The 144,179-nt window shown below is 40.4% G+C and overlaps 1 protein-coding gene across 1 annotated transcript; it reads right to left on the bottom strand.

The window, feature by feature from the left end:
- Nucleotides 1-26,409: 26,409 nt before the first annotated feature.
- On the bottom strand, nt 26,410-111,007 carry MPPED2 (metallophosphoesterase domain containing 2). Its single transcript, XM_079309438.1, has 6 exons — nt 110,783-111,007; nt 83,637-83,818; nt 66,022-66,247; nt 33,081-33,196; nt 30,748-30,861; nt 26,410-27,828 (listed from the first exon to the last, which is right to left on the bottom strand). The coding sequence occupies exons 1-6, from the start codon at nt 110,908-110,910 to the stop codon at nt 27,710-27,712; spliced, it is 885 nt and encodes a 294-aa protein (XP_079165564.1). The 5' UTR covers nt 110,911-111,007; the 3' UTR covers nt 26,410-27,709.
- Nucleotides 111,008-144,179: the final 33,172 nt, after the last annotated feature.

Raw genomic sequence — 144,179 nt, forward strand, 5'->3', positions numbered from 1 at the left:
CAGGTAATTAAAAAGAGAAAGTTTGCATTAACTTTTCACCATTATATTATAATGTATGTTATAACCTTATCCTTAGACACAGCCTGAATTTGGGGCCTTTAAAATCAGTTAAATTCATTACCTCAGTAACTAACATTCCTAACTTCTGAATCTTTAACCATTCAAGACATCAGAAAGAGCTGGAAGTAGACAGGCCCACCAAAAATAGTAATTTTGTAAATCCAGAAGTCAGAATTAAAGCTTCTAAAGGAGAAGAAAACAGTTAAGGTGACAGATTTTACTTGTTTTAGATCTGTTTTAATGTTCCTTTTAGCCTTTTCTCATAGGTATTATTCAAATTAGCCAGAATGGACAACTGTACAAATGCTTTCACTGAAATCCCAAATGTCACAGCTCCAGAGATTTAAGTGTGCATCTGTCAGCTGATGTATGACAAACAGCTGCAGTCAGCATCAAGGCCTTACAATTCTCATGATATCCCTCATGATCCAGGTGTTTTTTCCCTAATAATTCTTCATCAAACATTCTGAAAGCTTTATTCATGTTCTAACCAGTCAATACCACACTAATGCAACTTTCTTTAAAGGCCCCTTCAGACACTTCTTTCCAACTTCAAATTATACATTCTTTTAACTACAACTGATAGTAGAGGAACAGTTCATTGAAATTAATATATTTGAAGACCATTAATTACAAGCTGCATCTAGTGTTCACCAGTGTGGAATCAATAACCAGAGCTACTGTTACTCATTCACTGCAATTAGATTTGAAATCATCAGCTGTCCTCCAACTTGTATTAAAAAATATTGTAGGAAGGTGTGAAACCTTTGCCATTAAACTGTCCAATTCACTCTTTGAAAGAGTTTTATCCCACTCTGAAATAGGGAATATTCACTTTTTTCAAGTCCCTCATACCCAGCAGAGGGCATCAGCTTGCTGCAAACCTGTCCATGAATTGCACCTCCAAGAGCTGCATCCCCAGAATTAGGGGATACCTCAAAGAGGAATTAATTCATTGGCACATTCAGAAATTGAGCTCAGGATAAGAAAAGAGTTACCCACAGGCATGAGGTTGCAATATAGCTGACTCAGGTACAGGATCTGCACTTGAGACAAACTGATTTTCATTTGGGCTTTGTAAGAACCTCTCACCCAATCCCCAAATACCTCAATGATTTCTAGTTCTTTAAAAGGAAAGCAACACTTTTATAGATACATTTGCATTCCACTATGAAAGTTTGGTTTAGATCTGCTGCCTGAGAAATGAATGCAGGATTGGGTAGCCAACAAGGCACTCATAGCAGGACCTTGCACTAATTGGCAAAATCAGCCTCACACTCCCTGGTTCTCAAACATAACTAAGTGGTGAGAAAATTGCTCTAATTCTTCTCCCCTCAGCTTCCTTCAGTAGCCCTTTGCATGTACAAGGCAGCAGATTAAATCTGGACCATACACTGACTTGCCTTTCTGAGCTCTAGTTAGGACAATATTAACAACTTGTGTCACAAGCTCAGTTCTCCCTCTCACCCACAGATGTCAGCATTACCTACCACAACCTCCTGAGAGTGGGTCCAAGCAGAGCTCCAGCCTGCAGCCAGAAGTGAAACCAGCTCTCTTCTATCATCTTCTGATCTTCCCCTTGTTATTCCTCCATTTTTTCTTGTACTTTAGCTGATAGCTCCACTTTTCAATTGAGTGTTTTAGCTGCTGAATTAGTGCCATGAAGTAGACAACATTAGTTAACATATTAAAAAGAATATATGTGTATGTATCTATGTATATGTGTATATGTATATATGCATACATCAGCAAGCAGCCTGGGTAAGCTGGTTACCAGGAACATCAGAACTTAAATTCTCAAAGAGAAGTCACTGGAAATTCAAAGATCCTACTTCATTCACAGCTTTTAAGGGCTCACAAGTCATCTGAGAAACTTTTTAATATAACCAATTTGCTTAAAGGTAGAAAATATGATTTTATCAAATTTCAGTAACATAAGTTTTGTTAATTCATTATTTATTCTTCTAATTAATCCTGCATTAGAGTGCCTTATAATCCAGGTATTAATGAGTTTTCTTCTCACTTCATTTTCTATTGTAAATTTGTAGCACATAAATAAACACCCCCAAAACCCACAAACAACCAAAAACTCCACTATCAAACCTCCAAGCTGCTCCTTTCCTTCTGTTTTATAGCATGCCAGTGCTCTCTCAGCTGACTTGCTTGCCAGTTTTCAGTCAGATGGGCTGGATCTTGACAGTTGACTTCAATGCTCCTGGAACTTCTCTCTTGACAACCATCTCTTTTTAGTAGTCATTATAATAAGTGATTATATTTTGGCTCAGTTTTCATTTGTTATCTTTGTGCTGCTTCCCGGGATTTTCAGTTCAATCCCTAAGAAAAGAAAAAAATCAGAGGTACTTCTCTGTTAAATACACTAGTGCAGGATGCCTAACCTCTGGCAGGTTCCTCCTATCAGCACTGGGGGAGCCCCAAATCTCAGCTGCACTGTTCCATGTCTCAGCAGTGAGCTCCTGGTGACTTGAGTGAAATGGCTCAGAGCAGTGAAGAAGCCAAGCAAAGAGATGCATTCAGCCCAGGTGAAATGTGTCAGGGAAAAATGCTGAAACAGGTGGGGCTGTTTGGGTAAAGACACCATTCACCCTCACTGGTTATGTGTGAAACAGCAGGAGAGGGTTGTGCCCCACATCTAAGAAGTGGAAAGCAGCTACAGAGTGTACAGTGTACACCTAAAATAAAATTGCCTTCTGTTATGGATTCCCAAAATAAAATTCTGGGTAACCTTTCCAGGATTGTTCCCTAAAGATCCAGAGAAGCCTGAAGTGCCTGTGATATGTTATGTGCCAAATGCCTGAATCTGCCCAAGAAGGAAGAAATAAAATCGCTTTTCTGTCTAAGTGTGTGTTCTGCCCCACAGGGCATGAGGAGAGGGGACCTGCACTCCATTGACTTGTATTGGCCTTAGTAATTATTCCACAGTTAGCTGGAAGGCTGGAAACCTGCACCTTCTGCTTCAATGGAATTTTAAAGGCCCATCCATCACTCAGATACAGCTGGTACCCAGCTCAGCATCAATATTTAGATATCACAATGTGCAACAGTTTCTGGAAGAGCAGAGCTGGAGCCCTTTCCCCTTTCACATCTCTTCTTGTCACTGACATCACTCATTTCACAATATTATTTTTCCCACCCAGCACTAGTTGCTGATGCTTCTCACATGTCCAAAATCGCTGCTGACATTTCAATTTTGTTTTATTTTTCTCTTTTCCTTGATAGAATTACAGAGAACATTTCTTTTTGAATAAAAAACAAATAACACATGTCAGAGTATGCATCAGGGAACACCAAATTGTTTTTTTCCAATTACAACTCTATTTCAAATAGAGTAATGCAATTAAAGGATAATTACTTGAAGTGCAAAGCCAAGGTTATGATCAGAAATGGTTACCCTTTCACTTCCAAGGGCTGTCTGACTAAATAAAACATTCCTGTGGGGAAGTTACTCTGCATTTCTGCAGGTGTCTAGAAGCAATGCCATGTCTGGCACTACAAGAATAGGCTCTTATAGAATGAACTACCACCTTAGGAAAGGGGATGAATACAAGTGGCTTTATCACTGATTGATAGTGGCATAAATTCCCTCAGGATAGGATATTAATAGATAATGTATTAGTAATTTTTAATAAGCAGCATCATAACACACTTAAATAGTATTAGGATAAACTAGCTGGTGAGCTTAGTTTGAGTTGTCATTGCTTTGACAAACAATCAGCAACAAGATAAAGAAGCAAAAAGGGAGCACAGAACTAAAAAATTACTTTCCTGAGACATGAGCATACATTGCTAACTAACACAAAGCATTGCCCTCTGTCACTGCCAGGACCCTGGGCAAGGGGGCTTTTCCCTTCAGCTGCTCAGAGAAGGCCAAAGAGGGTCTAAAATAGCTGATAACTGGGAGATGTGGTTATAAAGAGGCTGCAAACTTTATTCAGGTACAGCCATGGGAGCCTTGCCTTTCTTCAGGAGCCTGGCTGCTGCTAGAATGCTTCAGTGTCAGAAATGATTAGCAGGTTTTGCCAATCTCCTTTCTTTAAGTGCAGGGAGCAAAGCAGCAATCCTTTATTATTAGCTGCTTTATTGGACTGGTAATAGTGCCTAAAAAGGGTTGGGACTCCAATTTGGAGCCCCTGTTTGCTGGGAGAGCACATGGGCTGGTTTCCTACAGGGGTTTCAGTGGGACAGGGCTGAGCCTTGGTCCTCTTTTGTTTGTCTGCATCTTTTTTCTGGAGGTGGCTGGCAGGCAATGCAAAGTACCTGTTAACCTGTTAATCATGGGAGCAAGCCTTGTTTTAGCAAATGTTCCAAAGCACTTGGGTGAAAATGCAGTGTTTGACTGTTCCCACTGGCTTTCCCCTGCCTGGCCCTAGAAAGGGGTTCATGGCTTTTTCTTGGGAGGCAGCTGAGCCCCACAGAGCTTCACACCCAGGGGGACACAGAAGGGGTCTAGCCCCTGCTGCTGTTCATCCCCTTGTGCTCTTCTAATGAGAAGCCAGGTGGTGAAACTAAACATATAGAGAATCTGTTTTATAATATTAACATCTTAAACAAATCTAATAAGGTTAATAATGGTAATGAGAGTAATAATAATTACAGTAATCATAACGTTTATATTGCTTAAGTGATAAATTGTTTTATTTCTCATGTTATACTTACATCTAACACATTTATTTTACCTGCATCCTACAGTACCTGAGGCAGACAAAAATGCTCCTCTGTTTACAAACTAAGGAAATGGGAAAGAACAGCAGACCAGGAAATACTGAGCCCTATGGAGCAAACAGAAAGTGGAAAAGCAGCTGAGGCAAAGCCTTTACCTCATTCCCTGGAGGTATTTCCCTATCTCAATAACTGGAGGAATAATAAGTAAATAAATTAATCTTATTTTGCCATGTTGTTGTTGGAGTCCTTTGTCTGTAGAATACTCAGAAAAAAACTTTTGGATTGATCTGGAATGCACAAGCCTATTTTCTATTAAAGTGTATTAATGGCAGGTTCTGTGCAATTAGTGAAAAGTCAATTCCCATTACTAGTTAACACTATTGAGTATCTGCTTTCTTTAATAAAAACCCATGTCCAGCATAAAGACAATAAATCAATAAGCAGCCACTTTCTAAATCTATTCTGTCTCCTCCAAAAATGCAGAGAGTGTGCTGCCATTTGGAAGGCAGGATGGAATTAGAAGAAGAGATCCCCTGCAACCCCATTTTTCTTTGGCAAAGCCTTTCCTCCTTTCTGAGAGCTGTGTGTGTGTACTGGTGTTAAAATTTTACATTCATTTAGCAGCACCTCAGCCTGGGTTGGCAGAAATCCTCCATGGAATTAAGGCATCTCTCATGTTTGGATTCCTTTCACTCTGAGGCACTGGCACAGGCTGCCCAGAGTGCTCAGCTAAAAATCACATGGGGAGAAGTGGCAAAATCTGCTTGGTGCTTTTTCAAGCTTCTATACACAGGTTTCCTGTGTGATTAACCCTCAAATAAATAACAAATATTAGTTGAAATTAACAAAGAATAACTAAAACAAGAGCAAAAAACTTGCTTTCCTTGAGTCAGAAAAATGAAAGCTAAACAAGAACTGAAAGGAAGTGTGAAAGATTTATTGTTCTGCTCCTGATGTTTCTTTAGTTTACTATTGGTTTTCACTTTCACCACGGATCTGCAAAACCCCAAAGGCTGCTGCTGAAAAGTGGATAAAAGGCAACTAAAAAGGCAGCTGCTGTCACAGCCTTTTGTGTTGTTGTTAACCAGGGGGAAAGGAGGGACTGGGTGGCAGAAGGAGCTAAAGATGGCTAAAGGAAAGAAAATGTGTTTTTCTTCATTTTTTACAGAGATTCCAGTAAAGCTGCTCAGCCAGTTTTAATGATTATTTGCTAAACAACCAAGTGGTTGTTAGCCAGAATGAATGTAGATGAAATTCAGACATAGACAAAGTTTTTTGTAGAAATTTGATTTTTTATAGACACATTGGTAGTACTTTTTCCCCAGAAGTATTACATTTTTATTTAGCTGAGGAAAAGGAATTATATTATGTGATGACACAATTGTGACTCACACTTTGTTACAAATACTGAGCAGTGAAAATGGAAGCAAAATGCAAGCTATCTGTTAGGTAAACATGTTCTTTTAAACTGTTGACTGAATTTGAATAATGAATAAATTGGAGGAAATGGCAATCTGCTTGTGGAAGTCTCAGAAAAATAAAGAAGGGCTAAGCTCAAAAGGTAAATTATTAATGTTGGTATATTCACTTTGCCCCTGTTATTTGTAACATAGAAAATGTGATCTGTGTGTATATGTCATTTTAATATTAACTCAGTTGCCAGCTCAGATCTAAAATAATGAGACAGATGCAACTCTATCATTTCCAGAGGAGCATTCCTAATGGAAATGAAATCAATATGGTAAAACATTCTGCCCAAAGAGGAGCTGAAGACTGGGGTTTGGAAGATTTTATACTCTTCATTTTTTCCACCTGTGGTGGGTCAGACACATGCACACATGGAAGAGGATGATGACACAAACTTCTGCTTCTGAGTTCAGCCCATGCTGGGATCTTATCTGCAGTCAGTTTGATCAAGAGCAACTACAACACTGTAAACAAGAGTAAAAATAAATCAGATAGACACAGCTGTGTGCAGCTGCAGGGCTGGGAGCTGGTGAGCAGAGCTAACAGCATTGGGGGAGTTCTTGGGGAGTCTGCATGTCAGCAGGAATTCTGCACAAACCCTCCTCTTTCCAATTCCAGCCCTTCCTGACTACTCATAAATACAAATCCCTGTTTAGCACCTAAATGGGTCCATGACAATTGCAATGGAATTCTTCTTGGACATCAAAGGGAAATGGCAGACTGCTTAAATAAGGAGGGGACCCCCTAATTTTGGCAGGAAATCCCCTAGAAAGCTGGGGGGATCCCTGAAGGGAGCAGATCCCAGCAGTTCCCTCTCCCTTCTCTGCTCAGTGCATCTGCATCAGAAAGAGAATTCCTGTGAGCAGCCCAGCCAGCCCTGCCCCTGTGGAGCATCCATGGGAAAGGAAAAGTCATCCTGCCTCCAGCTGTTCTGTGTTCTGCCCTCTGTTTGCAGCTGGAGCCCTGCTGAGGACAAGTTCACTGTGGCTGTTTCAGAGACCTGGCCTTGCTCCAGCTGTGAGTGAGAGTAATGCACAGGGGAGGGAAATTGGGTGGATCCATCCCTACCCACTAGTCCCAGGATTTTGGCTTTCAAGAAATGGGGAATCCATAACCATGCACCTTGCCCTGGATGGTTGTTTCAGACCAGTACCTTAGACCAGAGCAGCCCTGTGCTGACAGCTAATGGCATGAGAATAAAATAACTAAAATAACCCTCACCAGCTTCAGGATCACCTCTCTCAGAGACATACATACAACAAATAATAGAGGGAGTTGGCTTTTTGTTTTCAACTTGTGCCAAGCTCACTGGAAGAATCACCTACCATGTAGGTGACCCATGCAGGAAAATGATATTATTTTCACACCACAGGAGGACAGCAACAGCCAGATAAAAATGCCTCTCTGTTTAACTCCAAGGGTGGTGGGCCAAAGGTGAAAACACTGTGGAGTTTGGTCCAGCACCTCTCTTCTGTATAAAGTTGCCCATCATATGTGCAGCCCATGTAGTCTTGGAGTGCCTCCAGCTGCTGAGCTGCCCTGCACAGGAGTCTGCTGGGTTCCCAAAGGCTCAGAAGTTTCCTCTCTTATTTTCTGCATTCTGTATTCCCCAGAGGCTGCTTGTTAACAGCACACTTCATTGCCAAAAATTAAAAACAAAACAAAAAGGGCAGGGGAGTGTGGAGAGGGGAGGAAGGATGAAGAAACAAGACATACCTGCAGCAGTCCTTGCTGTATATTCCCCCTGTGTCCCACTGACAGTGCCATGCAGAAGGAAAATTGTTCTATCAGTGACTGTGTTAGATTCATGACCCCACCACAACCTTGAATTGGCCTTTAGTTGTCGCTGATGGGAACTGAAGAACAGCTCCTGTCGACATGATTGCTGCTCTCCAATGAATCAGAACACACAGGGCACAGAGCAGCACATTAAACTAGCAACAGAAATATATCACTGTACTTTTATATAGATGTATTGCTTTTGCCCAGGCATATAAATGATTGGGCTATCCACTTATTTTTTTTCCAAGGACTATAAATTAAAAATAAGCTAAGGGTTTGGAAATTATGTTCTCTTCTCTTTCCCCCCTCCTCTTCTCTCCCTCTTTTATTTTTTTTTTTTCAAAGCTGCATAGCTATTTTAGATATACAGTAAAACATTTTAAAGGTAATCTTACTGCCTGTATCTGCTTGACCTTCCTTTTTTTTTTTTTTTTTTTTCTAAGAGAAATCTACCAGTGCAGTTCTTGCTTAGGTAATTTAACACCTCAGTTTGATCACACTAATTGTGTGTATGGATCCCCATGCTACTTCTGCTGCTAATGAACACCTACAAGGCTGCATTTTTTCATTTGGTATGACAAGTTTCTGAAATGGCAAAATCTATGTGTGCCAGGTGCTGGGGGGATTTCCCCTAACCAATATTTTATAAAGTAAGATTATTTCAATATACTTTGACCAAAGGTCACTTTGACTTGAAAGTTAGTTTGATGCACTGCTGCATAATTCAAGGTAGTGCCTCAAAAATGGAAATGTTTCACCATTGAACTGCATTTAATTTTTTCAACTTTCTCTGCTTGCTGATTGAACCATCTATTTAAAATATCCCTTTAAATTGGAGGTGATATCACCAGATCTGCAAAAACTGGGATACATTTTGTCCATTGCACATTTCCAGTTTTTTGCAATTTATCACCTACCAGCTTTGCAGCCAGATGTAGAAGCAATAAGAAAGCTGCTCCCCTTGCATTCCTCCCCCAGCTTAGGGGATTTTATTTTGGATGGAAGGCAGAATAAGAGTCCAGAGATCCATTTTTTGTGGTCTGAGGCCAAGGCAGGCAGGCATCACCCTGTTTTTTCCTTGTCCAGGTGAGCAGCTCTTGGCTGTGAAGGAAGAACAATGACTATTACAGGGCCAAGTTTTCCCCCAGTAATCTGTGGGACTGAGCTTGCCAGATTGTTTTTTTAATGTGCTGTAAAGGACCTTTCAAACTTTACTTTTCTTGGCTTGCCTGCTAAGGGAGTTTGGTGGTAACCACATGTCCATGAACTGGATAAAATGGTTTTGCTGGCCACAAGCACATGACCTGGTCAAAGAAAATGAATGGGCTGGTCACAGTTATTTCCCCTCAGCAGTCATAAGCACCAGTGTGTCTTCTGCATCTTTCCAGCAAGCCTTGAGTGATTGAATCTTCACCCTGTACCACTTCCTAGCAAAACAAGAAAGGTGTAAATCCAAACCTGGCTGCATTATTATATCTTAAAAAGACCAATGGATGCTGAAAACCAACCCTCCAGATTTTAAAAAATAATGTCATTTTATGTGAAGAAAAATCTCTCCACAGTAAATGTGCAATTTACCTTGTGGTGCTGGGAAAGCCAAGTAGCTGAGACTTGTTTGCTGAGCTGGGGAATTAGGAAGTTTGGGGTGTCTTTCTTTTCTCCTTTTTACAGAATTTTTGTAAGTCTTTATTTTCTAGCAGCTTTAGCATATCCCAATTGTTTAGAAATTAACTTTTAACCCAACTGATGCTAAGTTCTAGACCTAATGGAGTTTCATATCTCAGGATTTGCTTCTGAGCCATTTCTCCCTCTCTGTGCCCAGCAGAGAGTGATCCCTTGGAGTGGCTGCCTGGAACAGAGGCCAGACAAGATTAAGAGAATAAAGTGAGTATTTATTAAAGGTTTTCATACAGGTACACCTTGGGCAGCCAAAAGCCTCTGAGGCTGCACCCAAGATGGACATAAAAGTTTTTCACAGATATAAATTTGGTCCATTTACACATCAGGGGTTAATCCTCCAATTACAGTTTCAGCTAATGGAACCATATTCCCCCAGTTTCCCCCCAATTCATTTTTGTTTAGATTTTCCTGGCCTGAGGCTGTGGGATATCCATGGATTACAGGCCCAGAGGGATTGTTTTGTCCAACCAAAATGTGAAGACAGTTTACCACACTTTATATGGAGTTTAGAGCTATACACTAATGCAGTGCAGGATTTGAAAAGTATAAAATCTAAAAGCCCAAGGCATCAAGGGGAGCAGAGGGGGCAGAGCCACAGCTTGGCTTTTGTTCTTCTCTCACTAAGCTGGGGACTAGCTCAGGTATTTCCCTCTAGAGGAAGGAGGCTATAGGGCTGTTTACATCCCAATGTAACTCAAATTTGATCCTGATCTTAAGGGAGGTGAAGTTTAAGTGATCAACACTTCTGTAAATGCCAGTCCCCAAACTCAGACCAACCGGAAATACTCCTACCCAGTAAGTACCATTGCCACTTGAAGGACATATAGAAAGTCACTACTGAGAGGTGCTAACTTTTCTGATGATAATGAATTAGTTTTCTGACTCCTGGAATGCTTTGTCAGCCCAGTCAGGAGGTTGTTTATGGCACACGTCTGGCATTGCTGCTTGCTTATTGATGTCCAGAATTTTATTTAGGGTCTATGTTGAGATTGTTGGGGGTGAGGGGTGGGTAGTGGGGAAATCTGGCAAAGTCCTCACCTGATCTATTCAGCTGCTCCCCCAGCAGCTCATGTGGAGGGGAAGGTTGACAAATTCCTGATATCAAGCCCAGCTGTCAGAGCAACACGGGGTAATAGCTGTCCTTGTCACACACTCCAATTAATTCACCAGCATGTCAATGCAGGGTAATTGATAGACTCCACATTCTGGCTGAGTAATGAAAGTCTAAAGCCTTACTAAGTCCATTTCACCTCCTAAGAGACCCTGTAATCTCACCTGAGCTGTCAGTGTGGGGGTGAGGGGCACTTAAAAAAACCCAACAAGTTTGCTGCAAGAGCAAGGAGGGGTTTCATATGATAACTCATTTCAAAGGTAGAAAAGGATGTGAAAGGAAAGAACAATGCCATGATATTTTGGAGGGACAGCTTTATTCAAATACTGCTTGAAGTCAAATAAAAAATAAACTAGAGGAATTATTTCTCTGTGAGAACCCATGTGTTCTGGAGTCTTCCTGTTAATGAAAAAGTTGCTTTTAGAAGAAAATGTGGCCAATGTCTTAAAGAGTTGTGAAAAAGCTCAGGAGGCTCATTTGCATAATCCTTTGTCTGACTTGGAAATATTTATTAAGAACTTCTGAAACAACAACAAAAGCAAATTGCTATTGGAGTTCCCTGACTACTGTGCTGACTCATCTGCTTGCAATGGAGATTTTGGTTTAATAAATGGCTTGAGGTCTTCTGGCTTTAGAGCACAGGTTTTATATTAGACACTCATTTTACCTTAAAGAGGAAAAAAAAAAAAAAGTAAAGAAAAAAGAAAAAAAGAAAAAAAAAATAAAAAAAGAAAAAAAGAAAAAAAGAAAAAAAAGCTTTTTTCTTTATCACCACAGCACAGGAGTACATTCCTATAGTGAGCCATGAAATGTGTCTCACCCTCTCCCAGCACAACTGGGGGTGCTGCAAATGCATCCAGGCTCTTTGCTTTGAGAAATCCTGCTGGAAAGAGCAGGGGCAGGGCCCAGCCTGCTTCTCTGGGGCAGCACAAATCAGGAACAGGAGCCCCAGGGAGGGAGCAAAACCACCTGAGAGTCTGAAATAAAAAAAACCATACCTTCTAAGATAATTTAGGAGAGCTTTTTATGGGGAGGGACTGCTGCATTGGCTCTTTATGCAGCTCAGGAGATGATTGAGGGACATTACAACCACTGGCAATGATGAGAAAAGCAGATGGAAAAGGACCAGCAATGCTGGTAGCTCTGCTTTTCTGCTTCCCAGGATTTATGTACTTAGGGATGAATTTAATACTTGGTGATCAAAAGAGTTCAAATAGTGGTTGTATTAATGATTTCAGCATAACCTCTAAATCCCAGGATGGCAGTAGAAATCTTCAGCTTGGTCTTAATCTCCTGGCATGTTTTATTAAGAGCAAAATTAAGTGCTGTTGCCTTATGACAAAGCCTCTGACAGCAGTGTGAACTCTGGCACTGCCACCACAGAGGGGGCACACTGGTCAGTCCTTTCCCAAAAAATGAATTACTGGAGGATAATACCCTCTTTGCTATTTTTTTCCCCTGCTGTTTGCTTAATTCCTACCTGGTCTTTACAGTCTATGGCTCTGACTGTGCAGAATGATGTACATTATTGCGTACATTTGTTACAGTGCTTTGCTGTGTTATATACACTGAGCCTCTGCCAACTGCTTTGGTCCTAAATTAGCACTCTTCCTTCCTGTTTGCTCAATAAATGTTTGGTACCCATTAAAGACACCTGCAGGGCTCCCAGCTCACACAAATATTTTGCATCTTGCAGCAAAATCTACATTGCATTCGAGTTCAGCTCACCTGTGCTTTGTGGCTAAAGAAATATTAATGTGCCTCAAGGTAATATGGGAATCATCTCACCATTACTCTTCTTCCCTTCCTCCCACACACTCCCTGAAGTATATTGATCTTTGATGTGCTTGCTTTCTTGAGCCAATTTGAAGACAAAGTGTCTGAATCAGGGATGGAAATAAGTGATATTTGAAGCTGTTCTCAAACCTTGAGACAGTTCATTCTGGCTTTGCTGTGTGAGTCACAAAGACTACTCAGTTTCTCAGTTAGGGGTAGTGTTATCTGCTAATTAAAGTCATTAAAAGGTAATGACACCCCCAAAGATGAAGGCTGCCAGCTCTAGTCTTTATTTTGAAGTTATAAAATATGGCAAGATCTGATCCCAAGGGCCTTGAATGAAGGGATTTGGGTGTTGACAATGCTATTGTACTCCCCCAGTTGCAGGGGGGCTATTAGGGACAGAATTGGGGGATAATGCAGAAGTCAGATAAAATAATTTCTACAGTTCATAGTTGCTTCCCCTCCCTTACATGAGAATCCCAGATCTCAGATATTGGTTGTGATGTAGGTGACAAATGCTGAGGACAGCATTTAAAAACCTCCTTTTCAGGCTGTGCTCACTCCAACAAAGTCCCTCCATTGTGCAGGACTTGTGCTTGTTCTTTCTGGATTTTTTCAGGTTCCCATTCCATTCTCCTGCTTCTGTCCCTCAGAACACTCCAAGATCTTTGGAACAAAAATGAAATGCTAATGTTATTTTAACGTTCCCACATACGATGTGAGGAAGGCAAGATGTTACACTGACAGCTCCTACTTATTAAAATGCATCTAGGATACATCCAGAGATTAAAAAAAAAAATGGGAGGAGGACACAGTGACAGCATCTCCCTGCTCCCCCTCTTCCCTGACCTCAGGCTGGTGGAGTCCCTGTTTGTATGAGATACATGGCAATAATATCTGGATGTTGTGGCCTTCAGTGAATGCAAGGTTTAAGATGTGAGGGGAATACATTCATAAATTCTCTGTGATGGATGGCTGGCAGCTCCATTTGAGCACTTTCTGCTACAGATGTTTAACATTTTTTTCCAAGGTGTGGAGGTCTAACCCCAGCTGGCAACTAAACCTTGTGCAGCCACTCATTTATCCCCCTGGAGGGATGGGAGAGAATGGGAAGGGTGAAAGTGAGGTAAAGACAGTTTAATAGGGGAAGCAAAGCCAGGAATTCCCTCCCCATCCCCATGGGCAGGCAGGTGCTCAGCCATCCCAGGAAAGCAGGGTCCAGCCCCCACATGGTATTTTGGGAAGACAAATGTGTCACTGGATCCTCCCCACACAATGGGGAAAGTCTAATAAAGCAGCTGCTCTATTAGGAGATAAGTTCTGTGGAGAATAGCACAAACATGCAGAATCCCCTAATCTCAGACTTTATTACCCCAGATAATAGGCTTTGGTAGTGACAACAATTGGCTGAAATGCAGAATTGTCTTGGCCCCTGCAGCACCTGCCACATCAGTCAGCCACAAGCCACACAAAAAGGTGGCTGTGTGGGACCAGCCAGCTCAGAGTTCTGTTGGTTTATTTTGAAAAGGCCAGGGAAAGCTGGGCACACTCTCTCTGCAGATTTAAGCCTGCACTCTGAACCTGCCAGGGGGAAAGGCTAACAGGATATGAAAGCCTGCTTTCTTTACCCCCAAGGATTGCAGCAAGGCTCCTTTGTGCACTCAAGCCCACTTCAAAGACCAGGGCATGTTATTCCTGCTCTGAATTAGGTCGAGTTTCCCAATATTCAACCAGCAATCAGAAAGGGAAAATCTATTAAATCTGTTTGCAAAACCTTTATCTGTGTCTTTTGCAGCATTTCTGACATTAAACACATTTAGTTATCTGAGAAGCAGAACTCAGAAGGAGTATCTCATATTCTCCTTTTGGTGAAAAAACTGGATCCACAAAGCTCAGTGCACACGTGCAGGGGCTGTGCTTGTAAATGGGAGGAACAGAGATCTTTCAAATGAAAAGGCATTTTACTTTGTAAATGGCCTTGTCCTTATTTATTTTTCAGGCTGCTTTTTAACTTAAGTTTTTTTTCCATGGTTCTGTGATCAAAACAGGAGAGGAAAAAATAATCTGCTGACCACAAACTATATTTAGAAATGCTTCAGTATGACTACATTGATTAATAGAATAACAACAAAGTAAAAGCGTGATTTTTAAATTATGAGACATAAAAAGTTCTAACAAAAATTTGTGCCAGTTGTTTCAACTTTGCTGAGCTACAAGAAGTGTAACAAGCTCTCAGTGAAAGGGCCTGATTTAGGGAGGGGGTGTTTATACATGTGCTGGTTTGGGCTGGGATAGAGGTAATTTTCTCCACAGTAGCTGGTGTGGGGCTGTGTTTTGGAAACAAGGCTGATAATACAGGGATGTTTTCCTTCCTGCTGAGCAGCACTTAGAGTGTCACAACCCTTTCTGTCTCTCAGCCCAGCCCAACAGCAATTAGACTGCAGAGAGGACACAGAGAGAGCAGCTGACCCCAGCTGACCCCAGGGATATTCCAGACCATCACACTCACATCCAGAGCTGGGGGAAGAAAGAGGGAAGGGGGGTGAGGGTGTTTGCCTTCCCAAGTAACCCTGACATGTGATGGAGCTCAACTGGGGATGGCTGAGCACCTTATTGTTCAGAATTGCATTATTTCTTCTGGACAAAATGTGAGTGGGGACATAAAAAGCAGTAAATTGAAACCAGCAGTGTATTTTGACTTGAACAATTATAAACAGAGAATGAAAAGGGGGTGCAATGAAATCTCCATCATGCTCTGCATGTCTCTGAAGACAGAAGAAGTCAGAGCTGAGGCAGCAGTGAGCACCCCAGCAGCCTGCATGGAGTGAGTACTGGGAAAGGATCCTGCCCCAGGTTACAGTGTAAAGATGTGTCAGAAATGTGCATTCTGTCACCATCTGCTGAAACCAGCTGGGGCAGTGACCCTTCTCTCTGTGGAGATATCCTCTGCTAATGGGCCATCTTTAAACCAGCTGGGCAATCATCTTTATCTTCCCACAGCCCATCCTCCCTCCAGGAGATATCTCCTGTTCATGGCCAGTGAGTCCCAGTGCATGACTGATAAAATTCCATCATCCCACTGGTTGATGCTCCAGGCAGGAGAGGAGCCAAACCTTTCCTACCCAGATAAAAACTGAGATTTGGGACACCAGAGCACCTTTCCCACTGGATTCCAGAGGACACAAGAGCTACCAGACCTTTCTACAGGATCCCTGCTTCAACAAGACCCTTCATCTGCACTGCTGCCACCACCCTAACTAGTGGGGTGTCAGGTTGTGTTCTGACTGTCAGTGGTTTTTCTTTTGTACTATTGCATGTATTTTATTTTTCTCTTATTAAATTGTATTTCTGACTTGGAGTCTCTCACTGGTGTTGCTTTCAAACCTTGACACATCCTCATGGCAGAGCAGATGCCATCATCAACCTGGGAGACAATGAAACCCAGGAGAGGAGCTGAACAGCAGCTCAGCCAAGCTTTAGAATCTGTTTTGAGCCTGATTTCCCTCAGCCCTTGGGTTCAAGTGGTTCCTGAGCATTTTGGATGAGACAACCTCCCTCCTTAGGCAGCTCCACTTCTGGCAGACATGACCAAGACACCCTGGCTTACTCAGCAGTGCCACATTGATTTCTGCAGTCTCTGCTTCCCTCAGGAACTGCCTGCACCAGATCTCAGCATTTAATGGAGCTCCTGCAAGACAATGAAGTTGGATTGCTTGAAGTTCATGATAATTATTTATGCTGACAGCACCCTCACAGACAATAAATAAAGCCTGGCCCTTTCCCCAAGGCCTCTGTCTCTTCATCAGGGAATTATTTAATCCTGCTGTGCTTACCTGATACACTTCTCATTACTAACAACATGTATTATATTTCCACCAAAAGTGGTATGAAAACTCTTATTTTGGTTCTATTCTCACTTACCAATAAAACCCACGTGCCTGACCAGAACCAGCAGCTTACCTGCAGTTTGGAGGTTGACAGAAGGACTTTGCTCATTTGCAGTTGCACAGGACTTTAAAACTCCACCTGTGATGAAAATTGTAGCACTTTTATAATGTCTGAGAGGTGTGCCCTGAGGATTGTCTGTAACCACCACTCTGAGTTAATAAACAGGTTTAACTATGAGCAGGTATTTTCATGAGTGACAGAGAGGCTGAAAATAAATCTCTTGAAACTTCTAGAGTTCTATAATTAAAAATCCTCACGGCTGGGTGTAATGAAAAAACTCAAAGTCTGTGTGTGTGTTTGTGGGTATGCCACAAAACCAGCAGTCCTAGCACCTGAGGATGTTTGTCAATGCACAAAACATCAGCAGGTTTTTATTTGTGGTGTGCATACACACACATATAAAAGTGAAAACAGGATGTTGTGTTTACACACATATAAAATTACACAGGTGTAAAATAGCCCTCCACTTGCAGCTGCTATAAATAGAGCATTGGAACTCCTCAATTGTAAAAAAAAAAAAAAAAAAAGGCAAAAAAAGATAAGGCAATTTTCTGATTAATGTTGTGTGGTTATTTTTCTTTTTAACTTTCCCCCTCAAACAACATTTATATCTATCCTACTATTCTCTGGAACATGTCTGTTAAAGCAGAACACATTTTGGGACAGCCCCACACAAATGCTGTTTTTCTGTGGCAGGGAGAAAAGCAATATGTGGCTTTCCCACCAGCACTTACCTGTGGTGAAGAGGACATGGATAGGGCTGACATAGCCTCATAAAATGGTCCTTGTGGCTCCTTTGAGAAGCCAGCCCAGCATCCCTGCTGTGTCCATCCCCCTGCTCTGCAGGTTCCTCTCTTTATGAAGTTCTGGGTGTTGGAGTGCTCAGATGCAGGAACAGCTGCCTTGCATTACACAGTGATTCTCCAGCCAAGGGACTGAGCAGAAAAATCAGTCTCTTTAGTCAACTAAATGTAAAAGTTATGGCACTGAAGGGAAGTTTGAAAACACAGAAATGAAGCTGCAGGGAGGCAGAAATTCCCTGGAGCAGTGACACAGCCCAATTCCCTGTCCACCCCTCCACTGGACAGGGAAGGAGCAGCTGATCAAGGGGGAAAAGCACATTTGAGGAGCCCCCTTAGATGGCCATGTTTATGCCTTGCTTTGGTTTCATTTGCTCTTTGTCACATCTCAGCTCATCCCTTTCAGGCTGTGTGTCAAAACAGATCTTGTCTCTGTGGATTGCTCTGAAACTAATGATACCTTGGCTTGTTCCACACCCCTGAGGGCCAGGAAAAAGGAGATTGGAGCTGCCCCAGTAATGTCAGGGTCTGCATTTTAGGGGGGGAGTTGGCTACTTGGAGCAGAGGAGGGGTTTTTCAACAGCATGGCTTGATGCAATGAAAGAAAAGGGTTTAAACCTGCTCCTCATTTGAAAATAAAATAAAAATAAAAATAAATAAATAAAGCAAGGCGGCAGGGAGGGGAAGAAGGGAGCTGCTCTGTTTCTTTAAGGGGGAGTCTGTGCCAGCCCCTCTGCTGAGCAACTCATGCCATTCACTGCCCTGCTCTGAGTTTCTCAATGACACTGAACTCCAGGTGACCCTCACAGACAGTAATTGCTTTAGCATAGACTTGACAACAACAGCAAAAACATCTCTGAAAATAAGCTAAGCTTAAAATATATTTCAGCTCTGGAGAGCTGCTCATATGAGGAATCCAGTATATCACTTGTATTTTCCAGCTGGAAAAAATGACAGTTTTCAAGGGATTTCCAGTGTCTAACCTGGCAGGGAGTCAGCCAGGAAAAACAGCAGGTGGCTTTTAGGGGATCCTCATGGAATAGCTCCAGGCCAGCATCCCTGCTCATTTACCCCAACAGCTCCCTTATTTAAAGGTGGGATTTAGAGAAAAACAAATTTAATTGCAGTGCCTGGGATAAATGTCTTTCCTTGCTTTGTAGCTGTAACATAGTTAATTTAAAATGGCAAAATTTTAAAATTTAAAACCTGGCAATAAATAGTACCTAAAAGCCATTCATCAAAAATGCATTTAGATACCCTTCTGTTGGGAGAATGAAACAACTCTCTGCCCCTCAGCAGGAAAAGGGGAAATTTCAGCTGGAAGTGCTGTAGGAAATGTTTGTTCTCAGAGGTGCCCAAAGGACATACACAGAGCAGAGCCATGTCTGCAATCCCAGACTTTAGAGCATTTCCAGTTATAGCAAACCTTTTGACAGAAAAGAAGAAAGTGTTTTACTTGATGAGAATGCAGTTTCCTTTTTCTAGCCCACACAGTGGTGGATTTTGATTTGATGAGTAATGAAGAAGAGAACCAAATGATTTTTCCCTGGCTCTTTCTAAAGACATTTATCTCAGTTTTTCAGGCTTTCTGCAGGCTGCTGTCTCTCAATAAGAACTACTGAGAGTCAGAATGTTCCTGCCCACATGGCATAGCCTCCCCTTTTTCATGTTTTAGTGGATGGAATGATAAGAAAATGCTGTCAGGATATTGGAGAACCACAAACATGGAATTGTACATGGCAGTCAGTGATTAATCCAGGCTCCTGTGTTTTATCCTCTTAGGAAGACTTCAAGAATGCCAAGAAAAGAAGTTGCAACAAGTTTCAATCCCCTACAGCAAATACAGAAAATAAATGTTTCAAACTTTAAATACCTGTGGGTTCCAGGATGTGTTATGTGAGGCAAGAGGAGACATAATTTCCCTGCATATAATTCTATGTAAACTGGCTTCTTTTTCTTTTCCCTTCCCCTCACCAATAAAAGCCAGGGTCAGATCCCAAATCTAAACTGAAATACTCACCTGAGAGCAAATATTCAGACCTTCCAGGCAATTTTAAAGTAGCACTTTCCTCCATGACAAATGAAAGATCTGAATTTTGAAAAACATATATATGGAGTCTACATCCTTGTTTTCTGAATAAATACAGTTCTGCTGTATCATCACTGATGAGGTCACTTTGGTCCAACAATTTTGGATGAGACACTGCAGTGGACTTGCTGCTGGCTTTTTATTAAATGCCTGCATTTTAGAAAAAAGTTGTCTATATCAGCTTGCTAAATAACAAAACTTGTGAAATTGCTTATTTTAGTCAACATTTGGATTAGTAGTAATTATGGCTGTAATAGTAAAATGAGATTTTAATGCTGATTAATGAAACTGCTAAATTGTCAGGACTGCTAGTCACAGTTATCAGTCTCTGGAGACTGTGCCCTAAAACAGTTGTCATCTGTAATCTGGCTTCTTTTGTAGGACCAGATGTGAAACATATGGTGACCTACTACAATGGGGATGAGCTGCAAGTCCATGGAGGCTGAATTATATTGGACAAACTGCCCAAATGAAAAAATAATGTCCAGTGATCATCACAAATACTCCACAGCATGCACACAAGCTGATTTTTAGAGGCCAGGGAAGTTTACACTGCTATTTCAGTGACTAAACACACAAGTCAACATGCAGGATGATTCAGATGATTCATAGGCACATGCACAGTAATTTCTAAAATCAGTGCTGTAATTGCTGAGGGTCAAACTTACTTCAGGCAAGATGTTCTTGTTTGAATGCTTGGAGGAATGGAGGAAACTTTATGTTGCCTACTAGACACACTTCCAGCATTTCTTCCATTGCCCTATTCTTGGCTTTGGGATTGTTCTCTCGCACAGAAATGCTCTTAAAACTTGTCAGGTCTCACAGTTTTGTATGTGGTTTCACAGCAGCCAGCCCTGCATCCCCAACACACACCAGCAGCATCACCAACTTGACAAAATCAGATCCCCACAAATGCTGAAACTGCATCTCACAATCTGTAACCATGCAAGGCTGATTTACTGCAGCAGAAGCCCTCTTCAAATTGGCAACAGAAACTGAGGTATTTTTATTATATGGCCAAGCTTTCTGTGACAAACAGTGCTACCACAGTTTAATTGGCATTTATACAAATATTCAGGTCTGTAAATGATACCAGTGGAAGCCAGACCTACAGCTGGGGCTGTCTGCATATGGTTACTGCACTCTGGCTGGATAATTTGTTCCTTGGAAAACTCTGTTTTCATAGTAACATGGTGACAAAGCAGCCTCTCAAGTGCCAGTGTGTCAGGAAAGCACATCACAGACACAAGGTAATGACTGCTGACACCAGACCAGCTTTCCTCTTGTTCCATATAAAAGCCAGCAAACTCTAAATCATCAGTGCAGTACCTGCCCCCATTGTTCAGGCTTGGCTTTAAGCTGGGAACAAAATCTATCAAAATGCAGTTTCAGAAAAAAAAAAAAAAAAAAAAATTACTGTGTGACATGTACAAGTCCAACTGGCTGGTCTGAAAAAAAGGAAACTGGGATTAAGATTTCAACAAAGAGCACTTCCTACTAAGGAATAGTGGCTTGGGAACTACTTCACACACACAGAAAAAAACCCTCCAATGCTCCACCTCCCCTCTCCAAACAAAGAAAATCTGGGGTGGGACAGTCCTGGAATTGTTCCTGCCCTGGCATTTTGGCACACACCCCTAAGAAGGAAGATTATGGCAAACAAGTCATAAAATACTGTTTGTCTAAGATTTGCCAATTGTGTATTTTAGCCTGGAAATCCAGTTTGTCTCTCAAATCCCCTTTCTGTTATCTCTTGGTTGTCATTGGTTCAAATGATAATTTTAATGTGAAATCTTTTGTGAGCTTTTACATTATTTTGTTTCTCCAGATTAGGATTAGAAAAACTGGTTCATTCTCATTGTGTGATCTTTCTAAACACAAAGCTGTGAGGAACTGAACAGCAGCAAAAAGGCAGATCAGAAAACAAGGATTCCATCCTCAGTTTGGCTACAGACTGTACAGACAGTGTAACTGTGGCTAATCAACTTGATTTTCCTCCCACAGCTGCTCCAACAGTAAATAGCAATAATAGCAATAAATAGCACAGTTACTGGCTCTCTGACCATGTCTGACAAGGAACACCAAGTCAGGAAATCTTTGTGCTCCTGGGGTGTAGCTGAGAGCTCCAGCTTTTATTCACATAGCTGGCAGGTTGCTGTAGGGCATTAGACTGAGAAAAGTAAATTTTATCTCTTGAATATCCCCTGTGATAAAGTCTGACTGGTACCTACAGCAGCCCCAGAGAAATCTTAGAACAGGTAAGATTTTTTTTTTATAAGACACGTTAAAAAAACAGAATTTTTAAAATGTAATTCTAGATACAAGTGGTGAGATGTTCAAGCGTAACATCTTACCGGCAACATAAACACAGCTGCAAACCTGGCCTCAATTTGATAACAGAAACACAAATCACAAATAAAAATAATTTCATTTTAAGCTGATACATCTCTTGGATTTCTAAGTTTGATATTGAATACAATTGATTAAGAGTAAGTCTATGTATTTTGTAGTTTCAACTCTGCAGAAAATTCAATAGCACTTTGTGCAAGAAGTTGTTCTGTTGATTAGCAGACCTTAATCAATACAATTTAGCTCCTCTTAGGAGCTGCCCCTCTCCCAGCCAGAGCTGGGATTGAGCCTTGCAGTGTCAATATGATGCTCAAACAAGCTGTCTCCAGAATTCTCTAGATGCCTCCCAGCACAAATCCAATAACAGTGTGCTGCAGTTTGTATCTCACAGCAATGCAGGTTTTGTACCTGCTTCAGCCCTCTTAAAGAACCTTTGACAGTGCTCATAAAAAAGTTTACATTCTTACTCCAATTGCAGTAACTCACCAGAAAATAAAATATTTTGCTGCATTCATTACACAACAGTGAATGTTGAAAATGCTTGAGCACAGCATGCAAAACCCCTGAAATTTGTGGTGGTGCTGCTTTAGTAACTAAGAGCCCTTGGCAACAGACTGACACTTCTGAGACACTCCAATAGTAATGGTAATAAAAAATACATCTTAATGCAATTTGAGGAAGACAAAATCTTTTATTTTATATTTTTAAGCCTATGTTTTCTAGTCTAATTTTTGGAATATGCTGCCATCTATCCAAACTCCTTGGACTTAAGCAATCCCAACTCCTCAATTCATAAATCTGACAAGTCCTATTGTACCACTGACATCTACCTAAAGAAGAACTACAAACAGTGGTTTGAGATGAATGTGGGCTGTTCATTCAGTTATCCTAAACCCAGGTACAGATTTTTGTCGCACCCCCTTTCATGAATGTAAACCTTCACAAAATAAGTGACTGAACTGTGTAGTAAGAAGTACAGAGAAATGAAAGACTCCTCTGATTCTATTCCATAATCAACCAAAAGTAAATTGAGCCTGAGGAAAACAAGGTAAAACACAATGAGCTGTCTCCTTATAGCCACATCCCAATAGAATGATTGCAGGCCTGGCTAGCTCCTGGCAGAGGTGGAGGGACAGAAAGGGATAACTAGATGGGGAAAAAACAAATCAATATGGATCACTGGGAACTGATTGAGAGCACTAAGCTCACTCAGACTTCTCTTGCATTTTCTCTTGATTAGGCTGGCAGGAAGTGAAGAAGAAAATGCTAAAACCTGACTTTAGTCTTCCATGCTGCACTTAGGCTGCACTGAGGTGTTAGAACCCCTTTCCTTGGTTTCTGCAGGTCAGGCAGAGCTCTGGCAGCTGGCACCAAGCCTGACCACAACATGAATTTATTTGGGTACCTCACAGTGCTCAACAGCAAATGAGGAATCTGCAAGGAAGTTAGGATTAGTATAAAGGAAAGAAAATACACTCATTTTTCCAATGCACTTCTCTTTCCATTAAGATGTTATGATGCTAGGCAGAGAAAAATCAGAATCCCTGCCTGGCAATAACTGCTAGAGAATATTAAGTTGAAAAAAAAGAAGGGAGGGTGGGGAGAGAAGGGGTGAAAAAAAATTCCTGAACATATGTGGTCAAAAAGCAAAGTCTCAAAGAAAGGTCAGTGTAATACAGAATAGAAGGATACACAGCTTGGAACTTTCCCTGTGACCTAAATTACAGATAGTTTCCAAGAGTTTCCTTAATAAAATTTGTCTAAGGAGGAAACATTGGTGTCAGTGAGGGGAAAAACTCTGATTCACAGAAAATGGAAAAGAGAAAGGCAGCTTAAACCAGGAGCCAGCCATCAATCCATTGCTTAGACACAGTCTTGGCAAAACCCATTCTCCTGGTAGAACTTGCCTGGAGTAGAGCAGATTGATTTGACAGTCTTTTAGCCTAATAAATGCTTGACCCCCAGGTCTGCTGAATTCACTAAATTGACTATGCAGGGAGAATTGGGAACCAATCACCTCTGGGGAACATCCTGCTGCACAGCCCTCCCCTGCTCTCAGCCTTGTGGAGATGAGGAGATGGAAGCTGCTCTCACAAGAAGAAAGGTTAATCGACTGCACTGCTGTTAATCAATCACTTGGAAAGATGCAGCACTTACAATAGGTGGGCCCCTCTCCCTGCCAAGAGGGTCTTGCATCTTAACCAAGGACCATCCCTCCTCCAGCTTGAGGGATGAGTTACAGACAGGAACACAAGCCAGGGAGATGCCAGGTGTCTGATCTGGAGCCAGCTGAAGTCAATAGAGAGAATCCTGGTGAGTGCAATGGGCTTGGGCCAGACCCCAAGGGAAGACTTATTACCCAAGGTTTATTCTGCATGCATGTATCAAGCTACTTTAGTAGTGAAAGATCCTTGAAAAGAAGCAGATTCATCACACACTTTTGCCTCCCTGTGAAATCAAACTTCTATAAACCATATACTGTGTCCCAGTTACCCTGGCTTGTATCCAGAAAAGGAAAATTACCTGCCTGTGACAGCACAGACACACACCTATACACTTCAAAATCTCTAAGGAGCACAAAAAGAAGAAAAAGCCAAACTGCTAATATTGTCCTGGCCTTTTTGTAATTGCTGCTAGCCAAAATGAGAACTTCCTCAGAAGGAGAAAATTAGATCAATTTCTGAAAGAAAGAAAACGGAAGGAGTAAAAGTTAAAATACCCTGGCACAGAGAACAAGCTCAGTGCTGAAAAACCAGCAAGGTGAAGCTGACAGAGCCTGAGGGAAAAAAATACCAGGAGAAAACCCAAGGTTAGAAAGCAGCCCTGAAGATTTCTGTAAATTAACAGCTGCATTTAGCACCAGCATCAACTGATGACAAAGAACTGACTGTCCTGATGCATCTAAATGGAAAGAGAAAGTTTTATCCTCATTACAAATCCAGTGCATCCCAGTGCAGAACCACTCAGAAACACACCTGCTGCACCACACAGCCAAAAAAGCCACATGAAACCAAGACCCACACCTTCAGGACATCTGTGGCTACAGGTCCCAGTTCAGAGTTTATCACAGAGGTTGCTACAGATCTGCTCCTTCACAGCACTGCTCCTGCTCTGTTCCCACTCCCAGTCTGACCCAAGGCAGGCTGCTGGATGAACTTCCACTGCCATCCACTCATTTTGCTGCCAGAAGTCTGCTCAAATCCTGGAGCAAAGCTGCTGGCTTGGAGTTTTTGCTTTTGGAATAACCCAGGTTTTATTAAGAGGCAGAGATGACAGACTGGTGCCATGGGCAATACCTGCTGTAGCTAATGAAGAAGTGCCAGGTTCTCCAGAGGGCTGGAGGGCAACACAGGTACAGTGGCTATTCTCTGTTCATCTGAAAGGTCATGGCACCACACAGCATCTGAGGCTATGGGGATTTCCTCCTTATGCAGTGACAACAGATCAGTGAAACACAATAATCTAGGGTGTGCCACATGCATGATTTCTATGTGCTCCAAAAATTGCTTTTCTCCCAAGACAGAAATCTCAAAAGTTCTTTGCCAGTAGACAGCTGTGGTTGTCAAAACTAATTTCCTCATCTGCTCACTGCTAGTTTGAAAAAAGCCCACAAGACAAATCCTGCATCTACATCCAAAAATAAGGACTAATATTTGGTGACCTTTCTTCCTTTGGCTCAATTGATAAAATAACCAGCACTGCAAGCAAAGTGAGATTTCATTAGGGAGTGAAGGTGTCTATTTCATGAGGAAACCTGACAAGAAATTCCACATGCAGAACAAGAACTAGAATTAAGAGATTCAGCAGTTTCTTCCCAAAAAAAGACTTTTTGGTATGGCAGCCTTATAAATCTGAAGATTTTGGCCAACTCCACAGGTAAGTGTCATGCATGTTGCATCAAAATACATGGCTCTCTCAGTTGTACTCTGCTGCAAGAGCCTTGGATTTGTTTTGTCTGTAACCTTTTTATCAAAACAATGTCAAAAGTTAACATCCTGTTAAGATAAATGGGGATGCTCTGCCTCTCCCCAGGTACTGTTGATGTCACTGCAGATGCAGATTCATGAAACCTGTGCCTTATTTTCTCATGTTTGAAACCAGATTTTTACAGCCATAACTCCTGCTTTGGAACAAGGCTCTGTTATTATTTATATAATTGTATGCAGCAACACCAGCAGGTCCTGCAGTGTTTGTCATTCCATGGGAATCCACAGAACCCTGAGATTGCCCTGCCAGTGGTGGATCCCATTGTAGCCACAAAACTGACAAGAGATCCATATAAAAAGTGATGTATTTCACCTATTGACTATTCATTTTTTAACCCAGAGTGGATAAGCATAAGACACCTGCAGCTCAGTGCTAAAAAACCAAAAAAATAGTTACTGCCTGATCAATTCCTCCTCCTGTCATTTGGAATATTGTTCTACAAGGCTGAACAGCACAAACTTGATCAGCACCTGAAGACAAAATCCCTTTTGACTAAAAGGAATGGAGAGATGATGGCAGAGAAACAGAAGGAAACTCTGAGTGCTCTTTTGACCCAACTGATGAATGGTCCGCAATATAAATTTATTGAGAAATAGAAAACTTCTTATTTACCCTTATCATCACTCCCCAAGATTATTCATGCCACAAAAACCCACAAAATTGCCTTGAGCCACATATTTAAAAATCTTGCAATTTTATTTTGCATATAAAGGCCGCTAGATATAATATCACAATAAATTTAAAGAAACAACTGCTTTTCTAAATTCCATTAACAAGGTAACATAAAACAGAACAAAGCTCAATAGCATTTACAGTGGTGGAACAGAAATAACTATCTTCAACAATATTTTGTGCTAGTGAGATTGCATTTACACACAGTGCAAAATAAGAAAAAGGAAATAAAAAAGACAAGAAGAATATTTAAATATAAAGGACAACTAAGCCTTATTTTATTTAGGCTTGATTGTATCCATTTGATTCTATACATGCCTGAACTACAACAAAGATTTAACTCGGGCTCTTGAAGGCCTTGAGCACTTGGAAAAACATGTCACATCCTTCATAATTTAGATGTGCTGTACAGCATAATTTTGCAGATGCTATACTGGCAATATTAAATCCTAGCTTAGTTATAATGCACAAAAAATACATATATATATAAATTCATATTTAAAAGGAGTCCGCATTTACAATTTTTTTTTTTTTTTTTTTTTTACTGCATGAAATACCTGCTCTTTGCAGCTTTCACCCCCAGTCTTTTAAAGCTAAAATAATTTAAAAAAGAAACAACAGAAGGTAGGTATCACATACAGGCTGTGGCTATCTAGATCAGTCTTTATAAAGCAGGTAGAAACAAACAACTGAGGAGTCTATTCTCCCCTTGCTGCATTCTACTCTGAACAGAAACAAGTTTAAGTACATGCACACATGTCAAGAGGTAAATGGACCCCAAAACATTGTTTGTGCTGCTAAAAAATTTGATATAAATGCAGATAAAAAGTTAACATTTAAACCTAGGGAAAAAGAAGACACTTTAAAAAACCCCGACAATAACATAAGTTGTGCAAATTTGGGTGTACTTAATTGCTGCCTATTTTTTAGCTTATAATATATTATTAAAATAAGGTCTCTCACTTATTAAAAGAAAGCTTGGCTGTCCTTTCGAGAATACTATAACAATTTACAATGGCAAATTTATTGAAAAACAAAATTTGTTTTACAAATTCACAATGCTTTATCAATTCAAAACAAATGCTGCATTTCCAAAAAGCACAACCTCTAACTTTTCTTCTTGTTTCTTTTGCACCAGCAATTTACAAATAAAAAGAACAAAAAAACCCCCAAACCCCACCCCAAAACAAAAACCCCTTCTCCCAGCAAAATCCCCTCCTAGCCCCTATTTTGAAATAAACACGTAACTGAATGTAAGTTTTGCAATTAGAAAATGGCAGTTTATAGACCTTCCCCAGTAGTGCTTCAGGATCCTTGAGGGGTTGGAAGGTCGAAGATGATGGGAGGGTTGGTGGGCTGGAAGCTGACAGTGCAGGTGGAGGCGTTGATGTAGGTGGTGTAGCCGTCGGTCATGATGCCATAGCCTGTGGGGACAAGGGGCACACTCACTGCCAGGGACACCAGAGCCCCAGGGCACCCTCTGGGCAATAAACCAAACCAACCCCTTCAAAGTGACACCAGCCCCTTCTGGTATCTCTGCCACAAGGGCTCAACTGAAAAAAAAAAAAGTCTTGGGTTGCAATACAGGATGTGACCAAAAGTGTGGATTCTGTCCCCATCTGCTGAAACCAGGTGGGGCAGTGCCCCTGATCTCTGTAGGAGATATCCTCTGCTAATGGGCCATCTTTAAACCAGCTGGGCAATCATCTTTATCTTCCCACAGCCCATCCTCCCTCCAGGAGATATCTCCTGTTCATGGCCAGTGAGTCCCAGTGCATGGCTGATAAAATTCCATCATCCCACTGGGAGATGCTCCAGCCAGGGCAGGAGCCAAGCCTTTCCTACCCAGATAAAAACTGAGATTTTGGACACCAAGGAACCTTCTTTCCACTGGATTCCAGAGGAAAGCCAGACCCTTCCACATCATCCCTGGACCTTCAGAGGAAACTGCCCCTTCTCCAGCAGCACTGCTCCAGCTGAACCACATCTGCCCCTGCAGGAGGATGCAGCACCATGGAATGGGACTGCTGCCACCACCCTGACTGACTGACTGTGCCAGCTTGGATTCTGACTCTGGCAGGGTTTGGGATTGTTCTGTGTAATACTGCATTGCTATTTTAATTTTCCTAGTAAAGAACTGTTTTTCCTATTCCTGTATCTTTGCCTGAGACCCCCATAATTTCAAAATTATAATAATTTGGAGGGAGGGGGTTTACATTCTCCATTTCAAAGAGAAGCTCCTGCCTTTCTTAGCAGACACCTGTCCTCCAAACCAGGACAAAAAATCAGTGTACTTTTGATTTATGTACAAACTTTTCTTTGCCCCTGGAAAACCCTCTGTTGCAACTGGGCAGGGCAGAAGCACAAACCACACATGTTCTTTTTCTAATTACTTAATTAGTGAGCTATATTTTGCATGCCTGTCATGTCTATCAGAAGAAAAAGACCATTCTATCACTCCATTGTTTAACTTATATATATTATTTTAAAATAATTTTATAAAAGTGTGTGTTTTAAGCTGACATCCACAAAAAGTTAATAAAGAAGCTTGAAAACATCCAGGAAGTATTAGGCCCAAATGTACTTTAAAAAAAAATATAAAATGAAAAAAACACCCAGACTTTCATGGAGGAAGAAAGCTTCCCATTGCAAACCCCCAGAGGAAAAACATTTTTCTTTCAAACCATTATGATACAGTACAGATCACTGCTGTCTGAAAGCTAAGATAAATACAGCTACCCACAGTGCCTATCAGAAAGAATAATCACTTCAGAATTGCTGCACTGTCCACCTCCATTACTTTATTTATTTAGAATGGCAATTTTGATTTAGATCATCTCATGGTGGGAAAAACCTTATTTGTGGTTGTTTTGTTTATCAACCAGGGGGAAAAACCTGCATCACCAAAATGTGTGTATGGCCTCCACTGGTTCATGGGAATGTGGTGCATGTTCATCTCAGCTGGAGTTGGATAAAAATTAATTGCACTGTAAGAAGCAAGCCATTCCTATGTCTTCTGTGTAAGTAGTGGAAATGATTTCAACTTTTTGTTGGTATCCTTTTAAGAATTTATTTGAATGTTCACTTTTAATGAGTGCTGCTACCTTTCCTTGGAGATTTAAATGTAGGGTGCTGCACATGGTTTTGTACATTCAGACACCCTACACCCTCCTCTCCCACCCTTAGCACTACTACAACCACAAGTTTCAACACCCAATGTGCCTACAAAGTTTCTAGACAATTTACACATTTTAGATGGAAGCCTTGCCATAATAATTTATTTTTAATATGCAAGGACTAATATTTGTACAGAATACCCAGTCTTTTCCTGGGTGCCTTAAAGGACTGCTATTTATGCCTCTGTGCAGAAGGTCATGTCAGTACTCCCAGTATAAACTCTTTATTTACAGATGCCAAGCATGGAAATTATTGCATGAAGCCATGAGGACTTCAGAAAAACCAACACCACTAGCAGAGAAAGCTGTCCTTTTTTCAGTTTTCTTTTATGAAGTCCTTGAAATCTTTAGGCCTATGGAGAACCTAGTTAGAGACAATGGAGAAGCCTCCAGGGGGGAGAATATAAAACATTTTATGTGTAATTTTGAGTTCTAGGGTCATGAAGTCTTACACTCCCTGTCAGGCAGAACTCCTAGTGTTTGTCTCTCAGCCACATGAAAGCTACAGAATCATATTAAATATTTAAGGATCTCCAGAATGCATTTAATCTCCCAGTCTCCACCACTGCCACAGACTGAGCTCATTGTTTCTGAAGCTTCACACTCTGCCTGTCCTGGCACTGGCAGAGGGGGAATGTCTCTTCTGAAACATGAGATTCCTGGAGGGTAACTCAGAGAGCACAGACTGTGCACAGGGTGCTGTCAGAAATGTCTGCACTGTGAGTTCTGGAGATGCCCTTCCTTCTTCTCCTCATACCCTGAGGGAGGTCAGCAGAGGCAGCAAGTTGTCTTTGCATTTTCTTTTTTTCCCTCCAGCATCTTTCTTAGCTCCTGCACTTGGAGTAATGGGGATAATTTTCATTTTGGCTTGCAATGTGGGGAATCTCATCTGCTTCTCCAACCAAGTTTGTCAAAATTTGAAATGCTTTCAAATAACCTGTACAGAACAACCTTTGCACAGTGAAAGATGTAGGTGGCTAAATGTAGCACACATTGCTGAAGCAGTCTGTTTGAATTCTGGAATAAATTTACCAAGTGCCAGGCATGCAATCACTTCCCTGAACTCCCTTCCCCACTTCAATCCAATATGCCATTATCCACTGCAGCACACCATCAGAATGAGCTTCTTGGACTCAGGTGAAGCAGGGAATTTATACTGCTGCTTACCTTCATGGATCCCACCAAAGACATGGAGTTTGGGCCTGACTCTCCTCTGCACTGTGTTCAGCAGCTCCACACAACCCACTCTCTGCAGCTCCTTGGGAACCCAGTCTCGAAATCCTGAGGGCAAAATGCAATCAATACTGTTAATTCTCCCTGTTCAGGTAAGGTTTCATGCAGTCTTTCAGGAAGTCATAATTCACACAGGGTTTATTACATTATCTCTAGTCATAACCTCTCCATTAAAGCACACAATGGCTTTTAAGAAATGTTTCACAGTCACTTTGTCTTCCTTAAGATTTCCTCCCTCCATCTACATTAATATTTTTCTGGATGTGATTTGTTTTTTTTAAATATATGTTTAAACTTGCCTTCCACCTTGAAACACTGGGACATTTATTCCTGGCACTGCTGCAGATTTTTCTTCCCTTTCCCTGGCTCTTACAATCAGCTCCCCAAGCCAGCTATGTGGTTACTCCAGAAATGAAACAGCTCAGGAAGATGAGCTCAGCTATCACCCAGTACAGCTGCCACCCCAAAGATTTCAAATACAGACTCCCACAATTTCCAGAGCACTGTCTGCAAGCATCAGGTTATTTCTGAGCCCTCACCAGCCTCAGGCAATCCAAAAACTGCAAAACAGCTCCCAACCAGATACTGACCACATTGCACTTGGTCTGATGGATAATACACAAAAATGCACAAAACCTGGCATCAGTCCCTACAGCAGCCTGCTGCCTGGAGGAAAAGGATCAGCAGGGCCAGGTGAACAAGAAGCAAGAAAGGGAAATTGGAGCCACATCCAGCTGTAGCACCATTCTATTGACTTCAGCATAATTACAGCCAAGTTAATCCCAGTTAGTAAAAACATGCTGGGACATGAACTTGGATACATTTTAGAGTCATCAAGGAGTACAGTTACAGCTCTACCTCCCTTAATATTTATTTAATATTAATAAGTCTGCCCTTATTTAAAAAGCAGTGTTTTGTCAATATTATCTAGGCTCAGACCTAGAGCCCCTCGTTTTAGGCACAGTACTGACACCTAATCTGTGTCTGTAGTTAAGATACAGTGCCAACCTTTTGAAATTGAACTTCATTATCTCCTCCAAACACAAAATTTAAGCACCCTTATTCAATTACAGCACTCATTAGTGTCTGCAGCATCACAGTATTTCTGTATGAACCCAATTCAGAGCAGATGGATGAACAACCCATTTAAAACAGCACCCATGGAACATTATAAACACACTTGCAGGGATTTTTTGCTTCTTTGGGAAAATTAAGTGATTAAGAGAGTGCAGTTCAGAGCCCTGGTTTGCAATATCTGTTGGCTCTGCTGTCAGGGGATGCTGTGTCACTGCCTCAGCTGGGAAGCCCCAGGAAGGTTAAAGGCAATTTGCTGATCATCTTATAACATTCTCCAAGTAGTATTAAAAAAAATTAACCAGAATAGAAAAGGAGCAGTAAGTACATTGGTCAAAAACTTTTTTTTTTTGTCCTTAGTTTGGCTTAGATTGCTGACTCTTAACTTAATTGTGGTAAAAAACATAAGCATGCATTAATTCCTGACTCCATGGTCACCAAGAAGCTCTGAAAGAACACTGAGCCAGCCTGGAAGCACTTAAAATTCTGGAGTCCTTCTGAGACTGCCAGAATTTAGTTTAGATATCAAAAGTTAAAACAGAGATCAGTGAATCACTCATACTGACAAGACAAGCAAAATTCAACTCAATGAGAAACTTCAGCTCCCTAATGAAGAAACAAATTATGCATTCACAGGTGCTCACCTGTCACTAGATCAAGTTAGGAACAATTATCTAAGAACATGATTTTATTCCCTCACAAATTTTTTATAAGCCAATTAATGCCTTTAAAATGATTCTTACGTATTCTAAGTTTACAAGGACATTATCAAGGAGAATATGTGACTACATAGTTCCAGGCTCTTCACTGCTACTCTCAAACCTTCAAATAACATGACACTGTAGTGAGAAAAGGTTTCAAAAGTTTCAGTCAATCTCTAAAAAGTCATATGGGATTGGAAACTGGCTGTCAGACGAATACTGTTCTTAAAAAAATGTCAAACTATAATGGTTATGGAGTCAGATATTTGATCTTCCCTAGCCTGACTTTAATAAAAAATCAAGATTTTTATGGAAACCTCAACAGATTAGCTAAGCCTAATCATAATTTTCCACTTCTTTCAGAAAGGCTTTAAATCCATAGTTTTTAGTTTAGGTGCAATTTCAGTGAATCTTACAGCATTATCAACTTTGCTTAGTTTGAAAGTAAAATTTTAATGCAAAAAAATCACACAGAACTTTTGTTCCACTTACCAAGGGGAGGTCCATGTGTCATTAATATATCAATTCCCTCAGGAATAAGGTTCCACTTGTCTAGCAAAGACTGACCTCTGGGTAGATTAAAGCCCCATCCATTAAACCATGGTGTCCTTTGGGGAAAATAAGACAAACTGCATCAGTGTAAAATAAAAATCTCTTCCCTGCCCAGATTTTTTTATGAATTAAAACAATTTCTGTGCTTCAGAGATTACCTGCAGACAGCATTTTTGAAGGGGATGCTTTTAACATACACTGATTCAAATACATACATGTGTTAAAATATACATTTGAATTTAGACTGATGTCTGATGCTATTTTTATACTTTAAGAGGATTCAGCCCGGGGGGCATTTACTCACTAGAGAGAAAGGAAAAAATACTCAAATAACAAAGTCTAAACCTTGAGCTTTTTATCAATGTTTAGCAATGTTAGTAAATAAGAACTCCTTCCCTATATAATTTAAAATTCATTTAGTATTTCTCAAGGAAAACTGATGCCCTCAGTGTTCTCCAGCACAGCACAGTTTTTCTGTTCTGCTGTACCACCAACCCAAGCATGTAACAATGACATTTTCAAAAAGTACTTTCTTAACATAAAACTTTTCCAACACAAAACATCTAATTTTGACACAGGTACATCATAATAAAGCATTTCCCTATCAAACAAGTACACAGAACAATTGCTCTGATAAAATATAGGAATATTTTGATTTGTTACTGGCAAACTTTCACACAGCTCTTAGTATTGTACTGATTTTAAGAGTTTGCATCCGTGTGTGTGTTTTCTAGAGCTCAAGGAACAGTTTTAGATTTTGTTTTCTAGGTAGGATATTCCTAACCCTGGTCATATTTCTGATTAATTCTTCTGTGTGCTGCAGTTGTGAAAGCAGAAAACAAACACTGGGGACAAAAAAACAATCACAAATCACTCTTGAAAAAACCCATACCTGTTAAAAACAGAGATCATTAGAGTCCTATATAATTTCATTATGTAATCTGTCTCTCTACCCACTAAATTAGTCATTTTCCAGCCCCAAATAAGCATTTAAGCAAGAATGTCTGCTGAGATTACATCTCTAAGTTTTATTTTTATTTTTTTATAATTGAAGCATTTTGCTTTCCTAAAACAATAATTGGGCCAATGAGGATTGTAGCCAGTTCCATGGATGATCTGCATTCCTGACAATTGGCAGTATGGAAAAACAGCAGGCACTGCTAATATAGGGGCAGGAAGGTCAGTGGTGCCTTTGTAACAAATAATAGACATATCCCATGCAGTCCTGCTGGATAATGCTCATAGTTCACACACAGGAACTCATTCAAGCTAGCAGACTTCCTGAATGAACACTGGCACAAGAGAGGAAAATCAGACCTCAGCTAAACATCTTGTGTGAGCCTAAAAACCTTCCTGTGCTGCACAGCAAGGTTGGTGCACCTCACAGAGTTTTGCAGGCAGCTGAATTCAAACTTCAGCTAAACCACAAGAATTTCTGCTTTTCTAGGATTAGCCTGTATCTAAGGTTCCTTTCCTATAACATTCCTAGGTTTTAACTTATCAAGATCATTGTAACCTTCAAGGCTGCAGGCAGAAGTTAAAATATCATTTGGCTAAACATTCAACTGCTTAAAACTAACAAACACACAGGGCTTGGGTCAAACTTTTCACTGTCAATTAAGGATTCTTTCCCCACTTGCATTTCTCCTGCAGATAAGACTGTAGTTATTACAACATAGTTAAACCTGAAACATGAAACCACACCTGTGATTTCTCTGGAGCTCTGTGGAGACTGCCACCACAGAAAAACCTGGATTTGTCTGGAGGGTTTTTATTTTATTTTCTTCTGAAGCACTGTGGAAGGAGGAGGAGGGGAACCTGAGCTCAGATATATTCCTCATTCCCCAACCTCAGTAATTAGCTGTGACTAACTGGCACCACATGGGAATCCACTTGCAAAGAAAACTTTTGAGAAACCTTCCTCATTATGCAGCATGTGCACAAAAATGGAAGATGGTCCAGTACTTATTTAATATACTAAAGATTTTCATACAAAATGGGTAAATCAAAGAGAAGAGCAGACTACACCTGAACTACAGATTAAGGCTTCAGGCATTTAAAGCATGAAACAGTGCATGGTATTTTACTCCTGTTAGTGCCTTTTTTTTTTGCATGCATGCATAAGAGTTAAATGAGTCACTCTCAACATCTAAACAATTCAGAAGACAAGAACTGTGCAGAGAGTTAGGTGCCCTCTGCAATGTATTTTCAAGCTGATCACTTACTGTGAGAATCCACTTCCTCTCTAGGAAGAAATGCAGATAATGAGCTTGAGCTGCACTGTCATGGTTTAACCCAAGCAGCACACAGCCCTTTGCTCATCACTCCCATGGGGTGGGAGAGAGAATCAGAGGGGTAAAAGCACATACACCCACTTGTGGTAAATTACAATCAAGCACAAGTATTTAATAAAGGCTACTTAGTCACTAGTAGCAATATTTCAGATCTGACCTAATTATTTTTCCTATAGATCCCTAAGTAAAAGATTCCAGCAAGTTCCTAAAACTTCATTTTTAAGTATAGATGGCAACAGCAGAAAGTCATTGGCTGTTGAATAATTCCACAAGGGAGGCATTGAAAAGCCACAGGGTAATGAGAGATTATAAATGATTTTGTCATTTTACATTTGATGGGCCAGAACACGTCCCCACAGCTGATGCAGAAGAATCCAATTGAGGCTCAGCTCATCAGAACCACTCCATACCTCAGAGCATCCCTCACCAAACCATCATCATCATCCTCATCCTCACCCTCATCCTCCCTGTACAGGTGCATTGGGAGAGCCCCTGGACAGGACACACAAATCCATCTGCTGTGAACAGCAGAGCTGCAGCTTCAGCAGGGATCACATCTCCAAGTAAGCACTGTATGGCTTTATTATTTTATTAATAGATTAAAAAACCTCCAAACTAACCCACAACAGAAGCACAGCATCATTTCATGGCACAAAATATCACAGTGCATTCACCTCAGAAGCAACACTATGACATGAGCAAAGGAGACACAAAGCCACAGCCAAATGCACCCAGGAAACACAGAAATGTCAACTCCTTCTGGAACTTTACTGCTTTTAAAGGATGGTAACTCCTACAACCTACTTTCATCTCTCCTCTGACTCATGAATTTAATTACCTGATCCTCAGAGTTCAACAGCTCAGAAGGTAAATGTACAATGAGACCTTCTGGATTCATATTTTCCTCTTAACTCCACCAGTAAATCCATTTATTTCAATAGTTACTTCTAAACAGGATTAGAAAAATAAATTATCTCATAGGTCTTTATTCCCAACTATTCATTCAATTTTAAAGCTACCCAATCTTTTAGGAAAGCTTCAATTTTATCCTTAACAAGGCATTTTTTTGGTTAAGCTCCATTTTTTAACAGCGAAGATTCAAATGCTTTTTCATAATATAACAACCACCAGGAAATGGTAAAGGCTAAATTGTTTCCTAAATGTGCTCATTACATGCAGTGTTGTGACACCAGTGAGAGGCACAGCCTGGGGGCTCCAGCTGAATGTCATTCCCACCAGCACTTACCTGCTGTGCCTCAGTGTCCCATTTAGAAAGCCAGAATAATAGCACAGAACAGAGAGGAGCATCACAGAGGGTTTGCTTACCCTGCATCTTTAAACAGCTGAAGCCCTCACAAAAGTGAATTATCACTACTGAATTATGTTACTATATGTGCCTCCTTATTACCAGGCTGCACTTAAGTCAGCAAGGCTCTAAAACAGAGTTCAGCTATTCTCACAAGGTTAGAAAAACCTGGTTATTTTGATTGGGTTTTTTGGGGTTTTTTTGGCAGTTTTTTTTTTTTTTTGGCAGTTTTTTCTCTTTCCCTCTTTTAACTTATCCTCCATAACCTCTGAGTGCCGGCTATCTAAATGACAAAGCATTTGAGAACATGACCCCCCACCTTGCACTGTGTTTGGAGGCAGAGAGCCCATGCAGTCCCAGGGAACAGATTTCAGCAGCCAGTGTCATACCAAGTCATTCTCAATTTCTGCCCCAGACTGCACAAACTGCTCAGTGCAGGTTTTAGTTTAAACTCCTGGATCTGAGAGAGCCATGGGAAGCAAGAAAAATCCAGGATCTTTACAGCTGCCATACATCATGTTCCATGGATGTGCTGATCTGGACCAAATTATGACATCAAACAGGAACAGGACAGGAGCAAGTGCAGCTAGATCCATCCAAAATAATTCCCTGCTGCATCTTTCCTCTCCCAGTGCCTGCACAGCTCTGCCCTTGCTGCCTCCAGGCTGCCCCAGGTAACTGAGCTCTGATCCCCAAATCTGCAGCCTGGATACCTCTCACTGATTTCTCTGATGCTCCACACCACCCACTGACATCTTCTACCCTATGTCTGGAATGGTTAGTGATCCTTTTTTTGGCAGGGATTGCCCACTCACTTCACATGTTTTGTGTTAACACCACCAGGACACCACAGACAGTATTGAAGAAAACTCATCTGTGAGGAAGATGTGTTTCAATAAAAAGAAAACCAATAGAATTTGAGTTAAGAAACACATAAAAAACACACCAGGGTTTGAGAAACTTCAGAGCAAAGGAGCAGACAGGCAGGAGGTTGCAACCCCAGTAATGTCACAGAGGATCAGAGGACACTGGGGACAGAGGACACAGAGCACAGCAGTGAAGAAATCAGAGCAGCAGAGCAGTGGACACCACCAGGAATCCAGTGGGTACTGGGAAGGGGAGGAAGGGAGTAGGTGAATTTCTCAAGCTTGTGATCCACACAACTTTTCCTTAAGTATCTGAATTGCTCATCAAAGAGGAAATCTCCTCCAAACCTTCTGAGGCTTTCCAATCCCTAACTGTGTTGCAATTATTTTATTTAGGGCTTTACTTAATGAGATCTGGGAGATATTTTGATATCCCAAAAATATGAAAATGATTCAAACTTGACTCAAGGGCTAATTTCATTCTACTTTTTAAAAAGAACAGAATTACAAAGGCCTACAAATAGAAGCATCAGACCTGTGCTGTGTGTAGCTGGGGCTGGCTTGAAGGATAGGCCTGGTTTAAGTTAGGACCAGACTCAAATGGATCCATAATCAAGTCCATTGTGTGGTGGTGCACTGTGGCAGCATCTCAGACCTACAGAGCACACCTTGAACTGCTTCTCATTCTGGATGAGCACATTTACTCCTTCATCCCCAGTGCACCCTTGAAGCATCAAAGGATGCTGCAGTGCTGAAAAGAACTCAGATGACTCAAGTTCTTAAAATTTTGTGGTCTTCACAAAAACACAGAGAATCTTAAAATATCTAAAGGAAGGAGCTCTCTGGTCCTGCAGCTCACCACTACATAAATCAAATGTCTGTTCCCAGGGACATGCCAGGGGAAAGAGGAAACAAAAGAAAAAAAAGAGCAGCTGCCTGTAATTTTGACTCAATTTTGCTCAACAACTGTGCATGCTTAAGAATTATGCTTGGATGCTTGATTTCTTATAGTAAACATGATCATAATATGCTCTTGTACCACATCTTCATTTAAGTTTTTACATTCCTCTTATTATCTGTGCAGGAAGTGTGAATTGACAAAGCTTCTACCCCAGGTCAGTCTGGGAGAGGTTTTTACTAGCAGTCCCGCTTCTGTGATGACAACACACAATAAAGTAGAGAAAAAAAAAAACCCAAAAAACCAAAAAGTAAAGGTCACTCCCCCAATATACACTTAATACTGCATATCTTCTATATACTGGGGTAGTCTGTGTGTTTGACATGTAAAAAAAGCAAAATCTGAACAGGTCTAATTACACCCAGTAGTTTCTGTTGAATATTTTATGTATTAGTAAAAGCAGCAGTTGGAAAATATTAACAGAAACATGTTGGTCTTTAAAACAATTAAGCTGCATTTCAGTGGGTTATGAAAGAAATGCTGCCAGATATAAGTTAGTATAACAAATAAAACTTGCCCAAGTAGTTATGTCAACCTGCCCTATTAGTGAAATTGGTTCTTGCTCCTAAAAACAGCCTCTAGATATTTAATAATTTGGAATGCTCCTTAAAACAGAATTCTTTAGCACTGATAGAGTCTCTGTAGTTCCTCTAAAAGGCTGTGAGGGTCAGCAGATGTGATGGCTTGTTCATTAATTAATGCCACAGACCAGATGCATTCCAGACATACTTTTATGCAGTGTTTCAGCACCTTTTTATATGTTTATATCTGCAGCCTGTCCTGCTCCTAATACACCCAACATTTTATGGCACCTGCAGGAAAGGTGTGTCTTTTTTATATTGAGAGCTCTACCACATAACATCATGAAATAAAAATGTTTGGGTCTTTGTGCCTTTATGTTCTGGATGTTTTAGTCACCCCATGCTTTTCCAATTCCAATTTCTATAGTTATCCAACCAGTTTGATGTTTCTGAAAAAGAAATAAATAAACCAACCCAAAGGAACACACTAAGCACAAACCTACACCACAATCACAGGAACTCGAAGGCTTTCAAAAACTCTTTACAAGTAATAAATAATTTAGGATCAGAGCAGTCTAGACAGAGCACTGTTTAGAGAGGCATTGTGCAGAACTAGCTTGGCTAACCCAATAATAAATTTGCCAGAATATATGCCCAAGTAACTTGCATAAAGTCCATCAGATGGTAGACACAGAATTCTGCCCTCCTTGATTTTCACCATTTGTCTTTACCAATAACTCAATTATTCTTAGCTACTCTGATGACTTCAAATAGCACACTGAGATTGCTTATTGCCAGATGGTGCTGTTTATCTATAAATACCATCACTATTTTTATTTATGTTTTGCTCAAAATGCTGCCTTAGCATTCCTCAATAAGAAACTGAAACTTTCCAGAATTCCTGCTTGGAAAACCAAACCAGGCTCACATGTATTAAGTCTTCCAGACAACCCACAATATTTAATTGTAGGAACTTGTAACATAATCTTCTAAATATTTACAGAAAAGAATGGCAACAGTTAGTTATAATCAGGTCACAGGATACTCCCAGAATTTCTTGTTTGTCTGAAGTCTGTGCTACCTTCCCTTGAAGCTCAGTGTAAAGTCTCCTACCTTTGCTAACCAGATGAAAATTGAGTTTCCAGTGTCACAATACATGCTGAGTTGGCATTTAGGGACAGTAGAAAATATCATGGCTCAGTCTTAAGCCATAATTTACTGGTTTACAGTTCAATGATAAGGTTTAGGAAGTGTCATTTATTTTAAAGCTATGCAGATTCATTTCCTTTTCCTCATTTATTACAGACCTTGCTTCATGCAGAAATTTAACATTTGGCATACCCAAAATTTCACCTTTGCTGAAAACTGATCCAGTTTTGGGGTCTGCAGGAAGTCACCAGCTCCTGTCCAGCCTTCATAAAAAACCTTATTTGCTAAATTCTGTCCACCAACAAACTTTTCCTGTAAAGTCATCTGGGGAAAGGGATGACCATGGATCTCAAAATGCATATCACACCTCCCTCTCAGCTCAGCAAGACTTGATTGCAAGAGAAGCTCACACAGACAGAAAACCCTATACCTGATTTATACCTGCTGCACACAGCACATGCACTTGTGTGTGGATATATTTATATTTATGTACAGTATAAATAAACATTCATTCCCTGCTGCTCTGCTTGCATCAGGGAAAGTGAAAAACAACTTGCAGGAGTGGTGCAGAGCACTCCCAAACCAAAGCAGCACTCAAGCATGGCCACAGTAATGCCAGCAAACAGTTTCAGGTTATTACTTGGAGGAGCTGCCTTCTGCATGAGCCAGCTCAGCAAATCAATTAAAGCAATGCAGTTACTTCATCAACAGATGAACACAAAGGGAAAAAACATGACAGAAGAGACTGAGGGGAAAACATAAGGGTCATGAGAAAAAGGCAGCTGAAAAGGCTGAAGAGATCATTCAGTATAATGGAGGTAAACAGAGCATTATTTTAGGAATTATTTTAGAGCATTATTTAGGAAAAGGACCTGATTAAGCAATGGGTCACTTGTTCTTGCTGTCTTCAAGATTAAACAAGGAACTCTGATAACAACTGGGTCATTTACATTTCATTTTAAGGTCCCCCACCTTTGTGTTGTCCTTTCAATGAGGTTTGTGGGAGAGTTAATTTGACTCTTCTGGTGAAACAACTAATAATAATAGAATAATATTTCTAATAATAGAATGATTGGAAAACAATGAAGCAGAACTTTCTGCATCTGTGTCAGTTATTTGATCATCAAAATATTATTCATTTATGTCATTTGTCCCTGTTCTCACCTTGAGGGAGAGAAGATTTGACCCCCACATCTCTCTGAGGCCACACCTAATTCCTCTCAAGAGTGCTAATGGAAAATAATTAAGTGGAAGCAAACAGCAGAACAACCAAGCAGGTTGTTCTTTCTCAGTGACCAGCAGTCAAAATTCCAGATTTTATTAAAAGCCTGAGCTGTCTCCTGGAGGCAAATCAAACCCCAAACCTCAGCCTGTCTCCATAGGAGAGATGCTCCAGCCCTGCTGTAGTTCCACACTTATATATTCACCCCTTGGGTTATTATATACTCGTGTTTTTTTTAAAAAAAGATGCATTCAAAGGAAAGTTGTGAGCTCCTATTACAAGTTCTCAGCTGAAGTAAATTTTTTAGTGATGAGTTACCAGCCTGTGAACTGATGGTTTATAATAGAAAGGCAGACTGACATTTAAATAGAGTGGCACTCGAATAATGGCCTTACATTAGTATTTTATGGGAGGCTGAATAACCACAGAGCTAACATACTGTATTTTCTGGCAATAAAAAATCCTTTGAAAACAAAAGGTCATTTTATTTGATAATGTAAATGAATTAGATTTGTATTGTACGACCAAGAGAGTAAAGGAAAGATTAATTCTCAGAGAAGAAGTCAATATATCAGATGGCTAGGATTGGTTTGGTTTTAATTCCTTAAGCATGCTGTAAAGCCTGCAGTTCACAACCCACAGCCATATATTGCTGTACACTGGGGGCTTTAACACAGGCCCTGGACTTCAGTCTGATCTGATAAAAATCTGAAACTTGCAGCAGGCCATTATGTGGGCAAACTATTCATTTTATATTCACCTCCTTGTCGTGTCAGTGCAGAGGTCATCTAAAGAGGGGGCCTAATTAATCAAACTGTCAGAGCCCATGAGGAGGAGCATGGTAATGGGACTTTTATTTCACCCAGGAAAGCAGTGCTCTGACAGGAACCAGAAAATATGGCCTTGATGTTGCTGTTTATTAGCAATGCTGAGATCAGGAGCTGTAGGTGCCAAGCAGGCTGTGTTTGATAAAGCACTGGGTGCCAAAAACCTGCACCAGGCAGGAATCAGGCACACAAGAATCACCACACACTCAAAATCATCACACACTCAAAAGGAAATTAAAAATCCCCAAAACAACCCCTCACCCTCAAATACCAAAACCCACCAGCTGTTTTCCTGCACTTAGAGGTGAGACTTTGCAATATTTAATGCCTACCTGGCTTGCCTACTTGGCAAGCACAGAAAAAACCCTAAATTTGGGGTGCTGAAGATAAAGGGCTGACACTATCCCAGCCAGAGCCATGCAGGGGTCAGGGCTGTGCACCTCTTGCCTGTGTCAGACCCAATGAGCTCCTCAAAACACAGAGATAATGCCAAAATAAACACAGCTAGGATTTAATTTCTTGCCCAAAACCTTCCTCCAAAATTGATGTTCTTAACACAAAATGCATGCCCAGAGTAAGGAAGAAAACAAGGATATCTGAAAGGGAGTGAGTGGGAGATACAAGAGATGCTCAGTTTTTGAAGGGCACTGGACTCATTTTAGCAGCAGCCAAGGCATTTGCTGCGTGGGTGATATATGTAAAATTTTTAATTAATTATTTTAGTAATGCTCTCCTACATGATTTCTGAGATTGCAATGTATTTTATACTTCAGGCCATGAATTAACTACTTTCTGAAGCCATTTTAATTATTTCCCCCCACCACCATTATTTCCAAATTAATAGAGAGCTAACATTAAACACCCTTCTAAACTGAGAGCTGCAAGAATCTACTCTGGTAGAATAAAGCACTTGGAATCACCACCCTAGCAATGCCCCTAAAAAGGTTTAAGCAGCTGAAAGGAAATAGATTGCCAAAGGAAAAATAACAGGGCATGCAGGTCCCCAGATAAGTCAAATTTTCTTGGTGGAAAAGGAAAGCTACTTTGGCTTTGGCTGCTGCCATGGATCCAAATACCCTCACCCTGAATGATCTTTCTCTTTTCTCCATTCTGAGTCTTCCTCTTAAAGACAGCAGTATTAGAACCAGAATGAAATTATTCTATGTGCAGAGGCTACAGGGAGATGCTGACAGAAAGGCGTTTTTCTCTGTTAGCAAAACAACTCTAAAAACTTCTTAAATAACTTAAAATAATTTAATAACTAACTTAAATAACTTCAAACTTCTCTCCTGCCTCCCCTGCTCCTCCCTGCCACAGGCACTGCTCTCTGATGGGCCTGAGATGAGACCACTGACAACACCCTTGTGGACAAAAATGGGAACATATTTTGGGTTAGTTGGTCTTACAGGCTTCAAAACTTCAAGCAGCCCATGGAGAAATATAGCACTGCATTCAGGACTGCTTGTTCAGGGCAGGAACTGCTTCCCTGACAGCCAAACTCACAGCTTTACCATCAAACTGCAGCTTTAAAGAGAACAATGCACTCCTGCTGTAAAACAAATATATGAGGGACAATAAAGACACTCTTCCCATCCTCATCTGCTGTTGTCAATGCCCTTTTGAACAGTTAAAATTCTATTTTCCCTTAGACTTTCATGCTTTTTAATTTAAATATAAGGCACACCCCTATACTTCACAGAAAATGCATTATATGCAGGAAGCTCAAATGTAGTTAAAATAACTACCCTTTAAAGCTTTAGATGGCTCCTTTCACAGCTACAAGAAAAATAAATGTTGATGTGTAAAATCTTAATGGTTATGGGCTGCATTTTTATATTTCTCAGCAGCAGTGGTGTTAAAAACATTCAAGTCAGTTCACTATCAGCAAATGGAATAGTACCAAAATTTGGGAGTGGAGTATCTTGAGTACATGTTGAATATATTTTAAAAAAGTACTGAAGAGAGTGTTCTGTCATTGGCAGTGTATGACTTAGCCATCACCACACTCTTCTGTTAGTGTAATGATTTTATTCCTATATTGCACTATTAGCTTACAAGAGGGGAGGTTTGGATTTTTTGTGATGTCACATCTTGACTTACAAACACTGTGTAGTCCAAGTATGACCACAAATCTCCTTCAAAGGCTTTGCAAGAGTCTCTTCCTAAAATGCCTGCCTAACTTCATGGAGATACTGCTCTCCTTTTGAAACAAAAGAAAACCTGCATGTAAATCCCAGTGACATTGCTACAGGAACCTTATTTACAGTATGATTAAAAAATGGTCCTTTCTTACAGCCTCATTAAATCTAAGCCTCATTTAACTACTAGGACATTTTTACAATGGGTTTACTGACATACCATGATAAATGTCAGTGTAACATCCTTCAACAATAGCCCTGACTACAGCCATAACCACAATGTGTATAAACACTGCAGCAGCTCCAACAATGCACTGTCCTGAATAGTAGGAAGTGAAGCACCACTAAACACATTTTTACCAAATCCCACATTTCCAAACCTGTGTTGTGATTTAGGCTTTTTCATTGGTTTCTCTTTTTTTTTGTTTTGGGGGGCTGCTTAGCTTTGTCTCCTCAGATAAACGTTCTCTTTAAAATTACAATAATCAAGATGTTAAACTTTTAAAATATTACAGAACCCTTTGAAACTCTGACCTAGGCAGAAAGGTTTCCTGAAATTTGATTCTTTAGAGATAAAAGGGTTGGCAGGAGGATGAAAGCAGCCCTACCCTTTTTTCCATGGCAGAGAAATGAATGGAGCAGCTTATGAATACATGTAACTCCCCCATTCAGGAGCCAGGCTGGTGCCTGTGAGTCCTGAATCAGTGTTAGGTTACTGTGCAAAGCAGCATCACTGTGAGCCACCATCAGCTCCAGCCACAATAAGAATTTCTGGAGATTCAGCAAACTTTTCAAACTTTAAGGCAAGGCATTCCCACATTTCTGTGGGAATCATGCTCTGCAAACACCTCTATAAATGGTTATCCACTGTAACTTACACAGTGATCAGGAGCTCCAGAATTGTACAGCAAACTAAAACTGCACAGGCTCAAATGCTTTCCTGTTCATGGCTGGCCTCTGATTTAATTTCACATCAAATGATATTGCAAAGCTGGACGTGGTAAACCTACAGTACTTTCACTGCAGACATTCTGTCTAAATGAAATTTCCCAGTTGTCCCAAACACTTTTTATCTTATTTCCATGCTAGCAGTTTGAAATGTCACTGTGCATTGCCACGATGACAGATGAGCAAAGGCACAAGAAAGCAACAGAGCTGCTTTCTGCAGTCAACCATGCCTGGCAAATGTGAAAATTCACTTTTGCCCCTGGCTCCTGGCCCACTCCCAGGTATTGATGGTAACAGGGGAAGCTCTGTAATGTGACTTCACACAGGTTGAAATACAGAGTATGAGTTAAGAAAACTTTGTATGTCTGTATATACATTCTCACATTATTTAAAAAACACCACTAATGGTCAAATATTGCCAATATTTTTCCTTTATTACCACAGGTTATCAGATACTGACAGCCATAAACACCCTGGGATACAGGAGATTAAGTCATGTGGCCATAATGAATATTTTATGTGGATTAATAGACTGAAACTTAGATAGCAGTGGCAAAAAAAAAATAAACATCCTTCTGAAAACATTTTTGTAAGAGATAATGTCTCATGCTCACAGGGATCTCAGAATCTACAGGCATCCCTTCAGTGACAGTGGGGAGGAACCACGATAACATTTCTCACTGTTATAACTTATATATTTCTATCAATACAGTGAATTGTTCTAAGGATAATTTCATGACCAAACCAGGGTGAACTAGGGTTTTGTGAAACAATAATCTCCTGCCTCTAAAAGGCAACTCCTTCATATGGGCTTGCCCATGTCATAGAGTTGACAAGCAGAAGAAAAATAGATGGGTTATATTGCCAATTAACACCTAGATATTGCTTACTGTCTCCCAACTGAGTCCCTGCTCACTCTGCCACTGCTGTTTGCCTCTCCTCAGCAGACAGGGCTGGCACTCCCTGCAGTGACTCCTCCTGTGTGATTCCTCTCCATCAGAAGAAATAATTTTGACTAGCACAGTAAAACCCTGAGGTCACCATGATGCCTTTTAAAAGCATCAGGGAACAAACTCTTTAGTAGAAGGTAGGATAAAAATCAAGTTCTGCACCATGTCTTGGCTACATTCCCCTGAAGAAGTTAATCTATGCAAGTCTTTTCTTTAAAAGTACAAAACTGAGGCCCCAGATGGCCAGAATTTTCCATGACTGAGATGATACAATTGAGTTCTACCATATTTTGGGATATATTTTCAGTGTAGTGGGATCCCATCTGAAACCTTCCTTTTCCAGGGATGCAGATCACACCTGCCCAGAGAGCCAGAGCAGTTTCCTTACCTCACCATTCCCTTCCTACATCTGAGAGAAAAGAAGGGCAAAGGCAAGAAACTGCAGGGATGGTGACCTCAGTTTGTACAATACTCCAGTGGTTAAAAAAACTTAATTCCTCATGCAGGAGGTATGAACAAAGCACTCTCTAAAAACCAAACAGAAAACTAGAGGAACAGCCTTGACATCTGCACACAAGGCCAGCACCTCTGTGCATGCAGGCAGAAACACACTCATATGAAACAGTTCTTGTATTTTTTCATATCCACCACGAAATCAGCATGAGGATTTGGCATGTTGAAGTAGTTTGGCACACTTTGCATATGGGAACATTCCAGCCCTACCAAACTTTGTTCATCAGATCCTTGGAGCAGCTCAACTTCTGCCTGCAAATATGAATTTATAAAAGGGACAGCAGCATTCACTGTTGTGACTCTGCCTAGTTGCTTAATTGCAACATGTATTTGGCCAAATGAATTAGCCAAACACAAATAATGTCTGCCAGTCATTTTCACAGTATTTAACATATTGCAATGCTTAAACCACTGTCATGATATCCTTACAGAGGTAGCTTTATTTCTTATATATCTAATTATCATTATGTATCTATTATGTATTATTATGTATCTATTATTATTATTATTTTTAATTAATCAGGACCAATTATGAGCTGTTTTCATTAGCTACAGTGCATGCAGATCTATTAATACTGGAGCTAAATTCAGAAGTCCAATGTTTGGTGCAAGGCAGGTTTTCCCTGGCTCCATTAAGGGCAGCAGAGACAAGCCCTTTGTGCAAAGGGTGCAATTAGCTCACAGGCCAATGTGAAAAGCAGCTGGGATAGATTGCAGGTGCTGCTTTCAGTCTCCTTTAGTGAAAATACAGAGCTGAGGAACTCTTGCTTAGTTTCACCCTGCAACTTTTAAATAAAAAAAAACAATATCAAGCCTCCAACCCCAAATTTACTGTACCTTAAGGGACACCACACATTATATAAAATAAAGCTCCTGCAAAAATGTGGTGAGATATGTGTTTGTTCACATGAGCATGCACATATATATACAGCACATAAAATCTGACACCTAAAAATATATATATATATATATATCAACTTCTGGCAATATTGAAAACCCTTCAGCAGCATGGTTCTTGTGTGCAATGCTTGTAAGAAGGCAACTGTGATACTGCTTTTAAGCTATTTTAGTAAGGGCCCTTGACAAGCTTCACATAAAATATTCAGCATTGATGTTTTCAAGTCCACACAGTTTAACTTAAAAAGCTCTCTTCTTCAACCCACATTATAAATAGGTTTATTATAAAGGTGGTGTGTGGACTAGATGTTCCCCTTACCCTTCCCAAAGCATGATTATATTGGGCTGCATCACAAGCAGAAATTGAAAAAACATTATTTTAAAATTAAAATTATGTTTTGAATGTTTTGATAGTTTTTAAGGAATTCAGAGGAATTTCACACACTGTTGCAAATAGCTGTGTTTACATTTCCAACAAGTAACTGTACAGCTGAAAAGCAGCCAGAATTAGAAGGGTACTCTATTAATTTAGTCCTTTAGTATGAAACTTTATTGCCTTTATTGGAAAGAATTTGTCTTCCAAACTAACTTTTGAAATTACATCCTTTCTATACAGAAGTGAGGAGCAAATGGCACTGATTTCAGAGGAAGCTGACTTTCACCCTTAATCTTTTATTTTTCATCTGCATAATCAACCAATAACCTGCTCAATGTAAGGCAGTTCTTTAAATAACATACTAAAATTCTGAAAAACATGGAAAACACAGCATTCACATGACTTTTCAGACTAGAACTGTAATGAAGGCATAAAGAAAAAGCCTTTTTCAGGTTCTCACAGGCCTGGAGATTCCAAGGTATTTTTCTGAGCTCCTTAGATGCCCAGGCTGGCAGAAGATGAGCCATGGCTGAGCCTGCATGCTGAATTTCACAAAGCAAACCTGCAGTCCTGAGTCAGGCACAATTCCAAGTACAGTATTGAAATTGTTCTCAAGAACTTCAGGATCAAACACATCTGAGATAAGTGGGAAAATCCTATTGGCTTCAATGAGCTTTGGGTGAGAAGTTATCTGGGGCTGAAAAATGCACCTTGTGAGCTCTAGGCCAATTTTGTAGCCCATCACCAAGTTTTTTATCTCAATTTTTCTACGTTTCAATCCCAAACTTTACTAATCAGACATTTTTTGTATTCAAAAATCTAGTGTCTCTTTTCTTCTCTCCTTCTCCCCTCTTCAATATTTGGTACATTTGGGAATTTTATCATTGACAATGGAATTTATGATAAAATAGAGACTAGTAACACTTTTAACTTCTTCTGGTGTTAAACAAAGATATTTTAACTGCTGATGCACTCAAGCTATAGGAAATAGTGATTTCCAAGTGAACTTGGTATAGACATTGAAGAATTTCCTATAAATATTTTAGCTGGTAATTCTATTCTTCCCAAAAGAGAAAATGACTTCATTATCAGGGGCTTCTGCTCACACTATTCATGGGAACAGATACACTTTTTAGCATATTTAAAGATACTAAATTATGAAAAGCAGTTCACACAGGGTAATTATTTGATAGTTCATTATGATGAACAGTACATTTATTTGTAATAAGTGCCATGTTTTATAGAGACCAGACCCTTCTCTTGGCAGTATCAATATTGCACTGCAGTCAGCTGCCTTGCCCAAAGGCTCCTCCTGGGTCACTGTGTGTCTCACAAGAGCTTTGCTGTGCACATGGGTAAATACACTTTGCCATTCTCTGTGTTTTATAATCTACCATTTAACCTTTAAGCATGTGTTTACCAAAACCTCTACAGGCACAATGGCTTTCTTCAGCTGGAGAACACCAGGCACACAAGGAAAGGTTTATACAAGGTTTTAACTTCTGCTTGACTGCAAAATATATCAAAACAGTCTCCCTGTTTATCCTGGGGAGGGGGGGAAAAAGGTTCCTCTGTCTTCTCATCCCAGATCTGACAGTCATTTACAGAGACTGAGAATGAGGAGAGGTCTGCCCAGTGATTTAGAGTGAATCAGGATTTAATTGAGGTGAATATTGGCAAGACATTTACTGCAGAGCTATTGCAAAACACATTTCATTAATGACAATGGCAGTAAAACATTGGCAATCCATAAAGGTGAAATCAGAAAGACTAGGATGCTCGTGGAAGTCAGTGGAAATAAGGGCTGGAGCCCACTTTGCTTACAAAGCAATGCCTATTCTAGAGTTAGTAAAATTTAACACAAAGGGTTAGTGGCATGTTGCCTATTATTTACATGAAATCCCCATTAAAAATTTCAAATGGATAGTGGAAACAGAGCAAGGGAGTGGAAGGAGACCCAAGCCCATGTTTCCACACAGATTCTGACATCATCCAGGGGATGCTTGTAACAAGTGAAATTATCCATACCACAATTTGCAGGATGGACTCATCTGCCTGCTTTCTGCATATCTGAGAAATCAAGCACAGTGTGCAGGTTTTAGTCTGGGTTTTACCATGAGCCTTTCCCCCTGCACAGAGTCAGGGCCAGGAGCCACAGAGCAGCAGCACAGCACAGACCTTGTGCTCAGAGCTCCCTGTGCTGCTTAAGGAATCACCTTTAAGGAATAACTGGTTTTTTTTCATTAGGAAAAAAAATCTAGTTGCTGGGACAGAACACCAAAATGAGCAGTTTCTGCTCCTTGCAAAGTTTGCTCTTTCTTGACAGCTTTTGCTGAAGTAAAAATGAATTCACCTGAAATATAATCACCAGAGTGAGGTGAGAAGAAAGTGCAATATTCTTAGGACCAAAGTGAAAGCTCTGATAGGAAAGTCACAACCCCCTCCACCCCCACTATTTATTCCAACTGGAATAACATCTTTGCTCACACTGATATTCACCTTCTTGTCACTTGAAGAGAAAGAAAAGTCAGAACAACTTTTAAATTAACTTACATGCCACACCTCCAGAAATGATTAATACTCCTTGAAAGGATAGTTAAGACCAGCAACAAAAGAAAAATCTAGATTACTGCAAATGGGCACAATTCCTTCTTGACCTAACCTCAGACAGAAAGATTTAATTGACCATGTTGTAAGGTCAGCTGCTACAAAATTCTGATTATCTAAGGTTTTCAGTGCACAATTCAGCATGATGCTTCTGTATGAAAGGGCAGTGCCTGTGACAGAATCACAGAATTAACTAGATTGGAAAAGACCTTTGAGCTCGTTGAGTCCATTATTCTGAGTTATTACAAACCAAATTCTAGTTTATATAAAGCACATTATTGCTGTTTTGGGCAGTTAATTGTTTTTAACATTTACCCTGAAGATGTGACAGACATTAAGTCTGCACTTGCAATAATATAGTAATATCAAAAAAAAATAAGCAACTTTTATTTGTTCCTTAAGTTAAAAGCCAAGCCACTTCACTGAAAGAATTCTCTGAATAAACTCTTAGAATTACTGTTTGCTGCAAAAATTTTTGCAGGATTCATTTCTGCTTTTCTAGAAAATAATACATTTTTTATTTTGGTTCATATAAGTAGTACATACTTACACTTGATTAAAACAAAAAGGAAAATCCCCCCAAAACCTGGGAATCAGAAAAGGAAAAGCACCACCTACAATTTATGAATAAAATCTAAGTACAAAACACTATGTCCATTATCTCTCTAATCTCTAAAGACTGGCTTGACCAGGAACAATAGATTAGTTTAAAAAGCTGAGACAAAGGCAATATTTTATAAGATAAAATTTGCTGTAATAAACTTTTTCCTTATGCATTTACAAATCCTAAACTAGTTTCATTCTGGTAAGAGAATGCTTTTTAAAACATTCTCTGTGTTCATTTATAAATTAATTCTAATAATTTGCATCAAAAGAAAGCTGGAATCCATGAAAAGAATGAGATTAAAAAGCATAATTCATCACTTTATAATAAGCAAAATTTTTAAGTGTATATACAAGAAGAGCAAAACTATGAATGTTTGACATTTCCCAAAGAGCAGCATTTATTTCTATCTGCTCCTGAGCTTTTTCTCTCAGCAATGCTCTCTGCAGAGCTGCCCCAGCTCTGTTTATCCACCTTATCAGCTCAGGAAGAAATTTCAGCAAAACTCTTCCTCTGGTCACTGATACCTCTGGGAACAGAACCCATTAAGATATTTGTGACCCCTACTCAAGCTATTTTAACTGTCTGTTGTACAGGAAGGAACTGATAAAAATAGGATTACAATGCCCTTACAGATGAACTAGCAGGAGGCTTGATTGTGATTGATGCCTGAATAAATATACAATAACAGCCCCTACATTTCAACAGGGCTTTTGATAGAAGGTAAGAAGCAGGGTCAGTTTTCAGAGCCTGGACTGCAGGACTTGCTCAAATACCTGCTAAGTGCCTTTCATTGAAGATTGAATCTTCCACTCTTAGTCTGACTTTAAATAAAGAGCAGGAGGTGGTTATTAGTAGGTAGGAATGAATATTTGTATTATTTTGTGAGGCACAAAGGTGCATTTCTTCCCACAGGTGTAGCCCACCCTAAATTCCTTTGAAGTCTCAATATCCTCCCCATAGATAATCAGTGCCAAGGTGGGTGTATTTTAAAAATACAAAACATCATAGCAGCTTTGTGGGGAAAAATGGGCTGGGACTGGAGCTCAGGATGGTGAGAGGAAGGCTGGGATTGTCCATGTCTTTGTCAACCCATCTCTGCCTTGGGAGAAGTTTTCAGCAGTCAGTCAGGGAAGAGTTTCTGCAGGAAGGGCACAGCATTGCTGGGTTGGACAGCAACAGGAGAGCACAGTATTTCTGTGTCAGGTGCCTTTCCCTGACTCCATTTTTCCAATCTTTCTTAATAAACTCATTCTTAACGAGTGATGCATTTACCACCCAAAGGAATTTCAGGAAGTAAACTCAGAGCACAGTTTTTATTAACTTTCCTCTTTTGGAGGAGATGGCTTCAAGTGCCCTGAAATCACACATTATCAGCTCCCACTTCAGCTCTCCATCCCACTTCAACAGTATCTCAAACACCCCCTTCTTATCCTGCAAAAACCAGACACCTCCTCAGCTTCCCAGTGCAGAGATCCAGCCCAGGACCCCAGCAAGCACACAGGCTCCAAGGGGGCAAACACTCCCTCTGGCTCCTCTGAGATCATTCAAGGAGGAAAGAATTGCATTTGCTGAATCACCTTGCTGAAAATAAGTTTAACAACAATACTTGGCACTTCCCAAGTCATCATTCAACCAGACAGTAAATCCTATTTTTGTGTACCTGACACCAGAACTCCACCAAGCCCCTGAACCCCAAACCAGAGCACTGCAGCAGCAAGGTGCAAAGGATAAACCCAGGATAAACTTGGCCAGTTCAAAATCTGGAGCATGCACTTCCTAAATGTACTCTGGAGAATGAAACAGAGTCCCAGCTGCCTGGGAGGAAATTGTGTTAAGGGGTAATGTGGCAGAGCTCAGACTCAGTGTGACTGTCACACTCAGGGTGACATCAAAATCATTATATTTATTAAATGCAGCATCTCACTCTCAGGGAAAAGGAAGAAATCCTGGCTCCAGGTGGTCAGTGGTGTCAGCATTGTGACTTTGTTAGACTGCAGAGCTGCCCAGCCCCAGCCAGCAGTGCCAAGTGCTCTGGGCTTGTGCTGCTGCACAGCTCTGGATTAGCACAGACCTAAAATCAGGCCTGTGACCCAGATCTGAACACCTTTTCTTATCCCAGATATGATGATTCAGTGGTGATTGGCAGAGCATGCCACTCCAACCAAGGTGGGACAAACAAGTTCTCCACACTACAGTTTATAGAGTGAAAATGGGGTTTTGCACAGAGCTTGTAAAATCAAGCTAAATATAGTAAGAGAGGGTGAAATGTCACAAGATTGGTTTAATTCAATTGCTGGGTGGCACAACTCATTATTCAAGTTTTTACTGATGCACACAATGAAGTTGTGAAGTGCAAAATGTTTCCTGCTCCACTTTAAATATCTTTAAATTTAAGCAAAATATAAATTCAGTACACTATTAAACAAATCATACATACCCCAAGCTGGACAGCAAGAAAGCACTTAACCCACGTTGAACTTAAGCAAACAGATAAATCTTACAAATTTCACAAGGATGAAAGTGTGCACTTAAAATTAAGACAGGAGTTTTCCATTGCTTTTGCAACACATAAATAAAATTTGAACTAGACATGTATATATTATATAAAAAAATTAAAAATAACAACATGACAACTGCAGACAAACAAGCAATAGACAATTCAAATTGTCAGCAGACAATTCAAATACTAAGAGAACAATTCCATCTATAGTAGTTTTGTATTCAAAGTAAAATCCTGGGGAAGCAGTGAGGAACATGGCTCTGTTCAGTACACTGTGAATTACAGAGCAATACTGAGATTGTCTCCTAGTAAGTCTAAAAGCAGCACAGAATAAAATTATGGTGAACTGGGGTGGGGGGTGGGTGGGGGTGGAGGAGGTGTAATTGCTCTAAGAAAGGAGAATTACAGCTACTCAGCTGCCAAGATCCCAAAGTGCTCCAAAACCACAGCTCTATTTCATTACATTTAATTTTTGTACATATATTAAATTCAGCCAAGTCAGTAGATTAAAATAATGCAGTGATTGTATCAACCCAGACTTTGGCAAAATGTGACACAATCCCTTTTCAAAACCCTAAAATTGGCTTGCTTATGAGGACTATCACATGGCTGAATAGTGGCTAAAGGGCTATAAATAAAGAGATTGCAGCAGCACGAGGGAGGTGCTAGCAGATTGCCACAGGGATTGGTATTAGGATCAGTTTTATTTAACATCTTTATTAATGATCTGGAAGAACGGGTAAACAGTGCATTAATTAAATTCACAGATTTCAATATAGTGAGAAGTGTTATAAACATGACAGTGGGAAAAGAAATTATGCCAAAGGAGGTTACAAACACTGAGATAAGTAAGAAAAGGGGATTCCTTCTGAAAAAAAAAAAAAAAAATGCAGGCTAATACATCTGAAGAAAATTGAAAACCACAAATAAGCAGGGAGAGGAAGAAACCCAAACCTGTTGAGATAAAAGAAAAGACTCAGGGGCAGCAGCTGACAGCAAATTATGCATGGGCTTGCAACATGAATGGGGAAAAGAATAAAATTATGGTTGTACCATGACATTATAGTGTGATGCAAGGCTGGACTTCCTGCAAGAAAAGTAACATCATGAAGGGTACAAGAAATATTTAGGCCCATGTCAGCACACATGGCACAATTTGCATTTTTTTAAAAATAAGTATAGGAAACATATAAGCAGAATATTAGTTCCCATCAGTAACATCTTCACTACACTGAGGTACAATCTCAAAAAGAATAAACTGCTTTTCTTCATTCATTGAAACTGGCCATGATATTCAAAAATACAGTGTAGGAGACAATCCTGCAATAGCAGAATGATTTAATAGGTCTTTTCCATCTCTAACTTCTATGATTCCTTAGGAGACAATAAGCAGAGAGACAACCCTCTGCAAAATTAAATCACTGGGATCCAACTGGAGAATGAAAATTAAATCACAGCAAAGTATTTTCTTCTCTGTAAGCATTAGCATTAATCACATGCAAAAGTAAAATATTAGTTAATTTGATTCCCTGTGCCTTCCAGACTCTGGTCAAAACGAATCAATGCAGGAAGACTGATTTCTCTGATAATTGGGGAAATGGTAAGGGGGGGAAAGAAAAAGCAAAAAAAAAGGTAGAAATAGCTACAGGAACAATATAGAATAAAATAACTAGGGATCTGGTTTGTTTCTTCTGATACATTTTAAAATACGTACTTTCCTCCTACAGGCATTTAATTAGAAGAATAAATCATTACATTTTTATAGCTAGTAGTTTCTTCTACAGTGAAACTAGGTTAGTTTAGCACTACACATGCTGTTTATTGTTCAAATTTTATGGTAAGTTCTAATAATTGAGGTGTTACAAACAGTTCAGTTTGGGGTTGTCTGGTTTTTTTCTATTAAAGAAGATCACACACTATTATTTTATATAAATATATGTATGTTTCACAAAAAAATCTCTTTGGCTTTCCACCTATTCTACCTCTATTGCAGAGAAATGCACACTCTCTTAAATGACCCTCTGAATGTTAAGGGGATAAACTTATCCCTCAAATTCTACAAAGAATTTAGAACTTAGCTAACTGTGAGCAAAGCTTGAATTTTAAACCTAACACTTAAAACTGGGCAAGTTCTTCACATTCAAAACTCAGGTAACCAGTGGTTCTGCTGTGTCCTGCAACATGCCACAAATGTCCCTCTGCAATTTTCTACAGCACTGCAATTACTTCCCTCTATTCTCCCCCTCCTAAAGCAACAAAATCAAGATGTAAAAACAAAGAAAGTGCAGCAGTCACATCAGTGATTTCCCTGCCATTGAAGACAAGCCCAGCAGCCCTGTGCTGTGGGCTGATGAGGAAAGCACATTAAGCACCTGCAGCAGAACATCCAAGCAGACCTGTTTTGCAGCCTGATTAATAGAAACAACCTCTGAGGACTAATCACAAGTCAAGCCCTGTTTTGTAGATTAATAGAACAAAGGCACAAGAGAATAGGGAAGGTTACAGGACTGGAATATAAATAAGAAAAGGTGTATATTCTAGGCAGACTGACTGCTAGTAATTATCAGCTGAAGGCACATCCTTGCAGCTAGGTCTCACTGTTGTGTGCTAGAACAGCTCATTTCCAGGTGAACCATCAGTCTGTGCATCTGAATATTCTATCCCCAGAATGCACCAAACAACAAAATACTTCTCTGAAATAAGTCACACCTTCATCCCACTCTTTCAGGGTCACTTGAATTTCTAGGTTGATATCAGGTGATTCTGAAGTTTGTAGCAACTCTACTTTTCAGATGTACATATGTGGATCAGAAACACAATACTGGCACACAGACTGTTACACAAACCCTGCAATATGGGACCAGCTGCTACAGCCCAGCAGAGATGCCACATACCCCATCTGGCCCCCAAGGAGCTGTGCAGAGAGATCTATACTTGGTTTATTCTGTCATTTTCCAAATGTTCCACCTCTATCTATGCACCAATATAAGCTATGAACCCAATAAATCTAGGAGTTTACAAAAAAAGATCTGCAGGTTAGGCAGTGGAAGACAATCTTCTTAAAATTGGCAAAACTTATGTTATAGTCATAAACAGAAGAAGGAGCCAAACTTACTAAAAACTGAAAAAACCCAAATTCAGGTAGCCATAACTCAAGATTACAATGTTTCAGGGCATTCCTAATTAAAAGGGAACAGTTCTACAGCTTTCAGACTAGCATCTCAGGTTGCCTTTCTCCCTTTTCTTTAGTGCAGGTCATGGAGGTGTCCCAAGCAGCCCAGATGGAACTCCAAGAAAAGTGTTAAAGAGAACACCTTTCTTGAAATGTATTACATTCCCAGTTTTTGAAATTCAGTGCCAGGAAAAGGAGACCAAAAGACAGCCTTGCTTCTTACATAAAGCTTACTTTATATATTACTTATATAAAATTGGAGGCAATACACAACCATAAGTATCCTCTCAAAGTACAAACCAATAAACCTGACTCAGGAAAATTATTACAGTTAGCAGCTGCATGTATCTGCTTTTGTCATTGAGACACATTGATTTCTATAGAACACAAATAAACTGGCTTTCTGAAGAACCAGACCCCACAACCTTCCTTCCTGCTAGCTCTACCCACCCTACAAATGCAGCCAAAGCAGCAAAAGTGAAGGTGAAAGTTCTCCAGGAGGAGAGGACAGACAGGGTGGCAGATCTGCAGATACAAAATAATAGATATTATTTTTATATATATATATTATCTATAATATATAATATATTATAATTATATAATATAGACCAGCACATAAATGTTTTAGAGGTGGATATAAATACCCATGGGTCTCATTGATTTTCAGCTGAATCCATGAGTGTTGACCACTTCTGAAATAAGGTGCCAGATCTATTCTACTGAACAGATTCTCATGAAAATCTGATGAATGTAGTTGTCACTCTTGACCTTTATGTCTATGCTCAGATTCACAATCAGTGGTCTCTTACTTAAAGTGCATGTGCAATTTTTGCTTTATTTCACAGCTTCTGTAAATTACTTTAAGCATTTTATACACATGTCAGGGTAAAGTTAGCATTCTGATCAATGAGTATTAGATAAATATGACCCAAATCATCTACAAGACAGTAATGAGAAATCTTACCCTTCACTGGGAGCTAACAAAATCTAGGCACTTACTTTTTTACTTACTTTTGGATTTAAAGAAAATAAAAAATAATTGCTTCCCCATTTCTATTCACCATCACACCATGTGAGCTTTATTGTTGGTGATAATTCTTCCACGTTTTTTCCTATTTTTCCTGAATAGATGAACTGTGAAACAAATCACTTGTAGATTGCATCTGTTTCACATACCCCAACCACCTTCTTCTTCCCTGTCACCTCCTCCATCTTAATTTCATTGATTTCACTTCCCAGGAAGCTGGGCTCCATCACAGGGCGTGTTTGTAAATATCAAACATCATCCCCCCACTTTCCTTTGTTTTTATATCTGAGCTGATATATGGTATGGCATATTGCTTTGGCCAGTGTGGCTCAGCTGTCCCAGCTGTGTCCCTTTCCAAAATCTTGCCTACTGATGGAGGGGAGGGATGTTGGAGAAAACAATCAATGCTGATGCTGTAGCCCAAACACAGGTGTGTTACCAACACCTTTCCAGCTCCCAGTGCAGAGCACAGCACTGGGAGGAAATGAGCTCCAGCTCAGCCAGACGCAACACAAACTGGATGGCCCTGCCCTTTGTCCTGGGTTACAGTGTAAAGATGTGCCCAAGAGTGTGGATTCTATCCCCATCTGCTGAAACCAGTGATTCTTAACTCTGTGGAGATATCCTCTGCTAATGGGCCATCTTTAAACCAGTTGGGCAATCATCTTTATCTTCCCACAGCCCATCCTCCCTCCAGGAGATATCTCCTGTTCATGGCCAGTGAGTCCCAGTGCATGACTGATAAAATTCCATCATCCCACTGGGAGATGGTCCAGCCAGGGGAGGAGCCAAGCCTTTCCTACCCAGAGAAAAACTGAGATTTGGAACACCAAAGCAGGCATTACCCTCTGGTTTCCAGAGGACAAGAGCTACCAGACCTTTCCACAGGATCACTGCTTCAACAGGAGTACTTCAACTGGACTGCTGCCACCACCCTGACTAGCGGGGTGTCATGTTGTATTCTGACTCCTTTTCTACTATTGCATGTATTTTTTTTCTCTCTTTTTACCTATTAAATTGTATTTCTGACTTGGAGTCTCTCACTGGTTTTGCTTTCAAAACCTTTACACCCTTCCACAGACACAGCCCATGCCTGACCTCCCTGCCCTACAGCAAAGTCTTGGTATCCCACCCAGTTCCTCAGTGCAATCCTGGCTCCTCTGGCTCACCAGCTCTGCCAGACAGCCCTGAACCCTTCCATGCCATCCTCCAAGCAGCCTGACCCTGACTGCACTCACCCACACAGCCTCCAACAGGTTTCTCTGCCTGTCACTCAAAGCATCCACCTGCTCCCTAATTCTTCTTGCTCAGGGCATAGGGGAAATGAAGCAATTAAAGTAATGAGGCTTGAAGAGCACCACGCAATGCAAAATTCATTCTGATGTCAGCTTGTCAAAGCTGAAGCCCCTCTCTTACTTCTCCACTCTCCTACTGCAAAGGTGGCTGTCCCAGAGCTAAGTAATTTTTCAGTTAACCTTAACAGCATGGTATTTTCAGCTTTGTCTTTCTTCCCTTCTGTACCAGACCACCACAAAGAAGTATGGTGCATGTGCAGGTGAAAGGAAATGGAAAAGCAGGAGTCCTGAAGAGCAGAAGCTGCACAGGAGGATTTATTCAAGCAAGCATCAACACACTGCACAGAACAGCCTCAGATTTGGGTTAACTCTTGCCTTCATTCCTCTTTCCCAGCTCCCATTCTTTAAGGAGCCTCAAACCCCCTCCCAAGACAAAGTCTGATGCTGCAGAATTAAAAACATCAGGAGTTTTGTAGTATTCTGTAGTTTCCTGCTCTTCACTCCTTAGTGGGTGTGAATGCTTTCATCCTGCCCCTTGCACATAAATGCCACAGTGACCACTCTGTTATTCTAGTGTCCACCTAAAGGAAAGCAAACTGCTTGTTCCTGGCAGGTAAAAACACACCAACCAAAGCAAAACTACAGGTATAAGCACCACTTGTCCATCAAAATGTCCTTTTTGTTGAGCAAACCACACTTTAACCTACAAATGAGGAGGCCACCATAAATAATCAGCACCTAATACCACAGCTCATGCTCATTCTGGCTCTCTGCCTTTTTGCACAGCAAAAAGCTGAACTACAGGAAAATGGAGCAAGAATTAGAGACTCAGAGCAGATTTCCACAATCATTTGTTTGTATGATGTGGAAGAATTCAAATCCCTGTTCCCACACCAGGAAAGATTCAAAAGAGCTAGAATTTAAGTGGCTAGAGTTCCACTCACAAATAGGTACAGTTTATTTGTTAACACTAGCAATGAATACTCTAAAGTTCTTATTCCTGCTGAAGTCAAGCCTGAAGAAAAGATGTAAACTTCACTATCTGCCCCAGTGCCATGAAGCAGAGCTTTCCAAAGAATTAAATAGACCAGGTTTGCATCACGGTACTAAACTTACTTGGGAGTGAGTGTATTTAAAATAACAAGCATCCCAGTCTTTATTTAAAAAAAAAAAAAAAAAAAAAAAAAAAAAAAGAAAGCCTTTAAAAAGTAAACAGGACAACTTTTTTTACTTGGAAGTGAATCTGGTATCAAGGAGACCAAAGAAAAATCAGCTACATTCCCAACAAGGCAAAAAATGTAAACAGACGGCTGCAATTCCAGACCAGGGGGAATTCATAAACTGAGAGACCTGGAGGACAAATGCCAAGAAAAATGAAACAGAAGCCTGCACCTTTAAACACAACTACGCTGCAGTGGGGTGTGTTTGTTTAACATACAGACAGGAGACTTCTGTCTTTGCCAATAATTTTATCAGTTGCTGACTTCTGCTGCATAAACACCAGAATTCCTGAAAAACTGGTGCAACACACACAGCCTTATCCAGTCTCCCCTGGTTTCCTCACCACTAAATTGCAAAGAACTTTATTGCTGAATAGCCCAATTTCTATCTCTCCTTTTTTCAGACACCAGCTAATTGCCAACTAAAACCATGAAAATAAAAGAAATGAGATCCATTCCAACCCATCAGTATATCTGAATCCCATCATGTGAGTTGCCAATTGGTTTTCCAGTCCTCACGCTCAATATCTGCTGTTAATTTGCTTGCTATTTCAAGAACTTGAAGACTGTCAGCAAAACCCATGATGCATTACAAAACTTATAATTGGAAAGGAAAAAAAACCCTCTGACACTTTTCTGACAGGATAAACAGAGAGTCTGAAAACACTGATCAGAACAAGGCAGAAGAACTAACTTAGAGTTGCTTGTACTAAAATATTGCAAATGAAGCAGAGACAGAAACAGAGTAAGAGAAATAATTTTAAACTGATGCAAAATCATTTGATGAAACCCCAAATTTTACACTGGGCTAAAAAGAAAAGGAAAATATTTCAGAAAACATTATTTTTAAAGGAGATGGCTGAACCTGTCTCCACATTCTTAAGGCTGCATTATCTATGCCAATTAAAACTTTGCTTCTGAAAAAGAGTTTCGGCACTTCCTCTAGAGTTACTAAAAAAAGCAAATGAAAGCCTTGGCTCCAGAGACGTGAGTGATAGTGAGCTGTTTGTTCTTGACCTCTGGATCACCCTACAGATCAAATTCTTGGACATAGGAAAAACCCACTAGTATTCATTAAAAGCAACTGGGAGGCCAGCTTTGTGCTTCTGTTCTTGAGACTGAACAAGCTACAACTTGACAAACGTGCAGGATATTGCTGAACAATGCTGCTGTTCCTGTCAGGAGGGAAGAGCTTTATTCCCAGCTTCATTCAGGATGCATTAATTTTCATCACAATGATGCAAATCACAGATTTCAGTCGTTATTTAAATAATTGATTGTCATCTTGCAGGTTCGTGGTGCTTTTGAGTTATCCCCATAAAGCTGATTCTGTTAACCATGAACACATACTGATTTATACTGATTTAGCTTTTACACCACACATTTCTTCCTTCAAAAAGGTACATATATCTCCAGTTATCTAAACAAATACATAGGCTGAAAGTCCCAGATCTCCAGCTTTACTTCTCATTCTGTTAGCTATGACTGGAATTTGCTGACACACATTCATAGCTGAAAATAATGTAAAGGATTGCTTTGTTAGATTAGTTTACACTTACAGCTTTTGACATTTTTGGTGAAATTTTTATGCAGAAAAGAATTTAAAATCCATAAACAAGCCTATTGCCTCATTATTCATAAAATCACAAATTTCAATGCACACAAAATAAAGTACATCAGAATACTTTTTCTTCCCAGCTACTTTTCTCTTTCAACCAAGCAAAAAACCACAAAATTTACCTATGGAGTTGATCAGCAGAACAAAATAAAACGGTGAAAAATATTCTCCCTGAACAATTGTTTCTGTCAAAATGTGGTTTAAACAAATTCTGGCTCCAGTTAACTGCAGTTCTCTGGTGGTTTGAATGCTTTTAAAGCTTCATTAGAAAACACACATTGTGAGAATATTTGTATCCAAATGTCTACAGCATACTAGGGTAAATTCAGCCCTTAGCATGGATGAACAATTTCAAATATAATTTTAAAAAAACACACATATTTTAAAATAACATTTGAATTTAAGCAAAACTTACACTAATCCACTTATGCATATTCAGCAGCCAAAGCTGCAGTAAAAACAGACTGCCTCTCCTTACCCTTTCACAGATCCATCAGCATGAGTTATGCTTATGTTTACTTCACACAGGGAGTTTTAAGATTTAAAAATTCATAAATCCATCGCTGGTTTTATTTTCTGTCCTGTTTAATAAGAAACCTCAATCTCAAATTTCCCAAGGAGAAAATGTTTTCACTAGAACCTTACAGATTTTTTTCCTGCATAAACTATCAATTATTTTCCTACCAAACAAGGCAGGTTCATAGGGCAAAGTCAGAAAGAAGAGAAAGGAGGGGAATGTTTTTGTGGATTGTTATCTGTAGACCAAATGGTAAAATCTTCAGCCATTTTATTCCTTCAAGGTACATCAAAGAATCTCCTATTTAAGGTGTGAAAATGTCAGTTACATTCTTCACCTCAGAAAATGAGCACAGCTCTGAATGTGATTTATGTCCCACCCTTGCACTTTTCTCTTTTAGGGGCTGATACTCTTCTTTTCAACTTCCCTCCAGCTAATACCATTTAATACTCTCAGAGCCATCAGGCTAAATTCAAATTTTCTGCTCCTTAGAGGCTGTTGTTATGCACCACCACACATTCCAATTGCAAATACACATGAATGCTCCCATGTACTGTAAGTTATTTTTTTTCCTCACAAATTCTGCTAAATTGTAAGTTAGGAGGCACTACTTGAATTCTCTTTGGTCTTTAGAAAGCTTTTAGATGTACCATGAGTAATAACACGTAATGAATATGAACTGATATTTCTTTTCTGTATTTACACTGAGTTGGCAATTTACATTTTCTAGATAGATGACTTATAGCCAGCCTTCCCAGTACTCTGGCAATTACTTCTTAGAAACCCCTGACAGGCTGAAACCTCCAGAATCACATCTGTTATTCTTGGTTTGATCCCTCTTTTTTAAATTAAAACCAGTAGCTTTATCAGCAAATGAGATTTTTTTTTTCCCCCTCTCTGGAAATACTTATAAAACTGCACATAAATTGAAAGTGCCAACTTATCTTATGTTAGGGTTGGCACACCTCCTGGGTTAATGACCAGTGTTCCATTTCTGTGACAGAACTAATTGGGGTAAGGAGGCCATAAATACATACAAAACCCCACAAATTCTCTTCCTCTGGGGCAATCTGAAGATTTATAGGAATAGAGCAAGATGTGATTGGAGGGGAGAGAGGATAAAAATTTGAGAAGTGGTAAAATGCTTGTCTTATCATTCTGTCTTAGTTTCCAGGCACAGAACAAAATTAGAGCAGATTTTTCTAATATCTGATGGGACTTTTCCTTCCTCTGAAAGACAGGCTAAAATACAAAAAAAAAAAAATAAGGACAATACCACATTTCTGCTCTCAACACAGACTGACTGATTGACCTAAAATTTGTATTGAAAATGGGATCCTCAACTCCACACCAGCAGTTGCTCAAAACATGATTTGACAATTTTTCACAGCTAAACACAAATGAAGCATCATTCAAAAGAGAGAAGTCCACACTTGGCTCGAGCTCAGTGTCAATTTCTAACAATCTGGCTCCATTTATCATGCATCACTAATCAGAAAAATCCAGTTATCAATGGATTATAGGAAAGATTAATTCAGGTTTGTCTGCCCTGACTAGGTCAGGGTACAGGTGCCATTCACTTTTTACAGCTAAGACAACTCAGTGACTTGATGTGATGTCCCTTAATATTCCAGAGCAAACATTCCAAAATCCATGTGAACACCTGCAAATTGAAAGAACTTAGAAATGCAGCTGGACATAAAAGAATGACAGATTTCCATTGTAGGTTTGGGAAGGAAAAGAGGAGAAAAAAGAATATTATATATTGCCAGAACATAAAAATGTAAATGCTACAGGGTTCTCCCTTTGAGAAAACCAAACTCACTCCCCTCCAGACTTGGATTCTGTGCTCTCCAGGTCTCTCCAGCAGGAAGCTGAGTTGATCAGGTAAATCTGATCCAAATAAATTTGGAAATATGCCTACACTTCCTAATCACTGGATTCCTGCAGGGGCCCTCCAGATCTGATGCACACCTACAAAAGGAGCTGAACACAACCTCAGCCTTGGCAGCAAACCCCAAACCCACCTCACTACCAAGCCCCTCTGTGCCCTGCCTTCTGTGCTGCTATTACAAAAAAATTACTTTGAAATGTCTCAAGGAGACAATTCCCAACCTGAATTAAGATCATCTTTCCCAATTTGCTGATATGGCAGGATTTAGAGCATTACTTTTTTTTTTTTTTTTTTTTTTTTAAGCTAAGCAATGATGGGCTGATTTAAACTAGTAGCTAAAGGCTATGACTTAAATTAAAAGATTAGTAGCTCAAGTCAAGAATGTGAGATACAGAGCTAGATCCCAGTTTTCTAGCCAGCACTAATGCATACAATATGACCAGGAAAAAGCATTGTCAGAAGCATCAGCATGTGTGGTGTCACACTAATCACCAAAGTCTGCAGGCCAAGACAACAAAGCTGAGATGAAGAGGAAAATTCCTAATGCATGTATGGGCTTGTCCCATTTCCTGGCTCAACCCCTGTCATCCCTCCTTCCTCTCCCACTTTCACCTTTAAAGCAAGCCTGACATCAAAAATAAGTTGTAAGCTTATAATAAGCCCTTCTTATAGGTGTGCATAAATTAGCATCTCAGTACTTGTGCTGACAATTGAGAATGCCAAGCAGCAGAATGATTATCACCATCACTCAAGTTCAGGTCTCTGGTAAAGCCTGAAAGGATTGTGGCTGTTCTCAGCAGGAGAATTTAGAACAAGTGCTACCCAAGGCTCCACAGAAAGATGTCAGGAATCACAATTAAATGACATGTAGAAAAAACAAGGAAGAATCTCCTTAGCACAAAACTGGGCAGCAATCTTTCCTGCATGACATGTTTGACACATGGGTGGAATGAGACCAAAACTGCTTTGAAATTTTATCAGAACTTTGCAAGCAAAAGAAAACAATGCTTAGAAGTGATCAAAAATAAGGCTTAAAGCACCTGCTGCCCTGTGCCCTTATGCTGTGTGGGTGTTAAATGCCACCACACTAATCTATTAGCACAGCAGATATAAATAGCTCAACAGTATAGCAGGTAATGGAGTTTCCCTAATACATCCCAAAATGCCACCACAGTTAATCCACAAGCACAGAGTCAGTATTGACTGCACAGTTTAAGTGAAGAATAGAAATAGTTACAGTTCCTTTTGTCTTCACACACATGGCAATACAGAGATTATCCAAAAAGAAAAGAAAAGAAAAGGAAAGCAACTGTTTCAGAATGGTTACAGCTAAGACTGACACTGTTCTGCAGGGCAAAAAGCAACAAAAAGCAACAAAGCAGCTTCATGCATGGAGCAGGAATGATTCCTGCTGAGGTCCAAGAAATAAACAGCAAAGAAAGTTTAAATTGAGACTTACCACGGGGCACCATATATTCGGAATCCTTTAACTGTTACCTCTGAATCTTGTAAGTAAATACTATTTGTCAGCAGTGACTGAACATTGTCAAAGTCCTCTGGTTTCAATTTGGACACAGAGGGAAAGCGGTAGTAATCTTGTTTAACAAGGTCTGCCATGAATTCCTTATCAAATGTCAGTTCATGATTCCCAGCAATCACTATTTTATATTCATATGGTAGGTTTCCTGAAATAACAAAAAAAAAAAAAGAGGACTTAATTAGCACATTTCCTCCCACAGCAGAGATGCTGGCACAACAAGCAGACAGCTAGCAGTGACAGGGTGGAACCCCCAGACAGTGATGCTGCTCCTCCAAATGCACAGGGGCAGCACACAAAGCCATGGCACAGCAGGAGCCTGTGCTGAGACCCCAGCACCACCAGCAAACAGGCCAGTGAGATTGCCTGGGGAGCTGCAGGGTGTCCAGAGGTGAGCAGAGACTGAAGAATCCCTGCCAGATGTGTGCTGGCAGCACCAAAGCAGACACTGGGGCTCTAGGTCTTTACATTATGGTGCTGTTTGCATTAATTTGTATTCCAGTGGTGTTTATTCAAGACCTAGTCTATTCCCCAAAGCTTCAATTCATTTGCAACATACTTTTATATTATTATTATTATACTATTGTTATTATTATTATTTCTGTTACTATGTTCATGGCAGTATCTCATTTCTTGTAAGAAGCACACAAGTAGAAGCAATCACAAAAACTCAGCCATATAAGACAAACTAGGAAAAGGAAAATCTGGTTAATTCATTTACCATCAGAGTCAGAAGTAAAGAATTACATGTTTGCTCCCCTCAATTCAGGGGAATTAATACCATTGTTTGGAAGGAGGCATGGATCATGCTCACAGAGCCAGATTTTTGGAGTTCACAACAGATTTTCAAGCACTTGGTACCAGCAATCAGTGCCAGATCCTCCAAATAAACATACTGGGTGCTGAGCTCCCTGAAAAATACAGTCCCATAGTGTGGTGTCTTCACAGAAGTTAGACTCCTTTACAAAATCTGTCCCACTGTGACTTGCCAAAAATCACAATTAAGATTGCATCAGAGCTAACTGCTACTGCCCTCACAATAAGCCTGATTCCTTAGTCTCATACCTTATCCTGAATTTTGCTGTTTATTACTAATCATCTTTTAGAAATGGGGATTTTTCTGCAGTTTATCTTTGTCTTTTTCACAAAGGCAGCAAAATGAAATCTTTGGGTTCATCTTCCAGTTGTGGAACTCACAACCCTTGTCCCAGGGCAGACAGAATCAGATGTTACACATTTCTTGTGAGAACAGTTCTCCTAAACAGAAGTGGCTTTGCTGGTTTAAAACTTCTCTTTCAACTTTTGAAACTGTTTGGGTTCTTTTTTAAAGTAAGTTTCAGACTAAAGCTGTAAGTATATACAACAAGATTAACTTTTCCCCTAAACAAGACTTACAGGGGAACCAGTCAAACCCCTCTGTTCTTTCAATATTTACAGCACAGAAACAGGAATTATACAAGGTATGTGTGCAAAATTAATTCATTCTGGGTAGAAACCCAAAAAAGCTACAAAAGCCTTGAAAAAAACAAGCAGAATATGTTTTTCATAGACACCTCACATCTGAACAAAATACAGCTTGTACATATTCATAACTCTCTGTGGTGCTGCAGAATAAAATAGAATTGTATAAAATAATTCTATAAAATTATTGTATAAATAATAGAATAAAAATAGATTTTTTAGAATAAAAGCTCAGGAGATGCAATAAATGCTCCTCTACAGTTTTTGACTCAATCCTTTCCCACTTTCCTCCCCTTCCCCATCTTTACTACGTGCTGCTCTGCAATGCATTTTAATTTAAAAACTCTGTGTGGCATGTACCTACAATTCCTGCTCTCTGTGACTCCTGGGCACAAGATAAAATTGCTATTTTCTCTTCTCCCAGGAAACATAAAAGATATCAGCAACATGAAATTTGATACACTTGTCATAACCACCAATCCCCCAAAACAAGGTGCAACAATATTCTCAGAGAAGTAGCATGGAGATGTTAAGGTTTCTGCTAAATTATCAATATTTGCCTGTTTTAACACAGAAAACTCTTCATCTTACTTGATACATGTCCAAGTTTTACACTTTCATTTATTTTGATAGCCCAAAGGTCTCCTCCTCCATGGTAATTTAGTTTTATCTTGACCAGATTAATCCCTGTGTATCTGCATCAGTGCTGCCTGTGCAGCACAACACACAGGTTGAAAGGTTTTTCCTCATTTTCCTTCACTAAATCTTTGTTAGTATTTGGTCTTTATTCATCTGCTTTCCTAACTATCAGAATTATGTATCAGGAATATCATTCATTCCAATTTTTACTGTGACTCTGGAAAACAATTAGAAGAATCTTTTTCCAAACTAGAAAAAGTGTGATCTGTTTGCTGGGCTGAGCACTTCAGAAACCCCAATTATTAACTCACAGCATAATAACTGAGTTTATTTAAAATACTTCAATGCTTAACAGGTGTACAGTATAAGTAGTCACTTATACTGGAGTATCTGAACCCCAAATTTATGTGTATATACACACACACAAAGGGTGTGCATATGTGTATCTTCAAAATATCTATTTTTTTTTGGTTAAGATGTTTTTCAACATCTACTCACCAGTGCAAGCAAAGGCACAATGTAATCACTGATCAAGAAAATCCTGCAATTATACAAGTTGTTCTCTTCTGGAAGCCAAAAGGTCAATACCACTCTTGCTCAAATTAAGGCAAAAATGGTTATCTCTGAATGACTTGTGAAAATGGAATTGTTTACAGTAAATGCATTGATCTGGGAGTCTCAGAAAATTTCTGTGACTTCTGGTCTAACAAGTCAACAACCCCCAGGCAGTCCCAAGTCCTTTTGTCCCCCAGGGGTTCATCTTTACTGCTGTGCCACTACAACTCCCTGCCAACACAAGGATTCTTTAAGTTCACCTTAAGCACTTGGATCCCAGGAAAGCCTAAATCTGTTGAACAACCATTCCCATTTTCATAACAATCTTTCATATGAGCACAGTTTAGTCACACAGCCCAAGCTCTACAGAGCTGCCAGACATGAAAAGGAGTCTGCCTGGCAGTGAACATTAACTGCTGAGTCCCTACAAAAACAGAAAATCACATTATTTTTCGACTACTGTTACCTGCAAACCCCACAGGGAAGTAGGGGAATGAGAAATAATGTAACACTAGCTGTCTATGCAGTGGTATAAAGCTGTATTTACACACAAATGATATGCAAGTGCTTTTGATGCAGAGCTCTGAATATGCAGATGCATGCATTAACTATTCAAACCACACAACACTTGCATGAAACATGAAGCTTTTTCCATGCCTGTTTCATAGCCTCATAAACCCTTCAGCCATATGCTGAGAAATAGGCTGAGAAGCCTTGAAGTATAAATCTCAGTCCCCTCATAAAGAGGGGAAAAGTGTACAAGAAAGAGATGTGCGTGCAACTGAAGCATCTCAGATTTACTGTATATTGTGTGTGCACCAAAAGTGCAAAATTGGAGCAAGGAGCATTCCCCTACAACCAACTCCATCTAGGGATAAACAGAGAAGGAGCAGATCCTACAGATTTCCAGTGCCCACAGCTACAGCTGCTGAGAGCAGCCAGCACATCCCAGCACTGGCCAGCAGCTCTGCAGCTCTTCCTAAAGAGGCTTTCCATGGAAAACTCCACAGGAACATGGCCACTCTCTCTTCACAGCATTTACAGCACAGTCTCAACACACAGAGGCTCCTTTCAGCTATTTAAAACAAAGACAGAATATCTCCAAGGCTGCTATTTCTCGTTCAGCAGCAATAAGTAGTTAGACTGCTTAAGTGCATTTATGCTTGAGCTTCCACAGGATAAGCTGTGCCTATCCCACCAACAACTCACTTCAGGTACTGAGATCCAAAACTGAGTAAAAAAAAACCAACATCTTTTCTAAGATGAGACTGACCAGCTGACTATAAGAATATTTTGGCTGTTTAATCAAGTCAGCCTTACACACATCCTCAATGGAACAGCTCAAGCTGGTATCAACCAGCTGAAAACACATGAATTTCTATGCAGTTTAGCTCCCTGTATCTGTAGAAACCTACACAATAAACAATTAAAAACAAACAAAAAAAAATAAGAAACAGAACGTGCACAGAAACAGAGCATGCTTCTAAAACTGAGGTGTAAGATATCTCAGTGAAAAGTATTCCATCATCAGTTCAGATGCCTCTTTTTTTTTTTTTTTTCCCCTCCAGTTTTGGAGAAGAAAAAACAAAGGCAAAACACACAGGGGCAACAGAGCAAGAAGAGAGGATGAATGAAAGTGTGACTGTTTTGCCTTTATGCAAAGAAAACATCAGATCCAGCACAGGGAGAAGCAAAGGCTGAGACCCTGGAATTCCTGTGATAAATCCAAAGCTGGCACATTAAAGCTCCCCTCTGCTGAAAACACTGTTAGACACAACAAAACACAAGTGTTAGGTGAGTGCAAGCTCTGCCTGTGACCTTTCCCTCTGCAAGTGTCAGGCTCCATTAGTTGTCACAGCCCTGGCAGCCGCAGCGTCAATACTCACACTTGCGGATCGAGCCACACAGCAGGGTCAGAGCTGCTGCCTTCTCCTCTCAAACTCATGCATTAGGGTTTCTTCCATGCTGGCAATGGAAAACCAAGTCTGAGAAACATTAAACACAAAAAACTACGTTACAATAATGCCGAGGCTGAGCCATAAACCCATGAAAGCAAGGAAGCACGGAGGGATGGCCCTGAGCTGGGACACACAGGGTCCTGCCCCCTGCACGGAGCTCTGATTGATGCTGCAGCATGGCTGGTGCCTCACATCAAACATTTCCACTCTTTCTCTCTTCCACAGGTCAATGTAGTGACTTCTGCACTGGGCAGAACATCCCCAGGTGCAGGTGAGCTGCAGAAGGCACTCCACTACAGCTCTGATGCAACCACACTCTGGCACTGGTAGCAATTCCTTGCTTTTATGTTTTTATACCACAACCATCACATTATTCTAATGTAAGTGTTTGTGATTAATATCTCCCCTCCTGTCTGTTGAAATGAAAAGTGTGGCACTACAGAAGCCACAAGCTTTTGTTTCCTTTCCTTAGCATTATTCTGACATAACTTGTCCTGGGTTTTGATCTCCAGCTCGTTTTGAACTTCACTGGGCAACTGTTACTGAAAAACCTGTTTTGTTTCTTTTTTAGACATAGAAATTTCACTAAACTTTGAAAAATTAAGATATGACACCTCTTTGTTTTAAAACAGAATCTCAAGTTTTTGTTCAGTCTAACCTCAGAAGCAAAAAAGAAATAAAAAAGGCCTCCAGATTTTGCAGCTCACAGCACTGCCAACTTTAGGTGTAAAAAGTCCCCCCAAATTGACTTTAAAATTATGAAATCTGAAACACAAGCAGCACAGATTGCTTGCTAGTACAAGGCTTTCTTTTCAGGCTTTTAATTATGCAACCTAAAAGATGGAGCTTTCAAGAGGGGGAAAAAAAAAAATCACGTAACTTAAAATCAAAGGAGCTGGCAGCTGTTAAATATTCTCTTTAAATTTAGCAAATTCTGAGAAACCACCCTGCCTGGAAATCTCAATAGCTTTGACTGTCCCTTTTCATTTCCACAAGTGCTTCTGGCATTAATGGTAGTTCCTGCTCCTCTCCTCTTTCCCATAATATATAAATATTTCCCAAAATAACACCTAAAGGACTCCCAGGCTGGTGCTGGGTATCCCTTCTAAGGGATCTTTTAAGGGAAATGATCCTCACTTTGAAAATTAGCAGATATTTTTCAGGTGAGAACACCCTTTGTCTGGCAGAGCTGAAGGGTGCTCCCCTGAACAGAATTTCTCTATATTTACAATAACAGAGACACTTGCAGTTCAGGACTGTACACACAGAGAAATTACATTCTGTTTCATCCAACAGAAGTTTAGATTTTTCTCTTGCAATATCAAGGTCCTGATGCACCTGGGCTGACAAATTTTGGACCAATTTCAGCACATCCTGTGGCTTCAAATGGCTGTGACCTTGAATTCCAAATATTAAGGCTGAGAGCAGGAACTTAAGCTCTGCCTTTACAGTGCCAGTAGGGCAGTAGGAATGTCCTTTTTGGACTTAATTTAGACTTATTGAAAAGAAACATTTTTGGTTACTATTACATTAGGGTAAAATACAAAAATGAACCCTAATACTATCTAAATCTAATAAGAGAAAGGCATCTCTCTTTCAAAATTTTCAAAGCATTCTCTATAAATGCATCACAGATCAATTTACATGGTACTTTTGCCAATAAGCAAAACAAAATCACAGGTTCCAATTGGCTTAACTCATATTGGAAAGTGCAAAAGCAAATGCTAGAAAATGCAATTACTGCAAACAAACTCCATTTTCTCCACTCAGGAGGGAATTTCAGAGAACATTTTATTGCCCTCAAATAATATTTCTAAAGGCATCAATACACAATTCTATTTTCTTTTCAGAGCCCCCCACACTATATAACCTAATCCTCCATAAAGAAATTCACCAGATTTTGAAATAATATATTGGTTGTTGATATTACCTTGTGCACACACATACTGTATCAATTTAAATTCTTTTTCTCCATGAATCTTAAGAATATAAAAAAAAACTTCCACAGCCTGGCACAAACAGGTCTGGACCTATTTCCCATAACACACCCTTTATCTCTGTAATCTGCAATTCCAATTAAGTCTTTTTTTTTCACCTAAAATAAATGAATAAAAGTCACCAAAAAGGAGGTCATCTTGAGAAACATTAACACAGAAAGTAATTAAGCTAATCATAATTATCACAGACAATGTCTTGGTACTTTAATATACATGGATTTTCACACTGCAAAAGGCTAGAGAAAGCTAAGGACAAGATTTTCCAGAAAAAGTGAAATCTTTATTTAAAACAGAAACAAGGTTTGATATCAATTCTTCTCTACTTAGTGAAGGAAATGAGAATTATGAGTGCAGGACCCAGATCTAGATTCTTCCCCAAATTCTTCTACCTTATTGACAGAGAGACTTTTAAACAAGCAGCAGAATTTCCTTTCCTGCCACCAGGACTGACCAGCACACAAATCCTATCAGGATCCTCCCAGTCTCTGCCCAATAGGAACAAATAAATACAACAGCCAGGGAAACACATAATAAATACACCAACCAGGGAAACTTCTGATTGCCAAAACATTTTCCTGTTTCCCCAGTCTTTGAGCTACTTCACATTATTTGTTTTCTCATTTTTAGAAGAAAGTCTCTGAGACTTACAAATCCCAAAGCAGTAGGAAATCACCTTTCTCTGCCTTGTGGTTCTGGTATTTCTGAAACAAATATCTCCTTTTTTCCCAGTTAGCTCTTCAGAGTATTTCTCATGAAGAGAAAACTCTCAAAATACACAAACAAGAAGCTCCTAAGAATTATTTTCTTTATATTATATTATAATACATTATGTTCTATTATATTGTGATACTTTATATTCCGCATAACTTCTTGGGTTTATACCTGGAACTGAAATCTCTCTTTAAAATTGTGATTTTTTGAGCATACTGTTGGTAAACTACAAAACATACTGGGGCTCATAATTAACCAACTATCAGTACCAGTGTTATGTGGATAAATATCCCTAATGATAAGAGGAAAGATGAAAGCAGGGATAGCAAGAATAATCACAAGGAAAATAAAGGAATAAGATAAAATGTTTTTTAAATATCCCAAAGGCTTTAAAAGCATGAACTGCTGCCTAAAAGCAGGACAACAGCTCTTTAATAACTCTGAGAATGTAACATTCTCCAGTGTGCTAAAGCAATTAGCTGCTTTTCAGATTTTTACCCTGTGATCAGGGCTTGTGCTTTTATTTGTACACATTAAAGTATAAGAAGCAAGTTTGATATTCAAAGGTTGTTTTAAACATATTTTCACATGGCAGTGCTGATGCTTGTTGGGAATTGTTTCTTTCTTTTCTAAGTTGGGAGGGCAGAAATTGAAAGCTTGAGCTAAACTCCAATTCTAGAGTCCAACATCCAAGGACCATCTCCATGGTCCTTTTCTGAACTGTTCAGAATTTATCTGGAGGATAAATTGAGAGAATTTATTCAATTTATTTAAACTGAGAGAAAGTGCACAGAGAATCCAAAAGAAATTACAGTCAGCTGAAATATTCAGGAACCTGCAGCATTACTTTCTGAGCCCTGAGTTTAAATTTATTATTCTAAATAAAAAGAAACATTCCATTATGGTCTTTCAGGATGAACTTGGATACCAGGAATCTCCTGAGCCCTGTAAGGAAATTCCTGTGACTAACCCAGCTCACAGAGAGGTTTCTTAGCTACTAAGAGAGACAACCAAACCACTCCAGCAAGGAACTGAATTCCTCTTGTGCAAGGTTTTTTCCTGGCCATCCAGAATTCCCTGAGCAGGAGGGCACAGATCCCTTCCTTGGGAGTTTAAGCACAGGGACAAACACTAAAAGGAGAGAGAGAAGGAAGCTTGGAGCCTGATAAAGGTTTGGAGTGGTAACTGTGGACATTGGGGCCAGGGATTTCTGAGTGTTACTGTTTTTCTTGGCATGTCCTCTTTTCTACCGGCTTTGCAGGATTTCAATTATTAGTTTATTTGTTGTAATTTATATTGCAGCATCCCAGGACTTCACAGACAGTTCAAATTCAGACTGAAGTATTTTTAAGAATCCAAATCTTTGAATTTCATTGCAGAAAACTATGTGCTGAAATGCTTCTTAATTGCCCTCCCAAAGGCAGGACAAAACAGAAAAATTAAAAGCAGTGTATGTAAGGTAAACTCTGTTCTGCTTTTATTTGTGACAGAATTCAGGTAAAACTCTTGATCTTTCCTGCCCTTGTTACAAGGAGATAAGCCCTCTGTTGCTGCCATCTCTGCTCTTCAATGAGGGTAATTGTAAGCCACTAACCTAGGAGTGAAATGTTCTCAAATCAAGTTAAAGGAATGCGTGAGATTTATGGTACTTATCACTGTGCATTGGAATTTACATGAACGTTTTCACAAAGTGCTTGAAAATCTGAAAAATGTTGCAGCATCTCTACTTTAGTGCACAGAAGGACACTGAGAATTCTGGTCCACAAATAAATATTTCTCTGTAATTGAATGCTATGGTTAATTGTTGGAGAATGCAATTTTTCACCTAGTGTGCTTTCTGCAGATTGACTTGCCCATTTTAACCATTTTTTCTAGCCTTTAAAACAAAAAATGGGATGAAAATCTACTGTAAAAAGCCGTGATTTACAGACCAGGTTTTACTGAATAACACAACTCCAGTCCCAGAGCTGGTCATTAGGACAAAGCAATCAGCTGCTATTTCAGTCACTGAAGACAAAGGTAACAATTTATTCCTTATTTATTCTCCTTTCTGCCAAGGTTTTGCCCTCTCACCTTGCAGGCAAGCATCTTTTTCACAGCAGTTCTTTAGGAACAGCTGTATTGCTTCCACTCACACTTTGCACACTCTGGGATCTCACTCCAATCCCCTCCCAACACCTTTTCCTTCTCCTGTCCCCATGGGTGCAGGACCTTCACTCTCAGGACCACAGGTATGGCTACAGCTGCATTATTTTATTCCCAGTACCACTGAAACTTGCAGTAGGGACAGAGAAGAGCCAAATTCCTTCCCTGCCATGCTCAGGAGACATCTGCACAGAACTGCAGCAAACTCTGCCTGCCTTGCGGCTTTCTGCTCCTCTCTCAGTAGTGAAGGCAAATGCCAAGTGCTGCTGAGGGAGCAGGAGCCTTCAGAGTAACATATGGGTTCACCAGCTCATTTTTATCATTTACAGCTCTGTTTTAAACTAAGAACCCTTTGTGTTGGCTGGTTACACAAAAAAAAAAAAAAAAAAAAAAAAAAAAAATGTAATGGCAGCATTCAAGAGAAAAGGAGCTACTGCACTCTGATACCCAGCCTGCCCTATAATGGGAAAGCTTCTGGTTCATTAGGAAAGATGCACATAATTCTGAGGTCTTTATGGTTCACTTGCCAAAAATTACAGGAAATTCAAAGTACAGAGTGTTCCTCAGCTCTCATTTTTTAATTTTGTCAACTGGAGAAGAGATGAAGCTCTGGAAGAAGCAGGTGAAGAAAAGCAGGTGCAGTACTTTATATCCCTGTGCTCTCACCTGTCTCCTCCTTTGCAGTGTCCATCCCTCCCCCTGTCTGATCTTATTTTGTTCTCCCCTGTGTTTCCATGGCCTCTCTCCACACACTCTGTGCTGCTTTATTCCTTCTCCTGTGAAGGACCATCAGCATCAGAGAGGGTTTGGTGACTGTCAGCTCTCAGCTGGGGTGCAGGACAAGCAAAGAGAGCAGAACAGCTCGTGGGGCAGCACAGAGCTCCCAGCCTTGCACCAGGGCTGAGGATGCTGCCTGTGGCTCCTGCAGCCACCCTACAATGCCATTATTCACTGCCATGAAGACAAAAATAAATTCCTTTAGCTCTGGGAAAAGGTTTGTGATTTTTTTTTTTCCTCCCCTCCAAAACCAGCACAGTCCCTCAATACAGGTAATTAAGGTTTGAAGGTGCCCCAGCAGGTGTGGCAGGGGTGGATGGGGATGCACAGGTCTTTTTTTCACAGCCCTGGTGCCAGGATTTGCCCAAGCTCAGACACTCAGGCTGCTGCTACAAGAGGGTTAATTACCAAGCCAGGCAGGCTGGTTATAGCCAGCAATAAGCAGCTCTCTATTTTTCTTTAAGAAAAAAAGAAGTCAGTAATTCTTGGAACATTTATTAACCCCCTAGTACAGGCAATTACTGCAAGATAAAGGTCTGCCAGCCTTGCATTACCATAAATTGCTGCATGTTGCTTTTCTACAGCACACTAATGTCCACAACCAGTGTGAATAAATGCTAGCATTTGAATTTTAAGCTTGATTCAGCTCTCTTGATTGAACATTTTTAGCAGGTCTTCACTTTCAGTGGCTGCTGGGCCACAAAAAAAATTTATTATTTTAGACAAGGCAAAAAATCCAGGATGGTATTTCACTGATAGTCTATTTTGTAGCTCAGTTTAAGGTAATCTCACATATTTCCTAACATGCAGAACAGAAAAGAGAAAGGAGTATGGGAAGTACAAAACCCAAAGATTGTTCCTGCTGTCTACTAGGTTTTGTAGTCACACACAACATAAAAAAATAGTGGCAATAAAAAAAAAAAAAAGGAAAGAAAAAGGCTTTGTAATAGACAGAACACTGCCAACCAGCTTTAAATTGAATTACACAGCCTGCTAATCTTTATGATGAAATAAAATTTCTTTGAACACTACACATTATACTAAAATCTGCAGTACTTTCTCCCCAGCCCCTCTCAGCTCAAAGCAACTCCTCCACCCCCAAACCATTGTTCTTTCCAGCCTGGAATGTGATGCTCTACTAACACAAAGACTTATTTTAATTAGCTGTTGTTAATATGGTGTGCACAGTGTGAAAACGTAGGAGGGAAGTGGTTTCTGCACTTTGTATTTTTGATGCAACATTAAATCAGCAAGAAATAAACTGATGGGGTACAAAGAATCTTTCCTTCCACTGCTCTCCACTGAAATTATTCTCATTACAATATGTGGCTGTGGCAGCAGTGCTGGAGGAGGAATCTGATGGAAATGTCTATAAAAGTTTCTATCTGAAACATGAGTTATTTCATGCCCAGTCAATACAGCAACCATAAATCTCTTTTCTGTTTCAAAGTGGATTTGAGGGAAAGGGGGCACTGAATGGAAGAATTATTTTGGGTTTTTTATAAATTTGGTTGTAAGAAACCTGATCATCCCCTCCCCCTTCTAAGACAATATCAGCAGCCCAGGGAAGCAGATCCAAGAAATGACCAAGCAATTATTGTGATTGAAAATCCATTCAGGAATTGTGCAATACTCACTGGCTCCTTTCTTTCATTGAAAATTACCAAATGAATATATTAGCTTAAACTTATAAAGAGCCACTCACTCCAGAACATTATTCCCCTTGAGAGCACATTTTACCTGAGCCAAGTTTTCTAATGCCTGTCAAATAACAACTTTATATTTGGTTTGACTGACCAATGGCAATTTGTAAGGAGAATTTTATACTTTAGTAGCAAACACAGTTTAAAACCCTCAGTTTCTCTTGAGCCCATTAGGAGACAGCAAAAAATAGATTTTTGTGAAATCTCCTTCTGAAGAATTGTCAGGAATAACTAGAGCAGAGCAAAAAAGAACTGATCAGACATGAATGATCTTACTCGGCTCCTCAGACATAAATTCCATTTTAGTCAGTGGAAATTTTACTACCTTAACATTCATTTTATCCAACTGCTTCTATTTTACCTTCTAAGTTATACTTCTGGGGTTCTGCTTCTCACAAAGCATCTAATACCTGACCCAGAGCAGAGGATAAATATGAAGAAGCAGCTATTATAACCATGGCACGAAAGGAGAATTTTGTACTTTTTCCTACTCTTGTTTTCATGTTCCACTACAGATTGCTACATCAAGAAAAATTATTGAGCCATTACCAAAAATAAACATGGTTGTATTTTCCCAGTACTTTACAAATATAATAAAATGAAACAAAATTTTTGTATTCCTTTAAAAGAAAAACAAATATAAATAAGAATTAGTAATAATATATCATATAAAGGTATATGCAAATTAAAGCTGAGCAGTGATTATTAATTCAGGCAAGCTATGTGGGAATTAGAAACCAAGTACAAATGGGAATTTAACCATGGCATTAAACACAATTCAAGTTAGAACAAAAGTAATGGAAATATTCTTAAGCAGTAATATGCCAATAAACTCTAAAAAAAAGTAGGAAGAAGTTTTTTAAAACTTTATGGAAAAGACAGAGGGAGATACATAACCCAGAAAAGTTTTAAATCAGTAAAAAACCCACAATTCCTCAGCACCAGCTCGACCTCTAAATAAAATATCTCCAATAAAATATCCCAGTGTCTGGAGCCTAAGGAAGCTTCTCACCAGAAGACAGAGTAATTTCCAAAATTGGACTAATAGATTTTCCAAGGAGCTGCTTCCCCCTCTCCCAGAACAGCTGCTCACAACTCACACATATTTACAGCATTAAAGCCACCTCAGCATTTTCTTTCACTTGCAATGAATGCAATTTTATTTTTTCAAGTGCTGAGTTTTGTTCATCAAAATGGTATTTTATGTTCAGTCAATTATTCATTCTAGCTATAACAAGTAGAGCAATATAAAGTTCAAAATATGATCCAGATGGTAAAAACACAAAATCAGAAATAAATCAATTTATAAAAAAGAAGATATTTGTTTTTATTGCCATAATTTAACTTTAAAATATTCAGAAGCCTCCTTCTGGTTCTATATGACCTCAGAAGACTTTGAACTAATACCCCACTGAATCTGGAGAAATTTAGAACTCACTGGTTTGGCTTTTTTATACAATACTGTGATGTCAGGCACCAAAATAACTCACATCAGGAATATACTTTTGGGGAGCAAAACACTTCATTGACACAGAAACTGCTCCCAGTGTACATTAGTAAAAGGAACACACTCTAAACCCTAAATGAGCCAAGCCTGGAGAGGAGATGAAGGCAGATAACTAAGCCAGACCAGAGAGATTGAGAAAGGATAAAAGTGGAATGTGACCCTGCATTTTTAAACAGTGATAAGAAAAGAGCTTGATCTTACTATTACACTATTCTGGTACAGTTCATTTTTTTTTTTATTTTTTTTTTTTTTTTCAAATTGAATTATACTATCTTCAATATCAAACACATTCTGGCAGGTGTCTAGCTTAACAGTTTTGAATATAATTTCGTATTTCCACAGCACTAATGCATAAATTTAAATGTAGACTGGAACTAAGTGTCTGTCCATAGTTCTGAGAGCAACAGCACATTTACATTTTGTCATCTATTCCACTTAACAACCAGCAATTCCAAGGTGATGCTGCTATTTTCAATTACTGATAGCCACACAAAAAATGAACTTTAAAATAATTGTCAATACTTTGCTGAGGACCACATCCACATATGCAGAGCTTAACAAGGAAACCTCTGCATTAAAATTATATAATCATTCTTCTCACTTCCAGTAACATGATCAAGGAACTAAAAAAAAGCTGATGATTTTTTTTTTTTTTTTTTTTTTTTTTTTTGTCTAGTAACAATGTTTACACTAGAAGCAAGCACATATTACAGGTAAAGAAATATTTTCTCCAGTACAAACCTGTATTTATTTGGTCACTAAACCATTCACCAAGTATTTACAGTCATTATCCCAAAGAAATTAAAAGAAATTAACATTCAGAACAAAAGCAAGACTTGAAAAACATGAAACAGTCAAGTTTCTAAATCCTAGAACAACTCAGGAAAAACCTAGCTAAATTCAACTTTAAGCTCCAGAGACAAAAACCAACAGTAAGATCACCTAGATTTTGCCTAGCTTGTGCAGTAATACTCTTTATAACAGAAACCTTGCATGGGGGAAAAAACAAACAAACCAGAACCAAAGAATGAACACAACATCATATAAACACTAAACAAAAAAGTAAAAAATAGGTTATTTGAGAAAAAAAATTCTAAACTGAATTCAAATTATTCACACAAGCAAGGATATGCACAATCAGGCCCATAGTAATTGAGTAAAATAACATATTAACTCATTAGAGATCTCTCTGCCTGAATTTATCTCTGCTTTCTCTTCAGTCCCTGTGAGTTATTCAATCACTTCCCATCAGTCAGAAAAGGAAATATTGCACTATGAAGACAGAGCTATAATTAGATATTCTTCTATTTCATTTCACATCTATGACTGAATGAGAATGGATGAGAAAAATATGAACGGAGACAGTGATAGTAAGTTGAAACATTCAGCAAAAAGAAAAAACATTTGGCACAGAATAACATCTCAATTCTTCCTCAGCACATAATGCTGTGTTTACTGCAAAATTAGTTAAGTTGGTAGAAGAGATTTTTAATGAAAACAATTATAAATTTAAAATAACTGTGTTTAAAGCATTTAACAGTCCCTAAGGTCAAGTGATTACAGCAGTTACAAGACCCAAGGGACAAGTTCACACCAAAACCAAGTGGATAAATTACCTCAGCCAGTGTATGTAATCACTGAGTGACCACAGAGGTTATTCAATGCATAAGCCCAGATGACTTCCATGCAAAACCAATAATGAAAATGTAACAGCCAAGGGGAAAAAGCATTTAACTAGCAAAAGTTGCTGGAATGGCTGAGAACCTGGAAGAGTGGGAAGGAGAGTGGAAACAAGCTCCATGGCTTGGCTGTGGAGACAAGCAAAAGGGTAAGTGTCAGTGGGATGGACAGACAAGATGCTGGACATTTTTCCCAGGTGAAAGACCCAAATTGTTGCAAAGGGATGGAAGAATCAAAAAATATAGAAGTGCAGAGCTTTAAGCAGTGCTCTCAGCCCTGTATAACTCTGGCATGGTAATGCCCAGTGCAGGACAAGCAAGGCAGGAGCTCTGAATAATCATCTTTTTTTAACTTTACCCTTGGCTTTACTGCCAGGAAAAATGATGGACAGCCATTTGTGTTTTAGTTATTTCATAATATGATTCTAATGGAGGCAAGACCCTGGTTTTTATCACAGAGTAGGTAAGATAAGCTGCAGAATCAAACTCAGCTTTGATCTGGCTTCTCTCCCTCAATGACATAAATGATACAGGTGCTTTGTCTTCACTACAGCCTCACAACACAATCACCAGTGGAGAAAACCAGACCCATAAAAGACAGGAAAACATTTTTCCATAAGGACCACCCTGTATTTGATGGCAATTCTCAGTGTGTACCTTTGGAATAAGGTCCCTGCCAACAATGGTGGAAAAGGATGCTACTGAGGAAGCAAAAGGAATCCTGCTTGCCCCTGCCTGCCACTGGCATGTTAACATTTTTAACAATGATCACCTCACATCCTTGAAGGTATTAAATCTTCACCACACACACATTAAATAATAACATAGTAAATGGTAAAACACAACACATTTTGCAGACAGGAGGCTGAAAAAGAGAGGCAAAAGGACATGCCTGACTTTAGTGTTTTGATTCCTGGTGAGGATGCACTGAAGCAAGTATTCAAAAACATTCACACAGGTGAATCAATGTGCTGTCTCACCCTGTGCCAGGAATCTAATAACTGGTATTGGCACATAAAAAAAAAAATGTTCTCTGTATCTGAAATAGGAAAGCCAGCAGGTCCTCACACAACCAAAGCTTCCAGTTTCAGTGGAAATGACTGCAAAATCTGCTTTCTCAGATAAATACTATACAAGATATACCTTCTACAAGAACTATGCATACATGCATAGATCTGTGCTCTCCAAAAGGCAGCTCCTCTTCTGGAGCTGCAATTCCATGCCCAGAAAAAGGATTTTTTTGAGTCTATCAAATCTAATATCACCTTCTAGAAGTAAGAACAATAAAGCTAAGTTACAGTGATATGATTAGGAAGCCCCACTCCCACATGCACAGCAATAAAAGAGAAGGAAAAACACTCATCAAAATAGGGTTGTGGAAAACAGAGGTCAGGTTTAAAGAAGAGTATGAAGAAAACACAAAGAAGGATGACCAGACAGACAATGTAAAAATTCTACCTAAAAATTCCTTTTGTAAATCCAAGTATTCCTTACATCTCTCTTGAAGAGTCAGCCAAGCAAGTCCAATGCAATAAAATGATTCTGTTAAAGGCACATAGAGATGCTGCCATCACACAGCAGGCAAGAGAGAATGCAGTAAAACCTGATGGCAAAGTTGTACTTTGAAATGTTTTTTTATATGATGCTCTAAATTCATTCTAATGTTTTTTGAAAATTTTGAAAAATGTTTTTTTGTCCAAGTTACCTTCAGCTCTGCGTATTTCTGGAGCAAGAGGTGACCTGGCAGTGCACAACAGTGCATTTACAGTGCCATTTACAGCAGGAGCCTCCTGCACAAGTTCCCCTCCTTCACTCTGGCTTTCTGCTGTTGCTATTTAATTGCCCTCAAGTCCAGCAATATGCTGTCAGGGCCCTGCTGTCAAAAGCAGCAGAATATTAAAGGTATCCTACCAAAGAGATGCTGAGTGCCTGTGATCAAAGGGAGAATGCCAGTACTCCAGCTCAAAGGGGCAAGAACATGAGTATCACCCCAAAAAACTCTCCTCTTCCAAACAGTACTATTGATTCTGTCATGCTGGGAAAAAAGACTTTCATCATTTCCAAGTATAACTTAAGTCATAGCAAAGCCAAAATACAGTGAGCAGCAGTTTTGGCTGTGGATACAAAACTCCCCAACATCAACTAATGGGACACTGTGTCCTTTGTAGGAGGTGCCACTCCCAAAAGGCTTCACAGCCCTTGTGCCATGACAGAATCGTTTCCCAGAAATATTGTCTTGCTGCAGAGAATGATGCAGAGGCCAGAACCAGCACATCACACGAGGAAAAGCCACGTCAGGGTCAGGGCGGGGGGAGATTTTCCAGCGCTAATTCAATTAGCAGGCAGTGAGTGACACTGGGCCAGCAGAGGTTAATTGGGGTCACCAGGAGGCAGCAATCCCTTACCTAACCAGTCATTAAACTTCTTGACCTCGGAGGGCAGCCCCAGCTCGGTGAAGTCGCCCGTGTGCAGCAGGATGTCCCCGTAGGGCATCTGGATGCCGTCGGTCCGGGAGTGCGTGTCCGAGACGCAGACGAAGCGCGTGTGGCCCGCCGGCTTCGGGGTGTCATAGGGGATGGGGTCCACCCTAGGGCACACACAGAGGTTAACAAAGCAACAGCCACGGGGGGAGAGCCCTCACAGCCCTTAACTGGGATAGCAGCACGGCCAAAGCACCCACACATCCACTGGGACACGCTGGGACAGCGCCGCCGAAACCGGGAGGGAACCGGCGCTGCTTGAAAACTTACCTGGGGGAAAGGAAGGGGGAAACATACACAGTATGGCACTTTCTGGGGCTAAACATTGGGAAAAGTGGCTTTAGGAGGGTTTGAATTCACTGTTTTACATCCTGGGCCTCACAGGTGGGGCAGGAGCTCAGCAGCTGGTTTTGTTCAAGGGCATGTGTCCTCCTGCAGGCTCCAGAGCACAGTGTTTGTTTACACACAGTAAGGTAATTCAGAGTGCTGGGAACTGCAGAAACAACTTCCTAAACTCATAAAAAGTCCTGAGCTCGTCTTCCCAGAATCCATAAAGTCAGGAACTCATGTGCTATCACTCTAAGCAACCACCGACAAAACTTTTTTTTTTTTTTCTATGCCAAATGATCCTAAAAATTTAGTTCAATTGGTTATTTGAAAGCTATATTTGGTAATTTGATCTCATCAATTACACGTGACCCATCAAGAAAGTCTGGACATTTAGATTTTTGGTAACTTTTTTTTTTTTTTTTAAGGCAGAATAGAGAAAAATAATAAGTAAGAGAAATGCCTTATGCATACTTACTGGTTAGAAGCTCTAATTTGTAACAGAATAACTTAAATACAAAAGGCAACCCATTCCCTGCTTTGGAATAGCAATTATTTCTCTGCAGAGTTACCATAATTTGATTTGCTCAACACTTGAATAGCACAGCATCTGGATTAGTGCCACAGAAAATCCCATCTCAATTCCACAAAACTTCAACTCATTCCATTGATGTGCCACTTTGATCATGGTTAGAGCTTAACTTCAGCTGGAAATTTTGAGGTATTTAGGAGTTATGTCAGAATAATAGTTCACTTACATCTCAAATTATCAGGCTGGTGAAACTAAGCTGCAGCTACTTTAAAGCATCCAAAATAATGCTGTCCTAAGACTTATTTGGAAAAACTAGCACAACAGGCATTCAAAAATAGGTGCCTGAAAAAAAAATATATAAATAAATAAACCAGGTTTTATTAGTTTTGCCCTTCACACTGGAAAGAAAAACCAGTGGACATCACTGTGAATTTGTTTGTCCTAAATCCCCATAGTTATAATGAGATGTATGATCAGTAATAGAAAATAAAAGTGTTCCACCCAAAGCACCAGCTAGAATTACCTGAGCCATGCAACCTGTTACCACTGCAGAAAACCATGACAAAAATCCACCTATCAATGGATTTTTTTTTCCTCAACAAGGGTCTGAAATGAATAAGGTTATTATTCCAGAGAAAAATTAATTTACTCATTGAAATTGTACTTGCAAGCTGGGCAGAACTGCAATCAGAGGCCACAGTGCTTTTTTACATGGTGTCTTCCTTCCAAAATATGGGAATCAACATTTCCCTACTTCCAAGCATGACACAGCCAACACAAAAAAATGAACACCAGCTTTCATCATCACCACAGAGCTTGTTCAGAATATCTCTGCTTGAGCTATGACCAGCACTGCCTGCCCTGGGGAGCCCAATTTTGTTTGTACACAGCAGCTATGTTTTTGCTATTCTCTGCAGTGTGCAGCCAAACAAACCCTGTTCTGCTTGAGGCAATCCCTATTAGAGATGGCACTGAAATCTGCTTTAGGATTTTTCTATTCATGCAATGACTTACTCACAGAAAATTCTATAATCAAAATTTATTAAGTCACTGACCCTTCTTTCTCTTCTTTGCAAATACCATGATGTTGCCAAGTAACCTTTTCCCTATGTCTTACCTTCCTTCTCTTATTCAGTAGTGCTTGCCTACTATGAATTTAAAAGTGAGATACTGAAGGTTATTGTGTTCAGTCCATCAATTTATCTTACTCAAAACAGTCCTTCAATAGAAACTTAATAAAAGTGGTGTTATTGCCAGTCCTAAAGGCTCAAGTTTTCTTTCCAGCTACAGCATGGCAAACAGTAAAAATTAAAAAAAGCAGAGTCTTCTTTTCCACTGCATCCCTAGAGGATTTGGCTCTGCCCTTGCAGAGCTCCTGGTGACACACTGCTCACCTGCAGCTCTGGGCTGTGAGAATCACCTTCTTCCTGGGCTCTGATTTGCCCATAGCCTCTCCAACCTCTGTGAAAGCTAATGCATCTGACCCTTGCTGCAGTTCAACAGCAGATAAAATAATTATTTTAGCCCCATCCAACACCATCCTGCTGAATTGGAGCAGGTACCTGAGAAATTCAACTTATTCTTTACCTTTGCTCCAAACACAGTGCTCTCCATCACCACCAACACTTTATTTTTTTCCATCTTCTTGACATGGCAGACTGAAACACTTCACAGATTATTTGATTACTGCATTTGGAATAGCATGCTTGTGGAATGATGCAGTAAGAGACATTTCAGAATAATTATAGGATTAATATAGCAATCAGGAAATAGAAAACAATGTAAGTCATGTTCCACCTTAGAAAATCAGGCACCTGGCTGGTTTTTAAAAAGTTTATGTGAGACCCAGAATGAAATCCCATAAGGCAGTTGAGCAATGACTGCTTTGTGAGATCATGGCAGTAATGTAAGATCTGTCATATTTAATGCATTTATGACATGGGTTCAGGAATCAGAAGGGACACTGTCACCTTCAGACACTTCTAGAAGAACCTTGCTTAGCAGATAAATACTTGGCTTTACTATACTGCCCTTACCACCAGTGGTTCTCATTTAGAGTGAGTACAAACCTCAAATTTGCAGCTCCTGACACACTGCAGGAAACAGCAGCATCATCCAGGCTGTGATTTGGGGTTTGAACAGCAAGGTTGGAGCTTGGAGAGCCAAACCCCACAGACTGTTTGTTCACTGCCCTGCTCTCTCAGGCTTTGAGATATGCAGCCTCCAAATCCCCTCTCACAGAGGCATTCCCAAGAAACCAATTCATCCTTGAAGATGGAATGAAAATCTTAAACATTAAGCCAGGAAAAATTTCCAGTTGCTAACATTGAGTAAATCACTCAGATGAGTGCAGCACCTATGCTGGACAAACCATTAACAGATGCTGAAAATCCCTCCTCCAGCCCCACTCCCCACAACTCAAACCTGCATTTTTCCTGCTTGCAGCCCACCCCTCTGCAAGCTTCTGCTGGCATTGCTACAGGTGAACAAGCAGGCAAACAGCACAGAAACCCACATCATTTTACTCCTCCTGGGCTCTCCAGATGCATAAATATTCCCAAGTCCCTCCCAGATTGTATCACATCATATGCTGGCTTTTCATCTCAATAATTACTCCACTGGGAATAGCTGTGACTGAATTTGTGGGTTTATTTTTTATGACATCTAAATAAGTATTCATTACACATCCACTGAGGCCAGACTTCAAGTCTGTGTGCCACATAAAATCCATGTGTGTTGCTGCACTTACTCTGTTTTGGAGACACCCTATCCAGTAACTCCATATTTAAAACATATTCATACAACTAGCTTTTTAAAAAGCATCCTACTCATACTTCCTGTGAATACACATCATTGTATTTATTTACAGTTTAGCTTCCTCTTGTATAATCTCATACTTTTCTTGCCATTCCTGTTTTCAAAATCTGCAAACAAAATACTTCTTCAAAGAGCCAATTAGCTTGGTATATTTATTTTAGGATTAAAATACAAATATTTTCTGCAAAAACATTTTTAAAAGCTTGTTTCTTAGTGCTGCTAGTTTCTTCTCCTCAGCTAAGGCAATAGAAGACAATTTTTTTATTTTTTTTTTTAATGGGAGAACAAAAGCAATATATTGTCTATATCTTCAGGATTTTCTTTCTTTGAATTCATACCTTTGTCTCTACACATGCTCCCTCTGGCATGGAAAATTCAGGAGAAAAGAATGTTTTTTTCTGTGAAAACTGCTTGCTACAGTGCTTAATGTATTTGTTTCTGTATCCAAGTCTCACAGCTTTGTTACGTTGTGATATTTGTCACTGCTCTTAAAGCCAGTCCCAAGCCCTGGAATAGGGCAATCATGTGAAATCTATGGCTGAATTAATTTTTATTAAAATTCATCAATAAGTCTCTCAGCTGAAGAAAAAAGCATTAAATGCACCTGCATGACCAGCAGCATCCAAGAAATGGAATGAAAGCAAAAGATGTGTAATTGCTCTTATTTAAAAAACACAAACAAACCAAACCTCAAGACTATTAGGCCAATTTCATGATTCTCAGCTGAGTTTTTAAGGCCACAGACTAGCAGGACTATATCAAACTGTAAATGTGTCTACATTTCAAAACAAAAATTTAATATCTTAATTTACAGATCTTCAAAACTTGGACACAAATGCAGTTGCCCCCTCAGAAAAACATTTACATGGCCATACAAGCACAGCTGATTTTGTGATATAGCACATGCTGAAGACTCAAAGCCAAATATTCACTTCTTCTCAATAAACAAAAATTAATGCCAAAATATAGTATAGCTTTAGTTGGCCACTGCCAGCCATTAATTAAATCATACATATTAATGCTTTTGTTAACTTGACTCTGTCTTTCCAAGCCAACATCTGCTTTCTTCTCTGACTAAAAACAAAAGGATACAAATACCTCAACACCCTCACTGGTAGATTTGATGTGAACAAGCACACATATCTAAGAACAGACTACCCCAAATCTGCTAGAAATCCCCTCCTCTTCTGGAAACCTCCATGCTCACCCAGCAAAGCCTTAGAGGCTCCTGGAAACTGTAAAACACAGGTCTGATATTTATTACAGAAATGGCATTAATTGTGTCTTGGTGCAATGTGGAACAAAAAAAAAAAAAAAAAATTACATTTCCAAACCCACAGGAGGATTCAATGCACTGCTCAGCAGCTTACTGCTAATGCTTCCAACAATTATAGCTGCAGGGAAATGATGGATCTTTTTATTACAGGTTCTGGAGCTGTTTTACTTCCACTGAGATTTATGAGATTAAACAGAAAAGACCTACATCACCCACTGTCATCATTTGGGCAAATTTAAGAAAACTCTCCTTTATAAGGAGTTAATAATAATATATCTTCTCAGCCTGATTTAAACCTTAACTAATTAAGAGTCCAAACTCTGTAAATCCCAGATTCTGGTCAGTAATAAAACCAGAAAGTGTTCTTTGAGGAGCAAATAGTTGGCTGGCTTTTTCTGAAGTACCTAACCTCTGCCTTTGATACCAAAGGGAATTTAGAAACAGAATTGCCTGGGCATTTTTGAAAATCCTGTTAATCATCCCCTTGCAGAAAAAAATTATTTTAAGTCAACAAAATATCTTCTAAAATTCAGCTATCAGTGGCTTTCCAAAGGTTAGAGAAGTGAAAAAGAACTGAAAAAAGCTTAAATACCAGTATCAGCATCACTCTAAGGTCCAGACAGAAGTTTCCTTTAAATAAAATACTAAACCATTCCTGTGCTGGTATGGTTTCAATTAAAATTCATTAAGAAGCACTTTCCCCCTATTCTTTTGCTGCTGTTGTTGGGGGACTGCTATAAATTATGTCTTTCTCCCACCCTGACAGAACTTATTTGCTGGCAAAACTGCACCCACTAAGATCTACAATAATCTCTAAAAAGATTTTTATTTCCCTACTGTAAGCTATCCAAATGCCAACTCATGAGATACACTCAGAAAGTACAATCTGGCATCCCAAGTTGGGATCCAATTTTAATTTAAGGACAATGTGGTTTGAAAAATACACATTTTGATATATTTAGCAAGAGAGGCTAAATTAATGTGTGGTATCCCTCCAATCATTTCAACTGCAGGAATCATAAAATGGATTTACTTCTAGAACAGAACCACAGAGAAGGCTTCAGCCCTTGTTTCAAGAGTAAAACAGCTTTTCCAAAATGCAATGGGAAAAAAATGCACCAGAAAACAAGCAGAAGCAGATCTCCAGGACAGATTACATTTAAGTGGTTTAGCTCTAACTTGACATGCCATCTTCCACAGAAATTAGGACAATTCTGATCAGAGGCACAAAGGTCACAAGGCTCTGTCATAACAGAATTGTATAAGCATGTACTGCAGCGTGTGTTCCATTTCTGATGCCCATTCATATCAAGAATCAAATCTGGAATGTCACAAAATGTACAGAATTCATATGCATAACTCAGCATATTTTCTTGGAGATGGTAAATTCAGCAAATAGACAATAACTCTTATGTGACAGGGAAACTGAAACCGGGCAAGTGGACCTGAAGGTGCATAAAAATTTTGAGAACTCCTTCTCTTTAGAATTGGCTATAAAATCTAAAACTTAGCTTCATGTTTCAGAAGCAAATCCTCAATGTTTAGATACCCACAGGACTGAACCCAGAGTGTTGCAGAGAATCACTTGAGGCTGGTTCTGATTCTTTCCTCCCAACACATATTTAGTCTGAAGTATGGCAGCTACTTGAAATTTGGCTCCAGAAATGCAAGTGATCTTTTTTTAAGTTAAGTATACAGTGCAAGTCAGCAACTCTGCCCTCAGCCTTCTCAGTCATTTTGCTTCCTGACCTGCAGGTATCACCCTCTCCAAAGGATGAGATGCAATTCAAACCATGCAGGGAAAGGGCTGGCCCTCTCCTAAAGGCTGCTCTCCCTGCTCTGACTTCCACAGGGTGATGGAACTGAGTAAAAAAAAAATAACCTGCTCAAAGGAAAGGCAATTCATGCTGGGCAAACACCAGCAGCTCCCATTTCTGAGCTCCTAAAGGCAGAGAATGCCATCAGCATGTGAAATTGTCGCTGATGTTAGTAGGAGAGCAGTGAACAAACAGACTGGAACCTGTAACTCAAAAAGGAATTTCCTAGCAGCCCTGCAGCATGACACACTGTTTTAAAGAAGCAAATTGGCAGACATCATATGTTATCTGCAATATGAATTTGTGTGTGTGTGAGCCTAACAAAAATCTGTTGGGATGTATATTGTCTCCTGCATCTCAGCTCTAACACACTTCTCGAAGGTTTCACTCATAAAATTGCTTCCCATTAAATGTGAGCATCTAACACTGTGTTCCTCCTAAATAAAACCCTTCAGAATAACCCTGCTGTCTTAAAAGGCCCTCTACCACTCAGTCTCATGGATATGAACTATTTCAGCCCTTGTCAAAGGTTTCTTTTCATTTGACTACCTCCTAAGGGTTGAGAAGCTTTCTGCAGGGAAGATGACAATATTCAGACACCATTTAACCCTACATCTAAAGTTAACACCTAATAGGAATAGAGGAGATTATTGACTGACTTCCACCAGCACCAAAATGCAGCTCCCTACTCAGCATCCAGGCTAACAAAAAGCTCAGCACCACATTAAAATGGTTAATTGTAATTAGGTAAGCTGTCCTGCTCTGTACTCACACAGCTGGCCTAATATCTTTGTACTCCTAGAAATTCCATTGCAAAAAATTTTGACACCAGTTGTCCTAAACTCAGCTTGAACTCTAGATCTATACTAATGAGAGATCTGAATCAGTCCCAGAGTGTACAGAAACATATATATTTATCTCATAAAATCCTCTTTGTTGTAAAGGAGAAAACAAAAATCAAACTAATAAAACAAACAAACAAAAAAATCCTAACAAAACAAAAACAGAATAAAAACACCTAACTGCTAAAAACCAATAGATTTTAAGATATGCTCCCAGCCTTTCACAGAAACTTTGCTGGAGACACAGAAACATAAGTGACAACTTTGGGCTTAAATTCTGCAGAAGAGAATTTTACACTTTAATCTTTGTATCCTTTATCTTTCCAGTGCAATTGTCTTCATTACAGCTAACAGCATCTTCCTGACACAGGTCTAACAAAAAATCCAGTCCCAGACAGAACTGGATTCAATCAACAAAAAGTTGCAATTCCTTGTGACTGGGCTGGATGGGCTGCAGAGGACCATAGATACTGAAAGCAGTTTTTGTATTTGTGAATCCTGTGCCAAATACATTCCCAGCTAAGTACATTCTACCACACAGCTCCCTCCACCTTTTCTATCTCTCCAACATTAAATAACTTATGACAAGGAAACCTCAGGTCAAATAGTATACATTCCACAATATTTCAAGATACAAACATTAGTTCAAGTGAGAAAAAGTTGGGTAGATAAAGCTGGAGCAGGTGGGGCAGGAAAAAAAAATCTGATGTCTTCACTAGCAGAAAATTACACAAAGGTAACTCCAGCTGGAGATGCTCCTTGGAAATGCACAATTCATTCTGATTTGCTTTCTCCCCTTTTTTTCTTTAATTTTCTCCTATTATTTGGTGGTCTCATTCATTTTCCATGAGTGTTTATATATGACAGAGGCTGCTGAACTCAGAACCACCACCTTCTTACAGAAAATACAAAATATCTCACGGATGAAAACCAGCACTGACTATTTTAGTTGTACCATCACTTTAACTTGGCTGTGGCATTTATTTGACACACATCACATTTATACAATATTACAAGGAGCAGTGCTGCATATACAATCAGGAGGTTTCATCAATAATGTAGTTAATAGGCAGAGTGTTTGTGGGCAACCACAGTGTTACAGGTTATCTAAGAACATTTGAGTTTTGCTTATACTTCTATAATAAAAATTAATGACTTAAAAGTCCTCAGTGGGAGTATCAGGGACATTCATATTTATCACAACTGTTACTGGCTTCTGCAGTAAGCAATTATTCTTATTGCATTAAACCCTTTATTTCCAAAGATGTATCCCCAAAAATCAAATAAATCCAAGAATGAATTATAGTCAAGATAGAAATTTACCTCAGGGATACTTTTAGAAAACTCAATTTAAAAACACATTTACTTTTGCCTCTGTGCCAGCAACAAAGGCAGAGAAAAAGAGGGAAGAAAACAGAACCATTTTGATTTCAGTGGTTTCTCCAAGACAATTCCAAAGCTAAATGAGCTGAACCTCTCAATATCCAGCTTCTATCTGTGAATGGCAGTAAGGCCAATATTGCCACCTATGACTCAGAGGCTGTTGCTAGTTGTACAGACCTACTGAATAATGCTAAATATGAGCAGAATATTGTTTTCAGTATTGTCCTTGAAAGCTCTGAAGACTCACTGCCCCCAAATCTCTATGTTGTGCACTACCAAAATTTTACTTGGCACCACAGATGCAGGAGCACACTGCAGAAAGTAATTTCTGTGTCAAGTACAAAAGGCAAATAGCTGAAGTTTGAAATGTAGAGAAAGAACATCACAATGAGAAGCTCTGGGAAGGAGAGCTGCACCACATAACATTTTATGATACAGAATGAGATGTGGGCAAAGTAATTTCACTTACGTGATTCATTTTATAAGCAATGCAAATGCAATCTCACTGATTATGCTCCAAAACAAAAGAGGGAATTTCATTACTTCAGCCAGTGCAATTAGACATGCAAAACCCACAAAACATCCTAGCTGCAGCAGAACAAATAGAAACCATCATTTCACATTTAGATGGGATAACCAAGGTGGGTGAAATGCATTCTCTTGTGGGTGCTGGGGAGGCATAAACTGAATTTTGCAGCCTTTAAGCTCACACAGTCTGTAAATACATACACACACAGAGATTAATTCCACCAAATTTGTCATAAATGAGCTAAAGATACCTCAGCACCCACATGATGTGAGTTAAAAAACCCAAACAACAGCAAACCAACAAAAAAAAACCCAAACCAGTGTCTTCCCTCCCCAACAAACCAAAAACAACACCCCAAAACTGCACACTTATTTTATACAAGAAACTACATATTTTTTACACAAGAGTCTTTTTCAGATTTTATTTATCTTCTGGTTTCCCAAAGCCTGAAAATAGAGGAGGTCCTCTGAAGGAAGTCAGGCTGTGTGAATTAAGAGTAGCACTGCTTTCCCTTTATGGCTCCCCAGGGAATCTATTTATTAGGCATAGGCTGCTTTCTGATTTAGCTCAAGCACTTTTCCTAGAGAATGTGACTGTCCACACCAAGAGGAATTTCTGAGTAACAGCTGCAGAACAGCCTTTTTCTGTAGGAACTATCTTGAATTAGTTTCCTTATATGGACACACAGTATTGATTTTCAACTTTATACTCCTCTTAGTACTTAAAAGAAGAAGAAAATGAAAATTAGCAATAAAACTGAAACTGGCAAAACCAAAACACATAAATAGATGGAATATAAGGGCACTCAGCTATATAATTTGGGTGTGTAGCTTTTAGAGTAACAATCAAAATCACTTTTGCTTTGACTAAGAATCCATGTAAAATTGCACCCACCTACCCATCCACAGTCATATTTCTCAGCATGCAAATGAAATCCTAGTTCTTTTGCCTCTATCCATTAAGGAGCAGGAAAAGATACCTTCCAGGGACAGACTACAACAGAATCCCACAGCTCTGCAAAGCTACAGGGAAGTGCAAAGGAAAAAAAGAAAAATGTTTATATGAGTTTGCAGAAAAAAAAATCATTACTGAACATTATGTAAAAGATACAATTCCTAGGGTAGTTTTTAAGGAAAGAGGCTAATTCACTAAGTTGCTTAAGGAGACAAAAAAAGAAAAAAAAAATTAAAAAACCATGCAACTGTTAAAGCCTGGGAACAGCTGTCTTAACCATTCCTTTCTTTACATCTGGATACACTGGGCTGCTTTTTCCTTTGCATTTCTGCATCCTGGCATTGCCAGGGAAATCTCCAGCTGCACCAGGGCTGCTCGTGCTGGTGATCAGTGCACTCAATAAAGTCAAAGTTCACAGTGACCATAATAGGTCAGGAATGTGAGCTAAGTGAAACTGCCCTGTTCACATCAAAACTGGTACAGTCACCTACATTACACAAAGTTAGCAGTTAAGATTCTCAGTTCTTTGACTGAAGTGACTAATTTCCTGCAACCTTTCTCCTCCTTCCTCCCTCCCAACGTTTTGGCAATCAAGAACAGACTTAGAGACTGTTTCATAATGAATGCAGCCCTTAAGGGCAAAACAGGCAAGATACTCCAGTCTGCTCCAGAAATCCTTCTGCAATTCATTATTCCATCCAGTTCTACTCTACTGCTTTACTCCAGCCTATAAAGTCTTGAGCTCCTTCATCTTCTGCTGATTGTAAAAAATTGAGACTAGCTATACTCCTAAAGGCCAAAGCCATGTCTTTCTAGAATGAAAATGGTCTGGAAAGTGTTTCTATCTACCTTCTGGAAAACCAACTGCTCTAAGTCTTTCCTCAAGAAGGGCTTTGCCTGCCTGTTGCTGTGGAAAATGAATGGTGACACACTCAGAGGTTTTCCACTAGTGACTGCTCCTGTCTCAGAAACCATCTCCAGCACTTGCTTTTTTCCACTGGTATTACCCACAGTAACAAGAACCACATCTATTCCTCTCCTTGTCAAATAACATGATGGATTTTTAAAATAACGATCACCTTCAACCAGTGAAGAGAACACCATGCAGTTCCAAAGAGCTGTGCTCATCTCGCCCACACAAATGACATTTTCTTGTCTGAAACATCACGACCTCCCCAGAAACCATTTCCACCAAAGCAAGACTCTGCTGTACTGTGGTTTGATGGCAGCACATCCCTTGCTGTGTGTCACCAAGACAGCAGCAAATACAACTTAGTTTAACAAGCACAGGTGCATTTTATTTTTACAAAACAGCAAAATCACTTCACTCAGATCCCTGACACTCACTGTGTCACAATACCTGTCCTTATGAGCAACTCTGTGCACACCCCCCAGCAAACATGATCCAGTAAACTGCTCTGCCCTTGACCTTTGCTAAGTAACCAGGCCCAGGGAATAGCCTGAATGACAAACTTGCCTTTGAACTGTCACAGTTTGAGGCAGCCTGCCAGATGTCTGCACCACCAGCCCCAAGACACAGTGAGCAGAGCTTTGCCTTGCTGTGCTCAGCTCAGGCAGGCCAAGTATCTGAAAGGAATCTAACCCCACAGGAATTTAACCAGCTCTCTGACTTGTGCCATGTGCCACTCACTTTTCCAGTTCCCAGCCTGATGGCAAAAGCAGAATTCCAGTCCAAGCATGATGGGAACATGCCTGAATGTGGAGGGACCAGTGTGGTACAAAGGGGATTCAGCCTGGGACATTATGTGTGGCCTGCCACCAGTTTAACAATGTCAGAGCTGCACTCTGAGGCCAATACCATGTACAGCCACTTCTACAGTTTGGAGTAAGTATGGGAAGTGCTGCTGAACTCATAAACTATGCTGTCATTCTTCACACTGCTGAGCAAAACTGATGAAAGTGTTAACCACAAAGACCTGTTGTGCCCTGGATTTTCCCTGATCATTCTCAGTGTGATTCTCTTTTTTATGAGTGTCTCACCAAGCTCTGACTCATGGCAGTTAACATATCAGGAAGCCTATCAATGTGCTTGCCTTTAGGGTCTGCTAATTCCTTCTTCCTCTCCCACTAACCCAGAACCTCCATGTGGAGCCCACACCTTCCCAACCACCCATCACAGGCATGTGCTCAGCCAAACCTCCTTCTTCCCATGGTGTCCCTGTGCTCCACCTGCCCCTTCCCATGGTGTCCCTGTGCTCCACCTGCCCCTTCCCATGGTGTGGCTGCTGGCCTGGGTAGTCCTGGAAGCTGTGTGGCCCCTCCATGAGTGGATTCAGCCCAGCAGATGGGCACTCAGTGTGTGCACAAGTGAAGCAACAGCAGCACCAGGGTATGGCTGCCTCCTTTCTGCAGAAGCTGGACCAACACAGCCATTCTCAAGTGGTAAGTGGGGTGGGTTTTATCCTATTAAGGCAAAAATAAGAAGCTCCTTGGTCTAATGAGAGCTTTCTGTATCTGCAGACACAGTTTGATCTTGCACTGCATGTTTGACTTCCAGATGACTCCTTCTGTTAGAGATGGCATTAGGCTTGGATGGGAAACATCCTTCTAAACAGACAAATTAAAAGTAAACAAAACCAATCAAGAAAGAAAAAAAGGTAAAACAAATAACTTTACTACAGTGAGATAATAAGAGCCCTGGCTGCAGTTTCTTAATTGTGCTGAGGGGCTGCATTTCACAACCTTCTTCACACCTTCTGGTCACAGCATCTCAGTCCTAACCATCCAGACTTTTCTGACACTCCATTCCTATTTTCCTTGAGCAAAACTGTATCCTCACATGGTCTCATGTAGTTATTTAAGCAGTAAAAGTGATCATGCTATACACAAAAAACCCAAACTATGCTCTGCCCAGTTTTACAGACTCTGCTTTTTCTTTGTTTTCCTCCAACCACTTCATTTTTTCCTGAGGGACACACTGACATGAATGCCACATTAACTGCCAAGCCCACGAGAAGAACATTTCAATCACCCATTCCAAGCCAGAAGCAGAGCTCACAAGTCCCCTGGCCAGGCTGTTCCATGCCCTCTCAGTAACCCTGCAGCATGCCTATCACTGCCACTTCTTATCTTATCTCCTGCTCAAACACTGTCTGCTAGGGGCAGACAGGGAGCCAGACCTAAACAATGATGTTAAATGAAGGCTTCCTCCCCACACAGTCTTGAACTTCTGATGAAACTGATCACTCCTCAGCAAGATAACAAACCCTGCTGGGGGTTTAAAGGCTTTAAAAAGGCAAGAGAATGCAAATAGGAAGCTGCATTCCAAAAAACAGCAAAGCTCTCACTGTGTGCAAACATTCTCTCTGGGCATCAGGTTATATGTGCATGTACATAGACACATATAGAAACAAATAACAAATGGGGATGGTTTGATTCTTCAATCAAATTTTTTTCTGTTTTAAAAAATATAATAATAACAAAGGAAGCTTTTTCAGCTCATGAGACTTTAAAGCATAGCTGAAGCAGCAGCAACTTTGCCAAAGCAAAATACATGGTATTTTTTAATTCCGTTAAAATTCAGATAACTGCACTAGAATTTGATGTTTGTTGGAGAAAATCAGTTTTTCAATATTTTCATAAGAGTAAAAAATCCAAAACAAAAAAAAAAAAAAAAAATGAAACTAGGAAGTAACAAAACTTTTGTCACCATCCTTTTTGTCTATCAGGCTGTTTCCTATCAAGGCTATAAGCTTTACCATCACAATCTGTGTCATTCTTAGGCAGATCTGTTAACATGATTACCATTAGAAGTACTCCAGCTGCACTGAAGTGCACATCTGGCCTCTGCTCAGATTAACTGTCCTTTCCTCCTCAGGTAGAAGTTCTAATGGAGATTTGGGGTTTCTAAGGGTGGAAAACATCCTCTCCTGTCCAAGGCCCCATTCATTCCACCCACAGCTCCACCAAGGCTTCAGCCTTCAGGGTACCTTCTTATAGACTATACAATTATAGATTTATAGTGATTTCTTCATCCTGGAGACAAGATTTTCACTTTCTGTGCAAATTAGTAACCATGCACAGTCTGTTCTTGCAGACTTTTCTGTAAATGGGCTGGAGGATTTTGGGGGTGTTTGGCAGCCTTGTTCCCCCTCCCTACAGCCCATGCCCATTCTGAATCTCACTGCTGCATTTGTCTTGTGCTTTAAACATTAAACAGGGGCCATTACTAATCTGTGCAGGGATACAGATCAGTAACCTCACCTTCCAGCAGCAGTGCCAACCTCTGCAGCTCCCAGTCCCCTCTTGCTGTGCCCAGCTCCTGTTGTGAATTCCCAATGATGCCACATATACAATACAGACACTGAAAAGCAGAGGGCTACTCCAGCTAGCAGCACCAGCACTCCAAACCAGCAGGGCAAAAGAGATCTCCTAAAGCCATTGCTTCACATGCCTCCTGGCATTATCAACTCAACAACAGTGGCTTGAACCAGACACACTCAGCCACACTGGATGCTGCAGCAGAACTTAGTCTGAGCAGCCCCAAGTTGCAGGTCTTTGTGAAATCAGTGCAAATCAGATTCCTGATTGCCCAGTCAGGAGATTAACATCACATCTGAAGGCAGTGGCAAGCCTTGACTAGGTGTGATAGTGAATGCTTTCTTTCATCCATGATTAAACCCAAAAAAAGCAAAAATACCACAGGAAAAGAAAAATATAAAAATATATCATTCCTTCTTCAGCAATATAGCTCAGGGAAATATTCCATGGCATCTTACTGCTTCTGCAAGGCCAATCAATGCAATGTCAAAAATCTTGATCCCATAGAAACTTGGTCACAAAACTTCCATGCACAGAGGCTGCATTTCCCCACTTCAAAACATTTCCCCAGCAACAATTACAAGCTGCCCTTTCAAATGTATATGGCAGGGCCTGTGGCCCAGTGAAAGCACACAGCACTGAAGTTCTACCCTCTTTATCATTTTCATAAACATTTAAGCCACGTGCTGCAGAGCAGCATCACTGAAAGCTCCTTCAAGTTTCATTCCAAGAGGGTCAGGATCAGCCACCCTCTCACTAAGTGCAGGAAGCAGAAGAATGAGAAAGCAGCTAAAGCTGTCAATACAGGGAATTGTCTGTATGCCATTCCTCTATAAAAACACAGGCACTGCAGAACCCTAAAAGACCTTTTCAGACACTGTGTCACTACCAGCAGCTAATACAGCAGGAAATTTTAAGTCAAACACTGCATTAGCCAAAACTACAACAATAAATAGCAAAGTTGCCATGCCCAGCATAAAAATGAAACCCTAATGAAACCTGGTGCAGTTTGCTGATACCATGTGCAGCCTAGGCTACATGCATAATGTAACAGTGCAACTGCTAACAGCAGGCTCACAGAAGATAATTTACACTTGTTTTTATGGACATGAGGAACTGATCTTTGAAGTTGTCCCTAATGAGATTCTGTCTGGTCCTAACAGCATCCTGAGAGAACGTGCTGGTTTTCTCCCCTGCACCCAGTGCATATTTATGATGCAAAACCCAGACCCACTGAAACTGCACATGTGGACTGCTGCCTCCCCATGCCATGGCCAAGGCAGACCCTCACAGTGGGGGAAATACCTACTGAAATGTCTCAATTGAGCTGCAAGTCTTTTCTGTAATTACCCTAAGTACCAAAAGATACATGGGGGTTAATGAATATGGTTCCCTTTTCCTTTGTACAGCTGACCTCCCAGCTTAATTTGAGCTGCCAGGTCAATTGGCAGCTGTATCACACATTGCAGAAGACACATCCCAACTACAGTCACAAGGCTCCCCAGAGAAAACACAAGTGTAGCTGTGCAACAGATTTCAAAACACAGGCAGCAGCATAAGGCAAATAAGAAAAGGGTTTTGCTGTGCTCTGTGTAATTCACTGTTTTAAGTCTAGACTTTACTCTCTTTTCTACACTTCTCCCAAACACCTGGGTTTCTGATTATCACTGCTTCAGGTCAAAGCATTCAAGTAAACTAACTGCAACTAAGGCAGTTCAAGAAACTTTTTCATGCTCCATTCAAATTTTCTTCTGCAGTTTTTGGGAGGGTGCTAAAATCAGAAGGTTGGCCACTGAAGCAGCTCCCCATGTAGCTGATACATAATATTATTTCAGCTATGCCATTAAAGGATCAGCATGTTTAACTCTACATTTCTGTCTTTTTCTGCTTGGAAAATAGAGGGGGGGGGAAATCCATAAGTTCTTTGAACATACCTGTCAGCACTGTCTATGCTGTATGAATGCAGAGCATGTTGTTTAGGATTAGATGACTCAGAGGACAGACAGCAGGATGCTTGATTTTTCATTTAGAGCTCATTATCTAATAACACACTAAACAAACAGAAATTCTACACCACTGACAGCTCTTTGGTGCCTTAAAAAAAATCCAAAAAACCCCATGAAAATCAACAAAATACAAGGAAGAGTTCTGCTTTAATTCCTATAAACAACCTCATGGTCAGCATGGCCACACTTCTGTGCAAACAACTCCAAGGCATAAGTCTGGAGGTTCAGAATCTAAAATACCTTTTTGTCAGGAAAATTTTAAAAACCACAGACAAACACAAAAGACAGATTCCAACACTGCCACCACAACATCATATCACACTGCCCCACTCCATGCTAGGGCAGGAAAGTCTTTAAGGACACATGCAGGCAGTAAAACTGCAGCAAATGTGGCAGCAGGTGCAAGGTGTGCTAAGAACTCAGGCCAACATCTTCTCTCTGGTTATTTCTGAGTATTTGAGATCATTTATATATTTGTCAAGTTCCATTTATTCTGTACTGGTCCATCTCCAGTACATTCCTCCTGCTTTTGTTATATAAGAATCAGGACCCAAAGAAATGGCACTGTCTCTTTATAGACAGATGTACAGAAAATTGCCATGTCTTGTTCTAAATCTTCTCTAGGAGCCCATTTAATGTGAACTAATTAATAAAAAAAGCTCCACCAACTTCCTGGCTACAAGGGTTTCAGTTCATACCTTTTAACTCTTCACTGAATGAGACTACTCATATGAAGTCTTTCTCATGCTGTAGAATGACATCTTAAAAAGCTGCTGAGAACTTTAAAACTCACTGAAAATAGTGACAGTATGAAATAATGGTATGGACAGGCTATCAAGTAAGCCAGGTGATCCAAAATTAATTTTCAACTTCAATTAATGTTTCTCCTGACAGTCTAGACTGGATGCAAGGATTCTTTTCAGGAAAATACACTCTGTAATAACAATATCTAAAATGAGTGAGCCAGAACACAAAACAAAATCCCCCTAAACACAGACCATTCTAATTCCTTGAGACCAGAGATTTCATTTTTATCCTCACTCAAAGAAAAGGAAGTCTTCATTCTACATACACACATTTTAAACCAACCTGTCTTCTCAAATGCACAGGACTCATGGTCACAGATAACCAACAATAAATGAAAACTCCACACGAGAGGTCTGTGTTTTGCTGCCAAGATGATGTGCAGGGTTCTGAGAGGAACAGCATGTGTGATCCTTCCATTAAGGCAGCAGCACTCTCAGAAAGCAGCCATGCAGAGTAGCTGAGCAGAACATCACCAAAGGTCACAGTGGAGATAAAAAAGGGGAGAAAAAAATCATATACCACCCCTAGCATTACCATCAGCATTTTAATTCTCAGAGGGAGTTTGAAACTCCCACTACAGCATTTGATCTGTGCAGTCTCATTATGCATTTCTAGGAGAAAAACTGCCTTCAGAACTTTATACAAACAATTAAAATAACCTGCAAAACAAATTACAATTTGAATCATTACTGTCCCTCAAAAACCCAAAGAGTGTATGTAAGCTGAAACTTTAAAGGTGCAGAACAGTATTGAGAGCAGAACAGAATTAATTCTTCTTGCCTTCCTGTCAAAGCTGCAAACAGCCCTGTTTAACAAACAAGAAGATGGAAAATCAAACTAATGTCAAGAGAGATGTAATCAAAATGAAACAATTATATATAAAAACTTTCAAGCAATTAAAAGATTCTACCCGGGTTATAGATATATATATATTCATATATAATTGTGTACTTATTTAATTTTAATTTATTCACTGCTTTCCACCAAGAGGAAAAGTGAATGCCTGGGTGACTTTAAATTTACAAAATAAACACACCACAAAGACAAAATTTCCCTCTTCCTTAATATCCATCAATTAACATGATCTTATATGTACATTGCTAACAAGCAGAGAAAATAAGTCCTTGAAAGAATTGTTGCTTAAAATTGAGGGAGCCACTTAATCAGGTATTTTTAAGTGGCAGGTCCTCTCCCATTGGAAGCAATAATGATGTCACCAATCACTGCATTTTACAAGAACAGGACAAGGCTCCTATTTATTAAATAAGCTGGATGACATGAATTTTTAATTCTGGATGTTACTTTCCCCAAAATTACTCCTTCACCATTCACAGGAAAGCAAATAACCCATTATTAATGCTCACTGCTGGCCAAAAGTGAATGTGCTCTAAGAAACAAAGAAGCCTGGAGTAATTAAAAAGTAATGACTTTTTCCTTTGTGCTCCCTATATAAAAGGAGGGAAGATATACTGGACTAGCACCTTTTCCTCCCCATAAACTGATGCAATAGCCAAACATTCAGGAGTAATGTGCTGACCTCCACTCTCACAGCCACTGCACCCCATTCCTTATCCCAGAGAAATTGTAAAGGTGGTAAATAGCAAAAACACATCAGATCAAGTCCCTCTATCACACTCCTTCCTCCCTCCCTCCCCCAGCCTCCTCCATCTGCTGCCCTCCTGGGAAGGCACAGCTACACTTAATGGCTGTGTGCTTTTAAGTCTAATGTGCTGGATATAAGTTAATGCCCAGCACAGAAAGTGGAGACTCTGCTGCAAGGAAACCTCTGGTGCTGTTTTTTTTTTCCTTGTCAACATCCAGCAGAACCTCTGCAGCCCTAATGTCAGGGTGCAAGGAAGAGAGGGAAAATGAAATCCACGACCTGTGACAAAAACAAATCTCAAAAGACACTACACAGTGCAGTAATTTAAATAATTTCAGTAAAAACAGGAGACAGCTGGGCTTTTATTTGTCACTCCCCCCCAACATAATGATTTAAATTTAGAAATTATGCCCATTATAAAATAGGGCATGGAAATAAGGGCAAGCATGGCTCTGTCAGTGGGGAGTGCACAGGTGAACTCTGCTGGCAGAGAAATAAAACAGGATCCATCAGCTATGAACAGGACCTCTGTATTTGGGTTTGATGAGCTGAATCCTCTCTGCCCCACTCTGAAAGCTCCAGCAGCAGCTCTGCTCCTCCAGCAGCACTTCTGGACACCCTGCAGGGTACACACAGCTCCTGTGCTGGGGGAAACCTCCAGGTTTATCGAGGTTATGACCAAGCTTTATGGTCAACTCTTCAGGAGATAAATAAAATTACTGCAGGGCCAGGTACCTAAACTTTATTGTTTGGAATCCAGGCTTGCCCTTTTCTGCTCCAAACACTTGGTACTGCTCCAGGAATGTTACTGGGTGCAAGATTGTGCTACCCTAACTTTTTGTCTGAAAAAAGCAGCAAAATAAAAACTATTAAATGGAGTCTAGTCTCATTTACCACAGCACAGAATTAGTTTGACTTCACTGTTTTAAATGCACACATGTGCTGTTTTATTTTACGTGATTCTAATTTCCTGGACTTTCTTTTAATATCTCTAGCACTTAACATATTTTTTCTATTGTGGTGGGCCTGGCAGTGCTAGATTAATGGTTGGAGTTGATAATCCAGCCTAAACAAATCCATAATTCAGATACAGCTTCCTCCTAATTAAAAACAACCACAGAGTAACACAAAACTTGCACTCTACAATACACCATCTAAAAATCACAACCTTAATGTCCCACATCATAACTGAGAGTGAATGAGACTTGAATTTCCAAATCCAATCAAACAAGTTTGTATCTCCTGAAATCCCTGCTGTGAAATGTGTGCATGCACAGCTGCAGACAGCCTCTTTTGCTCTGCAAAAATGTTCACATTGCAGAAAAGACCTGGGAGCCACTACCAGACCCTCTGCAAGCAGAAACAACCTCAGTGCAATCCATAAAACTACAGCTGCACGTGCCAAGCATGATTCAAACCTCTGGAAACAAGAAGTCATTGCACCAAGGACCAAAACTCACAATTTGCTGGAAAATCCACTCCAGGGAGTTGGGAAAAGCTGGTGTGAATTATGAAGGGAATGGTTTTCCCATGCAAGAGCAGGGGGGCTTCCCAGCCAGCACTGGCACATGAGGGGATGCAGGTAATCCCAACACTGGGCTGGGCTGTGCCTTCCCAGCTGCAATTTCACAAGCTCACTGCTCAGAGATGCAGGTTTTAAAGGCATGTCCCTGCCCCACTGCACTTCTGCTGTGCCTAAAAGTATTTATTTTCTCTATGGCATATTACAGAATTCAAACTGTTCAAGTGTTCCTTGGAGAGGGAGACACACTAGCCCTCCATTTCTGAATTTTTCCATGGATACCAATGTTAGGCAACTGTCTCCAAAGTTATGACACTTCTGGGAGCTCAAGATCAGAAATGTAAACTCAAAAAATTACCATGCCAACACTGAGTACAAAAAAAAAAAAAAAAGAAAAAAATCAATGTCCATGACCAATACTTGACTACTTCTGAAATAGTCTTGCATCAAACATAAGGAAGGTGCATATAATAATTTAATATATAACATAGATATCTAAACTCACATTGCTTACAGGGCTTTATTTGTCCAACAAAAAATATTCTAGCAAGGGTTTCTAAAAGAAAAGAGAAAGATTCAGCACTTTCCTTGGAAGAGCCATGTGTCACAGGCTCCATCATCACTGGGAAAACCATCCTGCCACTAGGAGAGAACCATCAGCCAAAAGTTCTCCAGTAGCATTGCAGTGTGGGACCTGCAAATTTAGTTATTAACCCTCTGTTTGAAATCTACAAGTTGTTTCACAGGACAGATTGTATCTCACCCTTCGAGCACTAAACAAAAGCAAGAATCTGCTGCTTCCACAACATCCCTACTGCCCTGATATTTTAAAAAAGAAATTAAGTTTCTAGTGACAGTACAACATCCTGATTGCAACATACATCAAATTTTTTTGTCAAAATACTTCACAGCAAAGAGTTTCCTTGGTGAGCAGTCTCCCTCCAGCACAAGGAACTGTGGCAGGAGCCACTGCAAAAAACATTCCTGGTCAGATCTGCCAAAGGTAAGGACACATTTGTGTGTTGTACATAAACATGGAAGAGCAAGCCAGCTGCATCTCAGTATGGCTGACCACCAAATGAACCCCACAGTTAACACCATGGGGTAGAGTCAGACCATGGCAGGAAAATTTCTTTTTATAGACCTTTTATAGTGATGGGGCATTGCAGATGAAGTGTGTGTTACCTGAAGGATTCTCTGCATGATTAATGCAGCATAGTAGAACAACAACACACAAAACCTTTTTTTCTCCCTCTCAGGGATCACCAACAGCAGCCAGAATGACTCTACAATGAAAATCCTCATCAGTCTTATTTCTGTATGAAAGGTGAACAAACATTCCCTTCCTTCTATCCATAAGCACAGTGCCAACTCCCTGTGCTGGCTGCCCCACTGGAAAGGCTGCACCAATAGAGAGACCACTGAAGGAGTCTATTGGTGAAAAAAACACAAAAAAAAAATAAAAACAACAAAAAGCCCATCCAACCAAACCAAAAAACCCTTTGTAACCTGGACTGTTTCAGTGCCCCAGTCCCTCCAGTGTTCTGGGGAGGTGGCAGAAAGGAGCAGCTAATAATCAGCAGAGGTGACCAAAAAATTATTTTAAACCTGTCCTACATTCATAACAACAATAATAATAATATTGGCACTTGAACAGCATTGCCCTTGCAAGGATACCAGGCCATTTTTTTAAAGGTAGGTTGGTATTAGTCATTTTTATAATCACAAAAAGAAAGGTCAGAAATTTAATCCATTTTTCAAGAGCGCTTAGCATATGATGACTGCACTGTGTAAACACAAAAGGCCTAAATTTGAATTTTAATAACAAAACTGTAATTGCTGAGCCTTAACATCAGCACTGCATAAACACTTTTAGTATGCTCCACACTCTAGCATCCCAAATAAATGTAACTGCTTCAAAAAGTTATTTTCATTTTACACATAAAATTTAAGTTTAGAACTTCCATGTTGCTTGGATTTTTGCACAAGCAACTTTGAACAATGTAAAATCAGTAAGATTGCAGAGATCTCCACTCACATAAACACACACAGGCACCAGTCAGAAAGTTTTCTTAATGACAATTAAGAACTAATGACAATTAATTTTCATAATGACAACACTGATTTGTTTGTTTGGGTAAATAAGCAGTGAAAATACACGGTCATAAGCTGCGTATGCTTTTGTTAAAAAAAAAATAAAAATAAAAATAAAAATATTGAATGTTATTAATGGCCAGAGGAATAATTTCCAGCAAAACTACAACACTGTCACATCAGTCCCAGCTGAAACAACTGCCCAGTCACACAAGGCACAGCTGCTAAGGCTGAATCTCTTATTCTCACAACCAATAATATTACATGTACCAGCCCCACTTTTCTGTAAATGTCAAATGAGTTCATATTTTGCTAATCCCAACTCTTCTCCCCTCCTGCTAAATATCACACACCTTACATGAAACAAAAATTGAGAATGCTGCAAATCAATGCATGATTTCCCACTAATCTCAGTGGGAGTTTATAAAGCCTATTAAATGCAGGATGGTTTCTCCAAGGAAAAAAAAAAACAAAACAAAAACCAAAACCAAAAAAACAAACAAAGATCCTCTCCATCACTGTTACTAATCTAATAAGATCTCTGAGTCCTAACAATGTAAGGTTTCATCACAGTTGGGATTTTTTTCTTCTATGATCAAATAGCTGTGGTTTTATTTTATTATTATTATATATATATACACATTTACACACAGATATTTCTGTACATTATTCAACCAGACACATACTTCTACCAATATAAAACTCTGCTTCTACTCTTTGTTTTAAAATAAAAATATTCACATGGGGGATTGCTCTATAACAAAAAAAGCAGTAAAATTATATAGTTACAGACTGAAAAATGTATCTCCAGGTATGAATAAACTTATTTAGAAGACTTTTGCTGTGACACAGAAACTTCTATTTTTCATACTCCCCTACTATTGAACTGAAACTATAACAAAGTGTTAACATGCATTCAACCTACCCTAAAAAGAAGGCACTAAGCCATGCTGGTGAGGCCAGAGGAAACCTAAATTTCTCCTCTAAAAGGCTGAGCCTGCAGCAGATGGGACTGCAGCTATTTTATCTTCTCAAGACTCCCTCATCCTCACCAGACAAAGGGGAATTTTCCATACAGACACACAAGGTTTATTTCACTCTTCTCTTTTTGTTTTTTTCCCCCTGCAAGTAAATGAGGTGTTGTACCTAAATAGGAAGATTTTTCTGTCTGGTGAAAACCTAAGGAAGTAGTTTTTCATTTGAATTTGTCCCCAGGCTGCATTCTACTGCTGCTCACTAGTAATGTTGGTACCACTACTAGCAACCTCACACAGAATATTTCAAAAGTATAAACAGGCTTAAAACAAACAAACAAACAAAACCAAAAAAAGCCTCAAACACGCACTTATACACCTAAGGAGCAAGAAACATTTCACTCTTCAAGTCACAATTCTTGACAAAAAATATTGAAAGCATGAAGTTTCAAAAGAATAATAATCAACATGAAGCACAGGAAAGCATATTATAGTTGTTATTTATTATTTTGCAGCTGCCCTTGAAAGCAGGGAACTAAGATGATGCAGTTAATTAAAACTAACTGAAAGCAAGCATTAATTGGACAATTTATAACAGTCAGAAAGTAAGTGAAACTGGTGGGTGGGAGCATCACTTCAAGATGACAAAATAATATTTAAAATTGCATCCCTTTATGCAAAACAACTGTGCAGCAAAAACTGCCTTTAGAATATCCTTTCAAACATTAATTTGCAGAGAAATGAAATGAAATCAAATGAAATAAAATGACTGGACAAACTGAAAAAGTTATACTGACAAAACTGCTGCTGCTGCCAGCCCAAGCAAAGGGAGCTGTAATAAATACACTGTTGTCCACACTAAGGAGTGCTGGTATAAAAATACACATAAAGAGAAGAGAACTCTATCCCAGCTGATGGAAATACATGAAAGGCACAAAATAAAAGTGTGAGGAGAAGTCCAGGGCATGAGAAGAGGCAAAGTACAGGCAGCAGTGCCTCACTCACCAGACTGATGCTGGTGATTTTCCATGGGCTCTCCTTTACTCTGTGGGCAATCAGGCCCAAAGGATACATGACCTTGTATAGGCTCAAGAAAACCAGTTCTCACCTTTGGACACACAGTGCATATCCATAAAGAAATTACTTCTAAAACCAGTATTTCCTTTAGCAAAGAACACTGTCCTTAACCTGCACCCAGCTTCTGATTTATGGCCTGCAGCAATAGATTGCCCTGCTATTCACACACATGTCACAAAACTCAGCTCCCATGCTGCTTTACTCATTCCTCTTCATCCCATGATTTTCAAAATAAATTTTTCACTAGAGAATAAAGCCTCTTCAAATTCCCTCTTAGGGAAAAAAAAAAACAAAAAACAACAAACAAAATGAAACCAACAAACCACACACAGGCATTACTTTAAAAGACAGCAACAAAGAAAAGCAGACTGCAAAACCAAATCAAATCAATCCTGGCAGCTGCAGCAACGTGGCACTAACAGAGATGTAACAGGGTAAAAAGATCATGGTTTTTTGTTAATGCTGCTTTTACCAATTTTCTGTTAAGATTTCTCACTTGATGACAACCTCTTTCAGATAAACACACAAAAGTTCCATTACAATACATTAAGAAGACAAATAGAGACTCTATCTGAAGCTACCACATAAGCCAGTCTCCCCTCCCCAGACACAATTCTACTGTTCTTACCTCACACAAACCCTCAGCACACTCAGATATTCACTTCCTTGCTTTCCTCCTGGTAGAATCCCCTTAGCTTTTCTAAAATCTGTCATTTGCTATCCAAACCTATACCTGAACTCACCTCCTGCACCTGAACATTGCTGACTCTGCTTCCACTGTGAATCTCAAACTAATTCATTTCCAATTTTTCAAAATTTTTACCTCCCTTTTGTGTGCCACACCCTCTGCTGAAGCCAAACTTCTGATTTTAAGAAAGTTGAAGTATTTAAGTCGAAATAATTTAAAATACTGTCACTGTACCTTACTTTGAAGTTTCAGGTTTTATTTTAGCTACATAGATTTTCCAAACAAATTAGTTTCAAGCCATCCATCAATTTAGTATCATTTAAGAGATACACTATCCCTTAGAGGAGTGCCTGTATGTTTGTGAGATTTTTAAACAAAGCATGAACAATTTTTAAAGCGTTGAACACCACACTTAGTCCTAAATTCAGCTCCCACTGAAGTCAATGTCAATAGGAAGGGGTTCTTTAAAACTCCTTTCTGATTTTCTTTTGTTTGCTTGGAATTCATTCTGTAAATAATATTTGTACTTAATGTCAGTCAGAAGCATAGCCTGGAGTGCAAAACGCAACAGAAATTTGCTGACAAAAGGTCTGAAAAGCGAATCAAGACACGGAAATGTTTCTAAAATCAAAGTTACAACATCATGGCAGTAATAAATCAAATGTAATTAGTGGGAAGTTTTTCACCTTGAAAAGTGAATGCACCACACTCTTCAGCATCCTTCCTAAAGTTGCCTTTAGGAACATTGTAACCACATGAAATCCTATTAGAAGGTGCTGAACTCCTACATTGTGACTCTTCCGGCAGGCTTCTACATAACAAAAATGCAATGAAGTGCCATACAACTTTCCCCCCTTATTATGCAAAATCCTTATCAAATTCAGTAGTGGGACATGGTTCAAAATCCTGCCTAACAATGGCTCGCAGGATGTCAAGAGATGTCGGCTTTGTTTTAGTTTCACGTGCTTTTCAGTCTATTAATGCTACCAGAAAAAAGAACCTTCACATAAATAACCGATAAAGATCAAACCCCAGTAAACAATGGGAAGGAAATTCAGAGTTGAAACTGGTACTTAGGTCTTTGCTAAGCGAGCAGCCCATTGTGCCACAATGTCCAGGAATAACAAGGTGAGGGAAGGAACCTCCAGGCTCGCATTTCCCAGGGTTTGGCTGCTGTTTCAAGGGAGGGTTTGCGGTTCTCCTGCCGCAGGTTGCGAGCGGAACGTGGAACGCGGCACAGGTTCCACCCCAGGAGGACAAAGGATTCACTGATGGGGCGACAATTAGTCCCAATTAGGCCTATTTAGCTGGGGGAAAGGAGCTCAAACCTTACAGCAATGGGTCCCTCAGGCGAGTTAAAGCGAGATCTGTCAAGTGACAAGCCTGAGAACACGACTTCCACGGGGAGGATGGAGCTCGGGCACGGGTCCATCTGATAAAACCGTGCTGCCCCTTGTCTCCCGTGACCAACTAACCGAATGTCCCCGCTGCCAGCCCAGCCCGTCCCCGCACACACAGCAGCAGCAGCTCAGGGACACTCACATGTGCACGTGTGGAGGCTGGAAGCGGCTCTGGTTGATGTTGTAGTGCGTGAACGCCTGCGTTGGGTTGGAGCTGTACTCATCCACCGTGATGGAAACTTTGCCTTGTGAAGGAATCCCATGAGCCATCCTTCCTCCTTATGGACATGAGCGGCTCACCACTCGCCAGGGGCAGGGCAGGGCATGGTGCTCCGGGCAGCTCCCGATCCCATCAACTCCGTGACCTCTGCCAGAGAGAAGGGCAGCACACGCTGCTGTGAGCCACAGATGGAAACACACACTCTCCACCAGATCTGAGATCTTCTGTATTCACGATGTACCCATCACCCCTCTCCACGAATTACTATTCACTTTTTTTCTTTTTAATTACCTCATCATCCAACTCCATCATCATTAGACACATCCAAAGGATGAATGCTTAAAGTAAGGCTTTATCTTCAGGGCGTGGGGGAAGGGGGGAACAAAATATCTGTTGGAAGCTCCAGTTAAATACTCCCCATTTTAAATAACAGCTTGTGTTAATTGCAAGTGCGAAAACTCACAAGTGGACCCAGTTTACTGAAGGACAAATGACTTTCCACAAATATGCACGCTTGTTTTCAAGGCGCTGCTGGAGCTCTAGAGCACTAACCGAGAAACACGCAAGAAACTGATGGAAAGAATGTGTTACAATTGCATAGCAAAAGTGGACCCAAATACCTTTGAATGAAAGTATTTGTGTCCGGAGAAAGGTGAGTATCTGGTCAATGTTAACAAAATATCCATGTCATAGCTCACTAGCATTGAAACTGGTTTGGATTCACTGTAACCAGATTTATCTGACTTAAGCGCGATTTTAAACAGTAATAATTCTGCATAAGATGAAAGAAACAGGCTCTCCCTCTCTGTGCATCCTTGTCTTTTGCTTCTTCAGAGTGCTCTTAAGCATATTTAGCGTTAGGACTGGATGTGCACTGAAATATTAGCATAACCCAATATCCAGAATCCTCCCAAACACGCTCTGCTGAGTTTCTTACACAAAATCTGAGCTTCGATTTCTTCAGTCGATAAACTGAGGATACCTCAGCTGCCTTCCCTTCAGAGGGACTCTGTGAAAATTGATCAGCTGATGCTGGAAGAACACAACTCTTTAAAAGCGCCATTTATGAGGCAGATCCTCAGCTGGACACGCTGTGCTGACTGCAAGGACTTAGATGAAATCACCACGCTGGGAACCCACTGCCATTCTTCCCTTTAGCTGCCACATGCAAGAGTGGACTTTGCATATCTGGAGTGAATTTTACAGGAGTAAATCAGTGCTTACTGGGAAGACAAAGAGATGGGAAAGGGAAGAGAATGACTTGAGCCCTAAGCATCCAAACTAAGCAATATTTTTCCAGGGCAATTTTCCTGGGCTTCTCTAGCTCCCAGATAGAAATGTGTTTGCCATGTGTATCGTTAAGCATTTGAAATCTTTGATTTGTATTCAAAATATATTTTTAATACAAAGCCTAATTTCCAGTTTGGCATGAAGCATGATGAAAACGCTCTGCAAATGGCAGATGGCTCGCTATAGGCCATTTATTTTACTATTTTACCACCTCAGGCCTATGTAGGCTTCCATATGTTAGTTGGGTTAAGGAATTCTGCAACCTCCATTCCCGTAATTGGGTTCTATCCTTCTTTTTTTTTTAACATTGGGAGGAAAAAAAGTATATTAAAAAAAATTTTTAAAAAGACTAAACTATAACATAAAGCAGCAATTGAAAAACTGTCACTAGAGATGGTGCAGCACTGTAACTGTGTTTATGGTCTGGTCTTCCCCTGAGCAGACCTCTCTCATGAGAAACAAGGTTTCAGCAGCAAAAATAAGCCAGGGTGAGCTTTGCTGAAGCAAATCTTTGCTGTGCTAGATGCGCTGTAAGATGCTGCAACAACTGCTCACATAATGCAGTGGTTGCCACGCCAAGTTTGCAGCTGTTTCCTGAATTTCCTTTGCAATTATATTTTAGTGTTATTTTGCATAACAGTAAAACACAACACCTGCTTCAAACTGCAGTCCTGTTCCAAGCACTGCAGCTCTTTTGAGACAGAAACTAGGAGTGCACAACACAGAGCAGCATAATTGCCCTGTACAGAAAAGTAAATACAAATGAAAACATCTTCATGCCGGAGAAATGACTGTCATTAACGAGAATGCTGGCCATCAGAGCTCCCAGGAAAAAAAAAATATATATAGTTTTTCTTTTACACTGCAAGAACTTTAGAGCCTGCATATATTAAGAAGTAGTGTGAAAACTACATGTGTTATGTTATTTTTCTCTGCAATTAAAAGCAGCAATATAAAACAATGCGTTAAACCAACAACAAAAATATGCTTGGGCTTTCAGAAAAGCTAAATTACACTGTTTTCAGCAAGCCAGCATAAGAAAGGTCGAAACATAAAATTTTATATTATAGTTCACTCATGGAAGAAAAATCTAATTTGTTCATGAGAATGAATTATAGATAAAGATAATAGGCATTTTTTTACAATGTTTGTAACAGTCCATGTTACAGAAAGAAATTACAACTAACTGGCATAAAACAAATGACAAGAGGACACTTAACTAACTGTATTAAACACTTTTAAGTTGACCCTCAGTAAGATTATAAGTGTGTAAGCTGCAATTGCTTCCCATTGTTCTAATCTTTAATCTTAAAAATAAATCTCTACTAAAATTGAGACTGAGCTGAGCAAAGCATTCTTTTAAAATTAAATTCAACAACAAATGCCAGACTGGGGGTAAAAAAAAAAAAAATAATAATTTGAGGCTGGCTTCTGCATCAATTCTCTTAATTTCCATTTAATACTCCATAGAGTACTACAGCTCAACTATTAGAAGAATCTAATTATTACCTTCTTTACTGTGAACGTCTCTGAAGAAAATAGAAGAAAGAAGCTGAACACTACAAAACTTTAGATCAAATGTATCTTAGGCCCAAGATTTAAAAAAAAAAAATTTAAAAAGTCTTCTTCAAATCGCTATCATTCTTCTTTCTCCAACTACGAGCACTACTTGAAGGTTACACACAGGAGTACAGGAAAATAAAAGTTGGATTATTTTCCCATCAATAAAGTAAAACAACGTGTAATATCTTCCTCGCCTTTTGAGGCTGTTTGAAGTAGGAATGACTATATTAAAAACCTAAATGATGACTTTCCAGCATGTTGCGTTTTCCCAGATACAGGCTGCATCTTTTCCCAGCGCGTATTTATTTGTCCGGGCGGCAGGGCAGGAGATGTGCCATTGCACACATCTGCTCAGTGTTCCAGGTATAAACCACTTTTTTTGGGAACAGGGCTGACCCAAACTTAGGCAGCTTATTGTAAACCTGGACACTGGCGGCCTGTCAAAAAACTACCGGGAAATCAACACAGGCAAGTAATTTTCAATGTAACATTGCATTGCACGGAGAGCCATTGACACGAGCTCTGCCTATGGAACACGCACACGCAGGCACGCGAAAATCCCATTTCCCCAAATAAAATATTTACGCCTTCCTCATCTGAATTTCAAAAATTCGCCTCTAGCCGGGCTGGGGCCGCAGCAGCAACAGCCGAAGAGCAGGAGCTGGGAAGGGTTAACCCCGTGTCAACACCTTCTGTGGCTCCATCCACGATGCGGGCGCCGTTCCCGTGTCGCCGCGCCCCGCGGGGATTCGCGGCGGCCCCGCGCTCCCCGGGATGCTGCGCCGCACTTGGCCGACAACTCCGGGCTCAGCCGCGCACCGAGCCCGGCGGAGGCAGCGCAGACACAGACCGAGCCCCGGCACCCCGACCCCCGGTACCTGGGCTCCGGCCGCTCGCCGCCTCCGCCCGCCGCCGCTCCCGGGCCGCCCCGGCCGCGGCCCCGCGGGGCGCCGGGCTCGCCCCCCGCTGATTGATGGCTCCGGGTGGCCAATGGCTCCTGCGCGGCCCCGTCCCGGCGTGTGCCGGTGCCGCAGCCCCCGCCCCGCGCCCCCTGCCCTGCCCTGCCCCCGCCCGCGGCACCGGGGGCATCGCTGCCCTGCCCGCGCCCTACGTGCCGCGCCGCGCAAAGTTCGCATCGCCCCCGGCCCCGCGCTGGCACGGACCGAATGGCTGCGGGAGGGAGGAGGATGCTCGGGGGAGGGATGCGATGAACTCCGTGGCAGCGCGGCGGGGCCGGCCCGGGGCCGTGATGCCCGCCGCTTCTTATTCCGCCGGTGCCCACCCCCCCACAAAGGTTCGGAGTGTCTGAGGCCTCCGGGATCAAGGTTGCGGAGCGGCGAGGGACAACTCCGCCGGGGAACGCCGAACCAACGCGCCTTTCCCTCCTTACTTTGGCGGCGTCCCCCCCTCCCGCCCCCATCCCCGCGTCCCTCCGCGCCGCCACCCCCGGGCTGCTCGGCGCTGCGCCCGCCGGCTGCCGCCCGCCCGCTGGCCCCAGCCAGCACAAAGCTCCCCGGCCTACCCTCCGCACCCTCCCGGCCCCGCCGCCGCGCCCCCCGCCCCGACCCCGCGCCCCGCCGCCGCCCCGGCCGGGCAGCGGGGCAGGGCAGCGGGGCACGGCCTGGGCAGCGGGCAGGGCACGGCAGCCTCGCTCCGCGCCGCGACATCGCCGCCTCCCTGGGCTGCGGGGAAGCGCCGCTCCGCCGCGGCACGACCCGACCCGACCCGACCCGGCGGGCTCGGGCGGTCACGGAGCGCGGCCGGCTCCGCGTTCATCCTCATTATTGTTCGCGGGAGCCGCGCTCGGCGCCGCCGCCGGAGCTCTGCCCGCTCCCCCCCCCGCTCTCGCCCATGACACGGCACCTCTAACCCGCGGCTTTGTGCGTCGCTGCCCCCGCCGTGCCCCGCCGCTCCGGGGCCGCTCACCTTCCCTCCGCCGCGGCCGCTGCGGGCGGCTCGGGGACGCTTCAGCGCGGGCGGCGGGGCCGCTCCATGGGGCTGCGGGGGCGCGGCCGGGGCAGAGCCTGCGCCCGACCCCCGGCGGCTCCGGCGGCGGCGCTGGGTCCGCTGGGCTCGGCTGGGCTGCGGCTCCGGGGCGGCGGCGGCGGCGGCGCGGTGCAGTGAGCGGGGCTGCCACTGGGGTCAGGGAGCAGGCACCAGGAAACGCGGCGGCCACGGCGCTGCTCGCACACACAGACACACACACAGACACACGGCTCCTCCCGCTGCCTCGCTCTTCACCCCCCCGGGCAGCGAGCGAGGGAGGGAGGGAGCGAGCGCTGCTGCATTTCCCAAGTGCGGCACAGCCTCCCCGCGCCGAGCTCGGCTCTGCCGGGGTCACGGTCCCGCCGGGATCCCTTCCCTTCCCTTCCCTTCCCTTCCCTTCCCTTCCCTTCCCTTCCCTTCCCTTCCCTTCCCTTCCCTTCCCTTCCCTTCCCTTCCCTTCCCTTCCCTTCCCTTCCCTTCCCTTCCCTTCCCTTCCCTTCCCTTCCCTTCCCTTCCCTTCCCTTCCCTTCCCTTCCCTCCCGCCGCTCGTTCGTCCTCTGCCCCCAGAGATGGCAAAATAAATAAGTAACAACAGCAACAATTAAAAAACAAACCCAAACCAAATCCTGGAAACATCTTCCGCCCCCCTTTCGCCACTGGGTATGGATGCGGTGCCCTGCTCCTTTGGAGGTAAACTCACCTCAGCAACCAGCAACACCAGGGCTCGCCTTTGAGGCCGAACATTGTCTTAGGGTAACTGGGGCTTTTCTATGGAAAAAATAGAATTAGGGACGTGGCTGTTGTCTTTTTTTTCTCCCCATTTTTTTCTTCCCCCTCCCACCGCCGCCAAAACCACAGCAATTGTGTCAACAGCCACGACAGTAACAAAGTAAAGATTAGACGTGGTTGTTTCTTTTACTTTCAAGACAGCAAACGGAAAGGGGAGACTTACAAAATGTATTAAGAGGAGAAAGAACGAAAGGAAGCAAGAAAGAAAAAGAAACAAAGAAAAAACCCAAATATTTTTGAGTAGTCGAGCAGACAGAAAATAAATAGCAGGCCTCTGACAGTAAGTGAGTGACCTATATATTTAAAACAAGTAATTTTGACTCTAGCCAACCTTCAGATATGCATGGCAAGTAGGCAGGTTTTTCTTTGTTGCTGAAAGCCATGAGAAGCGTCCTCTGTATTGCCAGGCAGAAATCCACTGAGATGGATTGTCCTGTTTAGAAACATGGCAAACTAAGAAAATCAACCTGAAAAAAATAAAAAGACTAAATGGCATAAGAATTAGAAAGCTCACAGACCTTCTCTCTGGTGCCTGCTGAGAGATCAGACATTCCCCTGATGTCCCAGAGCCTTGAAATGAGCATTTACCTGCCTCACATTTACCTGTCCTTATACACAGCAGCCCCTGTGGACTCAGAGTTCGTGGAACTTGGGTTTTGTTTACATGAATCCAGAGTGGGACCTGCTTCTAGGGTCACACCTTTTTCACAGCACACAGTGAAATGTGCTCAGCAGCCACAGCAAGCTGTAACACACTCAGCAGCAGCATTTTTGTTAATATATGACCTGACAAACTCTGAAATATTTTCTGTTAAGGGCACACAACTGAACTTTTCCCTTTTACAAACTACTTCTTTTCAGTATGCTTTCCAAAGAGATACTCACCTTAGAAATGTGCTGGCCCCAGAGCTGCTAAAAGAAGGAAAAAATATTTTACTTAAACTGATTAAAGGGTTTTCTGAGGAAAGGAGTTGAATCCTGTTGCCTTTCTTCTCTAATTCACAAGAACAGCAAGTACACAAAAATAAAATATCTGTATTATGTCTGGAACATACATTTATTAACACACACTTAACAAAAGGGGTTTAGAGATAAATTCAAAAAACTAAAAAGTAAATGAGATATATATTTTGGGTGTCACAGGACTGATTTTTCTAGCTGGGTGAAATGCAAAACAATGAACAAACAGCTTTTCTTTACCTTAATACTTCCTGTTAATAATACTGAAAGGGTTTGTTATACATGAAACTTCAGTCATGGTCAGAGTTGGCACTGAATTTTGTTTTTTCACTTGGACAAATTCAGAGTATCATGCAATGTACAGATTCAGGAAATGCATGTTAAAAATTACAAAACACTGTAGTACCCTGAAAAGCACACACATTCTTCACCATCTATTATGTCATCTTTAATCTATTTCATAGGTATCACTGCCTCCAGTGACTGCCAAGCACAGGACAGAGCTAACAGCTTATGAGACACACACAGGGTAGTTCAGACACCTACTTAATTTTGCTCTCTACTTCAAGAAAAAAAATTTCCTAAGTATCTGTGGAGCAGAAAACAACAGAAGAAAACTGCATTAGTTTAGGCTTCATGCCCCACTTAGCCCCACAACATTCCAAATCTGCAATATAGCTGGATAGATTCAAAGTTCTCCATTGCTCTCTTCTCTCACTTCCAGGCTGTAAGTCACAGAACATTTGGTGTGCATGATGGCCAACAACATGAAAACAACAGAAAAACAAAGTATTACTTTTAAACAACAAACAAACAGAAAAAAACCCCTGAAATAACAGGATTCCAATTTTGCAAATTGGGTTTTTTAGCTCTTAGAGCTTCTTAACAAAATTACAGACTGGAACTAGCAGCTATTGAATCCTAAAAGCCCCAAACCTCATGGCTTTGGATTTTCATCTGTCCCATTATGAATTTTTATCTGACTTTTTCCCCTCACAAATGGGGGCCCATAAACTAACCCATTCAATACTCCAGTAAACATTACACCTTCAGAAAGAACCCACATAGGAACACAGCAGCTCCTGGAGGAAGATGTTGATTGCCAAGAGGAAGTGAAATTTGAGCCTTCTGTCAGAATCTGCAGGCACAGAAGAGCACATCATTCTTCTGCTGATAGAGCACCAGGTAATATTACTGAAGGAAATATCACTAGCTGCCCTCTGGTCAGTCTTTTTGTATTTCATGGGCCAGAACTTTGTCACAGGATAATGCTTGTCTGCTGCCTTGCCCCTTTAAATTAAACTAAATTAAGTATATGATTGGAATTTTTGTACTTACCCTCTGTAGAAATAAAGTGAGGGGAAAAAAAAAAAAGAGCAAAAACAAATAGCTGGAGGTGAATTGTTTGTCCTTCTAAAAACTCCCAATGTAACTGATACTCAAATAAATTAATTTTTTTCCTGAACATACCACTGAACATTATTTTTTTCAGAATTAAGAATAAACATGGGTGATTTATTTCTTTGTAACAGAGAAGGCAGTGACTTCAGTTTTGTTATGTGCAAAGGCACCACTGCAGGAATTCCCAGGTGCTGGAGGCTCAGGGCACACTGCAGGGAAAGGTTTGGGGGTCACACTCTGCTCAATGAGCTGTGGCAAACTGTGGGAGTAACTGGAGGTGTTTTAACATCCTATTTCTTGCACAACCATTCACCTGTTTAGAAGGTGGATGGCTGTTCCCCCAATTGATCATTTTATCATTTAATTAGTTTACAATGCATTGAGTCAAAGCCAGTGCATGAGAAAACCTTCAGTTGAATTCACCTGCAGTTCAGGCACTCAAAGCCTATTGTACCAAACAATCCCAAAAACTTAAGGTCTGTCAGAAAACAGGCACTAGCACTACAGGAGAGTGTATTACAAACCTCTCTTCTCCTTGACCTTCAACTTATTTAACTCCCTTCCCTCTTCATCACATAGATTATCTCGTCCTGTGGCAGCCCCTGGTCACACAGAGTTTCTGTTCCTGGATGTAACATGAACTGTCCCCATGAGTCTGAGGAGTCACAGAGATACCAGATGGCCTCCTGTCTACACTCTAACTCTACCCATGTCCTTCTGACTTCAGCCAGGAGATTCAGTGAAGTGGTTTTCTATCACATTGAGTGCATTTTTCAAATGTCAAGCTCCACAAACTGAAATTCCTGCAACAGAGAAAAATTCTTCTCTCTATTCCTGAGAGAAGGTCCTTATTGCATGGAAAGTTCTCTCTGAAATTCTCAAAATCAGTCAAAATTCCACATGGAAAGCAAATTGAAAAACTGGAATAGATCTAATTTCTCAGTGCAAGTAAAGCATTTCATATGGCAGAATATTAATCCTGTGCTATCTTGAAGACTTTTTTTTTTTTAAGACTACAGATTTACCAGCAAATTCATCTGATGATGATGACTATTGTCAGCAGCTACTCAGAGTTAACCTCTTTACATCTAAACAAACAGAGCTTCACTTCATGCCCTGCATAATTAACTTTATGCTTTTGACAGACATCAAGAACTGTGGTCTGCAGCAAATCTGCATCTAGCTCTGGTTTATGGAACCCAGAGTGGGTCAGAACTCTGGTGCTCTTATAGAAAATTGTAGGATGAGCATAACAGAAATCTTTTAAAGGTCTCAGGTGGTCCTACAAGGATGGCTTTCCAATCTGAGACTCCCTAAATAAAGAAAAATATTTTCTCAGGAGCTTTGTCACTCTAAATATCCCCAGTTACCCTGCTGAAGGCACATATAAACCTGAAAAAAAATCTTTACTGAGTGTTAATTATCATAATTATCAAACTTTGCTGTACAGAAAACACACCTCATGTTGCTTACAAATCATCCCATTCTGTGGGGAAAGAGCAAACCTGAAATTCACAGGCAGTGCTCAGTGTAAGGTTTCTGGTGAAGATCCATCTCTGGTCAATATTCATTTTTATCCCTTGATTTGGCATTTAAGAATCAATATTCCATACCAGTTATTGTCTAGATTTTGAATGCATCCAGGCTGAAAACACTTGCTAAGAGCTGAGGGATTTTCCACTCTTTGCTTCAGACACCTCAGGAAAAGAAATCCTGTATTCCAGTTATTGTCTGGTATTTGAGTTCAGTGTTGGCAAACTGGTCCCTGCATGTCTTTGAGGCATATGGAAATTGATGATGAAAGTGTCTAGTATAACTACAAGTATAATTTGATGAAAACTGGAGCAGTGAACTGTGAGAAACTGCTAAATCAGTGTCATCAAACTCTGCTCGAAAAATAATGAAACAGAAATACCACCAGGACACAAGCGATGCACTGCAAAGGCTGTGAAACCAGAGAGCAAATCCAAAAATCGAGGAATTATTGGAATTATTCTTTTTAAATTATTTTGTTATTTTTGAAACACATGCCCAAAACACAGCACAACTTTTCTGTTCAAATGTACTTGACTGAGACAGTGACATCATGTCTCCTCCAAATTGTTCAAGCCCAAAATCCTGGCACAAGTTGTTCCAATAGAATATCATGTTCAGCCCTGGCACTCCCTCCTGTCTACCCATAACCATGTGCAGAATAAGAACAGAACCATGGCCAATGCAAATCCCAGTCCCTTGGGGCAACAGAAAAATACCAAAATAGAAAACATATCACAGTTTTAAAGCAATAATATTACTGAGGGTAGTAAAGCAAATGTAACCTCAGAAGTAAGATTATATTTATTGCCTAAAAGTTTAACCATTTCTGAAGCTGTAAAAAGATATAAATAAGACCTGAAGATAGCAGTGAAAAGATCCTGATATTGCTTTTTTCATATATTTTGAATGAAAACAGAGCAAACTTACATAGAAATCTGAGAACAAGGCAAAGAAAGAAGATATTGTAATTTTTGTATATTATATATATCTTCTCTTTACAGATGTTTACCTACACCAGTAAACGCTCAAATTATCAGAAAAAAAAAATATTCTATTTAGTTTTACCCATGTTTTGAGACAGAAAAATGTGTATGTATGCCCAAGAAAGGGGATGTAAGCGTGCACATTTGTAGACTTGCCAGAAAATTTGTACAAAAAGATCACAGGGAGGCAGAGACAGCTGGAAAAATTGGAGCAGTGGCTCTGATTTTCATGCCAGTGTTACACCTAATGCAAAGGGAATGCAGATGATGGACTGCAAGCTATATGTTATTCCTCCTGACACATCACAGTGTGCTTGTAGAGCTAAGCAAAGACTGGGAAGTAACAAAAAAAAACAAAAAAAGCCAACAATCAAACACAAAAATCCCCCAAAAAAGCACACAAGTAAGAAACAAAATGAAACAAAACAAAACATACAGAAATTATAGAAACAGTGTTATTATAAATTAAAATATTTATCTCTCATAATTATTTCCATGTACAAAAGACAGTATCAAGGTCAAGCAGTGGATACCAAGCACAAGCTAATAAAAATTGAAAATGTAACTAAACTGTACCTTCAATCTCACCATGACACTTGCATGGCAGAAACCATGAAATGGAAAATGACCAGACACAAACACCTCTTGAATGTCCTATATTGTTCTGCAATGAGACATTTCTGCACGTGGATTTATTCAGATTAATTATCAGTAAGCCTAAACAGAAAGCTGTGTAACAGCTATCATCTATCAGGGTGCATACAGATAGGAGGTTTAGTACAAAAATGGTAAGTGGAATCCTGAGAGGACTTCCTGCTAATACATTCTGGCTTCTAAACTGATCTAGGTGTATCTTCTCCCATGAGATGATCTCAAAACCTTTGAGTTAAAATGCCATTTTTTCTGTGGCTAACACAACCCATGCACTTGAGGAGCCTCCTTTCAGTGTTTCTTTCCCCCCTCAGGTAATCACAATTCCATCTTCTGTGATGTTATTACTGCAGAATTCAAAACTGAGGTCACACTCCAAAACCTGCCTTCTCAGAGAAAAGCAGTTCATAAAATCAGTTCTCAGTTAGAATTTAACCAGGGTACCTTTGTGTGCCCCCAGGGAGGGTTCCTGTGGATTCCTGTTGTGCATTCAGACTTGCACAGCCCTTGGCAGGGCTGGAGAGGCTGAGAGAAGCCCAGGGTCTGTTTGTACCAACCTCATTGTCACAGTGACACAACCACTGAGAGGCCTCACCCTGGGAAAGGAGAAGTGGAAGGAAAACATTAAAAACACAAATATGGCAATGCAGGAGACAAAGGAAAAGCAGAGGTTCAGTCCCAACCTTCCACAACCCCTGTGGCATATCCAATGTAGGGCCAAGTCTACAAAACACTGCAGCTTTTAAAACACAGACACAAAACTTTTCCAGCCTCTGTCTCTACCCACAAGCAAGGTAAGCTAATAATCTGACTGTGATTTTTTCCCTGGCCTGAAGAAGGTCCAATCTACAATAATCCTGGACAAATGTATAATTAAGCTTCTGTCCAAGCTTCAGACTGAGAGCCATACTTTATGTTGTTGGGTCAGGCAGCAGAAGATACAGGATCACATTCATCCCACTGAAATCCTTGGCTTCACTTCTAGCTAAATGGATAAAACTGAAAAGTGCACACATTCTGCCCTGCCTTGAGGTCAAACTCCTAGTTTTGATATTAGACATTAATTGTGGATATAAAAAACTTCATTTTGGTATAGACAATTTTTTAGCCAGCTGTTTCATGTGCAAAAAATACTAAACCAGACTGTTTTATTCACTGCTGTTGGCTTCTTTCTATTCTTTCAAGTTTGGCCTGTCATAAAGCCCTCTGTAAACTCAAGAAGATTTCCCACATATGGGAGTTGTATAAAGGGTAAATTACTTCATTTCTGGGGATCTCTGTCAAAATGAATAGTGTGAGGCAATGGACAGCAAGGGAAGAGATCACCAGAATCCACCTGCACACTCTCCTGTTACTCTGAAGCATTCCCTTATTTTCTGATGGATTTTCATGAGTGAAAATTTTCCACCTGTTTGTCAGGTCTGAATGCTGCAGTTACCCACACTCAATACTGCCAAATTAACAAAGCAAAAATCAATTATTAAAGCCCACCAGCCACCAGATTGCCACAGTCTGCAAGCTGCCTAATTTCCATTTCTTCAAATACTTTGTTGTGGTTACATTACTGCCTGTACTGTAATTCTGTATTTATTTCAGAAGGTGTGTAGGTACTTACAGAAAAGTCCTGTGGCATTGTTCCCAGAGATGACAGTGACCCCAAATCTGCACCCACATCTGATACAGATCCTTCAATTTGAGGTCTCAGAGCCTCTGACAGAAACCAACTCCAAGGTTTTGGGATCTGGGCCCTTGCACATGTTGTAATAAAAAGTTTATTTCTTCATGTGGCTCACAGGAAAAAGAGCCAGGCTGTCAAGATTTCAGAAGTCTGGCTTAAAAATGGAAACAACAGGAAAATATACTCCTGAACTGTCCAAGAACTGATCCAATTGCCACTGTCTTAAAATACTTCTGGCCATTCCAGTGCTGATTTACTGCTATTGTTCTGTACTTCCCTAAGAGGGATGACAGGATGACAGCCAGCAGATGAGATATTTTATCTGACTTATCAAATGGCAACGTTTATAATGACAAACTGGAGCTCCAGAACCAGAGCTGGAAGGGCCCAAAGGATGCTGTTGGGTGGGTACACTCTCAATAGACTACAATTTCTCTTTCAATCATGGGGTTAAAGCACAATTCCTTGCAGGCACAGCACACTTTGTCAGTTCTCCTCAGTGGGACTGAGCAGGGCTTTGAGAAAGGTGGATTTGGTTCCTGCTGCCTGAAAAGCATCAAAGCATCCTTCCAGCACCAGCATCATCCCCCTCAAATCAGAGCTCAAGGGTAATTCCTTTCTTCCCACCAAACCCCACTCCTTTTAGACACAGTTTGGGATTTGCAAGGAATGCAGAGTCCATCTTCTTTCAGACTCTAAATAAATATGTAGCAGTCAAACTTGCTGCTCTGCAAGAGGTAAGAGTTTTGCTGTTAGTTTAAACAGATGTGAGAGAAGGTTGCAGACTTACAAACCGGCACCCATCAGACATTTCTCCTTTTTTATGTTTGGTCTTTGGGTTCAAAAAAATCCCTTCAAAAGCAAACCCAAATGTAATGCACTTGGAATTCTCCCTAACAGTGACAAGAGCAAAGGTGTCACTGTGTGGCACGGGATGTTGATAATGGTTCCATCCAAACTGCACAAATCTATACAGATTCTCTTTTAAACAGTAGCTGGTGCTAAATCCAAAGTTCCAAATCTGTGAGTTAGAGACAGACTCCAGCAGCAGTCAGTGGTTTATGCTGCTTGCTGCAGAAGTCAGGCAGCTTCAGGATTATTTTTTTTTTTCTGTTAAGCACACGCAGCAGTTTGAAATTCTCATCCAAGAGAGAGCAAGGGAATCCCAGCCAGCCGTTCATCCATACACAGCCTCCTCTAGCAAAGCCAGGATTTGCATTTCCTATTCCAAGATAATTGTGAAGTAATGGACCTAGACATATTTTATTAACAAAAGGCTCCACGTACAATAATCCACTTGTCACTATTCTTAATTTTGTCTCTCACAGCACTTATTTGGTACAGAAGGATGATACATGCTTTATTTTAAATAGCTACACTAAAAAATGAATATTAGAAAATCCTGTATTGTATTTTACCTGTCAGAGGTCATCAGAAGCTATATTTCAAGAAAACTGAAGGCATTAGATGTAGTTTGCCCAGTAGATTAATACTGAGCTGTGAACTTTCATCCTCTGCAGCAAGATTTCCATCCAACTGACACAGAACTGACATGCAGTAACACTTACAACCAGGGGGATCCAATTTAGACAGAGTTCAAATGGTTTCAAGCTACTCATAGGTCACAGAGGTAAAGTATGCATAAGAGAGCTGGCTTTAATCAGAAGGTTTTCAGTAATGTCACACCAGAAGTGATAGGCCACATTGAAAAGGAGCTGAATGTTAGCCTGAAGAGGTAAATTACCAAAAATATTTTAATATTCCAAATATATTTTGTAAGACATTTTCACAAGCCCAAACACTTTGTGGGTTTTTTTTGTTTTGATTTGTTTTTTTTTTTAGAACAATACAAAAAGACACAGACTTTTACATGAGCATAACAAAACCTTTTCTTTGTGGCATCATATCTGTGATGCCTATCTTCAGAAGCTTTTGGGGATGAAATGCGATCCAAGCCTAAAACAAAACAGCTTCATTGTGGGTGCCAATTCAGAAATAATTCAAAGAAAGACTCCACAATTTTCCATAATGACACATTAGAACATAGGAAAATTGGGAGGGACAGGCAGGATTATAGTGAGAGAGAGGATTTAGGAAAGTACAATTTTAATGCAGTTATCAAATGCTGACCTACTTGTGGAACAGGCAGGTGGAATCTCTGTTAAACATTTCATGCCAAAGAACAATGTGAAAATGAGAGAACCCATTGAAAGACATGTCATTGAAAGACCATGTGTTATTCTCTGGAGGCTTTTAAAGGTTACACTCCACCCAGACATCCCTGAATCTGTCAGGTGTCCTTATTTCAAGTTTCCCTATCAGTCTGACTGCATCCAAACCAGCCCTGTGCCCTCCTTTCCAGGCAGACTGGCTGAGAGCTTTGCCTCCATGCCATTAACAGGAGCAAACTGGGAAACAGCTTGGCAATCCAGCAGAGAGCATCACACCTTCTCACAGCCATTCCTGCTTGGCTGGCACTCTGCTGGAGAGCTGCACCTCAGCACCAACACAGCAGCAATTCCTGCACAAACATAGCACATAAGGCACTGTGGAGTTTCTGAAGATTCTCACCGAGTTTTCTCACCAAAAGGATTAAAATCCTCACTGCTGTGCTGCCTAGCCAGTGCCAAGAAGAGAAGGGGGAACTTGAAATCTGTCAGTACAGCAAACACACCTCAGCTCAGGTCAGCAAAGCAAAACAAGGCACGTGGCAGAAGGGGATCTGGGAATTTCATACTGAATACTCACCCAGAAGCAGCATCACAACCAACAAAGCTACACCTCTGTAACCCATCAATTAATTCACTGAGGATTTAAAGGCTGGAAGCAGGAAAGAAAACATAAGGAATTCCAACCCATTGTTTTCCTGAACAGGGTAAATTAGGGCTTGTTGAGCTCTTCACTATGAGGACCCAGATTGTTTTCAATACATGGGCTGTTTCTTGACCTCTGTTTCAGGTAGCTCTTTACAGAACTCTAAAATGTGTGATACAAGCACAATTTTAATCTCTGGACTAGCTAAAGTGTCTCCATCTCTGTTAGTAAAATAAATATTTAACATTTTTTCCCCAAACTAGCAGACTTTTAAAGACCAATCCATCACTGCTCTCTTAGTCCATATCTATTTTTATTCCTTATACTGGTTTATCACAGTCAGAAAATAATTTATTTTACAAAGTCGAGTCTTTCATTTGTTGTGCTCACTCGCCAGTATCACAAAATTATTCTCTGGTTCTAATCACACTCCACAGTTCAATTTCCAACACATCCTCAACTCTGCAGGAGAAAATAGCTTCACTGTGTGAATAGTCCACATAAACCAAGCATTGTGAGACTCTTTCCTTTCTTCCAATTTATCAGGTATAGTTCTTGAATTATGAAAAAACATGATTTTTCTTACTTGTCACTGGCACCTTCACAAAACAAGATTCTAAAACAGCAAGAACTAGCACACATCCCATCAAAAATTCCCCATATAACCTGTTCAGCCTTTCCCATATATTCACCCTGTGTAATTCTGAAGCCTTAGATTATGTGTGCTTCAGTTTCCATGTGTAATTTCACAATTCTAAGCTGATGGACATATGAGCTCAGGGACAGCATAGTCCTGTCATTAAAACTCTACAATGAAGTGAGATTCAACTTTCCTTCTTCATTTTTGCTGGAGAAACATCCTATGCTGTACTTGGCCTTTTAATACATCCTAAAGATTCATAGCATTGAAAATTGAGTTATTTTTCTTAGCACAGCTAAGAAAAATTTTATTTCATAATTTTACCAAGATTTCTCCTATACTCTTCCAACTATTGCAGTTTTCCTTTTGTGTTTTTAATTTTTTGTTTCCATGAAGAAGAAAAAGCTTTCATAAAAGAGAAGTTGCTGAATGATCTCAAAGGTGATGGGTGGAATTATCTTTTTATTCTACCTTGAGCCTTGGATAGGCTTTAACAAACCCATTCTTGCGGGCATCTTTTCAGCTCATGTAATGAACAAGCACTTCTGAAAAGAAAAGCATCATCTCAAATCTTCCCCACCATCTGCAACTTGTTTTAAATTTAATATTAAAAATTAATCCACACCTGTATGAAGCACAAACAAAGCCACAAACACCCCAAATCAAGCACAGAGAGAATGAATAACAAACCCTACCACCCCCAGCCCCCCAAAAAACATCCTACAGAGCAATTACCTCATCTTAAAAAATAAAACACCTCCAACTGCCTCTGAAGAGGTGTTAGAACCTGAACATTAGAGTTTCTCACCCTTCTGCACTCACCTGAGTGCCTTTTAAGGAGCCAAGCACAGCTCAGCACAGAGCAGTGATTTTGCTGTAGAAATCAAGATGGCAGAATAGAAATAACTGTGCTTCAACATCAACATGTATCCACACCAAGCACTGCTCAGATTTCTGCTTTTCTTACAGTGTCTTCCCAGGCTCTACTTCAAATGAATCACCCAGTTATGGCATGAAAAGTCCTCATAAGCATAATGTTTTCCTCACTGGATTAAAAAAATTTCATGAAACCTACTAAACTGACACTGGGTAGTGATGCTATAGTGCTTTCCAAATTATTAGCATCAAAATCTCTCTTTAAAAATAGTGACAATTACAGCAGTGAATCCATCTCCACTCTGTGTGTGTGCACACCACCTTAGAGAAAAATCAGCAGAGGGTGTTTATTGTAGCCCTAAATGTGATTTATCTGTTGACTTGTCAGCATTCACATGTCTGAAGCCTCCAAACCATTGAGCTATCCCACAAGACACATATCCAAAACCATCCTTAACAGCCTCCATTCCCAGCATCACAGCATGTGTGGATTTGAACATTCTGCTTAGCTGGCTCCAAGGGATCAAAAAGTTGCTTGCCTGGGAAAGGACCTACAAGGGTTAATTTGTGGGCTACCTCAAAACACATCCTTGTGCTTTTGCAATAAAACACCAAACTTAATGACCATCAAATAATGGTTGCATGATCTGAGATTTGGAAAACCTAGATGCTTTCAATTGCTTTCTCTGATTAGGTCTGCACTTATTTGGCATTACCAGAGATATCTCAATCCCTAAATAATTAACCTACAACCAATACATACGAAATTGCCTCACTAAGCTCACTATCCAGGACTGTTTGCTGTTAAATTAGTAGAATAAATAATTTACACCAAAAAAAAAAAAGTGTGCATAGGATAGTGCCAATAAACCTGGGAGAACTTGTTCATTATTTGCAAGAAAATTGGATAAAACACAATTCCCCAAGTACAAGCCATTCTGCAGAGTAAAAGGTGTATTAGTATTATTGCAGCATGTAGGGAACAAATGAAGCCTCCTGCCTGCTCTTTTTAGAGTGTGCTCTGGTCATTAGGCTTTTCTCCAGAGCTGTGGAGAAACACTTGCAGTGCACTGTATGAGAACATAGGAGACTGAAAGTTTGCATGCAAAGTATATTTTTGTGGGGAAAAAAAATCATCAAAATTTTGTAGTTTTTATCATCACTCAATTTTGAGTAAGCAAGGGCCTAAAAAATAGTATTTAACACTGAAATAACAGTTGTGTATCATTTGGAAAACCCACAAATAATTTTTTCCAGTGGCAAAAGTCACTGCTGCTCACTCCAAATGCTCAAGAAAAGGGCTCTGTAAATTTGTAATTCACAGGATTTTTATCATTTTAAGATCACTACAAAATGAAGTGTTGATAAAAGTTATGTCCTGCAAAAACTCATCTCTGCACAGTTACTCCTATAGACCTTGCTCCAGCACATAATGAATCAGTCAGCATCTTTTCACTACTGTCCCTGGGAGCTGCAGCAGGCCCTGCTGGCTAAGAAAAACAATCCTGACTCTTTGTTGAAACTCCAGAAACAGTTTAAAAACAGCTATTCAAAAGGCACACTTGGAATTCACAACAGAAAACCCACATTTAGAAATAAATAAATAAATTTCACTGAGAATGGCTTGGCACAGAAACCAGTTCTGAGGCCAAAAGGAAAGTTCATGACTGGTGTGGGCTCATCTCCCATGAGGTTCTGGAGAGCTGCAAGCTCCTGTACCCAAACTGTGCTGGCAGGAATGGCTTTCCCTGCCCAGGGGGAATCAAATGCCAAGCCTGATTTGTGGTGGTTTGTTGTTTTTTTGTTATTTGATAGCAGGTATCCTGGGACATGGTTTTTGACCTGGCTCTGTATTCATGCTGAAAACAAACAATCTCTTTATAAAACCCCCAACATTTCTCCTTAGATTATGAATCATGTAGTTGCATGACCTGTGTCCCAATGCTTCCTGCAATCTGTCTTATTTAATACTGAAAGAAATCATAGATATGAATGCCAGCCTGTCTGTTCTTCCAGAAAACAATACTGGGAATACAAATTTCACTCATCTTTATCCCAAAAGAACAACAACAACAACAACAACAACAAAAATACCCAACAACAAACAGGTTAGCCCTGTGGAGTAAAAGGTGTCTCAGTGTCATTGTTGCATGCAGGGATCAGATAAGCACTTGGTTTGTGCTGCCTCTGAAGACAGCTTTATCCAAATAAAGCATAGTGCATTTTATCATTCTGTAATGGAAAAGACCTGTCACTCTTTGAATATCATCATATGGTCGGTGGCCAGCAGATAATGGACTGTTAAGTGTCAAGGTGACTGGCTTTGAATGTGCACAAAACTAAAAATTATAGACCTGTCATTCCACAGGCAGGCCACAATTAGCTGTCTATGCAACTTGAAATTCCCATTTTGCCAGCTGAATAATCAATTGCGTGCAGTTTCTCAATGTGGATGCCTTTTTAGCTCTTTGCACTTAGGATTTTACCTTTTTTTATAAGGTTTTTCAAACAGCTGCGTGGTGTATTTAGGCAGAGAAGGTAAGGAGTGAACTGCACAGTTACCTCCTCCCCAAACACACACATGAATATACTCAATAATATTTTACAATCAACACTTTTTATGTTCATTTCCTCTCACTGTGCCCTACCCTATATTGTTTCTGACAGAGATGTGGTGCTGAGGAACACAAGCAACACAAAATTCATAGCTTCAGACTTCCTAGCTACTTTTTTTCTATTAGCAACACAATATTATTTTCCCACATTTTCCTATCAGTCCATCCTGATATGAGTTAATAATGCAACCCGACTAAGAAATAAAATGTTTTCAATGGCCAGCTACAGAAAAGAAAATTATTTTCTTTTGGGGGATTTTTTTTTTCTCTATCATTTTTTCTCTGTCTCTAAGAAACGTTTAAGGTGATTTTGGCAAAGATAAGTATGGTGATATATCCAGAATAACTCTTACTTTCTGCTAGGAAACTAAATAAGTAATGTAATCAGGAGTATGGAGAATCCCAGGACATGCATTAATGTATGTGCTGTAGTCCTTCTTGTCCTGGACAAGTAGCAAGCATTTGATGTCTAACAGGCCATTCTGCACTTGAGAAAGAAATTGCTTAACATTGTGCCTGAACACGAAAATAAGTAACACTAAATTCTGAGTTGATACACAATGTAACATCAAGACAATTGCTGCTTCCATGTCTTTTTGATATTAGGTCCTTTCTAAAGAAATATTATTGCACATATTTTGGTTTGGGATTTTTTTTTTTTCCTTTTTTTAGCTCAGCTAAAGCCACTTGGAATAACAGAAACACATCTGGGATCATCACTAGACATTGAATCCAGCTGCAATACGAGGTTTTCCATCTTTACAGTGCTTCATATTTGGATAAAGCCTTTGCATGCAGGCCTGGGAGCTGCAGGGGGACTTTGATTATCTAAAGAGGGCTGGAGTCTGTGGCTGAGTCTGCAATTCAATGGCATATGGGCTGAAGGGATGGCTGCCTCAATGACAAGGGCTTGAGGAAGCCTTGGGCTGCCCTCAGACCCACACTCATTTCCTTTCTCCCAGCACAATTTACTCTCCCCTCATTTGCCCCATTTAAGTGTCCCCCACCCTTTTTGGATGATGACTTTTAACAGCAGATATTTGAACAGTATAATTTACAGCAAGTCATGAAGATAGCTGTGTGTACAAAGCTGAAGACGTGGCAAATTACAGTAAGAGAGCAGAAATGAGAGGCTGGGGGGAGCAGAGGGGAAAGTTCTTAAATTCACACTGCAGAACTGTTAGCCTGAATTTGCTCTCTGCTTTTCCTCCTCTCTCCCTCTAGAAATAGAGGGTTAGGCCATTAGAGAATTCAATTGGTTCCAGATGGACCCTTAACCCAGTTCTTCTAATAAAAACATTTTCCTGTTAAACAACCTGTGTCACATGGAATAGATGAAATTCATTTTTAGTATACCACCACTGAAGCCTGGAAAGACAAGCCTGAAGTACGAGGACTTTATGTCAAATATAAAAGAGTAATGCAACAATGATTTAGCTCACAATCAGGCAATTAAATAGTAATACTAGAAAAGGCATATAATACAAGTTTCTAAGAAAAGTTATAAAAAATTATAACTATCTTTTTAAAGGCAGTGGTCCACTTTTAACTTTTCTATTATATTCTTTGGAAGAATCAAAATATAACAATATTACTTCCAAGCAATTTTTTTTGTAAGCTATTTCCACTGTTAAAAAATTTAGTTTCATTTTACTTCTGTTTCTTAACACATAAATCAGAGAGCCAGCTTTCCTTCCATAGAAATCACTGACAAAAATCTTCCAGTTGTCTCATCAGACCACAGCCAATCCTTTTTGCACATTAGAACATGACTTTTACTGTTCTAGATTAACACTTAAGGCACCTGAAAAATTAGAAGGGGCTGTGATTTGGCAGCAGGTCCACGTGCCAAGCAGTGTTTTGGCTGGCACAGTGGCTTGTGTTGCCATGCAGTCAGCATATATTTTATCTTTTACCAGCTGGATCTGTTCCTTGATCCAGTTCACTGTACTGCTGTGCAAACAGTTGTGGCAGCAAATGCAAGAGCTGGGAAGAGCCTGCCAGGAGAGGGGAGATGCCCCAAGTGCCTGAGCTGTGGCTGCTGGTGAAGAGATGTTGTCAGTGGCACAGCCTGTGCAGGCTGCCTTCCACCCCAGCTCCTCAGAGAGCTTCTCTTTGGTTCCAGTTGCTTTCAAATACATTTTATTCACACATCTGAACTTTGCAAGAAGTACTGCAATTTCCAATTTACAGCTGAACGTCAATGACTATTTCAAAAGTGTCTTACAGACAGACTCAAATTGTGTCTACAAGGCTTTCTGAATGAGCTTTTAATTGACCTAGATGCTTTTGAAATGATTTCCTTAAAAAAGCAGGAAAGATGTGGTTTCTAGGCTAGCATCCTACCCAGCAAGCTGTCCTGGCACCCTTGCTTTGTGTGTTTCCTTCCATGTTCCCACCAGAGATGACTGTGATATAATTTATTACCATCATGAAACTGATTATGCATTCTGAAGTCAGCAGATTTACCTTAATATAACACAGTGCCTCAGTGAAAACCATTACATGTTCACAGTGGAATCTGTCTGGGCAAATGAAAAAAAAATAAAATTGCCTCAGATTCCATCCACCCTCCCCCAACACCCACACACTCTCTCACTGTTTTATTCTGTTACTGGTTTTGCCCATTCTGGAAATGAAAAAATTTCCAGAGCTGGGGTTAGTGGATATTATCTTCAAGTTTCTGTGGGGACCTGTGCCCGGAGAGGTTCATTGTCTGATCCTTTCAGAGCTTTGCTTTGGGAAAAAGGAAGAGTTTTGGCACAGCAGCTGGGAGAATTTCTGCCATCTCAAGCAGCCTGCATGCTTTGCTAGATGTTGGCAGAGGTTTGGAAGAAAATTTTTAAAAAATCACACATTCACATTTATCTTTCTAATGTCTCTTCACCACAGAGGCTGCTCTGTTGCCTGATCATCCACAGAAGCTGAAACCACTCTCAATTAAACTGGCTTTTGGTTACACCAGTCACACATACACGCTACCTTGCAAAAACACTTATTTACTTATTTTCACCAAACAGTGCTTTCCTATGGAAGTTTATTAGACTTAAGATAAGGAATGCCTTGCATGTCCATGATTTCTGTTGAGAGCATGTCTTGGAAAGTCAGGTATATGGAAACTTAGGAAAAGGGTGAAACAGGGTAAGTGGCAAAAGGAAGACAAGGCATCTGCACAATGCAGAATGCAGAACTGTGCCAGCTCCCCCCTCCCCACCTCTGTGCTTTTGTTTCCTCAACTAGCACTGCTCCTGCAGCTCTGTTTTCCTGATTGCCCGTGCTTTTCCGATGGAAGGGGCAATACTCTGATGCAAGGCATCCACCAGAGCGGCTGCTGCTCTGCTCAGTGCAGGCTGCAGGAACAGAGCCGCAGCAGCAGCCCCGCTGCTGTCTGAGGTGATGGGTGTGAGATGAGCTCCTGCAGCACGGGATTCCATGGACAGCCCAACCAGAGTTGGGGGAGTTACCACGACACCAAATCACCTCCATTTCACTGCGTGCCATTTCCATCTCCCTTCCAGTGACAGACAGGAACACACAGAGCGCTAAATAAAGCCGGACCCGTCCCTGCTGCCCCGAGAGGCTGCAGCGGGGCAGGACAAGCCCTGCACCTGCACCAAGGCTCACGGAACCTGAACCAAGGCAAAGGATGCTCTGCACATCTGATGGGCCAACTCCGGGCACTGAAACCCTCACTGCACTGCTGAGCAAGACAGAGGCAAAAGATCTTGCTGGATTTCTAAAACGAGAAAATACTTGCTTTAAAAACTACCAGACCCTTAAGTTCTGCCCCTAATTCACCTCAGAAGCCCATTGCTGAAGAAAAGAACACGGCTTCCTTTCCTGAGAAAGAGGGTACATTAAATCCAAATAAAACACCGCATCAAGTTAATATCACGAAGTTAATATCACACACGGGCGCAGTGCGATGCACACCGAGCACAGAGGCTGCCCACCGATGTCACACAGCGCCCGCGGGTTCCAGCACGGGAAGCGCCCCCCGCCCGCTGCCAAGGAGAGCTCGGGACGCCGGGGACAGCGGGGACAGCCCCGGGCTCGGCGGTGGCGGTGGTTAGTCCCCGTTAGTCCCGTTAGCCCCGCTATCCCAACTAGCTCCACTATACCCACTACCCCCGCAAGCCCCACTATCCCCGCTATCCCCGCCATCCTGCCATCCCCACCAGCCCCGTGGCCCCGCCATCCCCCCTATCCCTTCTAGCCCCGTTACCCCCGCTATCCCCACTAGCCCCTATCCCCGCCACCTCCGCCATCCCCTCTAGCCCTGTTATCCCCGTTAGCCCCGTTATCCCCTCTATCCCCGCTATGCCCGCCATCCCCTCTAGCCCCGTTATCCCCACTATCCCCGCCATCCCCGCTAGCCCCTATCCCCTCTCCCCTCTATCCCCACTATCCCCGTTATCCCCTCTATCCCCCCTATCCCCGCTAGCCCCTCTATCCCCACTCTCCCCGCTATTCCCACTATCCCCTCCATCCCCTCCATCCCCGCTATCCCCTATCCCTGCTATCCCCGTTATCCCCTCCATCCCCGCTATCCCGTCCCCGCCGGGCCGCCCCTCGCCGCGGGCTCGCCAAGGTCACCGCGCCGGCCGCGCGCGGGATTGGCTCCGGCGCCACGGCGTGTTATTACTGTCTGGTTTGATCGGAGCGGGGGGTGGTCTCCAATCAAACAGAGAAAAGGTCCTGCAGAAGGTAATTAAATCCTGTCAGAGGCAATTATCGGTTCCAGGGCCATGACTCTGGCACTGAATGCAGATGATCTGAAGCTCTATTCTTGTAGAAATTCAAGAGGGCTTCTGGCACGGATCAGTCAGACATAAAGGAAACAGCAGGCTTTTTGCAAACAATGCCGTGCTGTATTTTGAAGCCCTTTGCACATCTTTTTTTTCCTGCCCGTTCTCAGAGTTTGGTTACCACTGATCAAAAATATTTCCTTCTCCCCACATTCTCATTAATTTAATAGATAAGATTTACTTACGTATTATACACGTAATGACAACCTACACAAGAGAAATCTCGTTCTGAAGCACTACCCACTTAAAATGTCTTTCATCGAGACAAAACCGCTTTAGACAATAGAAGCATATAAAATTATTGATGTTTTACTGGAAAAACCAAAAGCATCAGAATTGGATTAGGTATCCAGAAGGGCAATGGCTCATCTCTAAATCCTGTAGATGCCAGAAGGGGATAAATAAATGACTACTTCCTACCCCAGGATAATGATGCCAACACAAGTGTATCAGAAGTGGCCTGATGTTGAAAAAGACACACATTTCACTAGCACAAACAATGCACTGCTCACATTTAGCTCCACAATGCCCAAAGTACTGTTTACTGTATATTCTTTTTATTTTACTCTGATGTGACAAACCCATCTGGCAAATAAAATACTTTTTTTACCAGAGATTAAAAATATCAAACGAAAATAAAAAATTAAAGAAAATCTCACAGTTCTTCTCTTCACAGACTTTTTTTTCACTCAAGTCTGCATCAAGTTATTATTTCAGAGCTAGATTACAAGCTCAGCTGTGGCACAGTAAATCAGGATTGACACCACTGAAGTACATGGGACTACTTTAGCTTTTACAGGGAGCAGAGACAGGGCCCCTGTCTGCCACAGCCTGGGCTGCAATCACTGCCACATCCAGCACAGGGAAGGGAAAAATTACCCTCAAACTGCAACCACAGGTCTTTCTGAGCAGGCTTCACTCATTGGCAACACATTCTGTTCCAAATTATTTACAGTCACCTCCAAGTAATATTCATTTGATCCAAAAATACATGTTTACTACGCCCTTCCTTTCCCCAGAGTTCTGATTTGCTGAAGTGACTTTGCAAACTGCTGGTTAAATACAAACCTTGCTGTTTCCCACACTGCTAGTGCTCTCTGTTATTTCTGCAGGGCCCTGGGGTTTTTGTCTGGCTGCTTCCCTGGCTCTCCCCACAGAGGCCATGCTCTTGCATGGCATCATTTCATTTCATCTGAATGCACACCTGGAGAGAGGGGATTACAGCTGCCGGTTCGCATTTCCTCACGCAGATAAGGCACAGGCCTGGGTGAAAGAAATGAATTTAAAGCTTTTCTTTAACATTTCAGTCACCTCATAGTGTAGGAAGAGGGTGTGTGTGTGTGGTGGGTCCTATAATCACAAAGGAGGCAGCAGGTTTTTTCCCCTCCTGAGCAAGCACAGCAGAGGGAAGCATTTGGAGGCAGATCCTTCTGTCAGCCCAAGCCACAGCTCACTCAGGGTCCTGTTCCTGCATCATCACTCAGCCTCATGAGGGTCTCCCTCTGGCCAGTGAGCCCATGTCAGGAAAACCCAAGGAAGAAAATTGCACAGAGAAACATAAAGGGAGAGATGCTCCCATAAGTTTAAACAGAGCTAAAGCTCAAATTCCATGAGTCTCTATAAATCCATTTGGGTGCTTGCAGTTGCAGAGAGGAGGACAGTTAAAATTGTAGTGGCAAAGGAACATCTAAATCCTTAAAATCCACTCATTCTTGAATTTCAATGCAAGATTACTGACAGAGGCATTTTGGTTGGTGACCACCACCACAGCAGTTTCTGGAATTCAAGGCATTTGTCAAGGGCTGAGCGAAGCATGAACTTGGTTTACACAAGTGTCAGCTGTCAGGGAATGCCTCCTTCAGTCACTCCCAGCCTCCAGCAGGGTCTAAGTGGTGACACATTGCCTGTCACCAGCTAGTCAGGCCCTCCCCACCCTATGATCACTTAGCATTGCCACATTTTCCCTGGGAATCCTTTTGGAAAAGGAAAATTTTCCTTCTGACTAATGTCTGTCGAGGAAGATAATGCTGATCCTGATTTTGAAGAATAATTTTTGAGCATAAAATGGCAAAAAAAAAGATCACCAAATAAAGGTTTTGCAGTGCCATCTCTGTCCCAGCCCGGCAGTACCATCCACCCCACCTTAGATCCTCAGCTTTGCATAAACATATGTCCATACTCCTGAACCATTGTGTCAAGGCTTTGGAGAATTAGAATGAAACTTTAAAAATTTCTCATAGCTTATAGACAGAGCTGTACAAGATTATTGAGAGAACAAGTTGCCTCACAGAAGCTCATTTTCACTGTCATTATCACACCCTGGTATTCTCTATAAAGGCACATCACACCCAAAAGACTGAGCTAGTTCCCTGTTCTACAGCTGTCAAAGCTGACATCAGGATTCCATACATTTCCTCTGAAGTTGATACATTCTGATTAATTTCTTGTGGAGCTGATATAATCCTGATTATGCAAATGCCTGGCTATTAGAAGATAAGCACAATGTCTTAAATTTGTACCTGTGTTCTAAAACATGCTCATTCATCATTTAACTCTTTTCAGATACAAATCTGTATGTAGGAGACAGAGGACATATTTCTGTTTATGGGCCAGTAATTAGGAGAAATATCATTAAATGTTGTGACACCAAAATATTTCATTATTGATTCACAGACACAGTGTGGGACAAGTTCTTATTTGTATGAAAGTGAATCTTAATCATCTAAGTAAACTAGATATTTTGTTTCTAATGAAAAAAGTATTTTATTTCATGGGTGCTCTAAAATATTTTCAAATCTACTCTTACACGAAATAAGAAATTTGAGCAAGAATAATAATAGAATGTGAAAAAAAGCAGAAAGAGTGAATATCAACTTAATTACCAATAAACACCTCCTAACCTTTTTTTTTTTTCAATATTTGTTTATGTGTCATTAATATTAATATTCTTTCTTCCATAAAGGTCAGTAAAATAGTTGATTGCACCAGCCATAAAGGGAGAGATCCTTTTAGACAACCCACAGTCATCACATTACATACGTAAATTTCAAGGAGCCAATATCTAATTTTCTGTGGTTTCTTTCTTCCCACATATGTCACCCTTCAAATTAGTTTTGACATCTAAACACTGTTTCCTCTTTTTCATTATAATTCCCTTTTCTAGAATCAAAGCTTCATGACAATTCCATACAAAGAAACATGAAAAGACTTTCTGGTAGATAGATCCTTATTTTAAAGATTTCTTACAAGATACATTGGCAAACAATCCAGCTGCATGGGGTTTCCCAGGCAATATCTCTAACCCAACTCACAAATCCCACTGTAGATACAAATCTTGTGATAAATATTCAACCTCCTAAGAATACCCCCAAAACACAACAGGTTATTCTTCATACCTCATTTCTACAATTTTTTTTTTCTTGAGGCTGAAGCATCTGTGTTAATTCCCTACCATCAGCATATGCATTTTAAATTTACTAAATGCAATTAAAAAAAAATCAGTTATCATTTTTGTAAGATATATTCACTTACACTTTTTTCAGTTTATGCATAAATGTAATCTCATTCATAATCATATAAAAGCATTAAAACATATTTCAGGATGGGGCTGCAGCCACTGCACATATATATGAGCAGAATGAGGGAATTCAGACCTGCTCCTCAGTGCTTTGTAAGGAAGGCTAGAAGTGGCCTGATACTCTCACCTGCATTAGCACAGCAAAACTGCAAGAGGCAGAAAGCAGATGTAGAAGCAGCAAAGTCATAACCAGTAAGGAAGAGCTCAAAAAAACAATCACAGATCTTTAAAAATCTCAGCTGGTGTATGCTGACTTTATGGCACAGTTGAAAATTGCATCATTGTTGTTCCCTCACTGCCATGGCATCATGCTCAAAATGCAGTCTGAGGCAGGTGGAAAGATCGTTTAATGAATCCCAAACACAGGGCAGGAAGGAACCTCCTAAATCAAAATTAATTGCCTGCTATCACAAGCCACATCATCATACAATCTGGCTTATAAATTAATCATATTTCATTTTAATAGTACCTTGGCATCTTTCTCCCATTTCTATCATCAAACAGCATTTCTGGCATCTCTCTTCTCCAAGGACAGAGATCTCCTCAGAGATTTCCAGACCAAATATCTGCCTCTGAGACCAGGTGATACACACAACTTGTCCTTGTGCCAATATTTTGCAGACTCTCAAGCAGGGAAGGGGTTTGGCTTTGTCTGGTGTTCACTTCTTTAACTGAACTCACCAAGCTCTTGGTCTCCTCTCAGCAGACAGGTTCTCCATCCCATCAGTAGTCCTTGCAGCCTTTTCCTACATTCTTTCATCTGGAATCACATTGCTGGAGCAGGGGCAAGAACAGCATGCAGTCATTTAGATGGCATGTAGCAGTGTCACATATATAGCCCTGGCAGTTTGCTGTGCCTTTTGGAAATGCAGATCCATCAAACCCCTGCCTCTCTTCAGCAGCCCACATGACAGTGGCAGCTCCCCCCATCCCCTGATCTGCTAATAGATCCTTCTTTTGGTGTCATTACCAACTGATCAGCCCAGATCTCCCAACAGAAATCCTTGTGACTTGTTTTTAAAAGCACAGCATCATGCTTCGTGGCATTAAATGACTTCCCATTTCCATTATCCTCAATCATCAAATTTGTTCTTTATGAAGTCAATCTCCTAGTAACAATGACTTCATAATTTAATTATGCTGCACCTGCTTTTTTCTTCCAGTGTTATTATAACAGTGATTCAAAGGTGGCCTTTAAAGAAACTTCCAATCAAAACTTTCTACTTTTAGGACATTTTAGAATTCTTCTGCTACTTTACATGATTTCTCTTACTTACCTCTATTCCTTCCTTTACTGGAGCTAGGTATAAATAATTAAAAAAGAATCCTTTACATGAATAATCTAATTCATTAGAGAGATGTAGCAGAATTTATCTTTGGTAGATTTGGTGCCTGCTATCCAATTTTAAATCAATCTCCAGAAGTTTTTGTTTGTTTATTCTAAATATTTTCTTTAAATCCTCATTATTATTAAATCTTAAAAAACAGTTACCTAGGCAAATCTTCACCTCCATGCATTACACTTCTTACACGAAACTTTTATTCTTTGGCTTTTAGCACTGTATACAGTTTTACAGTTTTATTTAAAAAATAAAAGCGAAGTACAGGAACCATAGTTTCACATGCCCTTTTTTAAGGACTTATTCAGGTTTTTCTTTTCCCTTCTTTCTCCTTGCCAACTTTTTTTATCATGCTTTCCAAGTTTTCATTTTATTTTGGATTTACTAACACTGTATCTTCATACTTTCTATTCTTATTAGGAACTGTGTTGCTTCCTTGACAACCCCACCACCATCATTCAATTCCAAATGGTTTGGCCAGAACTAGATGATCCTTGGGCTCTATCTCATTTACATTAAATACCACTTTCTCTCAGAAACTAATTTTCTTTAAAAATATAGAAAAGGAACTATTTACCATTGATTGGCACTGATTTTTTATTTCTCAAGTCTAAGACATTTTGACTTAGGTGCTTGTCATGTCACATTTACCAAAAATTTTCCTACCCACAACAGACCTCTTCCTCTGTTCATTGGCTTCCTTCCTAAGTTCCAGTGAATTTTTATCCTTCAAAATCCTTTATATCATTGCCCAGATTAACACCACAAAACCGGGCCTCAAAACCTCCCTTATAAGTTTATACCCTCTGGCTCAAGATGCAAATTTCAAACATTTTTAAACCAAAAGCAGAGGTTTCTGAGTTTTACAGTCCAAGTGACTCCAGTGAATAGCTCTTTACTTTGATGTCTTTTAAATAATTTCTTCAAAACCAGTCTGAGATATATTTCTCTTTAATTTGAAATTAATCAAAGGATGAACCAAGCAAGAGTTTTCTCTGTGAACAGCTCCTTATTACATACTCACTGCTTACCAGAGCACAGGACTGCCTTTTATTTCTTCTCTAGCAACCTGAGAAAGAACACCAGCATTCTCATGCTGAATTAAAATTGGCTCCTACCACCAATTTCACAGTTTTTCACCCATTTTTATGTGGAACATTAAATCTCTGCAGCACCACACAGTTCTCACAGTGCTCTGTCAAACCAGGGGTTTTTCCTGCCCACCAGCACCCAGCCTGGGGGCACACAGCTCACTGCTGATTCTCTCCCATCAGGTCATTGTTGAATAGTGTGGAACTTTATTCCAACTCCCCTGTTTGAGCCATTCTGCTGTTTTGTGTCACTTCCCAGGTTGGTGAGCACAGAAAGCCCCTTATCACCTTAATTTCAGTATTTCCTACATGCACACACCTTTTGAGAGTCCTGTTTCACATCTCACTGCTGCTTGCCCACCTTGCCACACACCTGACTATTGTTACCACCATCCTGATTAATTCTCCTAACAGGTGCCACAAGGCTCCACTGAGCTAGTGGGACTGTCATAAATTCTTCTGAAGTTTCATTTTCTTTTAATGATAGATTAGTACACTTTTCATCTCCTCAGATTCCATTTAAGGGTAATTTTATTTCACACAGTTATCAATAGTTCTTTATATGTATATTAACACACTCAGGTAAGCTGCCAGAGTTGTCACAGAAATTTTATTTATATAATTTCCCTTTTATTAAAAGAACTTCTGTAATTGTCACTCTTCTGCTTGAAAAGACACTATGGCTGATAATGATTAGCTCAGAGTCTGAGCAGTGATATTAATGCAGCCAATCCTCACTCACAGCAATAGGATCAAGATTTAATTCACTGGGATCTACAGCAGGGTTGGGTATTTGAAATCAAACACATTTGCATGAGTTTAATTGGCATCTGGTGGATCCTAATAATTAATTCCACCTTTGCAAATTCTCTTGTTATTATGGCTTAAACAAAAGGCCTGAGTAATATCTCTTATATACAAGAGATTTGGGGACAAACTGGATCAAATAACAGGGTACAGGAAAAAAAACCTCAAAAATATTTTTGTTATGGACCTTCCCCAGTGCAGACTTTAAAAAAGAACAGAATTGTTGAACAATTTTACACCTGTTCTGTATTTGACACTAGTTTATTACTACATGATAGAAATATTTCATTTTGAAGCACATGTTTCTTCTTGGGAAGTAAAAGAAGAATAGTTCTAGCAAAGGTTAAGGTTTAGGGTTTTTGAAGAAGTCTTCTTTTTCTGTGATGTTTCATGACCTTTTTACCTTGAAGGACCCCATCAAATGACTCAGGCTGTCAAGACTATGTTAGAAAGTTTGATTCTTCTACAAAAAATATAAAAGTAAAGGGAAAAGTTAATTGCAGGCTGCATGCCTTTCAGAAAGCTGTTTTATCTCTGGATTAAGAAAAGTCTGATGCTTTGGGATTAGTGTTTCTGGAGATGGGCAAAGTTGTTCAAAGGAAGTCTCATTAGAAGGACATAGTCCTCTTACCACTGAACATCTCAAACAGAATAATATAATTGAAACCATCCAGCTTGAAGAGAGAACATTCTGCAGTATTTACAGCTCTGCTGTGTGGCAGGTGTTCATCCTCATGAACAAAACCTACACACAAGAAAGTGATGGGAAGAGACAGTCTGCATCCTCCTTTGTTCTCTTCTGATAATTCCCTATTTCTGCCTGACCCAAACAGATACCAAAAAGAAGCTGACAAAAATTAAGGTAATATTTGAGAAGTAATTAAAATGAGAATTAAATTGAGGGTAATTAAGTCTCTGTTGATTACTATATACACTTTCAAAATCATACACATATCATCTCACCCACTGCTGATATTTACTTAGAAGTAGAATTGTTTTATAAACAACTGACTGAAACTGCAGAGAGAAGTAGAAAAATACTTGCCCAAAAATAAAATTACCATAATACAGAAAGAATATAGCTCTGGACTTACAGCTCTAGTCAGCTTTATATCTTATTCATGTATGCCATGGAGTGAAGCTGCCACTGCAAGTCTGGAGCAAATAAAATATGCTGAAGTGATGGTCACAGATGGGAAGGAATTGGCTGTCTCAGACTTTCCTCTATGTGAATCCTCTCTGAGAATCCCAAATCTGAGAGAATAAACTGCATTCCCAAGAAATGTCATGTCTCTATCACCTATACTCTGCAACCCCTTTACTTAAGGATATAAACATTTTCCCTCTCAACAGAACAAATATGAATTTATGAGAAAATTCTTAGGGCACATATAAAAATAAACTAAAAAGCACTGCTTAAAATAAAAACATTTTCAAATTATTTCACTCAAAGAAAATCAAAATTGGCCATATTTGCAAATATAAAAGCACACAGAAACCCAAACTGATTGAGGACAGTCAACTTTTTTGTTGAACATTCACTGCTGTCACCTTATTTTCTATTCTTCTTCATCTGAGAATTGTGTGAAAGTTAAAGATGCCTGACCCCAATACTTTAATGTATACAAGGATAATATTAGTGTAGTTTTTCATGAACAAATTTTTAAGGAAAATGGATTTTTTTTAAAAATGTTGATACAATATTGCAAGAAAGAGCAGGACTTAGAAGAATTTTACAGTTCTACTTTTCATTTAGAAGAATACCTGTACTGGGAAAACAAATGCAGTGCAAACATTCCATCTCTGGGGGGGTGTGGGGGCACCATCACAAAACTTTCTGGTAAGAAAAGAGGAAATGCATGAAAGCTTCCTGAGTGTGCTTTAACTCTACAATACTGGACCAAGTGTCATTAG

Source organism: Erithacus rubecula (genome assembly GCF_903797595.1).
Source record: "Erithacus rubecula genome assembly, chromosome: 6".
NCBI lineage: Eukaryota > Metazoa > Chordata > Aves > Passeriformes > Muscicapidae > Erithacus > Erithacus rubecula.

Excerpts from the sequence above, each read along its gene's own strand:
- MPPED2 (XM_079309438.1), bottom strand. The coding sequence starts at position 110,910 with ATGGCTCATGGGATTCCTTCACAAGGCAAAGTTTCCATCACGGTGGAT. Across the intron at positions 83,819-110,782 it reads CAGCCTCCACACGTGCACAT|GGTGGACCCCATCCCCTATG; the intron begins GTGAGTGTCCCT and ends TGTGTGCCCTAG. Across the intron at positions 30,862-33,080 it reads GACACATGGACCTCCCCTTG|GATTTCGAGACTGGGTTCCC; the intron begins GTAAGTGGAACA and ends TTTTGCCCTCAG.